General features: G+C 40.4%; 2 protein-coding genes across 2 annotated transcripts; both read right to left on the bottom strand.

Annotated features, from left to right (window-relative positions):
- Positions 1-5,433: 5,433 nt before the first annotated feature.
- On the bottom strand, positions 5,434-5,911 carry NXNL2 (nucleoredoxin like 2). Its single transcript, XM_061356304.1, is given in 2 exon segments — positions 5,434-5,845; positions 5,848-5,911. Coding segments are annotated over 2 exon segments (468 nt in total). The 3' UTR covers positions 5,434-5,441.
- Positions 5,912-16,965: 11,054 nt separating this feature from the next.
- Positions 16,966-75,858, bottom strand: SPIN1 (spindlin 1). Its single transcript, XM_061356319.1, has 6 exons — positions 75,523-75,858; positions 45,312-45,537; positions 30,981-31,029; positions 25,028-25,281; positions 23,834-24,067; positions 16,966-20,207 (listed from the first exon to the last, which is right to left on the bottom strand). The coding sequence occupies exons 2-6, from the start codon at positions 45,361-45,363 to the stop codon at positions 20,008-20,010; spliced, it is 789 nt and encodes a 262-aa protein (XP_061212303.1). The 5' UTR covers positions 45,364-45,537; positions 75,523-75,858; the 3' UTR covers positions 16,966-20,007.
- Between the last annotated feature and the right edge of the window lie 62,368 nt (positions 75,859-138,226).

Here is a 138,226-nt window from a genome sequence, read left to right as displayed (position 1 = left end):
GGAAACAGAAGTGTCAAGTTGCAAAACATTTCCAAGGAAAATATTAACAGCTATGACACTGTCTGTTACAGGACAAAGTAAAGAAGAGGGAAAGGGCAAGACACATGTATGTATTTTTATAGAAAGATGGTAGCCTACATACAAGAAATTTAACTCACTTGGAAGGGTGATGGGTCAGTGCAAATAAACAAATAAAATTCAGAATATAAATAAGCCAGAAAAAACAATGTTGAGACTACAACTTACTCACTAGAACTGACAACAATTTTTTGGCATGAATTTTAAATTCACAATAGAGGTAATGAAAAGACAGTCAATGACTTCTGAGCTCATTAAACACCGCAGTGGGCATCAGATAGAAGTCAGGGTTAGTTTCTGAGAGTGCTGCTCAACAGGAAGAGCATCGAGTGTTTCCAGAAACTCTAGAACCAGTTCACTGCTCCATCTCCACATAAGAAAGAAAAGGAGGCAAAGAATGTGTGAAGTTTCCTGCCATGATTATCAGGACACTGCAAAAATCAAATTTGTTCCAAACACCTGGAAACAGCAAAAGCACTACTCTCACTAACACTAAAATGTCCAGAGAAAGAAGGAAAACATTTTTGACTGATGGTCACAAAGTCAGAAGCAACCCAAGGTGTTTCCCCACCCTTCCAAACAAAGCTAAAAAGTAGAAAAACTATAATCTACCTCCTACCATACCACATTATTCATAGGTGAACCTTGGCACATCTATTCATTGTACTAGATGCTCATATTAGGGTCATGAATGAAACAATATAGATAAAGATTTCATAATGTTAATTTTGGAAGGCAAAAGTTAAAGCAAATATTGTCTAGCGCATCACCCTCACAAGTAATAGCCCACAATTTTAGCTTCAGGAATGCAAGCTATGCTGACAGACATGCCAATATCTAACAGGAAAAGTAAAGAACAGAAAATCTACACCTAAGGTGCAAGTTGTGCAGTCTAAAAGGAATCCCAGAAAAAAAATTCAAAGTTTTGAGGAAGAGGTCATGTGTTCCAGAAGGGGTACAAGAAAACTGTGGTGAACTGCAATGGACCAGCTAAAAGTAACAAGCTCCCCAAAACCAATGTGATCTGTTGTAGGGAAAATTAACTCCCTGCATTGCTTTATACCAAAGTGAGCAGAAATTGAGCACCTTTAGAGGAAACAGAGGATAGAGGCACAACAATTAGTAGTAATGGAATACCCAGTTTCCTAAATATGAAATACATCACACTCAAAACAAAAACTAAACAGTAAATGGAAAGATAGTGCCTGAGTGCTATCACAACAACCAAGAACATCAGCTGTGTGATGTTCAAATGCCAAAGAATTTTGGCTGAGTATAAAAAAAAAAAAAAAAAGACATTTATAGACATTCTCTAGGATTTCCTAGAAAAGCAGAGGCGTTTTAAAAATAGAGAAAATGTCTTGAGTGAAATACTGGCCAGAGAAAGCATTCCTGAAACGTCTTTCCTTCTGTGCTTTTCCTCGAGTAGAAACATCACAGGTGAAGGATGCTGCTCTGCCATTACACTGATTGAGCAGTAATGCAGGAAATATTACAGAAGCGACGGTAATACTGTCTAGCAATAGGTTTGCTTTCTACCTGAACTCAGAAGCAAACAACCAAAAATCTTCCTAGGCCTTTCCAAAGTCTACAAAAACAGGAGAAAAGGAACATTTCAAAATTGGTTCATACGGAAAACACATAAATGACTATGATATCCTGTCATTTATATGACAAACAACATGGGTGGAAGATGCATTTAACTAGTTCAGCAGACAATGAAAGCTTAACACAACTGTAGCAGTCAGAGGTAGGACAGTAGGAAACAGAAGGTAATTTGGTATGAAGACTGGAACCTAACACTTGTCTTTCCTAAGGGAACACTCCAGCACTGCATCTTGTTTACACAGCAGGGCTGAAGGTTGATAATAAAATGTCCTGCAGATTGCTTGAATGGACCTGAAGGTGGCTCAGAACAATTCCACAGACAATGCTTTTTTACCACTGTACAAGTGCTTACCAAAATGACTTTAAAACTGTTAAGATCATACTCTCCTACAGGGATCTCATATGCTGTGACTTACCCGCATAAGGTACATATGTGCAATGAGACTAACTTCCATGACAGTTTATGAAATCACGAACCATAAACAGAAACACCGCACGTCCTACAAAGGGTCCCAATTTTCTTAAGGTAAAATACAGTGATGTAACTAATGACATTCTTAAAAATCAGTTGTCTAGCTATTCCTGGGTAAGTGTAAAGGTACATACGGCATCTTACTCACTTGAAACACCTAAGACCCAAACAGACCAAGCAAGAGGAGGCTATAATAAAAAACAGCTATTGAAGACTTAACAACTAATCTTTGTACCGACACAGGCAATCTCTTAGCCAAATTGTTTGTGATGTCGGACCTTGTCCATGCAGGTTAGAACATGAGAGCTCAACCTTCATGTTCATGTGAAATACTAAAAAGATGAAATTAAAACTGGGACAAATGCAGTTTGCATGGGGCTGTGTTTTAGATCTGTTACTGGAATAGGCAGTGGATCTTAACTGCTCGGATACTTTCTCTCTTCTCCTTCTGCCTTCCTTTTTTAGCCTCCTCTCCCCCTGCCATAAATTTTTCTGGGTGCCAGTCCACCCTCATACCTAAAGCTTCGTAACATAAGATGTATTATTTTCCTTTTTCAGGAATTCTTTGGGATTCTAATTTTCATTAAGGTGTACAAGACATGAACTCGGGTAAATATCAGGCAGCCTGCAAAAGTAGCGTACACTGGGTATCACACAGAGAACAACACCTTTCACAGGAGGGCTCAGTATAAACACAGCAGTGTGTCTTTGTGGTGCATTCTAATTAAAATATCAATTCCCATTTACTAGCATTTATTGATGTAGAATGATGGGAATAACCAGGTTTGAAAAGGCCTTCAAGATCATAAAATCCAACCACCACCCCAGGACTGCCAAATCCACCACTAAACCATGCCACTGAAGGCCTCATCTACATGGGCTCTTTTTGAACGCTTTCAGGCAATTCCACCACTTCCCCCAAGAAGCCTTTTCCAACACTTCACTAACCTTTCAGTGAAGACATTTCTCCTAATACGCAGTCTAAACCTCCCGTGGCACAGCTTGAGGTGGTACAGGTATAATGCAGGCTACTTAAAAAAAACTCTTCTCCAAGAAATTCCATGCTTCCTTTTGTGAAGTGTGTTTTGGATGGCGAATTTTAAATTAACTTCAGTTTACATTGCAGTTATGCCTTCTTTACACAGCCCACAAAAGAGCAATAAATTTGAATTATTTACAAAAGAACCTTAAAAATATTAATATAAAAAATTAATAAAAATGTGAATGCTAACAAATATCATTAATCAAATCATTAATTTATGCTAGCCAGTTTTAAAATTATATTCTACCTTAGAACTTGTATCCAGCCAGAATTCTAGTTTGGTTTAATGAACACATATCCACCTGCTCTACATCTTCAATGATTCACCAGTAACCCTGAAGCCAAACTACAAGTTAATTCAACCTAAATACCTTGAACATCTCCACACAGCCGTTTGTTACATGCAAGAAACAGAACTCCCAAAACATTGCCTTTTCATATACCTCTGCACTTTGTTCTTCAGTAACCCCATTCAAATAACACGATCTTGTAGTTATCTGTGTTAGGACAAACTATGTTTCTCCACAGGATTCTGAAGCCAGTTATGGACTGACACAGAAAAGCCAATTACACTATCCCTGTACCTCCATTCCACATGACTTGGGCAACAGCAGAGTCAGAAATAGACCCCTAATCCCCAGAGACTGAAGCTGTAAGCGCATTCCCATGGTCTATACTGAACAGCTTGCTGGATGTTGTAACTTCAAGTGCTACATTTCTGTCAGGAAATTTGCCTGAATTCTATTAGAATTAGTAGATACCAAATAAAATTACTGCCTGGGGAGTCTTTGGAGAACTGTGGAAAACAGCATTGCTATTTCAATCTAATTTTAAGTCAGTGGAAACTATCATTAAAAAGCATAACATTAATTGCCTGCTGACATCCAGGAATGATCCAAGAAAGGATGAAATAGCTCCTGGCATCAGGCTTGAGGTTGCCAAAGTGCACTGATAAAACAAGATTAGTAAACCTCTTCCAAACAAGTAGCTAGCAGGTTTCACAGCTCTATCCTGGTGGCACACAGGAATGGATCTAGAATTAAATGAACACCGGCATAGAATTCCGTTAGAACAAATCTTGCTGTTAGTTTAACTACCCAGTTTATGTTCAAAGGTCACATCAACCCCTTGACTTTGATGTCACCTGTAACAATGTTTTCCACAATCTACTTGCACATTATTTATGGGGGTGAGGGGTGGAAATCCCTTTACAGTACTTACAGGTACCTTTAGTCCCTAGTTACAGGCACTTCAGTAGCCCCGAACATCTTACCTGTTCCTCCATAATCCCATCTATACTTCTTGATACCAGCTAAATCATGTTTCTGACAGCCACACAAATGAGTCTGCACCCTTCATTTATATCATCAAAACAGCTGATTCTTGATATAATACTTCACCCTGTTACTTTTCAGCATCTCCTTTCCTTTTGCTAGTCTGCTGAACAAGCTGCCTACAGGAATACCCCTTTAGGGACCTATGAGCAAAGAACTTCATCCTAGCTACCACGTGCATCTATTTGCCTCAGCTACACTGCAGCTGTTACGAAGTTTCTTTCATCTAGCTTACCTGTATCTGCCCGAAACTCTCCAGTTTGCTCTGCTCTCCTCTAAGCTGTAAAGCTACAAGTTCTGCTGCTTCTTCACTTACCTTTTCTCCAGAGCATTAAAAAGCTAGGCAACTCAGAACAACCTAAACAGCAATTAACTGCTGTGCTGAAAAACAACCGTTTGCCGTTATTTTTGACTCACTGTTCAGGTCAGCTCAATACGCGGAGTCTTTATTAAACCTTCTTCAAAGCTCTTTTAAATCCTAAATTAGCTACACAAATCTAATTTTCCTTCATGGCGTTCTTTTCAGGTGTAAATAGGCTAAAGCCCCAGTTACTTATCTGAAGCAACTAAGCTGTTAGTTCAGTGTTAGTTTGTGGCACACCTTCGCGGGAGCCCAGGGAAGTCCCCCTAACAGCACCCGCTGCCACAGGGCAGGAGGGAGGCAGGACTGCTCTGACTGGGTGCTGAACAGTGCGCTCCCCCGAAAGGCCGCTGGTGCAGCCTGGGGGCAGGAGCGGATCAGAAGGCAGGCGGAGGTCCCGTGGTGCTTTAGCAACGAGTACTCAGCGGTCACACCTCCCTATCGCTAAAGCACACGCACTCCCGAGGAGGGTGTCCGCAGACGCACACCCCCCGCCCGCAGCACTGCCCCGGACTCTGGCGGGCGGGGGGATGCTGCCGCCGGTACTCACTGTTTGTAGGGGTCGTGGAAGGGCAGGGCCAGCCAGTCCCCGTGCATGGCGTTCATGTACCCCGCCATCTCCTCGGCGCTGTGGTCGGAGGAGATGAAGACGACCTCGAAGGGGGCAGGAGGGCGCTTCCCCTCCAGCAACTCCTTATAGAAGTCGCAGAGGATGGGCGTGAAGTCACGGCACGGCGAGCACCAGCCAGCGGAGAAGTACAAGCCCACGACCTTGTTTTGCAGGGCCTCCTCCGGGTCCACGCTGCGGCCGTTCTTGCTGACCAGGAGCCTCCCGCTGAACACATCCACCATGTTGCCGCCGGCCGGCCACGCGGGACGCAGTGGGGCTACAGGTGGCACCGAGGGCTGCGAGTCCAGGCTACTGTCAGAGAGTCCCTGCGGTGGCACTGCGCACTTGGACCAACCTTCCCGCTGCCGCCGCGAGCACCACACTCAAACCGGTCACCACGGCGCATCCCGAACCGTTCCCCTCGCCGCCACCTTTATAGCGGTCCGCACCGCCCGCGCCCGCCCGCCGCTGACTGACAGCAGCCTTCGCCAATGGCCGCGTCTGGAGGGTGTGGCGGCGCCCCGCCCTGCCGGAGCCGTCGGTGCCCGGTGTGACTGACCACCTGCCGGCGGCGCAGACCCCGCGCCCCGCGGAGCCCGGCGGGCATTCGAGGCCGCGCTGTGGACGGCAGGGGCAGCGCGGGGGGACGATTGCGGCCTCCTGGGGAGCGCTGGCAGCGGGGTCTACAAAAACACAGTGGGGCGTCGGTGGTTGTGACAGAGTGTGTGACAGTGGTGCCGTGCCCCGCGCAGCCTTCGACGAGCCAGGGCACCGTCCCGCCGGGCGGATCGTGTGAGGTGCTGTAGGGTGTGGGATCAGTGTAGGCGCGAAGTTACCCTTGTGGTTATGCGGGTTTCAGCACAGTCACGGGCACACTCCGCCTTTATCACCTGCGGATGCGTTGCAAAACAAGGTGTGATCTAGAGGCGTTCTGGTGATACCGCCGCGTGGGGCTCTGCTTCCAGATCTGGGGCTCCAACACAAGAGGGACGTGGGCATGAGAAAGAGACATACATAGCAGTAGTGAAATGGAAGTAAAAAATGCTTAAACTTGCTAACTCCTATATAATACAACACATGGTTAGGGGCAGTGTAATTCGTGCACCTCTGGTCTCTATAGGCTATGTACAAGTTAAATTAGAAGAATCATAGAATCATAGAACACCAGGTTGGAAGTGACCTCAGGGATCATCTGGTCCCACCTTCCTAGGCAAAGCATGACCTAGACTGTGTCCCAGCACCCTGTGCAGCTGAACCTCACAAGTGCCCCATGCAGGGGAATCCACCCCTTCCCTGGGAATGTCACTCCAGTGGCTGATTGCTCTCTTTGGGAAAAACTTTCCTCTTGTGACCAGTCAGAATCTCCCCAGCAGTAACTTGCATCCATGACCCCTCAGCTTTTCCATGTGACTTCTTGTAAAATGAGAATCTCCATCTCCTTTGTAGCCACCCCTCAAATATTGGAACATGGTGATAAGGTCTTCCCTAAGTCTTCTTTAATGAACATACACTTCACTCTCTCCTTCATGCACCTTTTTTATAGCTGGCACTGTTCTGCCTAGTAAAGGATTTGATCCAGTAAACATAATAAACAGTCTCATAACTAGTGGTACATGCACAATAATGGATTCTTAAGTGAAAAGGTGTGAAACGCAAAGTTTCAATGTCCTTGTAATTCTTAAAGGGTCTACAGGAAATGCATACCTGCATAACACAATTGGCATTGACAAGTCCTGTAGACATCCAGTGGAGTCGTAAGGCAAAAGCTGACTGTATTTACTCAAAGTAAAGTGTTACCTGGGTGAAGGCTTGTTAGAGCTGTGTTCAATTTAATCATTAGCACACCATGTACTAAATTGTGCAGTAATTAAAAAATAGAAATTACAAACCTAATCAAGATAACTGGTTGGGCAAAAGTTTATGGAATACAATCCATGTAGAAGTCAGATTAGAAAATAGAGAATTCCACTGTGTGTGAACACTAGACAGTCAGAAAAATCAGACCAAAAGAGACATCAAGGGATGTAATGCACAGGATAAAGGAAACACACCAGTGGATGAAAGAGTTAAATATGTAGTAAAAATTGATACAACTAGATGAAGTAATTGGGTTTTAATTCGCTTTCACAGTACATATCAATATACTTTATAGGAAAGAGTTATTATAATCTGAGTCGTTGATGAGAAACAGGTAAAATTACTTTCCACAGTGTACAGTGTGAAAAAAAAGTTTGTCTCAACCCAATAAATTAACCAGTGAGCTGTGAAAAGAGCCAGTGCACAAAGAAATACTGAGCAAGCAAAAAAATCAGTTTTACCAAACACAATCTGCCAAGTAAAGTAGTTATTGGATATCCACAGCAATCCTTACAGCTGCCACATTTGGTACTCCCTTTCCTCCATTGGGATCATGAGACCCAAGCACACAGGTCATTACTACATAGTCAGCAGTAATACAAATACTTTGTTAATGTTCCTTCCTCACTGTTCTTGGACCTGCTTCCCTTATGTAACCTCCAAACACAAAATAACATATTCTTGTTTTTTTCCTTTCAAATGGGAAAATTAACCAAACAAGTACTGCATAGGTTCTTTAAATCACAATTTTATTACTGTTATTCAGACTGTTCAGTGCCTAACAATATACTGCAGACACCAAAGGCTAGCTATAAGAGAATCTTGCTTTTCCAGGAGAGGAGAAATTCTGGGATGTAGCTTAGTATTCTTGCCACCATGAGATCCCAGCATCAATTCATGACTGAATAAGAGCTGTGACAGGTATCAATGAACCAAAGTATTTTAGTACAGAAGACACTGTTTAGGTAAGGAATATCGCCTTTATTTAGGCAACAAGATTTTTGCAAACAGCAGGTAATAATTATTATAAGTAATAATTGCTATTTGGCACTTGGAACATACCCCTTGGTCCCAGCTTAATATGCATTCTTGGCATAAATAAACAATAGCACATACAGCAAAGAGGACAGAATGCCATTAGAAATAATTGTAAGTTAGCTGGAATTGAGAGATTGCAAGGAAGATATTTTTCTTTTAATCAAGAGATACTCAAACCTATTAATAGATTCCAAATAAGCAAAAAAACTATTACAAAAAGTGCAACAACTTTTCAAACAATACATTCTTTGCATTCTTCCCTGGATTCAAAATCATAGCAATGCTAAATATTGGGAAAATAGCAAAGGTACACAAATTTCTTCCTGCAGCACAAAAAGCCCAATTCAACCATCCTTTGCCTTTAACTTTATCCTGGTTTGTGTGTATCGAATTGCCAGATAGTCTTAGATAATCTAAATATAGCAGTGCTGTAGCATTTCTGACTTCCAGACAGGTACAAAGGGGAACCAATTCAGCAGCAGCATGGCAACAAGGAGCAACGTTGGTGCCTGCAGCAGTGGAAATGTACTGTAATAAAATTCTACTCAAGTTTGTTTGCTTTGGGACACTCTTTGCTCTTCATTCTTTATCATTTTGGCAGTCTGGTGTAATTAAGTAAAGTAAAAAATTTTTATTTTTTTTTTTTTAGTGAGAGCTCTTTACTGGGTGCATCCTTTTCAGGGTCAGAATCATCCAGTAGCAGATCCAGCATTTCTATGCCTTATCAGCAGTAGAAGGCTGCATGAGACTTCCTGTAGAATAGGAATTCTTAGTCCTTAGTTCTCTACAGTCACCAGTCACTATCTAATCCTGTTTGTTCCCAGAGCTTTTAGTGGGTGAAGGAGTCCTGATTGTCACAAGGATTCTGTTAAAAAGAAGGATTCCAGAATTTTGGTGGTAGTTTCAGTTGCTTTAAATAATTTTTATGGGCACACATGAAAGTAGGTGGCCTCTGCTATATAAACAATGCTTTTCTCGCAAAACTCGAATGAGAGGCTTCAGTTGTGGAGAAGACAGCCTGCACATACTCCTGCCACTCTTGTTAGCAGCCCCTGTTCCTGTTAGATTGACTTGTAATTATTTAATTAATCCAAGGATTGCAGGTGATCATTTGCCATATATCAGTTCTGGTGATTTGAAACAGTTATATTTTAAAGAAGTGTTATATTCTTCTTATTTCTAGAAAGAGAGATGACAGTACCAAAAAGCTTGTCATGTATAATGGCATCATTTCAGCATAATAACATTTTTTCCAGCTTCACCTTTAAAAAAGATGCTTGAGATGACCTGGTGTTTTATTAGATTATTATGTTTGATAGAGACTCATAATGTGTAATGCCAGTACAGACAGAGCATGCTTTGAGTACTCAGACTTGGTTTGTACTGCCCTCATTCCAGTTTCCCACTGAATACACGTCTTCATCAGCTAACAGAAGAACAAGTCCTGGGGAAAAAAAAAAAGAAAGCCAAGCCGACATGAGTGTTAGAGGGCTGGGAGCTAGAATACTTTCCTGCAAATAAGCAAGCTGCCAGCACAGCTGTTGGAGCTGTTGGTAGGAGCTCCTATAGGAGTTTTGGCAAAGCAGATTGACCCTGATGCAGTAATTTGTCTCAGGGGCATGCACATAGAGTCCAGGAGGGGTTTTGTGTCTAACATGCTCATTTTAATGAGAAATCTCTATTTTGTTTTGTTTTTTTTTTTTTTTTTTTTTTTTTTTTTTGCTGTTTGCATAAAGAGAACGTTATTCTAAGGCTGGGATTTGCTGTAATTTATATTGTACGAGTTTTATCTTACCACCTTCCCTTTGCACAGACATACCCAGAATAGATAACACTCCTAGCCTTTAGTCCCACACTGTCTTGTTCTAAAACCATTAGAAACAGAGAAATAACTAAGAGCTAAGACAGTTAAAACATGATGTGGTTTTTGCATTAAGAAAGAAACATCACTAGAAAACTGGCATAAGGTGGAAGCTCCACTACAGAAAGAAAAAGCCTTGGAAAAGAAGAACTCATCCTTCAGCTGAACATTCATTAAGAAAATAGAGACTATATTTTAGAGCTCTGAAATGACGCTTAACTTGGGAGAATTAAATATGTCAAATATTCAGGTGTCTCCTGATAGTCTCTCTGACGCATTAGCTTTGATTTTCATATAATCACATCATTTTCAATTACATACCAAATTACCCTAGCTTGGGGGTGGTGGATGGGGACAGGAATTGTAAACAAGGTTGTTGAGTACAATAAATCCTTATGCTATTGTAGTGAGTTAATCTTGCCTGGCTGCCACAGGGGTCACCCAGCTGTTTGTCATTCTTCCTCCTCCTCAACGGACCAGGGAAAGAAAGCATGATGAAAATCTTCATCAGCTGAGATAAAAGACAGGGAGAATGCTCATCAATTACCATCATAAGCAAGACAGACTTGACCCGGGGACATTAAATTAATGCCAATTTAAAATAAGAGCAAGATGGTAACAAAGACAAAGCCAAAAATATCTTCCTCCTGCCTTCTTCCCAGGCTCAGCTTTACTCCTGAACCTTTTACATCCACCCCTCTCCAAGCAGTGCAAGCAGGGGGGTTTGGGGTGTGTGTGTTATGGCCAGATCAGACACTCCATCCCTACTACTCATTCCTCCTCATTCTTCTCCCCAGCTCCAGCAAGGGGGCTCTCCCACAGGAGGCAGTTCTCACAAACTGATTCAGTATGAATCCTTTCCATGGGCTGCAGTCCTTCAAGAACAGAATGCTCCAGTGCAGGTTCCCCATGGGCTGCAGTTCTTACCATGAACCTGCTCCAGCACGGACTCTCTGTGACCTGCAGTTCCCTTCAGGGCATGTCCACCTGGCTGCAGCACTGGGTCCTCCATGGCTGCAGATGGAATCTGCTCCACGGTGGATGTCCATGGGCTGCAGGGCCACAGCCTGCCTCACCATGATCTGCACCACAGGCACCTCCTCTCCTCCTTCTTCACTGACTCTGGCATTTTGCAGAGCTGTTTCTCTCATATTCTTACTCCTTTCTCACAGCTTTTTGCAGCATTTTGTACCCTTTCTCTAATACGCTTTCCCTGAGTCACCACCAGCTTGGCTGGTGGGCTCAGCTGTGTCCTGAGGTGGGTCTCTGGGGCTGGTTGTCCCCAACAGAGGGGCAGCTGCTGGCCTTTTCTCCCTACAGTCTCCCTGCTGCCAACACCTTGACATGTATACCCAATACAGCTATATTATGTTCTTGGATCCCAAGAATAACTTCATCCAAAAATTTGCTCTATGGCTGAAACAATTCAGAGAAATAATTATTTGAACTCAATCATCTTTATTTTCTTCACAAGCAAGAAATTAGAAGGCTGTTTACTCTAATAACTGGCTGCTCCAGAGACCGTACTGGGCCTAAGCCACAGGAACACATCACTGCAAATGGGACACAGTGAAGAGGCAGAATGTCAGGCCTGGGGTGCAAGGACCTTGAAGCTCTACTTTGCAGGTTATTTGCTGCTAGAAGGGCAGATACGTTTCCTGCATAGATAGGGAGTTAAGTTTTAAAGAAGCCTCAAAACATAAGTCTTCACCGTTGACAGTGAAACCACATCGCATTCTGCATCCCCAGTTGGCTGTGGCACAAATCCTTCCTGTGAGATGGACTTGGGCCTTGAAAGCAAGTAACAGATTGAGACAGGACAGATTGAGACAGGACTCCCCTGCACCACAGCATCAAGGCAGAGCCTTTGTTACGTGTTATCAACCACCTTGCAAAGAGGGCACTATGGCATGGGACAGGGCCAACCTTAATTTAGCCCAGTGATTAAAGGATTATTGCTTCAGAACTAAGTATTTATATATCTGTAGCTATGATAGAGAGCCTTGTAAAAAGTGGGTTTGGTTGCTGCTCTGCCTTGATGGTGCCTGCTCTCTTACTGCCATCCCAAAAAGCAGTCCAGGTGACTGGACAATTGTCAGTCCATTGGCCAGGTGACTTCTTCACTCCATGGCACCATTTTCTCTGGTAGTTATTCTGCACCTTTACACTGCCAGGATCAATGATTTATCCCAGTAAGAAAAACAAACGCAACACAAACCAAACAAAATTGCGTTAGTTATTTCTAAGATCCTTGCCAGCAATATGATCAGACAGTTTATAGAAAAACAGGTTATCTACAGGATTCAAATTTCGTCTCTAGCAGCACAGTATGTACTTTGTTTTTATTGACTCACAGTGGACAAAGTCATCAGCATTGCTCATCTTTTCAATCTAGAACATATATTGAATGTAAAAAACAGGTTTTATTCCACAGAGGCGCATCTCAGCACAAAACATGTAGTAAAAATGGTTTTCAGGGATATGAACATGGGTATCACAGATCTTCTGCAGTGACATTTTTATCATTCTTCAAGCATTTCCTTCCTTCTACCCATGGCAGCATTCTATAAAAATCTCAAGCAATTCAAATCTCTGTTTCTACACTTTCAGATTATCTGTAGGAATATGATTGGTTAGTAATAATTAGTAGTAATTTAGGTAGTTAGAATATTGTAATCTGCAAGCGTTGTTTGTTGAATGAAAAATTCAGAATTTAGAGTACACATGATGTTGATTTGGGCCATTTGCCTGCATAACTTATGTCTTATATGTGAGAAATTCTGTCTATTAAACTAATTCTGCGGAAAACAAAATGCTATGAATCTTCCACATACACTGCTAGCCTTGTAATACCAAGTTAAAATCAGGGTAATGATGTTCGGATTCACAGCATTAGAAAGAATTGTCCATCCTAGGCAAGAATTAGTCATTTCCTTTTGTCCTCTGTAAAAACATTTTATTTTTATGAGCATCTTCTTGGTCAGTCTTACTTCCATTCATTTGAAATGAACTCATGTTCTCAGCTCACGATCAGTATATGCTGGGTCCATTTTTTTCCCTGCCATCACAAGTTCTGAATCAGAGTAGTTAGCTTTTCTGCCTTGCTTTTTAAGGAAATGGCACCATAATTCCACTGTTTCATTTTGTTCTTCCCATCTGCCAGGTTCCGAGTAGAAAACACACTGAGCCACACTTATAATAGCAGAGAGTTTTGTGTCAGGCAGAATGAGTTTCCTTTTAAGGCAGAAGACTGTGAATGGGTGAACAAAGGCAGACATTAACAAGGATTCCCAGCAAGACACCTTCCCTAATGAAATGTGTGGTGATGTAACAGAAAGGTACTTCTAAAACTTGCTCTTGCTATCCTTTCTATATTTTTGAACATAATCTTTGAATCATTACAGGTTTCTTCTCCAGTGCTTCTGCTGTTAGCATTGATTTGTTTTGTTCTAACAGCTTAAAAGGTTACTTTGGTTTTTGATTCATTAAATTCATGAGAGTTTAAGTTAGAGAACTGCTTCTGAAAGTTAAAATAGGTAGGAGTTACTCTTCAGTGTTGTAAAATCAAATTAATTCGAACTTTTATGGAAAGCATGACCAGTATTCCCATTGCATGACTCCAACTGTAAAAGTCTTTGTGAAGGTAATTTAAGAAGTCATTACACAGTCCAGTTCAAAGGTGAGTATATACCATGTGTAGCTAGTTAGTGTAATGGGACTAAAAATCATCATCCCAAAACCCAGTTGAGTGAAATGGGTAAAGCTCTTTTCCTTTTCATACCTAGTGCTGCCTTATTACTGAGCAAACTTCCATACAAATGTAATAGTCTCCTCTCCCAAAATAGTGGCCGTTTACATGACAATAATTAACATGAATATGCATTTAAAGCTGTCGATTACTCAGTCAGGTCTGGGTGGAACATTATTAAGAAGTAACCAAAGAAGTTTGCTGAAATCAAAGTAAATGTGCAGATGTCCACGTTCATTACCAACATCAGCTTCTAACAGATGAGTCTATAGTGCAGACCTGAGGAACAACGTGGCACCAAAACACACCCAAATGTTCAAAAAGGACTTGTAGAAGTCAGATTCCACTGAATACAAATAAACTTAAGGATTAATTGCATGGGCCTGGGTAGAAACAGTGCCAAAGCATACAGGTTTTTTAACCATTAGGCTGGAAAGCCATTTACACTGTGTACAAGTGAAGTTATGCAAATCGTAACTGATTTCAGAAAAAGTGTGCAGAAATACGAAATCAACATCTAAGTAGAACAGGGAAGATTTAAGTTGACACCAGCTTCCTTACACTGCTGAGAACCCACTGGTATGTCATGCATATGCAGTTCTGCACTCTGACTTTGGAGGAAGTATCAGGGAATTCATAGGCAGTGATTAAACTGGGAAGTGCAGAGCCTGAAAATGTTTAAGTAGCCTGACAGCTTTCCCAGGCTGCCTATCCTGAAATGAATTAAAATGGTAAGGTATTGATTCTGGCAGAGAGTGATGTAACACGCCAGGACAGGGAACTTACCAAAACAGAAAATATACACACTGAAAAAACTGCTTCTAAGTGTGTGAAAAAAAGTGAATATATGTTATTAGCCAGTGCTTGAGGATGAATGAACACACCTCTCCTTTTAGACTTTAATGAGCTTAAATTGCAGCAGCCCAGCCTTCTCCAAAATACCCTTACTAAAGCTTATCCTTTCAAAAATGTAATGGCAATCCACTGAAGTCTTCAGTGCCTCAACTCTTACAGCATGACTAGTTTAGAAAATACTGGTTTCAAAATAAGTAACTCACTGAGCAGCAAGAAGCTGTTTTTCTGAAGGTATAAAGTGCTCATGCACAACGAGGAGCCTGACACATATGGAAACAGAATACAGTAGTATTAAGGCTGTAGCTTCAGGCAGATTCCACCCTCCTAAATCTGTGGGATGTTACTGCCTTCAAAGCATTGACATTGGAAGTGCTTGCAAAGGAGCTTGTAAGTAACCAGCTTTCAGGGGCAGTTTCATTACTGCAGTAACAGAGAAGTTTTTTGTTTTCATAAAGCTCCTTCCTATATGACGACGATGCTACAAGACAGGCTGGCTCATCAGCTGCAATAAAGAACAGGTTCAGGAATTAAGTAATAAAAAATTAGTGTTGTCTATTTTTAACTATAATTTAATGTAGCCAGCTCACACAGAACATGTGCTTTTTGGATGTGGTACTTTTGCTAAAGCAAAGCCTCAAGACTCTCCCTAATTGGCAGATGGACACAACATAAACCTTCACTGGGACCGACCTCTCAGGCAACAGAATGCAATAAATAGGACACTGATCTAAGGGAACTGAAGAAGAGGCTTGGGTATTCATCCCAACTGTAAGCTGGCATGCCCAAAGATCTTCAGTATCTTCAGCACTTGGCATCAAGCTTGATGACAAAAAATGTATTCTGGGGTATCCATGTAGCACTTTCCTCTTTATTATCAGAAACGAGGTAGGAATAAATAAAACCTGTTCAATACTGAAATCTGCCTTAACAACATAAAAATATTAATTCTAATACATTAATTATAACAACTTGTATGACTTTAAAAAATCTGCATCTGTTATTGCCTCTGTTCATCACCTCTAATTGAGATCAACCGTGCTTTTTTATAATTTATTAAAAGTGTGCTTAATTTTGAATTTTATTAATTCAAAGCAGTCAAATGAATCACAAACACTGTCAAACGCTTCTGCTGTTTCCAACTGCTGAAATACTTTTTTATCATATGGAAACAGACTCCTTCACAGACTTGCATAATCCCCTGGAGGGGAGTGTTTCTGTGTTTGGTAAAATACAGTTTAAGCAGTGTTTCACCTCTGCCAAGTTCCATCTTATCAGCATTTATACTTACTTGGAAGAAAAGAAAAAAAAAAAATATTTGACTTTGCAAGCAAACTTGCTTTATAGGCCAAGTATTATACCAGCATACAGGGCTCAGAGTTAAAATAATAAATCCTGTTTAATTAGAAAACTGAAGAAACTGCTTCTTCACAACTGGAAATCACATCACTACGTTTTGCTCATGAGAACAAAGCTTACAGTCGTAAGTTGCACATAAAGGGTTTATTTTAAATGTTTTAAGGATAGAGTTACATCATAATTATAAAAATTACTTACAGAATTAAGTAACAGATTTAAAGTGTTTATACTTCTAAATGCAGAGAACAGGGAACTGTCTACATTGTTCAAAATAAAATAAAAATAATGAAACCAAGCTCTAAAGATGAAGTCATTACCTAATTTAAAAATGTGAACACGAAGACCTTTGAACTATACACATACCAAGAACCATCCAAATTGCACTAATGATGTAAAATACAAAAAGCACAGCATTTTCAAGGAACCAGAAACTGTTTTTACCACAATTATTTTCCCCTGAAGCAACTTAAGTCAATTCTACCTGAAGATAAAGCCTCCATTTTAAAATAATTTCCTTAAAGGAGGCTTCTAGCTATTAAAAAAAAAGAAAAAGAAAAAAAAAAAAAAACCAAAAAGTACCCCCCAAAACCAATCAAAGAAACAAAAGAAAACAAAAAACCCAACCCAAAACCCCAACAAAAAAACCAACCAACAAACAAAAAACAACCCAAAAAAGTTTTTCACCATAGTCTACTCCAACATTGTTTAGGGTTTGGCACTCAAAAGAAAGAAGAAAAATGTAGTGTTTTGTTAATCAACTGCAATTTTATTTTTTCTGTAACAGAATACTTGGTCCCTTCAAATGCTGTATGACACATACAACTGGAAAATTACCTTCTGTTGGCACTATGCTCGTCTCACCGGTGCATTTAATCCTACTAACAACCATTAAAACAGCACAATAAGCAAATTCACAAAAAACTGAACACAAAATAAAAACAGAACAAAACAAAAACCTAAACATTTTAACATGCAACTTTAGTTTGTTACATTGAATGTTCTAACCCTCTAAGCATGCAAAAAAGGATGGTCTGCATTTATTTTTTTTTTTCCCTTTTAAGAAGTTTTACATGGCAGCCTGACGTCACACACACGCACACACACAATATACAACAATACTACAGCAGGTAAATGTGAAAGGCGGATAACTTTTATACAAAGATCCATGGCTTGTGCCATCACAAGCCCTATGTGGTTTTGGAAAGTAATGTTGAACCCCTATAACAAGGAACCAACATTTAGTTACCAGGGTAACGCAAGCACTGCATGCAGATCTGAAACATGAGCCTAAAAACAAAGCCCAAAGCAGATGGGCAGGGAGTGGAATTAGTCTCAAGCCTCAAAAAAGGTGGTCTAAGCTATTAAAAAAAAATAAAAAAAAAAAAAAAAAAGAGGCAAAATAAAAGATGAAAAGAAATACCCACTGAACAGACAATGGGGACATCCAAAAACAACCATTAAATTTACAGTTTATAGATTATACTCTAATAGGCAGAATACATGGTGTATCCACGAGGCTTGCAGAAAACCCACAAATGCAAGCCTAATGCTAAAAATGTTCCAGTAGACCTAAATCTCAGATATTTCAAACCAAATCTTGTATTCCTCAGATGCCCAAAGTTCAGTGTACTAGGTTATTCATGTATCTTGTGTATGATCAATACACTCACTCATTCTTGTGCCACAGATACCAACTTGGGCTCATGGAGCCAGGCTCAGCTTTGAGATTTACATGCAGGACTCTTAAGAGTCAATAGAAAACACATAACAGATCTGCAGGATGAAAACATTGTGTTGCAAATCTGCTCACTTTGTTCAAAACACAAGGAACATTTACGACTGGGGTACCTAGTGCTTAAGGACTGTGTTGAGAAGCTATTCACTGAAAGACAACAGCCTGCCTTTGGTTGCCCATGATGAAATACTGGACATACGCAATATAATAGCAATGGACAAAGAATTAAGGTATCATATTTATATGGAGAGTATTTATTACCATTCAACAGCATAATGAGGCACAAGCCTTAAGGCTAAAATATGAAATCAGGCAAAACAGCTGACAAAGGGGCTTAAACCACTGAGTCTTCAATATCAAGAATACCCATAACAGAGGTCACTCAGACCTCTAATCTCTGATTAACAGCATCTCTCCTGCATCCTTCCACTAATGGCATATGGTTAGATTATCAGAGTATTTGTTCCTTCCATCAAGTGTTGACTGTCTTCACATACTGTATTTCTGTGAAGCAGTTGGCTGAAACTTGCAGAGCTCTGCCTTAATGTACCATGACAATTCTGTTGCTGTGCCAATCCTTGTTGCAATTCTCATGCTTTTAAAGACTGCCATACTTAAAAATCTTGACTGGAAAACATTTACAACTAACTTGCAAGATCAAAACTATGACAGGATTTTGCTGTTGTGGGCTGCTATTTACATCCACCATCTAATGCAGATGACTGAACCACTGAGACTGCCTACAGCTTCCATCAGATAGTACACCACTGGCATACAGAACTCTTGTGTTCATAGAATGAAATTTATGTTAACAGCATACCTCAAAGCAAGTACAATGTATACCACAAAAGGCAACAGGTTTAAGCTGTAGATTTGTCCAGACACTCCTTATGTGGAAAAGCCAGAAAGAGAATTAATTGGGAAGATGCCTTCCTGAACCAAAATGGTTAAGAACAAACCAAAGAAATGCAACAGACTGAGCAGAAGGCAACAACTGCTTCTCCTTCTCTACAGTAAGTCTTGAATGTGAAAGGACACCCCCTCCCCACTCCGCTGGCATGAGACTGTATTTATTTATTTAACTACTATTAGGCTTCTAAGTCCACACATAAACATTCAGGTTGCTAGGTTTTGATATTAAATGAGAGACTACCGATTGCCAATGTGTAGTCTAAAGTCTTCTGAAGTAGCATATATACTGTTAAAAGTTGTGGCACCAAGCACTTGGGTTTTGCTAAGAAGTGTGTATAACAAAGAAAGAAAGAAGTACAACATTTAGGATTGAAGGCAGCCTTGTGGCATGTATTTTACTGGTTCCTACAACTTCTCAATATGGGCCATTAACCTGCATTTTCTAATTAACTGGTTATACAGATTAAATGCATTTTTATAGTTTAAAGCCTTTTCACTGAAAGGTGCATTAAGTCAAACATTTGATATCCTACTGCCCTGTGACTAGTAAAAATGTACAAGTATTACTATGTATTGCAAGTTCTTAAAAAGCTAAATTTGAAATGAAGTGTAGAAACACGGCAGACTGATGTTACTTGGGTTAGGCACTCCTCAATGCTGAACAAACAGTTGAAACCTTTCAGAAAAGTCACCTCTGTCCCAACCCTGAAAACAAGGACTGCTAGTAGTCAAAAAATTAAATTTAATGTTACAAAAGAAGGCATATCAAAATATCAAACTACACCTGCATGTGGCAGTTGAACAAGTGAGTGCAAGGTTGAAGAAAAAGTTAAATCTATGAAAAAATTTAGATTAATGGTTACAATACTAGATCAACTTTACACAGCTTGAATTTGCAGCTGTTCTTTGCTTTTAATTCCCTCCTGCCCAAATATATCAACTTCCTTCAGGAAAAGGAGCTCTCTTACACAAAATGTCACGTTTGTTTATATTATTCAGAACAAAACAGTTTTGCTGGCAGAGATTGTGGGTTCGCAGGGACATTTAAGCTTTCATTAAACTGGAAAGCAGTCAAGTCTTTGTGTCTACAAATTTTACATTTAACAGTTCCACAAATTTGGCAAAAGTTCACGATGATGTCTAGGATGTCTTCACCAAATCGTAGACATAAATATGGAAATCATCATCAAACTTGATGAAATAGACAGATGGTTTGGCTTCAACTTGATGAATGACCATGCCAGTCCTTTTTGAGCCATCTTCTTTGGCATATTCCACTTGTTTGCCTACCAGGCTGTCCACAACTTCACCTGGTTCCCGTTCTGCAGGAGGTGAATCATCTGTAACACAAAAACAGTGTACTTTGGTAGACATTAATGGAATTTTTCAATATGGAAAACTACTGCAGAGTCTCCTTTAAAACTCACATGGAAGTTTAAGGAACCTCTTGTGTTCTACTTTGTACCCACTGCCCCTTGTCCTATCATTGTTTGCCACTGACAAGAGCCTGGCTCCATCCTCGTGACACTCCCCCTTTATATATTTATATACACTAATAAGGTCACCCCTCAATCTTCTCTTCTCCAAACTGTAGAGACCCAGCTCCCTCAGTCTTTCCTCATAAGGGAGATGCTCCACTCCCTTAATCATCTTAGTTGCCCTGCGCTGGACTCTCTCCAGCAGGTCCCTGTCCTTCTTGAACTGAGGGGCCCAGAACTGGACACAATATTCCAGATGAGGTCTCACCAGGGCAGAGTAGAGGGGAAGGAGGACCTCTCTCGACCTACTAACCACCCCCTTCTAATACACCCCAGGATGCCATTGGCCTTCTTGGCCACAAGGGCACAGTGTTGGCTCATGGTCATCCTGTCGTCCACTAGGACCCCCAGGTCCCTCTCCCCTACACTGCTCTCTAACAGGTCGTTCCCCAACCTATACTGGAACCTGGGGTTGTTCCTGCCCAGATGCAGGACTCTACACTTTCCCTTGTTATATTTCATCAAGTTATTCCCTGCCCAACTCTCCAGCCTGTCCAGGTCTCGCTGGATGGCAGCACAGCCTTCTGGCGTGTCGGCCACTCCTCCCAGCTTAGTGTCATCAGCAAACTTGCTGATAGTACACTCAATTCCCTCATCTAAATCATTGATGAATATATTAAATAATACTGGTCCCAGTACTGACCCTTGAGGCACTCCACTAGATACAGGCCTCCAACTAGACTCCGCCCCATAGACTACAACTCTCTGGCTTCTCTCCCTTGAGCCAGTTCACAGTCCACCTCACTACCCAATCATCCAGACCACAATTCCTCAATTTAGCTGCAAGGATGCTGTGGGAGACTGTGTCAAACGCTTTGCTGAAGTCAAGGTAGACCACATCCACCGCTCTGCCATCATCCATCCACCGTGTTATTTCCTCATAAAAGGCTACGAGATTGGTCAAGCATGATTTCCCCTTGGTGAAGCCATGTTGACTGTCCCTCATAACCCTCTTATCCTTGATATGCCTTAAGATGGCACCAAGGATTAGGTGTTCCATCACTTTCCCAGGAATGGAGGTGAGGCTGACTGGTCTCTTCCACACATGCATTTCTTCAGTGTTTCAATGCATGCACACCACTGCAACAAAAACATCTCTTCTAAAATGCAAGTGTAAACTCCTCATGAAAAGGGACTTTGGACTCCATAGTGGAATAATGCTGTTGACGAAGTCTAACCATGTTAATTTCTTGTCTAGCAAAACTTACCCAGAATATCCTTGTATTTTAGATGATGCCTATGCCGGATCTGGGTACAAAATGCATGATTTGTATCATGCTCATTACCAAGGGGTTGGTTACAACCCGATCACAAACCAAATGTGACAGTAGGTGAAAACACAGTACTGGAGAACTGGAAGCCAACCACAGCGTATTTTCTCAGTTTGTCTTCTTTTTGACCAGTTTAGATAAACTTGTGTTTTGTACCCCAGTAAGGAAATTTCTTAGTAAAGTTCACACCTGATGTAGCTTTTTATTATGGAAATCTTAAGCTTTTAATTTAATGTTTTTGTTCCAAGGTCACATTAAGTACCCCGTACAGAGTTTACCCATTTTCTTTTCTGCTCTGAGAGCTGTGGAAGAACTCGCAAATAAAAAAGCCGAAAACATGGAATTAACAGACTAGCTTACACTTAAGATTCTTCCACAAACTTGAGAAGTTCTTCTTTCAATTTTTGTTTCAGTTCCTCTGTAAATGCACTAGCACATGTAGGTAGCATCTTCTTAATACCAGTTTTATGTGAAGAGTCTCCTTGGCAAAGATGCAAGTTGAACTCTTACATTTGCATTTAGAAGGAATTACAAAGTGTTGACACAGTTTTAGTATCATGAAGAAAAGTTTTAAAGAAATTACCCAAATTTTGGTCTCCTCCCATATGCAAAACCTGTATATGAAAAGAAAGCACTTCCTAGAAACGTAAGTTATAACTACTGTGGCAAGTTCCACCAAATTTATAGGTGTACTTCCCAGGTAGTCTAAAACCTGCTTTGAAAAATACCACTGTTAACACTCAGTCATTGACTTCAGGACACAACTAAAAAGATCTGGAAAGCATTCAGATTCAGTGAAGGTGGCAAATACTTGAAGAGTGTTTCACAAACAGGTAAGCAGTAAATAGTCTGGTGGTGAGCATGAATGAAAAAGTGCACTAAAACCAATTAGATCTTAAATGGGAGGAAAGCATATAAGCTCTTTCCCTATCCCTACCCCCAAAGTGCAAGAAAACGAAGCAGACTTAAAATACACTCCAAGTCCTTTTTAACAGTTTAGATAAAGAACAAGTTAACTGAGGGTTCAAATCTGAAAGAGCTTGCTTCATTCAGGAGAGGAAGGTCACTTTTCCATTAACATTTGTGGATCACTCCTTACAAGCAGCAAATATGTTTTTTCTCCCCCACTCTTAACAGCTGATAAGGGAGGTGGTGGGGGAAAAATATCTAAACACTGATGATTAACTACAGACATGCAAGTAAGTGCCACTTGTTTAGCCAGCAGACTGTTATCAGTGCCAGACCTGAAGGACAAGAGTCTCAAACTCCACAAATTAGCTGTAATCAGTACTTCTGTAAAGCACTATGTAGCCAACCACTACAGTTACCTAATTATTAATTTTCTTTAAAGCCCAGATTTTCCCTTTCACAGAGTCTGTTTTAGGTAAACGGGAGAAATAAAAAAGTATCGTTTTACAAGCATTTTTTCTTCTTCCCCACTCTCCCCCAGCCCCCCTCTTTGCACTGGCTTTTTGAATCTCTTGAACAATATTGATTCTGTGAAAATTCTTCTAAATTAATCAGAAAAGTCCCAATGACTTTCATTTCAAGAAGGGAGGAAAAAAATATCCCTCAATCTGCTGAAATATTCTTCTTGCTAGTGTGTTGAAATATGTGAGAGAAAATTAATTTTTTATAAGATTAGTACTTCTTTCCCTCAAGAAACTACTCAGAAGTTTTCCACACTGAAGACACCTAGCCCAACAAAATAAATCTATTAGCTGGTCCCAAATATTACTCCCAGAAGAACTGCTTCAGAAACACAAGTGCCATCTTGATGAGCTGTGGTACTTCTGCAAGAAAACAACAGCAGAAAACTTCCGGTTTCTCAGTTTCATTATAAAATATAAGTAGAAAGTCTTCCACAGTAGTACGTAGATATTTTAGCCAGAATTAGGAATAACTATGGAAAATGCTTTTCCTTGCATACGTCACTGCTGATAAAAGTAAAATTTCAGCAGTTAACACAGATGTTCTTTGTTGTGCCATAATTTTTGTTAGCTGTTATCCTTAGGAAAAAAAAAAGAATAGAAAAGGCAATGACCAGAGTAACAAACAAGATCTTTTTCAGTTCTCCTGTCCATAAATAAAATACAGCCAAAGATTAACATAAAAAGCTACCACTTTCTAGAAGAAAACGGTAACTGGCTTACTTACTTGAATCGGGCATAATGCGAAGGTCACCTTCTTTATAATCATCTAAGAGTTGGTACATGTACAAGACGGGATCTTTCTCATAGGTAATATAAAACCACGTGTTCATAATAGGAGCTCGAGCCAAAACCATCCCCCTCCATTCATCTTTTGAGCCATCCTCTGTCTCAAACATATGTTCCACAGCTTTACCAATCATTGTGTCTGCCAGGTGGGCATCACTAATTCGAGATGAAGCTGAAATGACAGCATTTCGTAACTTTATTCGAATGCACAGATATATGTATGTCTTTGTGAAAAATAACCTTTACCCTGACTTATAAGCAGCTTCTGATTGGAAGTTAAGTCAATTTGTATACAAAACAAATACTGTCCATTTCAGAGAGTTTACTATTGAAGAGCTGCAGAAGTTCAAAATCTTATTACAATAACAATACACCATTGTACTCCCTATGGTTAAACAATCAAGGATAAATGGAAGGTAAAGGGAGATCAACCGAGGCCACAGCAGAGCAGGCTCTTTGTATTTTAACTAGACACTGGATGGGGAGAGGCAGGCAGGGGAGAAGAGGAAGACAGGCCAATCACAAAAGAATTCTATGAAGTTATTAATGAAACTTTGGGGTTTGGTTCTCTCTAATGCCACTCTAGAGACTGCTACCAATTGTTTTGCAGTCAGAAGCAGCACCGGCTTATTTTACGAATTAGTAATTCCTTGCGTAAATAAACACCGAACTTTGATGATTTTGAGGATCAAAAAGCCTTGATACTAATCAAGTTTTTTCACTCAGAAGATTACCTTCTAACCCCCCCCCCCCCCCATTATTAAAAGTACTTAGGGGAACTACATGAGGAAATGTGACATTAGTACTGTCAGACAGAACAGAAAACACCAACCATTTAATTCTAACAGAAATATCAATGTTAATCTAAAAAAACCTACAGAATGTACTGCCTATTACTTTAAGGCTGAAGACAACAATGCACTCATTGGTATCATCAAATCTTTGTGGAATCAAGAAAATTTAAACAGAGCATTTAGATTACCTGCCATGAGACATCAATGAAATTAACTAGTAACATTAAAGTGGTCAGATGTTATCTTGAGGGAAGTCTGGGATGATTAGTAGAGAATATTTAACAGTAGATGTCAGGTTATATGTATGTGAATTTAGGAGAAAAACCCAGAACACTTACCAACTCTGTCTGGAAGAACTTCAAGTGCTGAAACTCTTTCATCTTTGTGCAGTTCTAGTCCATACACACAGTCAAATCCGTCATACTTTATAAGATAGAGAGAGGGATTTACAGGAACTTGATCAAGAACTGTGCCCTTCCATTGTGTTACAGGTCCACTACCTTCTTTCCATCCATGCTGTATTCTGCAGCCTACAATATTTCTTCGTGGCTGAGAAATAGGTTTGCTTGGTCCCACATTGTTTCTATGCTTTCTGTACACAGATACAAACATAATATTAAACAAGCACATACATGTATTCAAAATTCTACTCCAGACAATAGCTGTATGCTTGAGATGGCAATATATTTTACAGTTATGTGCACCTTATTCAAATTTGGGTATAATGCATATTATACTATACTGGAAGAAAAGAAAAACACACTGAAAAGTAGTGAAACGATGTTTATGTGTGTGGCAAAGTTAGTTTACTAAGTTATTTCTAAAACTAGTTTGCTTAAGCAAAAAAACCAAACAAACAACTATTTTAGCCGTTGCTACACTGAACATCAAAAGTCAAACTCACCTGATCAGGTCTCAAGGCACAAGTTACCTGGCAATATTACAACTTTACTACCTGGCTGCTCCCTGTAGAAGAATAAAACACAACTCCTGTCCCAGGATGAGGAAATCAGTGGAAACATTACCAGTGGCAGACTAAAATTCTTCCAGGGTGTTTGTTTTCCCTACCTGTGTTTTCACCTGAAGGCAATTTAGCTTCCTTCTCTGTTTACAGATATTTTTGACTCATGAGTATTTTTAAAGATACATGCTAGCAACACTTCTCTCGCATTCCTTCTTAGTATAGCCAAATGGTATGTAATGGTAACAGCAAAAAATGGATACTCCTTAATGTGGAAAGTAGACCTTATAGCAGCCTTCCAGTAGCTAAAGGGGGCCTACAAGGATGCTGGAGAGGGACTCTTCATCAGGGACTGTAGTGGAAGGACAAGGGGCAATGGGTTTAAATTTAAATGGGAGGATTTAGGCTGAATATAAGGAAGAAATTCTTTACTGTGAGGGTGGTGACGCACTGGAACAGGTTGCGCAAAAAAGGGGCAAATGCTCCATCCCTGGAAGTGTTCACATCCAGGCTGGACAGGGCCTTGGGTGACATGGTTTAGTGTGAGGTGTCCCTGCCCGTGGCAGGTGGGTTGGAACTAGATGTTAAGGTGCTTTCCAACTCTAACCATTCTATGACTCTGTGAGTCTGTAACAGATCAAATATACTTTTTTAGCCTTCCACCATTTTCATGGAAGCCGTATGGAGATTCCCTCTGGTAAGTAACAGTTGTTCTGATCAATAGTCATGTAAGCTGGTAATGGTCATTTGACAGTTGCAAATAATTGTAAGTTCTGCTCTACTCAGTTATTAAAAACAAAAACTGACAATTCTGAATACAGATTAAATAAACTAAGAAATATTATGATAGACTATTGGTGATAAATATTTTATATATTTTAGCATGTTACAATACACATATTGATTCCTAAAAAACTTATTGAGAGGTTTGCTGGATAAAATTTCTCATGAATGTCAACTAGTTGTAAAGAAATTTTTGGTTTACTGCTTGTAATACACTTTATTTAAATGGCAATAAAATGTGCACAGTGGTAGCATGCTTAAAAGCAACATCTAACAGAGACTATCAGCTGCAGAGAATAATACTCTTCGTTAGTCTACAGACAGTGACCAATGCTCTCAGAGAAGCCCCTATATGATCCAAAAAAGACAAGTAACAATCACACCAGTGAAACCCTGGAAGGAGTTTTTGCAGAATAATGCACTCACTCCATGACATTGTAATGCTTAATGGACATGGGAATGCTTCATGCTGAAATCATAACCATTAAAAAACAAGGCATAAGATTCCTTCAGCACCTTTTCCCACCACCAGACTTTCACTCACCATGAAAATACTAGCAAAGGGGTTTATCAAATTTAACTTTTGTTATCATTTGAGCTTTTTAGCAAGATCAAACTGCAGGTTTTGTATTCTTAATTTTGACAGCACAGATTTTTCTAGAACACCAACCTGTTCCAGCTAAGAGACACTGTTTAGAATGGATTTTCAAATCCTACTTCTTGCTTAAGCACACACATATATATATATATGTGCGGTTTTTGGTGGTGGGTTTTTTTTTATTAACTGGAATAGTGCAAGTAATAGTTTACTATTACAAAATGAGATCAGAGATCTGGTCTGTGGCACAATAAAAAATATCTTGTTTTGTATGCAGCTTATTTATTCTAATGAATCATAATTCCATTCTAAAGCAGAACAAAATCAACAGATGACGCTTTATCAATTTTAAGCAGTTCATCTATGCTGCTAATCATCACTGTCAAAAAGGTAAAAATAACACTATTGATGTTCAACCTCACGGTCAATTCTACTCTCTGTCTAATCCACTTTAATGTTTAAATTGGAACAATAAAGCAAAAAGCTTCACACTCATTCAAAATATATGATGGAAAAAAGATTACATAACTCAGTTCAAACTGAGTTCACTACCTTTAAAATGCCTCAGAGAGCAAAAAACATTATAAATTTAATTCCAAGTCAAGTACCCTTCACGTGTACTTGTAGTTCAGATTTTTGTTTGGGGACACTGAATAGCCATTCACTCTCATTTGCACTGGTTCATAGCGCAAGAAATGACATTTTCAAACTAGTAATTTACCAAGGAAAATCAACTTCTTGCATCTGAACATGCAGTAAAAAAGCAAAAACAGGTTTATAACTATCAATAAATAATACCTTTGGATATATTTCCCTGTAAGACATCCAAGTAACCAACTCAAACCACTCCTCAACAGTGCATTATTTCTGTGATACACCAAATAATACAAATGTACACAATCTTCTATGACGCTACATCCAGAAGGCTCAACATATTTTTCTTTTTCATTACAATTTTTTCATTGCAATTATCAAGATTTGCTCTTGAAGATGGGTAACAATTTTCCTGGACACATAAAACGTGGAGCCAGGAAAACAAGAAAATACCAAGTACTGGAAACAGCTGTTGACATATCAGACACATCTTCACTATAAACAGCCCTTCAGTTCTCAAAAGTTTCAGATCCTCTTCTTTACCATGAAGAGCAATAAGCTGATAAGTAAAACCTAGCTGACATGAGAAAGTTTCATTATCAGGACTAGACAGTTTAGAAGCTTTTTAAGGACAGTGCAGGTGGAAGGAATTCTTCCTGGATTTTGAAGTTGTGTTTATATAGCTCTCACATAGGTTTTTATTTGGCAGTTGCTACCAGGGAAACCAATGCAGTGCAGAACTGCACAGGACTGGTAGCAGAAAAATCAACCATTACTTCAGGGTTGTACTTAAACAACAAACCAGAATTTATAAAAAGCAGAATAACAATTCCCAATAGCCTCTGAAATCAACTATTTTATCCATGTAGGTTTGGTTGCCATGGTTTATTTTTCTGTTGTTCTGGGGGGTTTTTGTTTGTTTGGTTGGTTTCGTCTCTTAAATATCTTATCGTCTCATCTCAGAAAGCCACCACACGGTAGTACTAAATAAAAAGCCAGAAGGGTGAACAAAAACCATACACAACTGATGTGCTAAAAAGACAACTGTGAAAAAAGGAAAGGAAAACTATGAAGCAGTAGAAATGCAGAACAGCAGCAACAGTCAGTACAATTTCAGGCCTTTTGTGGTACTAAGCAGAAAAGTTAGGATCCGAAACTTTTGACAATTGTGATCTTACTACAGACTATCACTAATAGCAGAATGTTGATGACAAAATTGTTATTAACTACTTTTCACAATATTCTGACTGTAAGGCACATTAGTTGAGGCAAAAGTTTTAAAGTACTTCTAGTACTCTCTCAAAAGCCATCATTCAGTTGTGAATTTCATCTTCAGATGCTTCAGGAATCAAGACTAAAAGTTAGCTTGATCAGAATTCTGAAATAGCTAAGTTCACTTGTAGCTAAATAGCAGGTATAACCTGCACCTTCAAGTCACTGAATTGCCAACTACAAGAAACAGCCTGTGAAGAAAGGACTGTTTTATATTTATGCCATTTCTTGCACTCAGTTCTTATGCACCAAGGGTGGAAGAATGGTATCTGGGAGACTACTGACTGAGTGATGTCAGTAAGGTCAGCTTCATATTGACAGAGATTACCACTGCCCACTGACAAAGCACTTGGAAGAACTGCCCTAGAACCATGGGAACTGCTCCCGTAAGGTTCGTTAACTACCATTTGTAGAGAATAGTGCAGAAGACTCATCCACGCTGCTCATTCTACCACATGCTCAATTACTGAGTCATGCCCTGTTCTATCCTCTCGGCTTTTGGCTCCTTCCTCTGCCACAAACCTTCTAAAGCTAGTTTGAAGTCTGCTCGACGGTCTTTGAGCAACACTAGACTTGTTTCTCTTTTTCTTTAAATGTGTAGTAACTAACTAACTAAATTGGTGACAAAGTATGCATTACTAACTCATGGTCTATCGTAATGGCTCATAGTAGTATTAGCGTACATTATTACATGGTCACTCATAGCCTACTTATTTATAATAGATATGAAAAATTCTCCACTACTATGCCTCATTCTCAGAAGAAATTGGGACAGCACACAAGAAGTCATCTTGATCTGGTACAAAAAACCCTTAATAAATAATTAACAATCAAACCACACTAAATTAACATAAAACTAAGCTGGGCCCTCAAGTTAAATGCCTCAAAATCTTGCCACTTAGGATCAAAACTTCTTACACCGCATAAAAACCCTGCATGCTAACAAATTTACAGCCTATTTAGGTAGTCAAATAAGTGTATATTAACACAACAGTAAAGACAAATCTAGCCACCCTCAAGTACAAAAGGCAACCCACCTCTGATAGTCTTCCCATCATACACTCCTTTCTCTGAGCGGTTGAAAGAGAACAAGAGAAATTAAGTTTTAACCAACTCTAACTGCCCCTACACAAATAAATGTTTCTCTTTGCCCTCTATGAAGATAGACAAGAATGGATAATGATGAGCTGGTGGAAGGAATTAAGAGTAGTTTTACATCAGGTGTTGTCTGTGGGAAACAGTTAACACTGTTAGCAGTGATTAACTATCTTAATTGTGGAAAACACACCTGCCAAACAAAGGTTTTGATTGATGCACCACTGTAAGTCTTTACACTTAGAATACAGATAGTAACATTTTAGTAAATTTCACACTTACCCAGCTTAGATTTCTCCCACCAGAGATGTAGCCAGATATAACACCTCGCTGTTTGACACTAATAACAATTATGCCCAGAACATCACCTCTATTTTCACACAGCTACTCACCCGTGTTCAGCTGCTACTATTTAAGAATGTTGTAAAGGGAAAAAAACATTACATGAATGCGTGGGACAAGCAGGTATCCTTCAACGCGAATTAGCAGCCTCCTTAGAGAAGTATTTCAATATATTCTTTATTTAAAAAAAGTGAAAATTCTTCTTAAAAACTACACTTGCACTGAACACAAGATTAGGCATTTTTAATATTACTTCCAGACTGGGTTATTGCCAAGCACGCTTTGCAGTTTTATTGGGCGGGTGACAATACATGAACTCTGTGCCAGAGAACAGAGATCCTACAGTATGGGAAGTTAATTTCTGGCTTGGAACTCCTTTTCTCTGAATTTCAGAAAGAATTACAAAATTGTATTCAAGGACAATGTCACATGAACAGTCAGAACAATGTTTAGAACTCTTATTTGTAAGGGCATTCTTTCCTATCACCCTCCTGAAAGAACTGAAAGTCTGACTCAACACACAGATATAGACTATTATTCCACATGATTTTCAAGAACAAAGTCAGTGGAACAATACAGATATATTTCTAGAACAGCATTTCCAGTTACTGAGAGGTATACTTTAGTATAAATATTAACAACTTACTTGTGGGAAGTTCTTTTCTTCATCATGCTGGCAGACACTCCTGTATGACCTACAATATAAATGATGTTGAAATTATTGAAAAATAAAGTGTGCCCACAAAGCCAAAAATAGCCATCTTACACTAGTCTTCCTTTTGAATGTCAAAATGCAAAGAATCCAAACACTTTGTATTACGACTGATCAAATAACTGCTACAATAGAAGAAGGCTCTGCAGAGACAGACACAGGCTACATGCTCATAAAACAGGTTCCCCAACCCCTCCCTTCTTCCCAGTCTTCACTGCCCATTCCTCTACTTCCTTGTCACCAGTAGCACAAGGGGATGGGAATGGGGGCTGTGGTCCATCCATCTCAAGCTGTCTCTAATGCTCCTTCCTCTTCAGGGGAGGACTCCTCACACTCTTCCCCTGCTACACAGTGGGATCCCTCACATGGGAGGCAGTCTTCCATGAACTTCGCCAGCATGGGTCCTTCCCATGGGCTACAGCTCTTCACAACCTGCTCCAGTGTGGGTCCCTTCCATGGGGTGCATCCTTCATGAACAGACTGCTCCAGCATGGGTCTCTTCCATGGGTGCATCCTTCAGGTACAGACTGCTCTGGCATGGGTCTCTTTCAGAAAGAGTGCAGTCCTTCAGGAACAGACTGCTCCAGCATGGGTCCCTTCCATGGGGTGCATCCTTCAGGAATGGACTGCTCCCATGTGGGTCCCTTCCATGGGGTGCATCCTTCAGGTGCAGACTGCTCCAGTGTGGATTTCCTATGGGGTCAGGAGTCCTGCAGCAAACCTGCTCCACTGTGGGCTCCTCTCTCCATGGGGCCACACCTCTTGCCAGGAGCCTGTTCCAGGGCAGGCTTCCCATGGGGTCACAACATCCTTCAGGCATCCCCCTGCTGCAGCATGGGGGGGCTGCAGGTGGAACCTGCTCCACCATGGACCTCCAGGGGCTGCAGGGGCACAGCCTGCCTCACCATGGTCTGCACCACAGGCTGCAGGGGCATCTCTGCTCTGGTGCCTGGAGCACCTCCTCCCCTCCTGACCTTGGTGTCTGCAGGGATGCTTCTCTCATAGTCTCAATTCTTTTCTTCTGGCTACTGTTTGCCAGCAGGATTTTCCTCTTCTTAATGTTATCCCAGAGATGCTACCACTGTCAATGATGGGCTCAGCCTTGGTCAGCAGTGGGTCTGTCTTGCATCCAGCTGACATTGGCTCTGTCAGACAATGGGGAACCTTCTAGCAGCTTCTCACAGAGACCACGTCTGTAGCCACCCCCCAACAGCTTTCCATGCAAACCCAATACAGAAACTCAGGGATGAACATAAAGAGTGACAAATCACAATTATTAAAAAGAAAGCTGCACACATCAGTGGTCTTGTTCTAGGGAAATGCTGTAATCACTGAGATGATCCAACAGCTACAACAGTTAAATGAATCAATAGGCTATGTAACGTTTCAACTGGCTCAGTAACTTTTCATCCTTGAGTTAATAAAAAAGGCACAAATATATGTCAGACCAGCACTGGGGAAGTATATACAAATCTCACCCTAACAGAGCACATGAAAAAGGAATACGAGCCACCCTGAGAAGAACAACAGGCTTGAGCTAGCTTCAACCTATGTACTTTTCACAATGAAGAGCAACCAGCCATTGGAATAATGTCCCCAGGGAAGTGGTGGATTCCTCAGCACTGGACACTTCTAAGATCCAGCTGGACAGGGCACTAGGACATCTTGTCTAGCCTGTTTTTGCTAAGAAAGGCTAGACAAGATGATCCTTGAGGTCCCTTCCAACCTGGAAATCTATTGATTCTGACTCCCTTCTAGAGACTGGGGACATCCAGTGCTGTGATGGTGAGCATTTTGTAGAGACTAGTAAGCAGAACCACATTTGTATTCAGCTGCAGTGATGTAATACAGCTAGTATATTCTGCTAAGTATTGTTGATTTTATGATTGTAACATTCTGCTTAGCACAAAGCTAAGTATTAAAACATTAAACCCTCCTCATGTGCAACACAAAAGAAAACCTGGTCAGGAAACAGTGGACTCTTGGAACTAATAGGTTTAATGGCCATGACAGCCTGTGCTTCTTGGGGACTGGCTAGGCACTGGCTGTTGGTGACCAATTGTTTTCATTTGCAGCACTTGGGTTTCCTGGGTTTGATTTCCTCTAACTTCTTCTCTTTTCCTTATAATGTTAAAGTTATAATAATAGCATATTTTTAATTATTAATTTTTTATCTCACAAGGTTTTTTTTCCTCCTTTTATTCTTCCAGTTCTCTCCCCATCTCACCTAGCGATGCGAACAAATGGCTATGTGGTGACTAGTTGACAGATGGAATCACGATGATTATTCCTAAAATCCAGGAAAATAATGTAACTTTAAAGTGGCTGCTCCCATTATTAAAAAAAGAAAGAAAAATCAAGCAAACACCAGCTGCACTGTGAGACTTTTTGTCTTAGTTAACTGATCTCCAATTTTCAGCTAAACCAGGACAGGCACCCCTAGAATTTTTACAGGGAAAAGGAGCAAATTGGGCTACTCTCAGTACAGCAGAGGCTCAAGGCTTAATATTAAGGACTGGGGATCCTCCTAAAATACCTGCCAGTCACTGGGGAAGGACAGGGGGCAGGTAAAGGAGACAGCGGTGGGAGAACACTTCAGAGCTGCAAATCACTATGCTGAAATCTGCCATCTCAGACATGCTGGACAGATCCAAGGCTGATGTCAGGACAGCCAGCAACCAAACCTCCTGAGCATGACAGTGCAGGGAAGACTGGTCAGACACGGATCAACCATGTGGGCTTTTACAGGGTTCAGTACAAAAGGCAGTGAATTAGATCACACCACCAAGAGGCCACTATGATTGTCACTGTCATAGTACAATTTCTGTATTATGACTACGCTGTGATTTCAGTATTATTGCTCCAAATCCCATGTAATGTCAAATGTCTTCAATTGACATCAAAACATCGACCCCTCCTTGCCTGCAGTATCTAAAAGAGCCTGGTCAGATTGCTGGACTGACAAATGTCTAACTAATGTCTCGTGCATGTACAAACGTGGCCAGAATTTCAACTACGGATGCTTAAATTAACATTTACAGAGAAATATTTGAGGTTTTCCATAGGTCTAAGCAAACCAATTCTTTTAATGTTAACACTATATGCATGTTCCAAGCATAGTTTTGGAATGTATCTGCTGAAAACTTTCATGGGAGTCATAATGTCACACAAGAGTTGAACACTAAAAGTATCACCAACCTTCAAAAGTCTTCATAAATATTTTAATCTTCACATTTTTATCTGAGAAATTCAAGATGACATGCACAAAGTGACAGAAATGGTAGAATTAGCATAATATTACACCTTATGCTTAAAACAGTCAAGCTCATACCAAATCCTTAAGAACCTGCATTTCCAGCTGTAATGACACCTGAAACACTTGGGTTTCAAAAATTAACCCTTACAAGCCAATTACTACAGTAAATATCCTCTTCAAAATTTTTGGCTCTTATAAGACCAGCTGTTGAACTGCATGCTTTTAAGAACTATTAGCTGGAAATTAAAAAAAAAAAAACCTGAAAAGCTTGATTAGAAACCTAAAGACTTTGTGACTTGACGATAACCACTAAACAAGCTTTCTGATCATGTTGTCAGTTACTGTCTGTATATTTTATTAATACATGTTTTATGACAAATACGGTGGTGTTATTAAAAACATCTATCAGAAAAGATCTGTTCTTACAAAGTGGAGGAACTGCATCATCAAACACTGTATTTTACATTACTGCCTGTTGAAAGACAGATTTTGGCTAAATTGGCTCAAATACCTAAACCCACAGATAAAACCACCCATATTCTGTAAATGGTCCATTACAATAATTGGTTACTGTACTCCTCTCAAGGTTTCTCAACCCATGCATAAGAACAGAGGTCCAAAGCATTAGTCTTCCAAAGCGTCAAGCAGGAATGCTAGAGGTACACAGAAGGCTACAGAAGCTGCAATAAACACAAAGGAGAAGATATGCAGACGACTGGGAATGGTTGTCTGTCCAGTTCACTAGCTTCTCACCTTGAGAAGCTCATACTTTTGACAGGATTCAACTGCTTCATTTATGTAGTGAAGTATAAACCAAAACCAGCTATGACAAATAAGCACTCTTCCCCTTCTGTGTCAGTCAATACCTTAAGACAGGTCCCAATAACAGAATCACAGAATCATCAAATTGTCAGGGTTGGAAGGGACCTTAAAGATCATCTAGTTTCAACCCCATTGCCATGGGCAGGGACACTTCTCACCAGACCAAGTTGCTCAAAGCCCTGTCCAACGTGGCCTTGAACACTTCCAGGGATGGGGCAACCTGTGCCAGTGTCTCATCATGATCATAGTAAAAAGGCTTCTTCCTAATGTCTAATCTGAATATCCCCTCTTTCAGTTTAAAATCATTCTCTCCTGTCCTGTCACTACATGCCCTTGTAAAAAGTCCCTCTCAACATTTCTTACAGGCCCCCTTTAGGTACTGGAAGGCTGCTATAAGCTCTCCCTGGAGAATTCTGTTTTCCAGGACGAACAACCACAGCTCTCTCAGCCTGTCTTCACAGAAGAGGTGCTCCAGCTCCTCACTAAAGGAGATCCACATGCCTGTTGTGTTGGGAGTCCCAGAGCTGAACACAGTACTTCACATGAGGTCTCATCAGAGTGGAGCAGAGGGGGAGAATCACCTTCCTCAACCTGCTAGTCAGGCTTCCTTTTGAAAGGACATGGCTGGCTTTCTGGGCTGCAATCACACACTGCCAGCTCATGCTGAGCTTCTTATTAACCAACACCCTTAAGACCCTCTCTGCAGGGCTGCTCTGAATCCAGTCTCTGCCCAGCCTGGGACTGCCCTGACTTGGCTGCAGGAATTTGCACTTGGCATTGTTAAATTTCATGAGGTTGTCACTGGCCACCTCTCAAGCCTGTCAAGGTGCCTCTGGGTGGCATCCCTTCCCTCCAGTGTGCTAACCACATCCCACAACTTGGAGTCACTGGCAGACTTGCTGAGGGTGCTTTTAATCCCACTGTCCACATTGCCAACAAAAATATTCATAGAATCATAGAATAGTTTGGGCTGGAAGGGACCTTCAAAGGTCATCTAGTCCAACCCCCCTGCAATGAGCAGGGACATCTTGAACTAGATCAAGCTGAACAGCACCGGTCCCAATACCAGTCCCTGAGGAGCACCACTTGTCATGGGCTTCCACTCGGAAACTGAGCCATTGACCACAACTCTCTGAGTGTGGCCATATATAAAAGTTATGGCATTTGGATGTTTAATACAAATAAAACAGGCTTTCAAGAAGGTACAATAGCAAATATTTGAAGATCATAGGACAAACTCACTAACACCTACATGCCTACTTGCCAGAATTCATCTCAGTATTTTGCACTAGTTGAATTCAGTAATGTTTCAAGTTGATGCAACCTCTTTTTAAAGGCAGCTCAGGTTACTCTATTGAATTGTGTAGCACTCCACTTGGCTAGGCAGCTGAAAAAACTGCAGCAAGAGTTCACTGAATCAAGATTTTCCCCCCCCTCCAGCACCTCTAAATAGGGGGATAAAACAGCAGAGAATCCTTACATTTTACATACTTTAGTAACAAGATCAAAATCATAATTATCTAATAAATCTACCTGCCTGATTCTTTCTTGGTCCAAGAGAATTTCTTTAACAATAGTTTTTCCACTGCAACTGGAAAGCTGCAAGAAACCTTAGGGCCAAAGATCAGTAATATCCACAGTTTGCAATTATACCTAACATTTGGGGTGGAGAACAGGAAGATGGTGCAGTCAACAGTGCGACTTTATCATTTATCACTTGTGATAGCATTTTCCTTACTGCTAACAAGATATAGACAAATAGTACACCCGTAATACTTGCAACCTTCTATGAGGATTCTGAAATCAAGACAAAGAAGGCAGCTTAAGCAGTTCACACACATTAACACTAGGACAGCTTGATTTAACAGCTGCACCGTTAAACGCATATATGCGCACACCCCCTGACCACATCCCCAAATTTCACTGCCTGATCAACTTTCAGTCACTGTAAAACAAGGATAATGTCCACAGGAAATAACAATAACAAGAGGACTGTTCTGAACTGCTTTTTCTCTCATTATCAAAATAATCTAGAAGTAATGCCTTAAAGTACCTGCTGTAACAATTACAGATATTATTTATAACCCAAAGATGATGCAGATTTTATACCTTAGGAAACTGGTTCCACACTTGAAGACTATATACTACATAATGCTGTAACCCTCAAAACTGCATCAGTAAGACGTATACACTTCCGCCTAACAGCAGCATGTGAAAGACCATTTCCCTAATAAAAGCTTACACTGAAGTCCACAGATGGCACAAAGATAGTATGTTCAAAGAAACACAGTAGAAAAAATACAAAAAGTATGCTGAACAGCCCCTGTCACATAGAGGAGAAGCTGTGGTACCTTTATAACTACCATCTTCCTTGCAAATTATCATCTGACCCTTGCCAAGATAAAACATATTTCAAGCAGCTAATACAACATACTCTTTGAATGGCTGCAAAAACTATCCTTTTGAAGTGGAAAATCCCATTATAAACAACTCACAATAAAAGTATTTCGAAATGCTGTTCAATTTTTCTTTTCCCTACAGGAATAAGTAGTGAAATGTACATATAAAAATACTGCTGACGTGTGAGGATATCTTAAGTTCTGTATTATTTTGCTTTCTGCACAATTAAAGGAAGTAGTAAAGCTACCACAAAACAAATCAGACTTACCTTTATATGGCAAGAACCCAGCTCTGCAGAAGACTCTTCTTTCACAATTTAGAATTGTCAAGAGATTGCAGAGTCTCTTTATACTTATTTGTAAATGTATGACATTTTAATGAGTGATGCCAATGATGTCTTACAGCTATGTTTTAATGATTTAAAATATTCTTTGTGATAATTTAAGTTAACTTTTAACATACACATATACGGCTGATGTCCGCCTTCACCTAACAACTGCGGAACACAACAAAGCAGTAACTGTCTTATATAAATCCTCCTGAAACCTCCATTACTAACTTAACAGCTTGGGACAAAAGCCTAATTAGCATCAGCCGTTCTGCATCCTATGTCCAGTTCAAAGCATAATGGCATTTAAAAAATCCCAAACATTTCAAAGGTAGCAGTATCTTCATGTAAATCTGTCAGGAGAAAAAACAACTGCATACAAAGTGTTTTGGGGTCAAGCAGTTTGGTCACAAGTGGCAATGTGACTTCAAAGATATCAACACTAATTGGAGAACAATAAAGACAAGTTATTACATTCTTAATATAGCATGAATGTCACTGATTGAATGGGTCTAAATCCACAATCTTTACTTCCTTTTAACTAGGGAAATACAAGTTTTAACTAGACACTCCATTCCATAATTTAGGAAACACTCAAAATACTCTGCAAATAAGCTGCCCTGAATTTTAAAATAGAAAAAATTAACACTGAACAAAAAAACAAAGTAAATGGATTAGTTTTAGTCATCTTTGTAATAACCAGTGAAGACTGAAACTTTGATGACTCTGAAGAAGGAGAAAATATTTATGTTTCAGTCAGTCATGTAAGAGCACAGAAACACGTATTTTGTAATAGAAAGGGAACACAAAACTCCAACTCCCAACAGAAAGTGAACACAACACACTCCAATAGAAAGTGAACACAACTCCAAGAACAACAGAATTCAGGATTTAACTGCCACGTGGTCGGTGTGTTTTTTGAGGCTCTATTTATTTTGCTCATAACAGATCCTCGGAATTCAACAGTAAAACCAGAAACTATGTTTCTGAATACTACTACTTCACTCTAGACAAAGAAAAGGGATAAGACAAGACACACTAAAACATTCTTCCATAAGGCTGACTCCAAGGGAAGTATGTATGTCTCTTCAGCTGCACGGTATAAGCAGAGAGAATAGGGAGAAGGACAAGAGAAAGCTACTGGCAATGTTTTTACGCTGTCTGATGTTGTCACATCAGACAGCACCATTCAATTCATGAACACTGGGCAGGCTTTTCGAAACACAGCACCATTAGCTTACCTCTCTGAATATCCCATGTTTACAATAAGCAGTGAAAGATGGATATTTTGAAGTTATATTTCAGAATCTTCTCTGGGAACAGCAACAATACCACATGAATTACTCTGTATCTGGACACTATTTCAGAATTACTTTCAGGGACAAAACTCTTTGGCGTGCTTCTACTCAGCTAGTATTGCCCAACCTGAACTTGAAAGAGTTCAGGGAAAGACAAGAGTTCTTTTAATTAAAGTACAGAGATAAAATTAATTCTGACTCTCCCAAAAAAAATTTCACTGCAATCCTAACCAAGTCACTTTTAGGGAGTGGGATCTCTTTTCTTAGTTCACAAAGAGAATACTGCAACAATTTTAAATGGGAAACAAATGCAAAAGCTTGTAAATACACAGCATTAAACAGGCAATCACTAGACTAAAGGCCAAATGAAAGTGTAAGTATAAGGGTAATTGCAACTCATTTTACAACCAACTGTACTACAGTGTTAAAAAAAAAGAGAAAAAATTAAAAACCCCTCCAAACAAACAAAACTCCAACCAAAAATCCCAAACTGTATTTCCTGATACTGGAGACAGCTGTCCACTATAATTAGTCTCTCTAATGAGAGACAGGCACACTGCCATGCACAGGAGCATCTGGCTGATGCTGCTGTCTCTACAACAAGAAATTAAAGTCAGCTGTAGAAAAATTTGATAATGCATTATTTTTTTTTAATTTTTTAAAAATTTCTGAAAAATTATGATTCTCCTGGAAAGCATCCTAAGGCACATAAAAAATGACAAGGTGGTTAGTGACAGACAGCGTGGCTTCAGTAAAGGGGAAATCCTGCCTGACCAATGTGGTGGCCTTCTATGATGGGGCTGCAGAACTGATGGACAGGGGCAGAAGAGTTGACGTCCTCTACCTGGACTTGTGCAAAGCGTTTGACACTGTCCCAGACTACATCCTAGTCTCTAAATTGGAGAGACATCAATTTGATTGATGGACCACTCCGTGGATAAAGAGCTGGCTGGATGGCCACATGTGAAGAGTTGTGGTCAATGGCTAAATGTCCAGTTGGAGACCAGCAACGAGTGGTGTCACTCAGGGACTGGTGTTGGGACTGATCCTGTTCAACATCTTTGTTGGTGACATGGACAATAGGATTGAGTGTGCCCTCAGCAAGTTTGCCGATGACACCAAGCTGTGTGGTTCGGTTGATACGCTGGAGGGGAGGAATGCCATCCAGAGGGACCTTGACACGCTTGAGGTGGGCTGATGCCAACCTCATGAAGTTTAACCATGCCAAGTGCAAGGTCCTACACCTGGGTCGGAGCAATCCCAGGCACAGCTGCAGGTTGGGCAGAGATTCAGAGCAGCCCTGCAGAGAAGGACTTGGGGGTTGTTGGCTGATGAAAAACTGAACATGAGGCAGCTTCAGTGTGCGCTTGCAGCCCAGAAAGCCAACCGTATCCTGGGCTGCATCAAAAGGAGTGTGACCAGCAGGTCAAAGGAGGTGATCCTGCCCCTCTACTCTGCTCTCGTGAGACCTCACTTGGAGTATTGTGTACAGTTCTGGTGTCCTCAACATAAAAAGGACATGGAACTTTTGGAACAAGTCCAGAGGAGGGCCACGAGAATGATCAGGGGACTGGAGCACCTCCCATATGAAGATAGGCTGAGAAAGTTGGGGCTGTTCAGCCTGGAGAAGAGAAGGCTGCATGGAGACCTCATAGCAGCCTTCCAGTATCTGAAGGGGGCCTACAAGGATGCTGGGGAGGGACTCTTCATTAGGGACTGTAGTGACAGGACAAGGGGAAATGGATTCAAACTTAAACAAAGGAAGTTCAGGTTAGATATAAGGAAGAATTTCTTTACTGTTAGTGTGGTGAGGCACTGAAATGGGTTGCCTGAGGAAGTTGTGAATGCTCCATACCTGGCAGTGTTCAAACAGGCTGGATGGAATCTTGGGTGACATGGTTTAGTGTGAGGTGCTCCTGCCCATGGCACAGGGGTTGGAACTAGATGATCTTAAGGTCCTTTCCAACCATAACTATTCTATGATTTTGCCCCATCTGTGACACAACCACTAGTTTATCATTACCTCAAGTTTTTTTGTAGCCTGTACAAGGTATACCATATATATGTGTGTATATACACGCAGTCTGTACATACATATACGCACAGTCTGCTAGAATCCCACAATGTTTTTATATGATTTAACAGATCAAATACATAGTTCATAAGGTATTTCCATCTTTCACCATATCTTTTAATCAGAAGGAAGATGAATAATAGGAAGACTATACTAATGCTGTATTATCTACAACCAGATGATTGCAATTTTATAGGAAAGACTTTAAAGAACTTATTTTACATTTTAAGTATCTAGCTGTTCTGAAACACTATTTGTTCAATGCAGTTTCTTGGAAGTGGCGAACATCTTTAAAATGTCAAAATATAATAATGCTGTAAAGCACAGCAAATACTGCTTAAAAGTTGTCAGTACCCGAGACTTTTGTAGTGTCCTAGCAAATCACAGATACTCATGAGATCTTCAAGATATCCTTACAAGAACACCTTATCCAGTCCTGCTCCTGGGGAAAGGGACTTCACTGCACCAGGTTGCCCGAAGTCCCATTCAACCTGACCTTGAACACCTACAACGATGTGATATCTACAACTTCTCCGCACAACCTATTCCAGCATCTTACTTTCACTGCATCTTTACCTGTACCTTCCAGCATCTTTACCCTCACTGTAAAAGATTTTTTCCTCATAGTCAATCTAAATCTACTGTCTTTCTGTTTAAAATCATAATGACCTGTAATATCACTACAGGACCTGGCTTTCTCCATCAAATGGACTCCTTATGATATATGTATCAGACTTTATATATATAGGTCTCCCTGAAGCCTTCTTTTTTCCAGGCTGAACAACCCCAGCTCTCTCAGCCTGTGCTCATAGGAGAGGTGCTACAGCATTCAGAGCACCTTTTTGGCCTCCTCTGGACTCAAGCAGGTCCACTTTCCCCTTTTGCTGGGGGCCCCAGAGCTCAATGGAGTACTGCAGGTGGGTCTCACCAGAGCAGAGGGAATCACCTCCTTCAACCTGCTGGTCACACTTCTTTTGATGCAGCCCAGTGTAAGTTTGGCTTTCAGGGCTGTGAGAGCACACTGCCGGCTTCAGTCCAGTTTTTCATCCATCAGCACCCTCAAGTTCTTCTCTGCAGAACTACTGTCAATCCATTTATGTCCCCCATCTGTACTGATATTGGGATTGCCCCAGTATCAATACAGATACTGCCCACGTAAGGGTCTTGCAGTTGGTCTTGCTGAACTTCGATGTTTGCACTGGCAGATGTCTCAAGCCTGTCAAGATTCCTGTGGATGGCACCCCTTCCCTCCAGTGTGCTGACTGCACCACACATGTTGGTGTCATCAGCAAATTTGCTGAGGGTGCACTTAATCCCACTATTTCATTCATGAAGATACTAAATAGTACTGGTCCCAGTCCTGACCATTTAGGGACATCACTCATTACTGGTTTCCAGCTGGATATCGAGCTGTTTACTATAACTCTTTAGATGCAGTCATCCAGAACAGGGAGAGTTGCCACCTAAACCATTCTGTCCCTTCACCTGGTTGCAGCTTTCTCTCCTAGAGACACTTTTTAAAAAATAAGAAAGATCAAACAACCACTCACTACGACCTTAATTTATGTCTCACTGCAAGACCTCTTTTACAGCCACCAAAATAATCATTTTATAAACTCTGATGAACTCAATTACTACATTTGCTGTTCTTTTCAAAGGAAGAATTTGACTGCCATTAGTGAAAGTACCACTGTGATAAACATTCTGTCCTGCTTGCTCAGTAGCTGCCTTTAAAGGTCCAATGCCCAACCTTAACTACAGAATGGGCTATAGTCTCCTAATGATGCTGCTGCCTGCTGCATTCCTTCCTAATGTGCATCCATCATAAAGAAATAAACAGTAAATAATTCCATATCTGCCCCAATTTTTTTACCGTCCTCAAAAGTAGTAAAAAGTGTCTAGCCTTGGCTCACCAACTACGATCAGGAGGAGCAGCAGCAATAACAGCAGGGCAGTGAGTAGTTGCCTAGGCCACAACTATGCCAGGGGTTGAGGGATGCCAAATGTGTATGATTTATGGGTTGTGTTTAAATAACGGTGATACTATATTAACCAAATAAATAAAGACTTCTCAGTTAAGATTAAAGAACTTTACAAAGAAAAACATAAATTGTAACTTATCTAGGGATACTACCCCCCTCCCGCAAAAAAGCATCTAAGGAAATCTGTGTATCAATTTTAATGACAATTTGGCATGGCACCAGTTACAGCAAAAAATATCATGAAGAAATAATAGAAAATGCAACTAAAAAAAATATTATATGCTTATTTGGAAAGAACAAATAGAAAGTGCAATTTTCTTCAAGACATTTAAATGAAGTTTCCTAGTCTAGGTTTTTTGGGTTTTGGATTGTTTGTTTGGGTTTAAGAAAAAAAAAATAATCTAACCACACAGTTACCCTTTATCTAAGTTTCATGTTATGACACTTCAAATCTGTGCTGTAGTTTTGTTGTTCATCGCATGTCACACAGATGTTATTAAAATTATCCTAACAGTTACCTTAAAAACCTAGTGTCTACATTTTTTGAACTTTCGCACAATGCCCAGTTAATGCTCAGCAGTCAACAAGCCCAAGCCCAAGCCTGCTCTCCTTGATTTTCTCTTACAAATACAATTCTACTCCCACACGTATTCTGCTAGTGTCAAGAGGAAGGATGACGCATCAGTTGACAGTGAAAGCTCACTGAACCAAACGATTTAGACTTTGTACTGGTTCTTTCCATTGGAGCTCTTACTAAAAATATTTGCCAAAGTTGCCTTTGAAATCAGTAAATGTTTCAAATGAGCAGCAAATTAAACATTAATGTAAGCTAATCACAGGTAAACAGTTTTGAAAGTTTCCAGAGGGTTTCAGAAAAAAATCCATAATCAGTTGCTTCAGTTGTCAATGAATTGGAGGAGTATTTGAAAGCACTAGAGTGGACTATTGCTTGTGTATTTTAAAAGTTAACTAAGCTCTCCCATTTATACATGACATTTGCTTCGTTTCTTGAAATAGTTCGAAAGTACCAATTCACAACGGTTAGTGATAGCAAATATGCTCCATCATGTGTCTACAAGTCTTTAGCCTCACAGGTCACTGACTTTTGCTGAAGCAGAAAATAGGAAGGACACTTCCCCCTCACAGAAGTAATTTTAGAGCAGAAAAAATTTACTAAATATACAAAATGATTTACATTACCCAAGTTCAATAAAAATGAAATAATTAAACAGATGATTGAACAGCTCCCATCAGCCTTTTCATTCTCAGACTGCTGGTCTGTAGAATTCTTACCTTGCAAATGCTAACTTCTACTCCCTGACACACTGAGGCAGAATGCACAGCCAAAGCAGAGTCTTACCTTAATTTGTACAGAACCAAGCATCAACCTACAGAACAATTCTTCACTGGTCGCTTGATGCTTTTTTGCCTCAGTGCTGATAATCCTCACGACAGAGCATACAAGACCAACTGAGATTCATCAGCCCTTCAAGCTGCTGAACTCTGAATAAGCCTACCTAGTCATAAGAGGATGAACACTGACACATATTTTACATTTGTCTGAATAAAAAATTGCTTTCAAATACCCTGACTAACCTATTTCAGTTTAGAGAGCACACACAGCAGCAATCCTATCTGCATTTTTGTGGTGTTTTCAAGAGATTCTCTTTTACAATTATTAGCTGATCAGCTTCTATAAAACCATTAAGTTTTACCTAACTTGTAAATATACGATGAATAAATTTGTATTTATGTTCCAGCTCTTCTCTGATGAACAAGGGAAATTCTCCCCTTGATATGCCAACGTAATCCTACAACACTGATGTTTTCACTTTTTAGAACTTTATGTAACTTACAAGTCTAATACAACTTCAATATTCTATATTAAACACTTTGTACTTTTGCACTGCTGAATTAAATTTACGTGTATCCTTTTAATTCAACCAGTTTCTATAACAAAAGTAAATGTTCTTCTAAGACAGGAAGGGTAACACCTTATAAAACTTTACACATATTTAAAAAAAAAATCAAAAAAAAAATCTATAAAGTAAGAACACTTTTTTACCCTCTAAAACCAAACAAAACCACCCAGAATAATACCTCACCTGCATCAGCTCTGGACCGCTGACCTGGTGATTTTCCAAATGGGGTCTTCATTCATCTGTGTTTAAGTGAGCAGCAAAGCTGCTGGACTAGGGTGAAAATCCAGTTCTTCCCAACTCCCAGCGTATCTTCTTACTCTTGGAAGAAGACAGCTACTTATTAATCCACCATTCAATCATGAATTCGTCCTTCCTCAAATGCAGAAGATGTATTTTCAGTTACAGCACTCTGGAAAAAAAAAAAAACAAACCAAAACCCAGATAAAGCATAAGTAATTTGATTTGAGACTTTAAGATAAAAAAATATTTTATTTAATTCTTAATGCTTGTTTTCATACTTAAAACCAAGTTCCCTCATACTCCACAAATCTGAGAACATTCATCAAACAGAGCAAATACAGTCAAGAATACAGCAAAACAAATACTAGGGGTGGTACTTTTCCTTCATACTCATAAGGGAAGGTCTATAACACAAAGTCAACCACTTACAGAAAGGAAAGCCTCCTTGAAGACCACAGAGCTAAATGCAGGGAAGAATGGCTACTAGCTTAGAAGAAACTGTACCAACTTCATCTTAGATAAAATACAAATCAAAGCCTTTCATTTATCTGGAATGAAACACTCTCACACCCACTAGCAGAATAGCTTTGCTTCATAGAAGTTAAAAAAAAAAAAAAAAAGTCTGTTGAAAATATTCAACACAAAAGGTAACAAAACCACCAATTACATTTCAGTTCTGGAACCTGCTGCCCATTTTCATACAGGGCTTAAAACCTGAGGAATGCCTCTAACTAGTGACCCAGCTGGGTGACACAGAAGTGTACCTTATGCTTCTGCCTTACTGCATAAGGGAAGACACAGTACATGCCTCGAGGTAGGGTGAAACTGTTCTGCAGAAAAATGCATTTACATCTCACATTTGTCAATTCCCTCATGAATCACACACATTAACTTCCAGGAGTGTCAGAGCAGTACAGAGGAATTGCTAGGAAATGACAGGAATATCCTAGGAAAAAATAGCAATAAGGAAACAAACTTTTAGCAATTTGCAGTTTTTAGGAAGATTGCTACTATGTCTGGAAGGCCTAGCAGACATTCACAGTCAGGAATTTGTTACAATTTGTGAAATTAAAGTTAAAAATTAGTTTACAGGAAATTACTAGTTTTTCCATGTCATCTCTTCCAGAAATCTACGAATGTATATATAACAATGCTAAATGACACCAGGACAACAACAGTCAACTCTTAAAAAGCACTTGAAGATGTAATAGGAAGCAATTAGCTTGCTAACTACTTTACCAGAACAAAACATGAAGACAGTTTTTTCTACTAAACTAAACAATATTTTAGCATGGATAGAATACATTCATACAGAAAAGAAACTGAGTTCAGAGCACTGCTGTGATTATACTACCATATCAAGTCTCACAGGCACTGCAGAAGTGTACAGGAGAGATCCCATTTTTTCCACCAAGGGGGTTATTAGTTAAGAATCAACTGTAACGTAGTATTATACTATTTTACTTTAAAGACCCGTAAGCAAAACAAAAAGAGGGCACAAAACAAACAACAAAAACGTAAAACAAAAAAACCCACACCCCCCAAACCATAAACCAAAAACCCTCCATAAAACCACAAACTACGAAAAGCCCTCGAAGTTAGAAACTAGCATGCCCTTTAGCAGTACACCACTGACCTGTTATTCAAGAAGCTGAAAAGACTTTGTAACATCTGAATTTGTTATAGTATTCCCACCCCAATTTGCAATTCATGGAAAAAACATGAAGTACTATGTAGTTGCACTGATTGTTAAGCGGGTATGTTTATAAAGATTACCAGTTAACTCTTATTTAATGGTGTGTCCCTAATCATTACTATACTACAAATATGAAGTCATACCTCTAAAAAGGGAAACTAAATCCTAATCCTTTTGAAGTCATAATTCATTTGCTAGCACTTAATGAAGTGTTTCACTGTGCTCTCGGGACCGAAGAACACAAGGCTAATGAAGTAAAAATCTGATTCAGCAGTTCAAACTGGTTTTCTAGAAACTAAGCCAGTAACAGTTATTAGCTCAAAACCTCACTGAAGATTTTCACTGAAAGCAAATGAAACTTGAGTTTTCCTAAACCTACTATTTTCAATTGAATTTACATTTCAGTTGCTCACTGACAGTTCTGAAGATATTAGTAAGAAGGGATAAAACCTATTTTGTGAAAATAAACTTACTTTGAGAACATCTTGATTTTTAAAGCACGATGACTTTTTCACATGATGAAAAATAAATAAAATCCTATAAAACTTTGGATTCTTAAACATGATGAATGAGAAACACCATGTTTAATGCCAGCATGCAAACACAGTAAGCCTTTAACATGGAAAAATTATCAAGAAATAAAAAAAAACAACAACAAACCTCACAGAATGCAAAACCTTTCATTACAAAATGTTATCACAAGTCTTGAAGAATGTCATTTTCCACATCAAAGCAGAAAACACAACACACTTCTGACATACTCAGTAGCAATAAACTATACCTGTTACAGAAGAACAGAAACTCCTTGTCTGGATGTACAGAAGATGCCTTATGAAACAACAAATTCTTAGGGTAATTATGCCAAAAGCAGCATACACAACAAAAACCACCCAAGAAGCTTTTCTGAATCCAAAGCAACAGATCCAAAACATGTTATAGTAGTCTTTACAGGCTGCCAGTAACTTTCAGAAGAGAAGAGCCACAGCCTACCAGTTAGTCATGGATTTCCCCAACACCTGACAGCACAGGTTACCAGCAGTGCAGCTGCAGTCACTTACAGACAGGCATTCTTTTGACTTGTCATCCGCTGCAACTACTCACCAGTCCAGGTGTTCTGCTTGTTAGTTTTTCTAAGGCTCCCTAGACCACAGCACATTAAAAAAAAAAAAAGAAAAAGTGGAAATTATATGACTATTACTGAGTGTTCTAATTATTGTGGAGTGTTTCACAGAAGGTTAAGAGACTAAAAATGCAAACCCTATAAACTGTCAATCGTACCAGTTTTAATAAGAATGGTATAATCATACTATCAAAGTAGGGAGAAAGACATCATTAAGACAGAAAAAAAAAACAAACCAAAGCTGTGTGATAAAACTGGTTTTGCAGTATAAAGGCAAAAGGAGGAAAAACCAGCATGCACAGTGACACAGCGTTCACTGTGAACCAGCTTAGCTGCCTCCATATACATAAAAACATAAAAATATTTTAATAAGTGCTTTTAACTCCATTGAAAGTAAGCATCGTCACCTAAAATAATTCTCTAGCTTAACCTTCAGTTAACATTGACGCTTGCTCTTACACCAAACTACATGCATTTCACTGCAACAACACAGCACAATGCTGTTTACTGCATTCTAGTGAAAACTTCATGACCCTACTTTCCATGGAAGACGTATGTTAGTAGCACAACTAGCATCACGGTATCATAGCTGGGCTAATTAATACTAATAGTACCAAGCCCCAAAAGTGAAGTGCTTTACTTCTAAATAACATACCTACATTTTACCATCGTGAACACAGAAGGAAATACTATCAGAACATTTGCTGAGGCACTGCTTTTAGGGTAAACGCTGGGAACCAGGAAGAGCAGTAACGTACTGCTTGTACCTCTTAGATACAGAGATGCAAATTCAGGTTGCACAACCCGATATGCTAACTACAGGCCAGTACATCTCAGGAGCATATTCCTACTTCCAGAGCTGCCAGTGACCAGGCCTGCTGGCACCACCTGGCAGGTTACAACATTTTCACTTTGGTATGTAAAATACTTTTCTTGCATGCATCTCCCCTGATGAAACTTTGCACTGGCAGTTAGTGGAGGGCAAGCACATCACAACAATGTGCTATGGAAGAAGTCATTCTGAAATGGAATACAACAAAGAAATCTCTTCCACTGATAAGTACCACTTCATTTCCATAACTTCACCCACAACTGCTAGCATGGATGTCAGCCGAAGCAGAACAGTGGTTTCAGCACTAACAAGTCGAGATGAAGCACGGATGTTTTTTAGACTTCCTAACTCTTACCGTATGAACAGAAAGGATCATGCTGTGTAAGTCTTCTGCAACTCCTCATGAGAGAAAAATCTTAAAGTATCTCCTAAATAACAAAGGAGAATAAAAACATATGCCCAGTTTTAGTTTTTGTTACTTCCCTCCCCCCACCTCAATACAACCCCAGATGCTTTCCTATGGTTTAAGAATTCGGCCAAATGCCAAATTTGTTTTTAAGTATTCTACAGGCTCAATCAGCATTTTGGTCACTAAGAACTCGGGATTTTGTGTGGGTAACAGCACCTGATGTCTGAGAAGAAAGACTGCTGTATGTAAAATCTGACCATACGGGATTTATAGCTGACAACCACAAAGAGCAATAACTTCAAATACGGATTTATGACCTGAAAGACCCCAAACAAGTATTACCGTCCCTCCCCTATGATACTCTGAAGTTTCTTCTCTACCCACAGATGCGTTAACTTGTCTACAGTTATACAGAAACAAGGGGCACTGGCATGCACACACAAAACCATGTGAATTTGGGTGGATAGGGCTCTGAGCAACCTGATATAGTGAAAGATGTCCCTGCCCATAGTGGGTGGGGAGGCTGGACTAGATGATCTTTGAAGATTCCTTCCTACACAAACCACACTCTGAGTCTATGAAAGATACAAAAATATAAATAAAATTTTAAGCTACTTTCACACTACAATGTATAGTGACGTAACAGCAGATTATTCAGCAGAAGACTGAAAGAATCTGAAATTTGTGCAATCTCTTGTTAACAGGGTGTCTATTCAAATGGCTTTTGTTGAGAATGGGACTACAAATACTGTAGTTTCTGCCAAGGAGGAAGCAACATATGGGTACACTCAAATTCTACAGATAAGACTATGATACTTCATGAAGACTCTGGAATTTAATATAGATGTTTTTGACCTTTCAGCAAACTCCTGTATTTTAAGTGTTTTAATAATATGGAATAAATGAGACAGAACACTGCAGTTTCTATTTATAATTCATTAAAATCTTTTAGCATTAAAAAAAACAGACATACTCTTTACCATAATAACAGTGATTTGCTGGTAAGTTCTGAAGACAAGAACTTGACATTACAGCATTAAACCAGGTAAGTTGACATAACATAGGAATCCTATGAAACCTGAGAACACCAGAGCAGAACATCTATCAACAGTAATATATTGAGGAATTATCCCAGTGGTTCAGACATAGGTAGCTTTACAAAATATTTCTTCTGAAAGAGTAGTTTCCTGTCTTAGGCAACTGTTTGAACAAGTTTTGTCTAAAACACCTTTCAGCAAATGTCCCTACCGTAGCTCTACTTCAGTGAGAAGCAGTATTTCAGGTGAAATGTGCATTATATTTTATTGCTTTTTTAAATTAACTTCATTAAGTTGAAGCATTAGTGTAGTTTTACAAGAACACACACAACTGTTAATGCTCAGAAACTGCATTCAAAATTCTTACACACAAATAAAAGGAAAGAACAGTAAGAAAAATCCTGAAAGTATACTTTCCAATGCTTCCTATCCATGTGTCATGGTTTAACCCTAGCCAGCAACTTGGGGTTTTACTTCTGAATTAGCAAAATTTAGCTGTTACGAAGACAAAAGTGTAGCTTGCTCCTTACTACTGCTGTATTTTCCTCCTGACATACAACATTAAAACAGCCTGTCTCACTTAATCCAATTTAGCTTTCGAAAAAACTTATTTCTGCAACAGATGTAATTCGAAATAAACTTTTGACAGTGTATAATTCAGCCATTCTGTAAAGGCAACAGTAAGAACTTCATTAGAATGGTACTATAAAATAGTATTTTTAAACAAACTTGCTTATCTTTCTTAATTTCAGGGACTTAATGACCACTCTTCCAAGCATCAGAGTATTATCTTGCAAACCTAATTCTCAGAACTCCTACACTACAGTTCTAAATTATAATAAAAGCACAAGTAAAGAAAGCAGAAGACCACAGGATTCTCAGCCCCTACGCACCTACCTCTGTATTTAAAAAGAACAAAACAAAGAAAAACCCAAACAAAAACCCAACCAAAACCTTATAGGCTAAATGCTAAAATATGTTTTTCCTCCGAAAGCCTGTTTACGAGTTTTTGCCTTGTCTGCATTATCCTTACATAGTTACTGTGGGAGATGTAAGGTTCAGAAATTGTGTTCTCATCTGCATTAGAGCAATAGCCTGGAACACATACACAGACACAAGTATGATCTTTCACTTTCTATGGAAAAAACACCAAACAGAAAAGCAAAACCCAGGGTAATGACATTTGACACTACCATCCTGAACAACTGCTCTAAATTACAGGAAGAACACACTACATCCCATTCAGACATATTCTGCTGGCATCTGCTCCTTGAAAAGCCCTGGATTATTGGAAGAAAGATCTATTTCAGGAAATTAATTCTAAGCACCCTACAATGAAGGGTAGGGTATTTGTCTTAAACATTCATGAAGTATGCTTTGCATTCTTAAATACAATCCAAAGGTGAAAAACAATCGTTAGCAGTGAGATTTCCTGAGTATTTTCCAGCTTAAGACAACAGTTGATGAATCTGACTAAAGATACATCAACTAATTGATTGTTAAAGTTTATTAAGCACTAAAGGAGGAAAAATCTCTCCAGACAGTAGGAACTACTTTTTTTGGAAGTTTATGTATCTAGAATGAAACACCTACTTTTTAGAAACACACCACCATAGCACTTTTTGTTTAAAACCTACTGCAATTGAGGTATATTTTTTTTTCAGACTGCTGAACTACAAATTACAGTGATGTCATCTCTGTAATTCGACTGACAGACATCCATCATCTAACTATATTCATATTTTAAGCTAGCCCTCAGCATATAGTACAAACTCCATATACAAAATGAATATGGGATTATGGCCTCGAAAAGTGAGTCTTCACAAGTGGCATACCATAGTATACTTCCAAGGGCTTCGCCATGAAATTCACTGCATTTACACATACCAAAGCATTTTACTCAGTGGGCCACAAATGGAAATGGAGAACAAACAATAAACTGTTCTAGATAAACTACCAGAGATGACTCAACTAGCAGCCATTATAATGCCTGACACAGCCTAACAGCTATCTGACAAATAGGTATCTGAGCATCTGAACAGTGAAAGAAGAGATGTATCTCAACTACATTTTTAATTTACCTTTTTTCCAATAGATTAAAGCTATTACAGATAGCTAGTAGTAACTTTTGACCACAACAGCAATCAAAAATTAGGTGCCTATTCTATAGTGCAGCCTGTATGCCCTTTATATTATTTTCTCCCTCCTTCTCTCCCAGTTCCTTCCCACTTATCTTCATATCGTTATCTGTTTGCACAATATCATTGTTTTCATCTGCCATTGGGATACCCCTTAAGAGAAAAAACCTGGCTTTCTCCCTTTACAGAACCTTTTATATAGATGATAGAGAACTGGTATTTGGCTTCAGGGTTACAAAGTCCTAGGCTGTGCAAGTCTAGTTTTTCTTTTTACTCTCCAGCGGGCATGAAAAAAAGCCTTTAAAAACAAGTTGTCCAAAGATTCTTAGCAAACATAAGCACAAGCTGAAGCCTCGTCCATCAGAGACCTGAAGTATCTTCTACAGTTTCCTGAATATAAAAGTTAGGAATCTCGACAATATATGTCCAATTCTCCAATATATGTCCAAGTAGTTCAAGAAATCACTGTGAGAGAAAGTTTAAAGTGAAGTTATGATAGTGAAACCCTACGCTAGAAGTCTACCCTACTCCAGAAGTCTACAAAGCTGTGAGATCAATGCATAGTCTTCCCATAACAAGATTTATTTTCTAGCATGAAATAAGATCACAGTATAAGAATAAAGAATTAAGGGTAACATTGATCATAAGTGCCTTAATTGTTAACAAGTGAGCCACATCTATTTTCTTGTCAACTTCAGAAAGTCAGAGGACTACTTCAAGAGAGCATCATAATTTCTTAATGTCTAGTCGAGTGCTACACAGAATTAGCAGTTACCCTACTCATCCAGCAGTTATGAAACTGAAATGGTTATCTCTGCCACTTCATATAGAAAGTTCTGTGAATGGTCTCAGAGGTTTCACATTATGTCTCAGTGTCATCAAGACTTCATGCAGCAGCAAAATGTAACTGCCAACTAATTAAGAGTGACAATTTTTTGGCACCAATATTAAGTTTTATAACTAAACTTAAATCACTTGGGTTTTATCAGAATCACTTGATACATTCAAAATTTCCTAAATATATGCCTTCAGATTCTTTTAACAAAGTAAGAACTGTTAAGTGAAAGAGAAAGTGGGAACAAGAGCCCCCAGGAAATAAGTTTTTGATCAAGCAAATAAGCTAGAGAAGCTTGCTTCGCAACATATTAAAAACTGTAAGGTTTCTCTTGATCTTATTGCAGCAAATTCTGTGCTATTAAGAACACTGTAAACAGAGCCCACGATCAAATTACAGAACTGCAGTGTGAACTGTTAGAGCCCAAGCTGCTGAAACTCCAAGATAACAATGTAACTGATGCTTAATTTTATATTTCCTATTTCAGAGCAATAAAAAAAAAGTACTCAAAAGATATGCAAACTAAACACAACATAAAGAGCAGCATGCAATATGGCACATCCTGAAAATAATCTGAAGTATTCAAACCCTATCTAAAAATTAAGGCATGATTCAGAAATCAAACCCTGGAAATACCAAATTTAAATTAAACTTTGGTGGGTTTTGTTTTTTTTTTTTTTTTCACAAATACACTGGTTGGTAAGCTAAAAAATGGCTTCCAAATTATTTTTATTTTTTTAAAAGACTTATTATAAAGAACTCTTCAAAAATTTTCTGTTACTCTAATGCATGTAAATCACCAAGAACTTTCTCCCATGGTAGGATCCTTGGAACTTGCAAAACTACACAGCTATTTAGTAAGACTCAACCAAATATTAAAGGCAAAGTCTTGTGCCTGTGTCGTGGTTTAACCCCAGATAAGACAGATTGTCCACTCACTCCCCCCCCCTTCTTGCCCTCCCCCTACTCTTGGAGGGACGGAGAGGAGAATCAAAAAGAATGCAACTCCCACGGGTTCAGAAAAGAAGATTTTAGTAACTAAGGTATAACACAAATCACTACTGATACCACCAATAATAGTAATGATAAATGAAATAACAAGGGAAGAGAAGACAACACCTCATCACCAGCTGACCGATAACTTGCCCCCCCCAGCCCGACCCAGCACCGACTGATACCTCCTCCAACCCTGCAGTCCACCCAGCCCTTCCGGCTAACTCCCAGTTACATCCTGGGCATGACGTGCTGTGGTATGGAATACCTCTTTGGTCAGTTTGGGTCAGGTGTCCTGTCTCTGCTTCCTCCCAGCTTCCCTCCTCCCTGGCAGAGCATGAGGCCCACAAAGTCCTTGGCCAAACCAAAACATCATTTTTATCAGCTCTGTTCCCAGCTGAAAGTCAAAACACAGCACTGCACCAGCTACCAAGAAAGAGAAAAATGACTGCCACTGCTAAACCCAGGACATTATCCACCCCTTATTCCATACCATTCACGTCATGCTCAGATCCCACATTTTCAATATACCATCACTCTTATCTAAGTGCACTCTCATCAGTGCATGGGCCAGTCCCTATAAAGCTGCTGAGTCCATCTGGTCCATGATGCCAGGCTCCATCTCTTGTAACAGTCTTCCAGAGCAGGAGAGGCTGTGTGCAGTGTTCACACACATGAATAACCTGGGCAGTAGTGTCCATTGTTAGGTCCACCCCTCGATCATGAGTCCATCTCTATGTTGCATCTCTGCTCTGTTGGCCTTAAGGGTCATGGGCCCACCAGGCTCAAAATAATTCACTGTCCTTCCATCTCCAATGCTTCCAAAGCACTGGAGGGGCCCAGTGGACTAGATACTTGCCCATACTGTCCCACATGCCCTGCCACTCATGACTCTCCAGCCTTGGAGAAAACCTCTTGGTCCTCCCATATTGTTGTCTAACCCCAGACAAGACCCAAACCTGACTCTGCTTAACTTTTGAGATCAGACAAAATGGCGGTGGGTAAAACACACTCTGTGTGTGTGCCAACATGCTGATCCCCATCACAATCAGCAGGCAGGTCCCAAGGGTACCCAAAGGCCATCCAAAACCTTCAGAACTCTCAAACGATGCTGCTGTACTTGTCACTGGGGCTGGTGTAGCTGCTGTGCTTGCCGGCTCTCCCACCACCAGCTTCTCTTTTTCTGAGTCCAGATCTTCCTCCTCTGCCTTGCTGGGAAATGCTGCGGGGTCTCCTGCGTCCTCCTGGGGCTCGGCGGGCGGCTTCCGGGGAATGCTCTCGGCCGTCGCGGGGCTGGGCTCGGCCGCGGGGCTCGGCTCCTCTGCGGCAGCCGCCTCCTCCCGCTCCTCGGCCTCCCCGACCTCCTCCACCGGCAGCCAGTCCCTGCCGGACTCCGGCCCGCTCCCGCCGCCATTTGGTGCCCGGGGCCGCTCTCCCGGGGCCGCTCCCCCTCGGCTTCCCAGAGCCTCACGCAGACAGAGGCAAGGGCGAGGGCCAGGACGGTGAGGAGCAGCCGGATGGCCAGGGGCCAGTCCACGGCCATGTCCGTCCTGCCCTGCTGCTGGAGCCCGCCCGTATTACAAGCCATTGACATAAAGTACAGTGAGACAAGAACCTTAGCCCAAGCCCCACACTTGATAAACACTAACACAGCAAATACCGGCTCTAAGTAAGTTACGACATTCTGAAGCTGTGAGATCAAGAGGAACAACTCTGAGAGCCAATAAATCAGCATTGTGACGAGTGCCTATTAATCCGGTCAGATCTGTCGTTATCTCAACCCCTTCGTGCCCCACGCTGGGCGCCAAAAAGAACTGTTGTGGTTTAACCCCAGATAAGACAGCTTGTCCACTCACTCCCCCCCCCCCTTCTTGCCCTCCCCCTACTCTTGGAGGGACAGAGAGGAGAATCAAAAAGAATGCAACTCCCACGGGTTCAGATAAGAAGAGTTTAGTAACTAAGGTATAACACAAATCACTACTGATACCACCAATAATAATAATGATAAACGAAATAACAAGGGAAGAGAATACACCACCTCATCACCAGCTGACCGATAACTTGCCCCGCCAGCCTGACCCAGCACTGACCAATACCTCCTCCAACCCTGCAGTTCACTCCAGCCCTTCTGGGTAACTCCCAGTTACCTCCTGGGCATGACGTGCTGTGGTATGGAATACCTCCTTGGTCTGTTTGGGTCAGGTGTCCTGTCTCTGCTTCCTCCCAGCTTCCCTCCTCCCTGACAGAGCATGAGGCCCACAGAGTCCTTGGCCAAACCAAAACATCATTTTTATCAGCTCTGTTCCCAGCTGAAAGTCAAAACACAGCCCTGCACCAGCTACCAAGAAAGAGAAAAATGACTGCTACTGCTAAACCCAGGACAACCTGTTACATCAGCTTCAGTCTTTGTCACATACATCCATCTTTATAAAAACACAATTCTTCTCATGTTCTTTAGAGTTCTGTTTTTCGTGCATTTCACAACATTTTAAGTACATGGATAATAACTGTTCTAGAGTTGAGATAAGCCTTAATGTGTGCACAACAGAAGTGACTTAATACTGCATGTATAAATTCAAGCACTTTGATTGAGGGTATCATTTAAGAAGTCTGTGCTGCTGTTGACACCTAGCTTGCATGGCTCTGCCCACATTTATTACATATCAGTGACACTTTCAGTTTGGCTAGATCTCTTTACCTGTCAATACCACGTGCCACTTTACCATCGTTTCGGAAGATATATGCCATTCCACAATACTGAACTAAAGCAAACCAAGAAGTCTTTAACTTCTTTCTAAACTTTGTACTTACACTCTTTCTGCAGTATCTTTCTCCTCAACTTGAGCCTCCAGTATTCCTTGCACTTATGTAACTCATTTTACCATTGCTTTATAGAAAAATTCCTCCAGTCATTTGACAATGACCACTTCAATCTGCTGCTCAACTTTTTACATAGTTCCTCATACCAATACCCTCTTGGGATCACTGCAGCATTTTTTCTGTCCTAGCCTGTTTGCAGACTAGCTGCAGTTCATCCTTCTCTCTGGTTTCTCATTTCTCACTGAGGGCTACTTGTTACAAAAAAACCTTTTAGCCATCACCTATGCAAAACTGGATTACAGCAAATTTTTCAAAAAGAACAAAGCAGAACACAGAATACAAACAGAAGTCTCACTGGTTGTCTTCAGCAGCACAAATGACACATTACCAAGTTACAGCTGCAATGCTATCCAGCCCACACAATGCTGGATAGAAAGAAAACATATGCGGGGACTTGAGGAGCTCTGCTGCCAAACCCCAGTGGGTCTTTGCTAAATATGCATTAACAAGAATTGCTCAGTGCTTATTTGTTCAGAGTTCAGGTTCTTATTAGCAGTTCACTAGGGATTTTTTGTTTGTAAAAAACACACTATGTCCTTATCAAAGATATATATACTCTCTGTACTCTTCAGTTTACCTCTCTGATCTAAAGGTTAAACTACTGGCTCAAGAAGGTCACAGTTTCTTTCTGCAGGGGAAAACCCAACCCTATTTTTCATAATTATATCATGATGAAGACAATTAAGCAATTTTGACTGAAGTTTTATTAGAAGTTGATTCCAAAGAGCTTAAAGCATACATCCAGAATAAGAGACATGAGTCCTAATGGCTCATCTCAGGCAGCCAACAGCAATTGAGCACAAGCCCTCCTGAATTTGAAGGTGAGCAGCCTCCAGCATAAACAGAATCATGGGCAGACTCACAGCACGACAGACCCCAATACCAGAGAATTCTTAGATGGCTTCTTTAGAAGCATTTCCCATCTACACAACCATGCCACTAGTCCAAAATGCAATAAAAGGAAAACATTTTTAATACCTAATCTTACACCAACATATTCTGACCAGCTCCTACACACTTCTATTAGAGGACAGATGTTTCTTCACAAAGTTTTAGAACCAGTGGTCCCTTTGCACCTTCCACCTAATGATCTCTCATTTACAATTATATTCATTAGGCCATTCAAATTAGTAAAAAGCCCATAGCAGAAATTCAGTTGATCAGCTATCTCAATGAAAATCTAAAGGTATTTCATGTATTGGGAGCTCCTAGTTCACACACTCATTGCAGTGAAGTACTGAATCTTCATTGATGTATCACATTTATCAGAAAACTAACTGGTATTTGACGAGTCAAATAATCTGAAATATTCAAGTTTTAGCCAGCCAACAGCAAAATACAGGGCACATATCAGCAAGCAGAGTGCAATTTCTTCTTTTTTTTGAGAATTTTTTTTTTAATATTATTTGAGCTACCCGAACTATTGCCTTTGTACTTTAAATGAGAACAGTATTTTTTCATTATAATACATAAAACTCAACACTTCATGCCCTGACTTCACTAGCCTTTCTACCTTGATGGGTCAATATGCAACTGAAAACAGATGATTTGACTCACCATTCAGCAACAAACTTTTAGGAAGACAGATAATGAAAGCTAGCACTGGTCAGAACGCATTTCAGGCATGTGCATCCATGCATACATAACTTTGTACAGCAAGAGAGAACTATACTGATTAACTGCAGTGACCTCTTCACCTCTCTGTGTTTAGAACAGCTCTAAACACAGAAAGAACTTTACTACTATAGCTGAACACAAAACACAATTATCACATTTAACACATAAGCACTTTGCATACATAAGTAAAGGACAGTCTTGAGAATGAGCAACATAACTAACATTTCTAGAGACAGAACAAAGTTTTCAGGGGGATTGGACTAGATGATCTTTTGAGGTCCTTTCCAATCTCTAACATACTGTGATACTGTGATACATAATTGTTATTAAAATCAGTAAACTAATTAAGGCTATCAGCTGTAGATCTACAGGAAATCCATGTCTGTTCCATCTACACAAGGAGAAGATTCCCTTTTACAGGAGGCAGTCACATAACATTGTTATTTCCAACCTGCTTACTATTCATCACTTTGCTCAAACAGCATAAGTATGTAACTATATGATTATTAACCACATAACAGTTTCTTCCCTGTTTTCTGCAGCTAAAGAAGTTTACAGAGAAGGTATGATTCTCATTTACAGTTTTATTACTTCCAACAGTATCTTTTATCACAATTAAGAGATGACTTCCTACTCTACATGGTGTGCAACCTGTGGCAACAAAACTGCTGGTATTAAAAATGATTAAAACATTGTCAATTTTTTTTTAGGGGCCAAATACTTCAGCTGTGAACAATGCATTGAACATTTTGCCCAATTTTTCAGCAACTCAGCATCTCTCCCTTGTGCTGTTTTTAACAGCATCTAAGTATTGCAAAATACATTTCAAGCTTCTCTACAAATACAGCTGTATCTAGAAAGCCTCCAGAAGCACAAGTGTTCCTCATGGTAACTAGTTCCACCAGCAATGACTGGAATCACTGATTTAAAAAAAAAAAAAAAATTGTAATTCAGCCTTAGACATGTGAGTTGTACCTCCCTACAATAGTCACACATAAGGCTGAGCTTTCCTAGTCCTTTAAAACAAAAGCTAAATTTTCTAGGTTTTGATGTCAATGCTTCAAGGTTCTCCAAATCACCCATTACAACTCCCAACTTAGGCAATCATATACTTTTAAACTCTTCATTTACATTACATTTAAAATCTTTCCACCTGTAAAGTTGGCTGGAATCAAGCTCCACTCCTGAGGTCCTCTACTAACCCAGTGTAACACTTGAGTAGGAAAAAAAACAAGAGTGTGATTTAATGTGATCTTGATTCTGTTAAAAATATTATAAAGGGATGCTTTTCCGTATTAAGAGTTGGTGACTGAGCTTATGTCTCTGCTACAAGAGTAAAACTTGCTTGAGAAGAAACCTTTCTGCCTTCTCTTCCCTTAATTCCCCAGAGCACAGGCAATAAAATTACAACTTCACTAACAAGTTGGTGAATTTTATTTCTTCAGCTACAAACATTAACACTACTAATACACAGGCAGTGCAGTGACCTACTAGGATGATAATCCTAGCCCTCAAAGCAGGATCAGTTTATCACACCATACAACTCTCTTCGTGTGGCTTATGAAAAACTTTTTTCTAGCTTTTTTTTTTTTTTGAGAAAGGGGAAGAACAGCTTTTCCAGTGCTTTCTGAATTATTCTGTCTGCTGAAGGTTTCAAAGACACATAATAAATGCTTTCCCCTCTCCTTGCAACACGTATAGTAAACCAGCACCTTAGAGAAGCAGGTCTTAAATAAAAGGTTCTCAAAATGATCACCTATTTTAACCTGGTTCCTTGATGGTATGTTAAACTGATTATAGCTAACGCGTATTATTTACCAAGTCTTGTGTTTACTACTCCTCTTTACTTTCCATTATTGTGTTAAAAGTGTGTGGCTTAAAAATTCTTATATCAGATTTCGTAAGCATGCTTCCATTTTCACTAATGGAATCTGAATGAAAATTAATCCAATGACATGCTAAGAATGGTTTATCAGAACTTTCCAGACCATGTAACCCATTATGCCTTCAAGAATCTTCTACAGCTGAAGAAACTAACCTTCCTAACAAAAATTACCTCTCAGTGTGCAATACAATTTATTTCTTATACTTACAGGTCCTGTATTAGTGTTTGTTGGGTTTTGTTTTTTTTATCTGAAGGCCAGCTGATTGACAAAAAAGAAAAAAAAAAAAAAGATCCTCAATCTCTGTTCTTGATATAATTTCCTCACAATACTTGACTGTATTTCAAAAAACAATTCTAAGATACTACATACTTCCCTCTCTCAAAACTCACAAAAGCTCTTGTAACCAATTACAGATCCTTATGGGGCAAAAATAGTGCAATTTTTTTTTTTTAAACCGTAAGTAAATAATGATGAGATAATGACAAGTTTCCACACAAGCAATCTGGTATACGCAAACACATGAAAACATCGCAAGTGTCTGTAAGTGTAACTCAATACCTGCATTGTGTACACAGACAAAAAAGATTAAGCCGATGAACTTAAACAGCAAGAACTCTGCCATATTGTACTCACGAGCTTTTAATGGCAGTCATTGACTGGACACCTCTCAACCCTTAGGTCACAATGCAATGTGGCTTATTAGTTCTAATGCGCAAAACAATCACAGATGTGGGACAATTCACTATAGGTTTTTCAAAATCTGTTTCCTAAACAGTGGTAAAAGTCTGGCAGTTACTTGAAGCTAATGTAAGCTCAACAGAAAGTAAGGGATCCCTATATATAACTGCAGACAAATTTGCTTCATTCCAAATCATTAAGCGACTCATGCTGTTTAAACTGCTCAGAGAAGAACTCCAAACAAACTGGAGAAAGACTCACCCTTTGGCACAACAGAAAGGAAAAAAAAAAAGCAAAACAAAACCAAAAAGTAATTAGAAATATTATCCTTCAGCAAGATCTGTGAATATTTAATTGTCAAAAAAACATTCCAGCACAGCTCCACAACAATCCTTCAACTTGCAACCTTATTTATGTATCAGGGATAGGAGTCACTGAAGTGAAAGCAACACAAAAAACACCCTTATATTTAGTTTTATGTTGGGTATAACCAGCAAATTAATACAGTTCCCTGAACTTTAGGAACTTGCATAGCATGTAGCCTCTGCCACACCTGCATGTACATGATAAACTGACTGATTTTTGCAATAGCTATGGAAGTGCAGATATGTAACACTGACTCCTCCTCCTTCCCTGATGCTACCAAATAACCTAGTCAGAGGCTAGCTATTTTTTTCATTTGTGGAATTAAAAAACCCCAGAAACTGACAGAGAAAAACAAAGATGATGACTAACTTTGCTTTTATAAGCAGAAAGGTGTACTTTTACTACATTTTCCATCTTTCACTTTTCATATAAAAAGCAGCAAGAAGTTTCATTAGTGCAGACCAATACTGTTTAATTAGCCCACCTCTGTCCAGAAGCTTTTAAAATTCTCCACCTTCCCTTGATGAATGGACAGGTGTGCCTGCAATAGATGATCATCTCAGCTGGTCCAGCTCAACAGATCAAGGATTCTCCCATTGCTTGGGTCTTTGAATCAACTGGAAACAGTTTGGGAAACTGATCAAAGCCTTCTTCACTACATTTAGTAATCTGCATCTATATATGCTCCTGGAGTTCTTCAGAGAAAGAAAAAAGGCCAGAAAACGCCTATAACCCACAACTAAAGGAACTGTACGTTAGTGGTTATGGAATTTGCCTCCAAAGAGCACTGATCTTTAAATACCAAACCTCAAGTCATATGGGCTGATTAGAAGTGATAGCACTACACGTTCACTAAACTAGACATGCTATGAATACATCCGCTGATGGTTAAAATTAACAATAGGCATAAGATTTTGCCTGAAAGGGAAGACAAGATAGTCATCAACACGCACAGGCAAAAAAATCCAACTACTGATAGAATGAAGTGACAAAATAACGAATAACAAAATTTCTGAGGTAAAAGTGGTTGGGAATGAGAATGATAAACACATGCCATATCCAGGATGCATAATAAAAAAAAAAAATGTCATTTTCAATTACAGGTTTGAAGCTTCATTTCGCATTAAACAAATTTAGCTTTCTGAATTTCCCTCCACGTTTCGAGGGGAAAAGACAACATAAGAATACACAAAAATCACAGAAAACGTTAGAAAGTTAAGTTCCGCAAAATTTATTCCAGAAAGCCTGGCAGGTTTACTCTGTCTTTTAGGGTTTATAAACAGTAACGTTAGCATTTGTCTAAAATTAAACTGATTTAAGTCTAATAGACTCTTATTTGATCTGCCTCCCACCTTCACAATGTCACAACCACATTCAATAATAGCTGAGTGAAGGACTCGTTGACTTTTTGCAATTACGCTTGCCCTCTGAATAACTCCTTTCCCATGCTAGTCCAAAAAATACATACAGTCCTGGTTTAAGGCCAGCTGGTAACTTAGAACCACTCAGCCACTCACTCACTCTCCACCTTCTCCCCCCCCCCTCCAGCTCCCAGAGGGATGGGGAGGAGAATCAAGATAATGGAAACCCCATGGGTTGAGATAAAAATAGTCCAGTAAATAAGGTATCACGCAAGACTACTGCTACTGCCACTAAAAACAATGAGGGAAATAACAAGGGCATAGAATACTAAACTAAAAGGGGAAAAGGAAAAGAAAACAGCAAAACACAAGTGATGCACAATGCAATTGCTCACCACCTGCCGATCAATACAGAGCGCAAACCAAGCAGGGATCTGGGCCTTCCGGATAGCTCCCCCCAGTTTATATACTTTGCATGATGTGCTGTTGTATGGAATACCCCTTTGGCTAGTTTGGGTCAGGTGTCCTGTCTCTCCTTCCTCCCGGCTTTGTACACCCCTCCTCACCAGCAGAGCATGAAACTGAAGTCCTTGATCAGGGTAAGCATTATTTAGCAACAACTAAAAACATTGGTGTTTTATCAGCGTTGTTCTCAGGCTAAAGTCACAAGCACAGCACTGTGCCAGTTACTAAGAAGGAGAAAAAAAAAACAACACAAGAAGGTTACAGCTGAACCCAGGACACATACCTAAAATTGAACACAATAATAAAAAAAAAAAAGGGTCTAAAATTTCATATTAAAAACATACACAGTGGCTGTTCTACTGAATAGGAATCAATCTAAAGGAGGACAAAGAGAAATTATTAATGCCAAATGAGCTTGAAGCATCTTCATTAAAAAAACCCAATGTGCTTATCAATATAAAAGTCCAAGTTCAACATTAATTCATGTACAGGTTTTTAAATACAAACCAGTTTATAGTCTTACTGCCTTTCCAACAGCTGAGAAGCACAAGTGACATATTTATCTATACACAAGCCTTTCAGTTATTCTTTGTCACAGAAGACCTGATTTCGGGGGGAAAAAAAAAAATCCCGTTACTGCCATATTATGCACACCTTTAGTACCAGAACTATAGAGACATATGCATAGAGCATTTTTAAAGAGTTGTTTTAGAGCTATAATCTACTTCTTTCCTCAAGCAACTGTTCTGCTACAGAACTGAAATAAACAGCTGGGAGTTTAGCCAAGCAGCTTTAAAAAAAGTGGTAAGGTTTGTATCACTTACTTACGAAAATAAGACCCAAATAATGTATTATAATTGTAAGCAAGTTTTCTCAGTTTGGTTTGGTAACAAAGACAGCTCTCTAGAAACTAAAGGGCAATGTCCACTTGAAGTAAGACATTTCTGTTCCCTGCTTGTCTCCTCATAGGGAACACTTAGGTCACCAGGCTTCGTTCGAAGACTAGGCTTATTTTTGTGTTGCTCTGAAAAGCAGTGTTCCAAAGTCAAAAGAATCACCCAAGTATTCTGGAAGAACAACCCCAGGACAAACATATTCAACCTTGCTGTTAGAAGGCAATGGAGTGGTTAAGTTAGTTAACCTAATAGACTTGGCTAAGTGCACTAACTGTGGCAAATCAGTCTACTGAGTTCGCATCCCAGGCTGGCTGGTCTTTCTAAGGGGCATTTGAAGTGTATGTAAGCCAGTTGTCAACAATCCAGGCTTGTAACTCTGCTACACAGATATTGTACACAAATGCTGCTATACAGGCACTGCTTCCCGCATTAAGCGAACGTAAGTTTTCTACCCTACTTTTAAAGATAAAAAGAGCTATCATCTGACAGACCACTTTCAGGCTTATTATCTCACTAGCAGCCTCTGGAGCATAAGGAACTCATTATTCTTGGACATGTGTTCCAAGACCTTACAGCCTAGTACACTGAGAAGATGCCACAGCAACAATAAATTCAAATAGGCAGAATTAAAATATTTTCCTAAGTCAAGCTTAAGCATGTGACATCAGTTAGTTCTGCAAGACCAAATATTTTGCTGACATAATTGAAACACTTCTTTCCCTCACTAATGCAGCAGGTTTCCATGACTTCATTAATGATGAAGGCCCACTGTCGTGGTTTAAACCCACCCAGACAGCTTGTTACCTACTCCCCCCCCTTTCTTGCCCTCCCCCTACTCTCGGAGGGATGGAGAGGAGAATCAGAAAGAATGCAACTCCCACGGGTTGAGATAAGAGTCCAGTAACTAAGGTATAACACAGATCACTACTGCTACCACCAATAATAGTAATGATAAAGGAAATAACAAGGGAAGAGAATACAACACCCCATCACCAGGTGACTGATATCTTGCCCCCCCCAGCCCGATCAAGCACTGACCCATACGCCTCCAACCCTGCAGTCCACCCAGCCCTTCCGGCTAACTCCCAGTTATATCCTGGGCATGACGTGCTGTGGTATGGAATACCTCCTTGGTCTGTTTGGGTCAGGTGTCCTGTCTCTGCTTTCTCCCAGCTCCCCTCCTCCCTGGCAGAGCATGAGGCCCACAAAGTCCTTGGCCAAACCAAAACATCATTGTTTTTCAGCTCTGTTCCCAGCTGAAAGTCAAAACACAGCACTGCACCAGCTACCAAGAAGGAGAAAAAATGACTGCTGCTGCTAAACCCAGGACACCCACAGTGAGGAATGTATTTTGTCTCCGGCATTCAGAAGCGAGAGTTCATGCTTTAACAATCACTGACTCTTAAGGTTTGCATCCAGTTTCTGCAGCTGTTTTATAATTTACTCATAACATAACCATTATGTGTCTTCAAGATGAGCAGCGTCAGGCCACCAACTTGGTGGAGAAGGCCAGAACACCAAAAACATTGTGAAGGGAAAGTCAGCCAAGTAATCATATATCAACACTTCAGACTTGTGCTACAGCAAAACCAGTTCTGAAGGCAGACAAAAATGTATGAGGTTTACAAATTCTTATTAGGACAATCTGTAACAGCAAAAAAAGTAAAAAATTGTTATGAGTCTCAATTTAAGTAGCCAATATGGATACTGACAAATAAGTAGCAATTCAGCACTTAAAAAAGCTGGGCCAAAACCAATTTGAGGAACCAGGTTAGAAATAGCTATTTACGCTAGCTCTGCATGCAACTAAAAATATAAGCTATACTATGAACCCATTTACTCACAGTTTTCTGATATGTATGTCTAAAACTTCCCCCACAATCAACACCACAGTAACTGCAATTAACTTGAGTCTCTGCTGGACACAGATACTACTGCCTCTGATAAAAAATGTAGGTTTCTAATCAAGTGACAGTAGGGAAGGAACTACAGTGAAGTTATTGGTTAAACTAAGGTCTCTTCTAGCTAAAAAATGGACGTTTGCTAGGAATTACTATAGTGACAGAGTAAACAGTAACATTTTTCAAACTAAAGCATGATCACACAGAGACCCTAAACTCATACTCAAAGTGTAAGAATTTTTCTCCCTATGCATCTGATTGTAAGAAAAGCTTAAATTAGATAATCTGAATCAGTAATAATTTTCATCCTATCTTTGCAATGATCAGAACAAAAATATGTGGAAAAAGGATTCTGGAAAAATTATCTCTTGCCTTTAATCTGCATCTTGAAAAAGCTGAGCAACCAGTCATGAAAAAAATTACTTATTTTCTTCACCTTCGGCCATTTTAACTTAGATTAAAGCAGTTCTCATACAAATGCATTTAAGTAACTGTTCACACTGGAAATGTAAATTACTTAAGTGAAAGCATTTGCTGTTAAGAATTGTAAGTCTCTTGTCATGGCTACTAACCCATAATGTGATCTTCATTTTTCCGGAACTGCAGTATACTCACTTACTGTCGACAATGTTAATGGTGAATAGCTCAACAGATGTCAAAGCTGTAATATGCAGTAATAGCAAAGCACTGAAAACAAAATTCAGCATTGTATTATAAGCTCTAGCTACAGCTAACTGCAGTTTTTATAAATTTGCATGGTCAGTGAAATAACAGTACCTTAAAACAAAAATTGTTACTTATAAAAGAGCAATACAGTGGTATAGAAAAGATATCAGAGATTTGTAATACCAGTAATTTAGTACTGTAGTCAATACTGGATTCACCAACAAGGACAACGACAATTTATTAAACCGGTAATCATACTTCTTTCTGCATGAGAACCATCAGCACTGTGCTATTACATGGTATCTTCTTTGCTTACATGCAAGCCTTTCAGACTTCTGATTGAAAACACAACACATCCTGCATTAAGGGGGGAAAGAGGGGTGTAGGACAACAGGGAGAGAAAAATCAAGCGGTGAAACCAGTGACTATCCCTAAAAGCAGTAGAGAGCTTGGAATGGAACAGACCAACACTGATACTGCTGGTGCTTTTTAAACATACTCATGAAATTAATCCAAAGATCTTGAAGTACTTAAGATGAGGAACTATTTCAAGTTATTTCAAAAGTTATGTATGGGACTGTGGAAAAAAAGTAAGAGAACACCTGCATTAATGTGAGCGTATGACAATTTCTACTCAGAAACAGCTGCCTTAAGACTGAATTACTCTTGTTCTGCAGTAGCAGAATGGTGACAAAATGATGGCAAGAAAGGAGTCAAGACTGAGGCCCACCTTGGAATCTCATTTCCTACCGAAACAGCAAACATGTTTTCCTTTCTTAGACTTTGATAATAAGCTCTCATCAAAATCCCTGCTTTGAAATCACTGTAGATGCAGCACGAATGGGAATGAAGTGAGAAAATAAATTAATCCAGATAGGATTTCAGTGAGAACAGCAACAAAGGTAAAAGTAAACTTCTCCCTTTTTAGCTTCTAAATGTAATTTGCTCTTTAGAAAGCTTTACATCTGACTTCAACTAGATGTCCTAACAAATATTCAATAGTATTTCCTGAGATTTTGTATTAATCTAGGTAATGGCAATATGAAAAACAACACCCCCCTCAAAAAAAAACTAATCAAAACCTTACATCCCTTATACATTACTTGCTGAGGGGGCTAAACAAGGTTGAGTCTGCTCAGCTGAGAAACAGAGAAGGGGAGAAACAAGAATTCAAGAAGTGAAAAAATGAGGCATCTTCCAATGAAAACAGGATCTCACAAGGCAAGATATACTTACCTATAAAGGCAGGAGAGGCTTTCTAGAAGTCTGTCCTACAGAAAAGCAGAGCACACAGAAGGACAACCACACCTCTGCCTTTTAAACTGACCCCTGCGACATATTCAACCTTGTACCACACACACCCAAACATGAAAGCTCCCAGAAATGTGCTTAGAGACCTTATTAGACTGAAAACTAGGAAGGTTATTCACAGCAAAGTCTTACATCCTCCCAACTTTTTCAAATAATTTCATACATACGTGGAGAACAATAATCCCACCTCAAATGAATCCTTATAAATTCCATTCTTCAAGCATCTAGCCTAAACTTAGCTGTAATACAATACTTCCTTCATCCCTAGATCCTAAGGTCACAACAAGAAATTACCATTCAAAAATGTACTTTTCATACATTATTAATACAGTCACATGTTCCTAGTGATAGGAAATTACATAAATTTATCTCATCTCTCCATACGCACTACAGGTGTAACTTGAAACTGATGTGGCCTATTGTGTACAGGGGGGTTGTACATGGGGGTTAGACAAAATGTACAGGAGGTTGTACAAGGGGATACTGCTTAAGTTATAGCTTGTTTGACAAGCTCAGCAGATGCCTTATCAGGCAGTACCAAGATAGAACCTCCTAATGAAGAGAATAGTTCATTAAACCAGTTGGACGTAGACCAGACCCATCCAGCTTCTAAAGAGCATGCGTGAGGACCAGAGGTAAAAAGTTCAAGCCTGAGGAAAGCTCGTTTACTTCATCTTGAAGACCCCTACCTACAAGAGGAAGACTACTTACTTCATCTGAAGACACCTGCCCAAGAACACCAGGAGGCACTGCGCATGCGTGGAGAGCCTTTTAACTCATTATAATAAGAAGCGCGGGATAGAATATTAATATGTATAGGCGTATTGTGCAACCTAATACATATCTATGACTTTACAGGATAAATGTAAAAGGAAAACGGCACTGAGGTATGCATGCCTTTTGGAGGACCAATCGTCTTCAGCTGAATAAAGCATACCTACTTTACAACTTTAACGAAGTTGTGGAGTCTATTCCGCTATCATAACTGAGGGTAGGAGTGGATCTCTCCCTCAAACAGTTAGAAAAGCTTATGAACCGGAAGACAGCCCTTTCTGTTTTATGGCTGGCACCCAACAAAAAAGTGTGCTTTTTTTGACACAATGGAGGTACAGAAGATGGAAAGATGTAATTCACCCTAAATGTACTCCTGCAGTCCAGGGACTAAAAGAGGTTTCTCTCGTTATTCACTCCTAGAAAATCCTCTTCCTCCTCCCTACTGCAGCAGAGAGAGATTGAGGACAGGCACTGTGAAGGCTCCTTAGCCCTACCAACAAGATGTTAACCATAAGTATCCAGCAATCTGTGTTTCCATGTATATAAAACACCTACATGTTCCTTAACCCTAAAAACACTTAACAGATTTCTGTGAAGTCCTATGAAAGGCAGAATTTACTGTTAGGCTATTTTTTTAATATACTTTTGTCAAAGCATGGATTTAGGCCTATCAGAGCTCACAAAACTGCATTTCCAGTGATGAGAAAACAACCATTAACAATCTTGTGTGTCATCTTTCACCATTAAGACAAAAAAACTTCTTGAAGGGGATTAATGAACAAAGAAGGAGTTATACCTATTTAATAAAGCTCTCTTCAACTGAAGGTTTTGAGAAGGAAGTAGTAAATCAATTTCTAACATATTTTCTCCAATTCTGCTTTCACTTTGATGTTCAAATCACTGCCTAAGACACACATGGTTACGAAACAGGACAGGCAAGCGATTATCCAGAATCACACAGACATAGCCAACTGTATTCAAAATATAACTGTGTAAGTTACACAATCTACATCCCCCAAGTATTTTTTCCTTAGTTTTTTCATTCCTATGAAATTTAATGACGCCTAATCTGCAGATGCTTTTACAGTCCAGGCTGAAAAACAAAGATAAATTAGATGTGCAGACAGACACAATACTTGTCAGTATATGATAGGTACTTAACCTTTGTATGCTTAAAGCATAAGCACTGCACTGAATTTTAGCAGACATTATATTTGTCAAGGCATTTGGAAAAGGTTATCAAGAAGATTCTAAACAAACATCACCAGAGAAGTATTCTAGGACCTGCCTTCTTCTAGGCTACTCAGCTCACAGCACTTACATTAAATCCAGAAATCTGAAGTGTTCCCTATTTAAAAATCTCAATAGCAAACAAGATTATACAATGGACTCAAACTACCTTTGTTATGTGTACTAGAGAAGCATGCTCCCTTCTGTGCAGGGAACAAAGAATTGGGACAATGTGTTTTGCAAAAGAGTAATTATTTGATTTTAATAAATACCAGGCCAGAAGTCTGACATTTAATAAATCTTTTAGTTCTTACTCATTTAAGGTAAGAGATTACGCTCTATCAAAGTTCATTCTTACATTTAAATTGAATTAATAAAAGTTGTCAAAAAATATTCCTGTAAGGGGCTGAAATTTAAGTTTAGATAGCTGAAATTCTGCAGGCCTTGGCATGATGGCACAGACCAGGTAGAACAACTTCCTAAGCTTTAGAACAAGTCAAAAACATCACTGGAAAAAAAGTCAATCCTAGTGCTTTTTCTTTTTTTTGGGGGGGGAGGGGGCTGGCTACATCTGGCTAATGCAGCATCAGTGGTACATTAAAGGTAGTGTCACATCTCACAACCAAGTAAGTCTAGTAATCTTAAAACAGGTTGAACGCACAAACACTCCTGGTATTCATTAATTGTTCTGGTCTAACATGAACCTAGGAGAAGAACGAAAGCAACATAATGGGGAGGAGGGGGGGGGGAAGCCTCTGAGGTATATATCCAGAAGGAACTGTCACCTTAACAGGCTACTCCCAAAGTTACAGTTATTTTACCAAGCTCGAGATCTCAGGATTCAAGCTGAGCACTATTAGAAGAGGACTACCAGCTACAAGAAGTCAGAGAATAGGACCTGTGTCTGGCTGGGCCAGAAGCGGTGAAGTGGAAGTGATCAGTTCAAAGACAGCAAGTAGACTGAAGAGTTAGTCACCATGATAAAAATGTTCTCCCTATGCAAAGCCACTGTAAAACTGCAACATGGTAACTGGAAAACTGAGGGAAAATACAATAAAGGAGTAACCAAAATTATACAATTCTATTTTGTTCAAACTACCATATGGAAACGAAACCGAAGTTCAGCAGTCGTTCTGTGTAAGTTAAGTACTTACAAACCAGAAACCCCCAGAACTGCTCTTGAAAACAAGAACCAACTCTCCCCAGTACTTGTAGGTCCAGGCACTGAATACCATATTGGAACACTCAACAGTAACATTAAAAATAAACAAATAAAATAAACAAAGATAATCCACCCCAAAACAAAGCAACAAACAAACCAAGCAAGCAAACAACAAAAAGCCAAGCAAATGGCTAATCAGCTCTACAGGGTTTATAACCTTCACAGTCTTACCAAAAAGACTGTAAAAATCTACTTGTAAGTGCTTACGGTTAACTGCTGTTACCTCTGATTCTGCAAGCACCTAAAAAAAACCAAAACACAAAAGAAAACCCCACACCACCAAAAAAAATCCCCAGAGAATATTTCAGCATCTCAACCACCTTGGAATAACTACAAAGGCTAGCAGGCAGCACAAGTAATGACAACGATTTCTATATAGTTCGGCATTTTGTGGAACCATTTCAATACAGTTTCCATGTAAGCAAGACAAACAAGACCTCATACGGCATAGATTTATGGTGGTTTCACAACATATACTACAGGAAACAAACATACAGAGATATCCTGGATTTACAAAACTATTCTCAACAACCTGATCGCCAAATCAATTCAACTCCTGAATTCTGTATGACATCAGCAAATTCACTTTTTACGCTACAGTGGAAAGTTAACTGCAACCACCACATGGCAAAAGCAGCAAGTTTTAATTAAATTATTTCACCACTGTTTGGATGAGGTTGAACAAGTTGCCTTTATAATCAACTGTTCATAGATAAATACAAATCAGTTAACCACACTGTTGCAAAGAACTCACTTATCTATGTCAGAGATACGGATGGATGCAGTCTGCCCATTTACAATAGGAAGGTCACATTCTTCTGGATAGAAAGTAGACACATCTTGAAAGTACTCATTAAGAAAACCAGTGTCAAAGAAGAAAGATAAGCGTTTGTCTTTCAGTCATAAAACCACTGAACTCTGAAAAGTACTAAGAGAAGGAAGAAGAGAAAAACAACAAACTAAGAAATCTCTCACACCTGGTATGAGAAACATGCTATTTAACCATACAACAGGAAATTTCTTTCTATAATAGTGATTCTCTCTCAGTTCAACTTCAGTGAACTGATTTTGAAAGATGGTTTTTAAACCACTTTGTTTCACCTTTAGTCACCTACAAAAACGTATTCTCATGTCTTACCATCAAGAAGTCAAGATTGATCTTTCTAATACATAAGGAAAGAAAGGAAAGCAGGAAAGGAAAACCAAAATGAAAACACAAAAGGTTTATAGCAGCAGAATTCATTAAGAAAAAAAGAAAAAAGGCAGTTTGTTCTCATCAGAAAACAGGATTCTTACTGAAAATCTTTCAGTAAGCAAAGTATACATTACATTAAAAAATAATACTTTAAAACAGCTATTGCATCAGCTAGATGTCTACAGGTCTAAAAATGTCAAAGAGTGCAGCTTGGCAACAGATAGCAAGTAAAGATATAGGGTAAGAAGTCAATGGAAGAATACTACCCAAACTGAGAATATATGTATACCGAAGAATAGGATCAACTAACAGTGTTTATTATCTTTAGTACTTTATATTCCACTAATTTCATAAATACTTAGAACTACACTGGGTCATAATTTACTTGATCAAAGATTCTCTGAAAAGTATTTCTTCCTTAATCAATTTTTAACATCTTCCAGCAAGCTGACTGCTTAAGACTGCGTTTCTTGCAGCCATCTTCTTCCTCAGCTTTGCTGTCCAATATGGAAACGTAAACTGTTTTGGAAAACAAGATTTTACTAGTACTACCTTTTTTATTTGGGTTGAACACAATCAAGCATTGCAAATGGCAAAAACACTAGAGTTTTTTCACTTAGTGGTACCAAAGACACAAAGATGTGGCAAGTTCTTCAACTAGATCAGCTTCTCATGGCATATGAAGACACACGATATTGATTTTTGACCAAATTAACACAACAAAGACAAAAAGAAGTATCTTCTAGTTTCATAGAAAAGAACAAAACTGCAAGCAATAGCACAGATACTACAGAGAAGAAACCGCATGAAGGTAGTGAGGCAGACCTGAATTTTATAAAGTAAAATTCTAGTTCTAGCAACAAAACTGCAAAGTACCAGAGCTAAACATGCCTGGTTTTAAGCAATCCACTATTTAAATGGATGCCTTGAGGATGGCATATTTTTATTTTGCTCTTCAGATGAAGGGTCAACTTAAGTATCCAAAGGCCTACTCTGAAGGAGGAGCTACGTACCTCAGTGCAACTCACAGAATAAGAGAGCAGTAATTTCAAAAGTTGGAGGCTATCCCAATGAATGCCTGACTCATGGTATTCGTGGCTTCACCAATACTGTCTTCAGGTTAATGTAAAAAAACAAACAAAAAAAACCCCAAAACCCCAAATACAACAAAAACCACCAACACAACAAACAAAAAAACCCTACCAAACCTGCAATAAAAAATAACTGCTGCAGGGATCTATTGATGTAACCACTTACTGACTTTTGCTCAGACTTTTCCATCTAGAAGCAGTACAGTTGGCTCAGCAGCCATGACGTAGATACACATTCCAAAATGATCTTGTAACTTGGATGACTCCTCAAGTTTTACGCTGTTGTAAACTCATTATGACAAGTTATTTTCTCCTTACCTATAGTTAATCAATTCTTGCTAATGGGTACAGAAAAAGCAGCAGAAGTAGTACTTAATTCTAGCATTGAAGTGCAGCATTTATTTCTATTTCAGTAAAATCTTATTATGCCATGCCAGTTCTTCTCCACTAGAAGCTTCCAAAGCAAAGTAGCCAAAGATGAGAGACAGGAAGTTCATCACTTTAGGGTAGTGTTCAGATATTAACAGAAACTATGTCTATCCATGTGTTTATGACGGAATAAAGGAGGTGTCTTTAAACACGATCTTGAAAAATGAAACATTAACTATGAATTAATCCGTCTAGAAGCCATATAAACCATGTCTTTGCACCTTCAGCATTCACTCTGAAGTTACAACCTAGATATAAACCTGTTCCACGTCAGATCACCTGTAATATGTTCAACAAATTACCTTCAAACGTTATTTTGGTTTTGCGTCATAAGCAAGAAAATATGTAATACTCATCAAAGCCAGAAGAGAGTGCTGTGAATAACTGAGGCTGGGGGTATTGAACTGAGCATTTGCTTTGCGCTAGTAGAGGTCAGAGCATGCTGTCTTGTTTTAGTTTGGCAGCTCGCTTAAGTTCACAACGCCATGCCTTTTTTTTTTTTTTTCTTTTTTTTTTTTTTTGTTTAATAAAAAAGGAGTACGAAAAGCAGGCGCGCTCCTTTTAGCAAAAAGGATATGCTTTGGATTGTGCTGCTGTCATTACAAGGGCAAATCAATCTGTGACAGAAAACTAGCAACACAAAGACCTGGCAAGAGTTAATTCCAGTTTTATATCCCCATGATTTGTGAGCTGTTTAAGATACTGGCAAGGAAATACAGGGAATGCAAAGAAATCCAAAAAGATATGCCACGCTTTTTACCTACACAATGCCTGTTCTGACATAACTAGTTCAGGTCTTTTTGATGTGCCTGTGCTGAGTTGATACCTTACACCTAACTACGAAATAAAAGAAATGGCCCTACATCATTCTCTGCAAGTGCAACACAGTATTTCATCTCTGCCAGCACTTTGCTGCATTAGCCTCCCCCCACCCAAAAAAAGGAAAAGATACGCACATTCCAACCAAGCCTCTCTCATCGGGGCTCACCCACCTCCCCCCTCCTGCCCTCCCTTCCTCCCTCGCCCCAGGCCTTGCCAGATTCCCAAATCCCTTTCGATTTTTAGGTTTCATTTTGTTGTAAACAGCAAAACGAAAGGAGAAAGCTTCCAAAGCAAGGATCCTTACCCTTGAAATCCCGCCATGCGCGCAATAAGGAGGGTGAATTGTTTTTCCTCCTTTTTTTGGATGGGAGATGAAGGGGGAGGGGAAGAAACAAAAGCCTAAACGGAGGAGAGGCTAAGCAGCGGAGACAGAGAGAGAAGGCGGAGACCCTGGTGGCGGAGCAGGGCGAGCGTCAGCCATGTTGTGTGTGTGTGTTGGTCCAGTATTTACAAACCTGCAGCTGCAGCAGCGGTTGGAGTCTGGGAGAGAGGGGAACGCAGGGCGGGAGAGAGAACAGCGAGCAGGGAGGAGAGGCAGGCACAGAGAGAGAGGGGGAAGGAAGGGAGGGAGGGCGGAGGGAGGAGGGGAAGCGGCAGCACTAGCAGACAAAGGATCCCCGCGCAGCCCCAGCGCAGCGCGCACACACTCGCGCACACTCACGCGCGCTCCCGGGCGCCTCATACCGCGGCAGCGCTGCCCGCAGCCTGCCGCTGAGAGCCGCTAGTGGCGGCTCCCCCCCGCGCCCACCACCCGGCCCGGCCACGCCGACACCGTGTTCACGCCCCCTTCGACCAGCTTTCCGCGGCGGGGGCGCCGGACTGGAGCATGCTTCACCCCGCCTCCACCTCCTCCTGCGTGCGCTACTAGGGGGAGGCTGATCCGAAGGCAGCCCCTTGCGGGCCCCAGTCCATACAATGGCTCCACAGAAGTTATTGATAGGGGGATGGGGGGAGAGTAGCGGCCCAAAACTCTTCCCTCCGGTACGGGATGGAGAAGTGGCTGCTGAGAGAGGCCCGTGCCAGGGGAAAGCGGCAGCCCCCCGGGGAGCCCGGAAAGGTGGGGGTTCCCAGGCAGCCGTAGCGCCGCGGAGGACGCGAGGGCTGAGATGGGCTGAGGCGACAACACGAGCCCGAGATCCCCGCACCTTCCGGGTGGGCTTCCGAGCCGGGCGGCGGAGGACGGGGGGGGGGGGGGCGGGGGCGGGGCCGCCGCGGGTGGGTAGCGAATGTCAACCCCGGGGGAGGGGAGGGGAGGCGAGGCTGGGCTGGGCTGGGAGCTCCGGCTCTACTCCCCCTACAGCGACTCCCTCCGGCTCTGCCCGGTACTGGGCCGGGCCAGGCCAAGGGCGGCGCGACGGGCTGCGCTCTCCCTTTCCCCCCCTCCCCCACCTTCGCCGCTCGCTCACCTGCCTGCGGGACTGGGGCCCGGGCGTGGGAGACGGGCGTCCCGGGGGGTGCCAGCGCAACCGCAGCCCCCCTCCTTGCCAGGCCGCTCAGCTGCTCCGCGGCGGCAGCGGGGACTGCCGCTCCCCTTGTCTCGCTTGCCCCCCTCCGCCGCCGCTGCCTCCAGCTCGCCTCTGCCACATTTGGATCCCCTCTCCCTATGCCAGCTCAGCCGCCAGCATAGAGGCCTCCTCACCTTCCTGCCAAATAGTGAGCCACCCGCATCGAGCCGTTCAAAACACAGGGCCCGGCCCCGCCCTCCTCCTCCCCCTCCTCCCCCCCCGCCCTGCCCTCGCACCCACCTCCCCTGCCCCCCCCAGCGCCTGCACGCAGGCGCACTGAGGTACCCAAACTGCGACAGGAGTAAGCGATCCCCACCCGCTCGCCGCCGCTCCCAGCGCGCTTGCGTCGATCACCGCTGCCGCTATCTCCTGCGCGGCTCTCACCGGCACGGAGGTGTTGTGGGACGCTCCCGGAGCCCTTGGGCGGGCGGCCGGCCGATTGCCCGGACGCCTCGAAACACGGCCTACAAGGCCCTGGGGCGGTGGGCGGCTGTTGCTCCGCCCGCACGCTCTCCCTGCGGAGAACGCCCAGCACCGCCTCACGGGCGGGCCTCAGCGGCCCATGGAGGCCCGTGGAGGCCCCTGGAGGCCCGTGGAGGCCCCTGGAGGCCCCTGGAGGCCCCTGGAGGCCCGTGGAGGCCCCTGGAGGCCAGTGAAGGCCGTTCGCTCAGCAGCAGTGTTACAAATAGTGGCTCAAGTAAATTGACTAGAGCCAGGCCAATGAATCAAATCGGTTTATTGAGCAAGCGACAGCAAGCAAAACAGCGCTGGGCGGCTTGGGAGTCTCTGGTCTGTCAACAGCACACACCCCATTTCCCCAAAGTCACTGGTTTTATACTCTTCTTCATCCAGTGTATGTGCTACTCTTGGTGTATTCTGTGTCTGTGTGGCCCATTGATACGGGGTCTCATTCGGCCTCCCTGTTGGTGTGGGGACAAAGCTCCTTACCTCCTTCGGAGTCTCATTTGGCCTCCCAGTGGGTGTGGGGAGGAAGGCTCTTATTTTCTGTACACGGTTTAACAGATGCTCGCAGTCTATAAGCCAAATTTCAACGTGTTGAAATTTTCCAGTAACCTTTAAGCAAGTCAAGTAACTCTTAAACAATTAACTTTTAAGCAAACAAGATTTGATTAACAAACAGGAATTCACTCATCACAATTCCCCCTTTTTCTGTTCACCATTTTGTTCATCAAATCTTTGGAGTTCTGTGCGTCTTAAAATTAAAGCGTCTTCTACTGCAGATTCCTGATTTAGTGACTCATATTTGGCCCTCATGAGCATCAGGTGGGCGGCCTCTAGTCTACCTTTCACAATTGCAATCACTTTGTTAAACACACAGGGGCCAAAAGTTAGTCCCAGAATTAACAATATTAAGGGCCTTGCAATGGTAGATAGTAATGTAGTCAACCATGGAGAGTAATTAAACCATGACTCATACCAACTTTGTTGGGCTTCTCGCTCATTTTTTCTCTTTTTTAGTCCTCCTCGTAACTTGGTCATGGTATCCCTTACAATTCCCGTGTGGTCAGGATACACGCAACATTCTTCCTTAAGTGCGGCGCAAAGCCCTCCTTGTAGGCGTATTAGGTCTAATCCTCTTCGATTCTGTAACACTACTTCATATAATGACTGCACAGATTTCTCTAGGGCACTTATGGATTGTTTGATTCTGACTAAATCCTCATCTACAGCCATTCTCAAGGTGTGAAATTCTTTACTTTGTTTTATTAATGAGGCTACTTCTGTACCTACTCCTGTACCTCCCAAGATCATCAAAGTGGCTATCGTTAATGCAGTGAAAGGTTCTCGTTTAATCAGGTGATGGTCCTGGGCAGTATGGTGGTCATACATATAATTTTCAGGATAGTAAAGAATTCTTGGTATTACCATTACCGGGATACAAAAATCTGAGGAATCATTAAACAATTCTAGTGACAGGCAAGGTGTTGCACCCATGTTTGAGCAAACCCACTTGGCGGTTTTGGCTGGTAGTAACCACTTAGCCGTTTTTTTCTGTTTAGTGGTAATTGTATGAACTTCACATAGATGTTCTTGATGTTTTGGAACTTTTCCTATACATCTGCCCTTTCCAGTGATTTGAGTCAATGTTATTCCTTGATTTTCCTTTCCCCATGTACATTCTGCTGGGTTAGAACCTTTTACATGCCTAACCTTCGTAGTAACTCCCACTGCTTCATAAAAAGGAGGCTTTACCCCATAACACAGCCAACAATGTTTGGTTAGGCTGGGATTGGTGGCATTTAACAACTGGTAACTAGCTTCCATTAATTTCCAAAGAAAGTTCTCTTCATTATTGTCCTTAGGATTTTCAGTGGCATTCAGTACAAGAGTCATCGAGTTGCTGGAAATTATTGTGTCATTTTTAACCTCCACTTCATCTATTTTAGGAATTTTCTTTGATGGTTTTTTTGCTAATACATTGTTAGTTTCTATGGGTTCAGGATCTTGTGGGATTGGTTCCTTCTTTATTAAAATGAGGCCCCCTGTATTGTCTCCTGGTTCCTTGTATTGTACCCCCCAAGTTTTCCCTGTTATCCACCCTTGGTCATAAGGGTCCTTTATATTAATTATAAGATGCCAACAATTTCCCAGTTCGACTCTCCCATAGGGAGTAAATGCTAATCCGCTATTCCAATTCTTTTCAGGAGGGGTACATCCATGTGGCCCCCATTGTACTTTTAAAAACTTGTTTGGCTGTCTAGGTGTCCAGTCTGAGGCTATTGTTTCACATCCCCAGTAGGTACAATAATATTGCCCGGGGTGATTGCAATATCCTTTTCCTGGATTCGAACTTGGGCAGAAGTAAAATCCCACACGATCTAAACACGGGTCTCTAGGCACTAGTTGGCAGAGGCTAGCAGTAAAAGTGGGCTTCCCTGATGTGATTACACTTTGGACTGCTTGTTAATCTTCCCATCTGTATAAGGTCCACTTAAAAGGTTGATGGATATATCCTTCTGCCGGGATTAACATCCCTCCCCATATCCAATAGATGATCCAGAAAATTGGTGGGTTACCTCCTCTCATTAATCCGAATTTCCAATTCTTCCCTTGAAATTTCATAAGGGTTTCACTACCCACCTGGCCCGTCCACTTAATTCGCGCCTCTCTTCTTCCTAACTTTTTGGTGGCTATGGTTCCTTTATATCCCCACCTTAGTATGCCTCTGCCTCCATCGCCTACACCGTTGCCTGGAGCAGCGAGGTTATTTTTCTTCTTGGCAGCAGTCACAGTCTTCAGGGGTTCAGCCATAGTTGAATCTTAATTTTTTTTTTTTATTATTTTTTTTTTAGGGTAGAGTTTAGGGCTCTCGCGTATAGATTCCCCTTGTTCCAATTGTCCCCCTTTTAAATATAGGTAGCCGCCCTTAAAGTCACTTATGAGCCCACCAATTTTCTGATTCTCAACAGTTAATTTCTATTCCTGGTTTTCCTTTGTTTCCACCCGAATCAAATTTTGCAAATTTCAATTATCTGATTCCAATAACTTTTGGTTATAGTTTTCACATTTAATTAGGACCCAAGCGGTATTACTATCCTTCCTGTAGAGGTTTTATATATTCCTTCTAACAGGACTCGTTTGTCAAATCTAAGTATCTAACATTTTATAGAGTTCCTCACAACGTTTCTGAACCTTCCTGCAGCCACATTCTTTTATATTTTATGTCACTTTCTTTAAGGCAATCTTAAGGTTCCCAGGTTAGCTGGTCACTCTCCATTGTGTATCTTGTATCGGTCCTTTGACGCGTGTCGCATGAGTCCATCCACATTGGGCCGTACGAATCGCTGCTTCTGTGGTGAGTAAAACAAGAAATGGTCCCTCCCATCGAGGAGTTAGAGATACCTCTTTCCATGTTTTAATTAATACTTTATCTCCTGGTTTAATGGAGTGTATGGATATATTTGACTGTGAGAATGGAGACCTTGGGCCCACTGTAGGAGAGGAATTGGTTCGAGACCATCTTAAAAATCTGAACATGCACAAGTCCATGGGTCCTGATGAAATCCATCCACGGTCCTGAGGAGCTGGCGAATGAAGTTCCTAAGCCGCTGGCCATCGTATTTGAAAAATCATGGCAGTCAGGTGAAGTTCCCGATGACTTGAAAAAGGGAAATATAACCCCCATTTTCAAGAAGAAGAAAATGGATGACCCAGGCAATTACAGACCAGTCGGTCTCACCTCTGTGCCTGGCAAAATCTTGGAGCAGATTCTCCTGGAAGGCATGCTAAGGCAGATGAAAAACAACAAGGTGCTTGGTGACAGCCAGCATGGCTTCACTAAGGGGGAATCCTGCCTGACCAATTTGGTGGCCTTCTACGATGGGGCTACAGAACTGATGGACAGCGGTAAAGCAGTTGATGTCATCTACCTGGACTTGTGTAAAGCGTTCGATACTGTCCCACACGACATTCTTGTCTCTAAATTGGAGAGACATCAATTTGATGAATGGACCACTCGGTGGATAAAGAACTGGCTGGATGGCCGCACACAAAGAGTTGTGGTCAATGGCTCAATGTCCAGCTGGAGACCAGTTACGAGTGGTGTCCCTCAGGGATCGGTGTTGGGACCGGTCTTGTTCAACATCTTCGTCGCTGACATGGACAGTGGGATTGAGTGCGCCCTCAGCAAGTTTGCTGATGACACCAAGCTGTGTGGTTCGGTTGATATGCTGGAAGGAAGGAATGCCATCCAGAGGGACTTTGACACGCTTGTGAGGTGGGCTGATGCCAACCTCATGAAGTATAACCATTCCAAGTGCAAGGTCCTACACCTGGGTCGGAGCAATCCCAGGCACAGCTACAGGCTGGGCAGAGAAGAGATTCAGAGCAGCCCTGTGGAGAAGGACTTGGGGGTGCTGGTCAATGAGAAAATGAACATGAGCCAGCTTCAGTGTGCGCTTGCAGCCCAGAAAGCCAACCGTATCCTGGGCTGCATCAAAAGGAGCGTGACCAGCAGGTCGAAGGAGGTGATCCTGCCCCTTTATTCTGCTCTCGTGAGACCTCACTTGAAGTACTGTGTGCAGTTTTGGTGTCCTCAACATAAAAAGGACGTCGATCTGTTGGAACAAGTCCAGAGGAGGGCCACGAGAATGATCAGGGGACTGGAGCACCTCCCATGTGAAGATCGGCTGAGAAAATTGGGGCTATTCAGCCTGGAGAAGAGAAGGCTGCATGGAGACCTCATAGCAGCCTTCCAGTATCTGAAGGGGGCATATAGGGATGCTGGGGGTGGACTCTTCATTAGGGACTGTAGTGATAGGACAAGGGGTAATGGGTTAAAACTTAAACAGGGGAAGTTTAGATTGGATATAAGGAGGAAATTCTTTCCTGTTAGGGTAGTGAGGCACTGGAATAGGTTGTCCAGGGAGGTTGTGAATGCTTCATCCCTGGCAATGTTCAAGGCTAGGTTGGACAAGGCCTTGGGTAATATGGTTTAGGGCGAGGTGACCCTGCCCATGGCAGGGGGGTTGGAACTTGATGATCTTAAGGTCCTTTCCAACCCTAACTATTCTATGATTCTATGATTTAGAGGTGGTCTTTGGGCTGTCATATCCCGTTTATGCAATTCCTCCCTTCTCTGCATTAAATGTACAATGTAAGGTTTAAGTTGTCTGTTTTCTACCTTCGGGTGTTCGACTGGGAATTCCATATCATATGGCATTCCATGTAACATTTCAAAGGGTGATATCCCTACATCGGTTCTTGGCTGAGTTCTTACATTCAATAATGCTAGAGGTAAGCTCTTTATCCAGGAAGTTTTAGTTTCTAACATAATTTTTGTTAATTGTTTTTTAATTTCCCCTTTCATTCTTTCCACTCGTCCAGGGCTTTGTGGATGCCACGTGGTATGATATTCCCACTTTGTTCCCATAGGAGCTAACGCTTCCCTAATTGTTTTGGAAATGAAATGAGGACCCCTATCGGAGTCAGTGGTTTCTATAGTCCCATACCTTGGGATTATATTTTCCAGTAATATTTTCACTACACTTTTGGCTGTGCCTCTAGCAGTAGGGAATGTTTCTACATAGTGTGTCAAATGGTCTACTATTACTAATAAATATCTGTATCTCCCTACCTGAGGCAGTTCATTAAAATCTACCTGTATTCTAGCGAAAGGTTGTGTCGCCAATTCCCGCCCTCCAGGTATTTGCCTCCGGAGGTTTTGTTTATTCACACTTTGGCAAGTCAAGCAACCTTCTATCACCTGTTCCGCAACGTTATGAACTCCAATACACATATATTTTAGGGCAAACTGATCTATTAAGGCTTGAGTTCCCCAGTGTGTGGCCCTATGAAATTCTTTAATAATTTTCCAAGCCAAAGTTTTCGGTAGTACTATTCTACCATCCGGTAATTTTCACTCTCCTTGATTTTCTTTTACTCCCATCTGTTTGAGTGTTGAACACTACTGTTTGAGGTTCTCTATTCTTGGGCTGCTGATCTTGTAGATCTTTTCTTGGATGGATTATAGATACTGTTAAGAGCGCTGCCCGTTTTGCTTCTGTGTCTGCTAAATTGTTTCCTCTTATTATGGGAGATAATCCCTTTTGATGTCCTTTTACATGTACTACAGCTATTTTTATTGGTTTCCTTAAAGCCTGGAGGGTTTGAGTAATGAGTGCTTCATGTATAAGCCCTTTTCCTTGTGAATTTATTAATCCTCTCTCCTTCCATATTTTTCCAAAAGTATGTACTACTCTAAAAGCATATTTTGAATCCATATATACGGTTCCAACTTTACCTCTTAATAATTGTAAAGTCTTTAATACTGCATATAATTCACATGCCTGAGCAGACCAACTGGGGCTTAGGGGTCCCGACTCTATTACCTTGAATTCCTTCCCATTAACTATTGCAGATCCTGATTTTCATTTCCCTTCAACTATTCGGTAAGATCCATCTGCAAACAGCTTCTCTCCCTCCCCTAGCTCCTCTTCTTGTAAGTCTGGTCTAATTTTTGTCTGTTCCTCAATGTTACGCAGGCAATCATGAGTTAAATTTTCACTTGGCTCCCCATAGAAGAATTGTGCTGGATTTTGTAAGTTTGTTACTTCCAAGTTCTGATTTAGGAGAGGAGATTAAAATGCCTTCATACTTCATAAGTTGGGCATCTGTTACCCATTTATCGGCTTTTTGCTGTAATATAGCCCTGATATTATGTGGCGACAGTACTTTTAGTTCCCCTCCAAAGGTGACTTTATGTGCTTCTTCTACTAGGAGGGCTGCAGCCACTATTGCCTGTAGACAGGTAGGCCATCCTCTGCTTACAGGGTCTAAAAGTTTAGAGAGGTATCCCACCGGCTTCTTCCTTCCTGCCCATTCCTGAGCCAATACCCGGAATGCAGTTCCTTCGTCAATATTGAGGAATAAATACATTGGTCTTTTTACATCCAGTAGGCTTAGAACTGGGGCATTAAATAAGTCCACCTTTAATGCTTCTAATTGCCCCTCATCCTCTGCTGTCCATTTTAATAATCCGTCCTTAGTTAACTTAGTATAGAGGAATTTTACTTTTTTTGCTGTAGTGTTCAATCCACTGCCTACAATACCCAAAGAGCCCTAACAGCTGTCTAACTTGCCTCTTAGTTTTAGGGGCTGATAGTGGTAATATGCCGTTTACTCTCTCGGGGTCCAACTTCTTTGTTCCTTTGTTTAGTCTATGTCCCAGCTATTTTACTTCTTCCTCAACAAATTGCACTTTTGACTTTGATACCTTCAACCCATGGAGGCTCAAGAAATTTAATAATTTAATGTTCTCCTGTCAGACTTTTTCCTCACTTTTTCCAGCTAAAAGTAAATAATCTACACATTGAACCAGTGTGACACCCTCACTTAACTCATATCCTTTCAGACTTTGTTCCAAGGCTTGTCGGAATAGGTTCAGAGATTCTGTGAACCCCTGAGGCAGCACTGTCCACCATAATTGTTGCTTTCTAGGGGTATCCGGGTCTTCCCATTCAAAGGCAAAGTAGTCTCTGCAATCTTCCCTTAGAGGACATGTCCAAAAGGCATCCTTAAGGTCTATTACACTGTACCACTGATCATCAGGACTTAATTGACTTAAAAGAGTGTGAGAATTTGCCACCACAGGGAATCTAGCTACTGTTCTCTTACTGATTTCTCATAGATCATGCACTAATCTATATTTTCCGCTTTCTTTACGGGCAGGATGGGAGTGTTAAAGGGAGACATATAAAATTCCAGTAATCCTTGTTCAAGTAGCTTCTGGATTTGGGTTTTAAACCCTGTCTCCCTTCTCTGGACAAAGGGTATTGTTTTATCCTTACTGGTATTTCTGGGTTCCTTATCGTGACTGAAAATGGTTCAATATTCAATTTGCCTACCGTTTCTGGGGTATACCATACTTCAGGGTTTATCTTTTCTTCATCTATTTTTCATAGTAGGCACAATTTAATTTTCAATGCTTCATCCTTTACCTCTAAACTAATCCCCAGTTCAATCATTAGGTCTCTGCCCAGTAAATTATAGTCTGCTTCAGGCACTAGCAGCAGGGACCCCGTCCCCATTTTAGAATGTATTTTAAAAAGTATGTCCTTTATTACATGTACTCCAAAAGGTTCTCCTTTTGCTCCAATAACCTGTATTGTCTCCGAGGATATCTTACATACTCGGGGTAATTCTTGAACAGTTGATCTTTCTGCTCCTGAGTCCACTAGGAACTCAATCTCTTGTTGCCAGGGACCCACTTTTAATTTTATCAAGGGCTCTGTCCCCAGCAGATAGAGCCCCTGACACCCCTGTTCTTCTTTGAACATCTTCTCATCCATCATCCTCTTCCTACAGTCTTTCTTAACATGTCCTTTTCCTCCATAATAGAAACAAACCACTGCTCCTTATTCTTTTTTCCTTGGTGGCCTCCAGGGTCCCGATCCCAACTGTCGGGATTCAGGCCCCTTCTTAGGAGTGGGTACCCTTTCCCTTCTCTGACCGCCGCTACCAGCATTCTAACCTGTTTCTTGTGTGTCTCCTCTTCCGTACAAACATATACCTTCTGAGCTTCTCTCAGTAGTTCATCTAAACCGCGGTCCTACCAATCTCCTATTTTTTCCAGCTTTTTCCTAATATCCATCCATGATTTAGCCACAAACTGTTTTTTTTAGTAAGGCTTGCCCCACTGGAGTGCTAGGGTCTAGCCCTGAATAAAGTTGGAGATTTTTTCTAAGTCTCTCCAACCATTCTGTGGGGGTTTTGTCCTTCTTCTGGTGCTCACTGAAGGCTTTATTAATATTTTGTCCCCTAGGGACCGATTCCCTTATTCCCTTATTCCCTTAAGTCCTGCATATGGCCTCTATCCATTTCACTTTGATTATTCCAATTAGGTCTCTGGAGAGGCCACTTAACATCAGCCGTGGGACCTTGCTAATGCTGCTGGTCCCAAATCCTTATTCCGGCCCTCCGGATCACATGCCTTTCTCCTGATATGAACAAAATACCCAATATGGCCTGCAGTTCATCCCAGGTGTAAACATTGGGTCCTAAAAACTGATCTACTTGTTCTGCAACTCCCAGGGGATCCTCTAATAAGTCACCCATTTCCTTTTTGAAGTCTCTAACGTCCCCTGAGCTTTAAAGGGATAGAGACATATCCCATACCAGCTTGCGCTCCTCCCATTGCAGCCTCTCGGAGGGGATATAGATTATCCCTGCTTTCTCTTGCCCTACTTTGGCTCCGGGTCACCCACCTGTTCTCCTCAGTGGAACTAGGGATAGAATCTGAATCACTGGAGTAATTTGGAGCTGTTGGTGCTGTTGGAGGAGGAGAGGGCTGCAGTGGTGGCAGTGGTGGTATATAAGGGGGAGGCGAAATGGGGACTTCATCCTCATTATGCGTCTTCTTCTTTGCCCCCTCTTTTCTTTCTTTTAACGGGTATAAATTTGTCCTAGTCTCGGACCCCTATGCATAAACGTGCATACTCGCTCTCTTCCACACTAAATGGTTTGTTTGAATTAACATAAATATCCAAAGCCTGGTAGGTCCAGTCCTCAAAGGACCCAAATACGGGCCAATATAAATGATCACCTCTAATTTGCTTACCTCCCCAGACTTCCATACAATAATGTACCATTTTTACTTTGTCCTTACCCCACCTAGAAGGGTAGTCATCCCAATATTTAATCATCAATCCCAACAGACTATCCGATGGTATCTGGGGTAGCTTAGCCTAAAGCTCCGACCCCCCCCATGGAATCAGAAGGCTTGCTTTTCTTCTGTCCCATCTTCCGGAGTGCCTTCTTACACACACACAGTCTTTTTGCCCCTGTTCGTGGCCCAGTCCCTCGCGGGAGATGGGAACCGCACTACTGAGGGGTCCACATTCACTTTGTCCTTAATTGGACATCTCACACAGGCATACTCCGGGATACCCAACACCAACCAAACAGATAGCCGGCCTATACTCACGCACTCCTGCGTCTTCGTCTGGGCTTCGTGCACAAAGATCACAGGGTTGCTGGCTTTCTTTTGCTTGCTGCTGAATTTAGGATTCATCGGTAAAGGGTATAGTGGGATGCACCCAAGCAAGTGCCACTATACAGTGGGGTGCCTCCCCTGTGTGGGGCTTCACACCAGATTTCCTCTATCCGAGTCATGGCACCAAAATTGTTATAAATAGTGGCTCAAATAAATTGACTAGAGCCAGGCCAATGAATCAAATCGGTTTGTTGAGCAAGCGACAGCAAGCAAAACAGCCCTGGGCGGCCGGGGAGTCTCTGCTCCGCCAACAGCACGCACCCCATTTCCCCAAAGTCACTGGTTTTATACCCTTCTTCATCCAGTGTATGTGCTACTATTGGTGTATTTTGTGTCTGTGTGGCCTGTTGATAAGGGGTCTCATTCGGCCTCCCTGTGGGTGTGGGGAGAAAGCTCCTTATCTCCTTCAGAGTCTCATTCGGCCTCCTGGTGAGTGTGGGGAGGAAGGCTCTTTATCTTCTTTTCCATACATAGTTTACTTTAACAGATGCTCGCAGTCTATAAGCCAAATTTCAACGTGTTGAAATTTTCCAGTAACCTTTAAGCAAGTCGAGTAACTCTTGAACAAACAATTTTTAAGCAAACAAGATTTGATTAACAAACAGGAATTCACTCATCACAGCAGTGGCTACTGCCCTACTGCTACAGGCTTGGAGCCCCGGCCTGCCTGGGGCGTGGGGCTATGGGTGGCAGCTTCACTGGTTTCCGTGGTGTGCAGTGTTTGCTGCGGTGTCCCGGGTCGGCTTACAACCCTCAGGCAATGTCCAGGTGATGTGGGGAAGTGTTAGTGATCCTGCCTCCAGAGAAAAGCCCAAGAGTGCAGGAACCCAAAGGCTGACTAGCACTTCACCTGAGTAGGCAAAATGTAAGCAATAAAGCCTCTCAGGTGTGCTGAGTATTGTGTGATCTCTGGGAAAAAAGAAAAAAAAAAAAAAAATCAAAGGACTGCATTTTGCACTAAAATGTCTTTAAAAATCTGGTGTCATCATCTGTGGCACAAGGAAACAATAAAGAGAGTGGGGAACACTTCAAAAATCCCTGCTGAACAAAAGCACTGGTCGAAAGTTCTTTATGCAGCTTTGGTGGATTGTCCTGAGTGCTGCCAGCAGGCTAAGGACAGTTCCTCTGGGGGTGGTTGATGGAAACCCTGTAAGTACTCATGGCTATAGATAAATATAATCTGAGCCATTACTGTTAAATGCTGGGACATCTACAAGAGAAGCAGCAAGCTTCTTAACTGTCATGGAGAGCATTTTCTTAGTCAGGAAATATGCATAGTCTATGTGGAGTTGAACAGTAGGAGGAAATTGAGTAAATCATACCAGAAATTTTCTGATTAATCTGTTTGTAAGCCTTTAATCATAATAAAGGAAAAAGCTAAGTCATCTGTAGATGATCCGCTGAAAATCTGATATGATTTCATCAAATCCTAGCCCATCAGTGGTGGTACCATATTCAAGAGCCATTCATAGCTTCAGGCTGACAAAAAAAGATCAGTAACTAAGATTATGTTATCAGGCAAATTAAGTAATTTGTTGGACAGTAAAAACCTGTCAACACCTGAGGCCTGATCTGCTTTAATGGATGAGTACCTTTTCGGAAACAGAGCTTGGCAAGTGTATCGTCACATGATACAGTTTCTTCTGTTGCAACACATGACAAACTTCAGTTCATTGCGGGAAACACAAAGTACTCTTATGTGTAGGGCTTTTGCATGTGGCTAAGAGCTCCATGTACGCTCAGAATCTGAAATGTGTTTGGGGAGAGGATGATTTAGTTCAGAGGATGGATACACATTTGGAATTTCTTAGTTCAACAGTAGCAAACACAGGGTAAGATCCAAATTCTCAATTCACACTCATGGAATCATGTTATTAATTAATTCATAGTCCTTGACAGAAAATAAAGTAACATGAAAGTACAGGCATACATATTTTGCTTAAAATTGTTACTGGCAAAACAGGAGAGCAAAGAATTTTACCTTCAGTCAGCCCTTTGTTAATTTGACAGCTCTCAGTTTCATCAAAGAGGGGCTGTATCCCAAATAATTTCCTCTTCTGTTTACAATTTAAAGAAACTTAAATATGGCTAACTAAAATGAGATGTTTCCAAGAACATTACTAGAAGAGAGGAAAAGAGAGTAAGAAAACATGAAACAGGATAAATATTGGTAAAGATGAGGATACAGCTTCTTAATGCTGTGCTGTCCAAGCAGGATTATAAAATCCATAGCCACATGTGTATATCGGTAACATATTACAAGACAGCTGTTGAGATAAGCAACCACTAGTTGAATTTTCCTGAAATTAACCATAAAATTATAGAATGGTTTGGGTTGGAAGGGACCTTTAAAGGTCATCGAGCCCAACCTCTCTGCAATGAGCAGGGACATCTTCAACTAGGTCAGGTTGCTCAGAACCCCATCCAGCATGACTTTGAATGGTTCCAGGGATGTGGTGTTTACTCTTTGAGAAACCTGTTCCAGTGCCTCACCACCCTCATTGTTTTGTGGGAAAATGAGGCACTTCGTACATAAGAGTAGCATTTTTTTTCTCCAAGTTCCTAATGACATTTGACTGAGGGTTGTCTTAAGAGAATCCACTGGTAGAGGTGCCAGAATCTGTGGTGTCAGCCCACAGGAACCTGGGCCTCCCTAGCAGAACTTACAGAGCTTGTCTAGGACTCACTGTAGAGTTGCCCAGACTCACTTTACAAACTTTGATACTGATTCAATTCAGGGTGCACAGTTGTTATAATCCCTGCTCCTATCTTTTGAAGAATGGGGTTGATTGAAGAATAGGGTTGATTGAAGAATGGGGTTGTAAAAAAGTAACTTCAAGGACCTTAAGCTTTGTTAACAACTATAGAGATATGTAAACTAAGATAAGCCTGGTGGTTATTGACAACGATCCCAAAATTAAGTGATGAAGAGGAAGATGATGAAGAAATAACCACCAGGGGTCTCAAAGCCCACTACCACATTTTAGTGCGCATGAGGGAGGAATTCTCTAGAAGTATGATGTAATGTATAAGTAACTCAATTAATATATATGTAATCTAATGAATATGTGTGTTTAAGGACAATATAAATACAGCCTGGTTGATGCTCGAACGAGGCATGCTAGGAGGAGCTATCCTCTGTGTCTCCCAGTGCCACAATGAAGAATTCTCAACTTAAACTTTGTTGGTGAATTCCTGCAGATTTCTCTGAGCTCTGTCTATGGAGCTTCCATAAAAATATCAGTAGATTTCATTCTGGTAGATTGACGTATCTTCTCCAAGATTGTTTAGATCCCTCCAGAGTTCATTTCTGAATGGGTTTTGTGTGAATTCAGGAGATTTTGGGCAGGGATTATGAGTAGTCAGTGAGTTGAATTGCACCTCTGGATGGCCGTGAATTTCTTTATCGCAAGTAGCTTTGATTAAAAGGTGGTCACCTCCCGCTAAAGGTCATATTACTCTGTGAGAAAGGGAGGCGCAAAATGAAATACAAACCTTTGTAAATAAGTCAAAACAGTTCTAAGTAGTTAAGTTTGATGGCTTTGTAACAGTAGCAATGGAAAATAACTGAGGTACATGTTTCACAGGAGAAAAAAAAATATAGTCAGAGTGCAGCTAGACAGCATAATGAGAATCTGTGTATCTGATTGTAGTTGGTGTAGTTTTAGGTCTTTATGACCTTAATACAAAAATAAGTGTAAGAAAAAAAAGGATAGAAAACAGGATGTGTACATAAAGAGTATCTGAAACTAGCAAATGTCCAGGATGGGCTTCAGCTAAACTAACTGACAAGTAGAGGGACAGGATGATTATATCTGCAGTCTTACTGAACCAATTAAGCTGGTGTAAGCATTGTCTACCCTGTATGCTTCAAGGGCTGCCAGAAGTGATGAAGATTGTTGGAAGAAGTAAAAGACCCCCAAAGACCACCACCACCTTTATGTACACATGCGGGGAAACTTTCTAGAAGAATGATGTAAGGCATAAGTAGCCTCATGAATATGCATGTATGAACATAATGAATATATATGCGTAGTGACTATAAAAGGATGGCTTATTTAGCAATTAGGAGAGACACACTAGAGGAGCTATCCTCTGTGTCTCCTAGTGCCGCAGTAAAGAATACCTGCTTGTCAACTTAAATTTTGTCGGTGAGTTCCTGAAGATGTCTCTGAATCAAAAGAAACACGGAAATCTGGAGTTTGTGAGGTTTTCTGCCTTCTGCCTGGAACAGAGTGAGGGCCATGATTAGTATAAATCACAGTTTGAATGATGGAATCATAGAATAGTCAGGGCTGGAAAGGACCTAGTTCCAACCCCCATGCCATGATCGGGGACACCTCACACTAAAGCATGTCACACAAGGCTCTCTCCAACCTGGCCTTGAACACCGCCAGGGATGGAGCATTGACAACTTCCTTGGAGAACCCATTCCAGTGCCTCACCAACCTCACAGTAAAGAACATCTTCCTTATATCCAACCTAAACTTCCCCTGTTTAAGTTTCAACCCATTACCCATCATCCTAATTACACAGTCCCTAATGAAGAGTCCCTCCCCAGCATCTTTATAGTCCCCCCTTCAGATACTGGAAGGCTGCTATGAGGTCTCCATGCAGCCTTCTCTTCTCCAGGCTGAACAGCCCCAACTTTCTCAGCCTGTCTTCATATGGGAGGTGCTCCAGATCCCTGATCATGCTCATGGCACTCCTCTAGACTTGTTCCAACAGTTCTATGTCCTTTTTGTGTTGAGGACACCAGAACTGTACACAAATATTTCAAGGGAGGTCTCACAAGAGCAGAGTAGAGGGGCAGGATCACCTCCTTCGACCTGCTGGTCACACTCCTTTTGATGCAGCACAGGATATGGTTGGCTTTTTGGGCTGCAAGCACACACTGAAGCTGGCTCATGTTCATTTTCTCATCACCCCCAAGTTCTTCTCCGCAGGGCTGCTCTGAATCTCTTCTCTGCCCAGCCTGTAGCTGTGCCTGGGATTGCTCTGACCTAGGTGTAGGACCTTGCACTTGGCATGGTTAAACTTCATGAGGTTGGCATCAGCCCACCTCACAAGCGTGTCAAAGTCCCTCTGGATGGCATTCCTTCCCTCTAGCATATCAACCAAACCACACAGATTGGTGTCATCAGCAAAGTGGGTTTACAGGAGTCCTTCCCTTGTAATTGGCTGGGCCTCCTGCATGGTCCCAGCATTCCACTACAGTGCAGTCACTCTCAAATGAATAGTAACACTCTTCCCTGGGGAAAAATGGGATTAAAACCTCTTATTCATCTGTTAAAATTTGTCTGGCTTAACTAGCATGCACTGATGCATTCATTGAATGACTTCACGTTGCTCTGCTAGAAAGTGAGCTGCTGTTAGAGCTTTTTCTAGCTCATTTCCCAAACCATCCTGTTTCTGATCTTGCAGTTTTCCAACATCTAACTCTAGGTGTTTAATTTGTAAACAATGTCTAAAATAATTTCTTCTGGTTAAGTTACTGTTTGATACTGTTAATTTTGAAATTTCAATTCTTCTATTTCTGTATTTTTTTTCCCAAGATCTTTTTCTCCTCAGATCTTTCTCTTGGGAAATCCGATGCATGATGTAAGGCATACATCAGGGTCCAAATGACACAAGCTTTGTTTTTACAGCCTTTCAATTTTGCTGATATGCAATGTAATGCATGTTTAACAGGCAATAAAGATGGTATCTGCTGTTTTAAAGTGGCCAGTGCTCCAAGGATATTTCCTTTGTTTAGTCACACACTTGAAGAACATCTTTTTTCTTCTTCAATATATTTTTACACTTCTCTGTGTCTAGCTAAACAAAGTGCCATTTGTCAAGACTTTTCATCAGTGGTGCTAGTTCACATAGCTGCTGGCCACAAAACTTCTCCAGCATGTATGCATGTATGCTACTCTCATGAAGCAGTCCTGAAGTTATTCACAAATTGCTGTGCAAGTAGTTTGTATGAGGTGGCAAGAAGGTGAGAACAGCCAGTTAAGAAGGCAGCAAAAGCTTAAGCTCCACTACTAGTCAACATGCAGCTACAACCTATATATGCATTGGAATTCCCTCCTCCCACTCGGGGTGCATGCTGATATTGTTAGTTGACCAGTCTGTTGTCTCCTCTAGTTCACTAGTTGTCCACACAAGCAAGAGAGATTCATTTTCTGCCTACCTGATGAGAAACGCACCTTTGGATTCTCTAGAACCCCAGATAGAAAACTTCAAGGATCACCTTTTTACCTCCTGCTACAGTATACAACAACCATGCCTTAAAAAGTAAGGTATTCAAATACTATCCTGTTGCAAAGACTGATGATTTCTGCAAGCAACTGACTTAATTGCATGGTAAGTTTTTGTGCCAGTTAGTTCTAAATATCTCCTAGCATCAGGAACTTATAATTTATGCTTTCCAACATGCATGGTCTGTTTCATCTTGTGTACTTCCCATACTGCCTTTACACAAACACTAAAACCAAATTACAAGCCCATTACAATTGCATTCTTTTATGTAAAAACAAATTCCAGATACACTTCTTCAGAGTTCAGTTGCTTCTGAGCATCCAGAGTGCCAGAACAGAATGTGCACTGCTAGTAACTGCACTTAGCACCCTCACTCACTAGCTGTCAAATTTTACTGCAGCGCTTGTCTTCCCAGTTTATGTGCCACAAAACAAAAATGGGATGTGTCTGCTTCTTGAAAGAAATACTGTGAGTCCTATCAGGTGTTGTCTTCTTGTTCCTGAAGTAATCGGGACAAATGAGAAGTTAACAAAGTGATTTCTGGAGGGATATCTGCACCCAAGTGCAAAGACTGCATTCACTCCTACACATTCTACTTACAACGTAGTTCCCTTTATGCTGTTAGAAGAAGGGCAAGTTAAAAAGGGAATTTAAAATACTGTTAATACGGGGCTGCATCAGGATAGTTGTAGATGTCTTCTCCTGGGAACACAGGGAGGTTGTTGAGAGCCCAAGAGTCGTTTCCTTGCTAACCTCTCTTAGTCCTCTGTGGGTACTGGGAATTGTCCACAGAAGAGGCTGCATTTTCATGCCTGGAAGGAGAAATGCATAATAATGCATTTCAATGCCCTGCCCATCACAGGTGTGGTGATCCCTGAGCTGGCATGGGAGACTGTTTCCTTGATTGTGAAGCATTTGAGATTGACTGCCCATCAAGGCCATTTGTTCTTTCTTATGAATTACTAATAGCTCTTCCTTGATTCCATTGAGTAGGCACTGCAGGGCAAACCTAACTGTTTAAGGCTTTGGGTCTCACTTCCTGCTTCAGCATGGATCTCTCTGAATCAGTGGATTGCCTGAGCACAAGCTGGAAGCTCTGCATTACAGTACTCCCAAATGATGTTCATTCAGGTTATCCGAGGAAGTGCAGGTGGTTGTGTTTGTACAGAAGCTCAAGAGTGTGCAGGTACCTGACAGCTAAGTAGCATCTCACATGACAAGGCAACCAGTATTTAAGTAGTATGGTCCCTCAAATGTTGACAAGAGCAAAACCAAAGACTGCATTTTGTGTTCAGTTGTCTTCTTTATGGAAGCGAGCCAGCTTTATTTCTTGGGATGGAGAAGGAGTAGTTTCTTCAAAATGATTCCTTTAAAATCATGGTCTTCTTGTCATCTGTAGAAAAGAGAAACAGATGGTGAGGGAACACTTCAAAAATCTCTGTTTAACATAAGTACTGGCTACAAGTTCTTTACATGGTCTTGGTGGACTGTTGTCAGTGATCCTATCTTTTAGCTTCCATTTGGTTGGCAAGCCTTCCATTAGAGCTTTGCATGTGTAGCGTGACATGACTTTTTCTGTTACAACGTTGTGGGACAAAGATACACAGAGTGATTCATAGAACTCACTAAGAACTCACCAACAAAGTTGACAAGCAGGTAGTCTTTATTGCAGCGCTGGGAGACATGGGGGATAGCTCCTCTCTGCCGAACCTCAAACAGACTGTGGTTATATTGTTGCTTAACATACGTATTCATTATATATCATACATATCTATTAACCATCCGAGAACCACTTTACGTGATTCTATGCACATTTCTGCATGCACACAACAACGTGATAGTGGTCTTTGGGGGTCATTTAATTCTTCCAACAATCTTCATCACTTAGCCGCTCCTTGAACTCGTTCTGGCAATCTTTGAAGCATTCACAGTAGATAAATGCTTACACCAGCTTAATTGGTTCAGTAAGACTGCAGACATAAGTGAATGATTTCATCCCATCCTTCTACTTACCAGTTAGCTTAGGTACAGTACATCCTGGACATCTGCTAGTTTCAGATACTCTTTATCTACACGTCCTGTTTTTCTTACAATTATTTTGTACTAAGTTCATAAGGACCTAAAACTACACCAAGTATGATTTATTTTATACAAGGATTCTCATTATGTTCTTTGGCTGCATTCTTAATAATTTTTGTGAAATGTTTACCTCAGTAACTTTCCATTGCTATTGTTACAAAGCCATCAACCTTAACATTATTTAGAACTAAATTTACTCATTTGCAGAAGATAATATTTCATTTTGTACTTCCTTGTCTCAGAAGACAGTCATGAAACACTCTGAAATTGGCTTCTTGTAAGAGTCAAGAAGAGTTTGATGGGAGGCCATCATATTCTGACATAAACCTAATTAACAAAATCCTATAAACTGTCTTATAAATTACCACTGTTTTGTTTTTTAAAGTGCTGTACATAAACTTCCTCTTTCACGGACACCCCCTTGTCGTGGGGAAAGGGCTTGCGTGCCCTTGTGAGGTTGAGAGCTACAATGGTGGTGGCACATGCCTCCGCTAGGTTCTCCCATGCCAGACAGGTCTCAACTGAAGGGTCAGACAAAGTGTGTCCATGGGCAGGATGGATGGGCTCACTAGCCTTTGGGCAACCATCCTAGGAGAAGGACAACTCTAACTTCAAACCCGTGCAGATGGAGCTTGTATAGCCCTGTAAGGCCATCCATCTAAGAGAAGGAGACTTTAACCAAACCTATGACCTGAGGACTTTGCTGTCACCATCCAAGCTCGCTAGGCCCTGACAGATAAACCTCAGGTGTAAAGGGTGGAGCCAGTTGCAAGCACACTGTGCCTCACCTGAAAAATCCACTGCACAGGCCTGAAGGGTTTACTCACACTTGCAAAAGCGTGGGTAAAGCCCGTCCCAAATCTTCATTCACAAAGTCAAGCCATCACATCAGATCGTCACATACAATTCCTAGAATTTTGGAATGCTTTAATTGCTACCTGTTTTTTTTTCTGGGAACTGAATGGCTCAACTCTTCCAGACGCTTTGAAGGCCATTGAGGTGCTTTGGGTGGGAACCAAGCTCTCTCCAGATACAAAAAGCTTTTCTTTTCCAACATCCTCCCAGTGTAAGAACAGTCAGCCTTAGCTAGTGAAGAATCAGAGCCCTCCTGATGTAATGGTCGAATCAAAAAGCCTCAGAATCCTAGTAGGAAGATCTTTGCTTGATCTGAATTTGAAGGATGAATATCATCTTGCCTTTGAGCCTGGTTTTGAACCAACATCTTTAAATGTTGGGATCAATCAACCAGTTCTTCTTTAACTTTGCTTTAAGGGGATAATTAAGGAGACTTTATTACTTTATTAAAGAGTAACTCTAATTGAGTACCTGACCAATTTGTATTTTCCAAGCAAGTTGCTATAAAACTGATTAACAAATTATCTAAAATTAAGAGAAACAGAGGCCTTCTTTCAGTGGGTTTGCTGAATGACATGGTTGCAACACCTACAAAATGTTATGCCCACAGGAACCAAACATCTGTCATTAAACAATTTTAGTGAAAGAGCTATAAGCTTCAAATGTAGGTGATCTGTATTAAAATTTGCTTTTTTTTCTAAAGTGAATCTTTACATATGTCAGGATGTGGTAAATAAAGCTCAGCTTTTAAGAGAAATGCTCCAAACCCCAAGATCTATCAGATGGTTCTACCTTCTCACAGAGCAACTTCTGATCAATGCATTTAACTTATAGGAGCAGGCTTACAATGAATCTGCTTAGAATTGAAACATATGTAAAAAAGAAAATAAATAAACCCTCAAACCAGTCCTGTTTAAATCAGTACTTCAGTCTGAGCAATAAAAAACAAAAACCAAGGGTTTAGAGGTTTGATGGGGGAGATTTTGTGGCAAAATTATTTTGTTCATAGCTCAGTCTCAATTCATTATTAGATTTTGTTCTTTCTATCAACAGTCTTCATTTTTACTAGTGTAGTTATACCCTTTTGGTGAATAAATGATCTACTGCTACATGTTAAAGAGTGGTAACCTAATGAAGGGGGAAAAGAGCCTAATAAATATTCTTTGAGAGAAGACTCACAGATTCTTCCCTTCCTGACATTCCTTTAAAACAGGTAGGACTTTCTCTCATGAAAATGAGACACTTCTTCACAGACTTGCTTTGGTCACAGCAAGGGAGAATCCCAAATGAATTATACTACTATTGCAGTAATTTAAACCCTTCTCCTCCCACTTTTGTATCTTCCCTCCTCCCTTTCGCACGCATACGTACACAAAGGCAGTAGTCCTCAGACTTTTGATAGACAAAGTATAGCAGTCTTTCCCCTTGATAATTTCCATGTAGGTAGGAGAAGTCTTTATGACAGACAAGGAAGGTATGTACTCTAAAATACACCTTTTCTTCATCATTTCATTTATACGGACTTTGAAACATAAGCAGCTCGATGAGCAGCTTAATATACAAATACATGACACCTATTTCCACTCTGAGAGTTTTTGCTTTAAAGGAGGTATAGAAGCATTTGAGACATGTGCTGTCTATGTAATGTGCTCTAAAGCTTTCCAGGGAAACCAAAGAATAATATAAAGAAATGCACCACAGGAAAAACAGACAAACCAAGCAACCCAGAAAACAATATTGCAAGAAATCTTGCCAAAAAAAAAAAAAAAAAGCATGACATCCCAAATTATTAATAGCTTTTAAAGAAGGTAGGAAAACTGTTTTCAAAGATTTAGTACTGAGAGGAAAGAAAATATTCCTTTTTAAGGAAGCCAAGTTTATTTCCATGCCAGATCAAAAATAGGATGTAGATAATTTTGTGTGATCTTGCTTCCAGTAATACTGGGTTAATTAGGAAACATTGCAGGCTATTTTGAAGTTACATATTGAGCATAATGCTTCAATCTATTTCAATTTTCTATAGTATGTACTGAACTTTTACTTTGTATTTTTAATTTTCATTAGTTGTTTATTCAGTTTATGGATAATATCTTCATTACTTTTTCTTGTTATAATTACAATCATGTCCCTTCCAGTTTAGATACATTGTTAATTCTTATGCGTGGGTTGTATAAAAAGAAAATTAAGTTTTAATATATTCTGTATTGATGCTGAAGGTGGAGTATGTACGTAACTTGATAGAATGATTTACTGTGTTATGATGGTCTCAGCTGTGATGATCTAAGGTTACAAATTAGACTGCTTTATAGTGATATTTGCCTAGTAAGCTTCTAGTGGGATGAAGAAGATAAAAAGAAATAGCAACCTCTAGAATACTTGGTGCACTTAAACTCACACATTAGCACATCCACCGTCATAAAACCAGAAACCATCTAAAACATATGCTTTCATAAAAGCCTCAACTACTTTACACGCAGCTATAGTTGCATCACAACTTTAAAAGAAATTCATGAAATTAGGGCAACTCAAGGGAAATATATTTTGAGAGGCTCAGAACTGCAAGAAAAAGGAAAAGAACCCCTATACTGAATCAATACAATATGAAGTGATAACTCATACAGTTATTTTATATCATTCTGTTTTGAAAATTCTATGAGAATTTGTTAAACATATTTAAAGAAGGTCTGGATGTTGCATAAACCCTATTTCCCTACAGGCCAATGAGGCTCATCAGGGCCAGGCATTTGGGAGACTATATAGCAAATGGAACCAGATTGCACCAGAACAATGGATAAAAGACTTACCTGCTGATTTTCACAACTGTTTCAGTAGGTGCCTTCCACAGCTGAACAGTCAAAATACAGTAATTCTGCAAATGCACTTAGCAGAATGTGATATACTCTATTTCATTCATCGTATATCCTAGTAGAGACAGTGTGGGTTAAACTAAACAAACACTGCTCATTAGCATTGAACCAGTCAGTAAAGGATGGAGATACCTATTTAATGGAAGTGTATTTTCCACAAAATAACTATCCTTTGTCCCATATTCTAGAGATTTAAAAAAAAACAACCCCAAAAAACCTTCAAAAACAAACTTGGGAGCAAACATTCACAGAAGGGAACTAAAAATCCCTAACTAAATCAAATAATGGATTTTGTCATGTTTCTGTTTATTCACATGATCTAAAATTTCACTGCACATACTACGAGCACTCACTTTTACTCTGTCCCTTGTTAATATTTTATACCCTTCGTGCAGAGCATTATTTTTCTCCAGTGTTTTATGTTGATTAGTACAATTCAGTTAAATTTAGAGTGGATGTTCTTAGCTTGATGTGTGCTAATTCTGTTTGATTTCTCAAAAGAACTTAAAGTTCATCTGGTTTGGTTTCTCCTCCAACTCCATGTTCTGTTGGTAGGTGCAATAACACAAATTATTTCATATATAAATACCTGTTAGGATTATTGTGACTGAACATTCATGTGAGCTTAAGTGCCTAGATGAGGACCATTAAGGCTTTCCCATGCTTTTTGTGCCAAACTAGACTACCACACATATTTTGACTACTCAGGTAATGAAATTATGTAATCTACAGTCTAAAAATAAGTCTTTCCAGTCTATGTTTAATAACACTACTGAAGTAGTCGGTCTGAGCACTCTTTCATAGTCTGGAGCCAACACATAGCAGCCAGACAGCATGGATTTCTAATGTACAGTTAAAACGTAGTATAAAGATCACATTGTAAATCTTCATATGAATTAATAGAGCTCATTAGTTTACAGATTCTCAGCACCTGTATATTAAATCTTTTCCTTCTTTCTTAACTCAAAGGAGAAACATATCTAGCATTAGGTTTCAATTCAAGAAAACAGATTGTTAATGTTCACCCCAACCTCCAACTGATAGTTTTTAGTGGTCACTATAACTTCAGATAAGGAGTTTCTTCCATTCCTTTCTGTAGGTTACAATCATGCCTTTTAAGCATCTTGATTGTTTCCATCTACTGTGTATTTCTTTAATAAAAATCCATGTGAACATATCACAGGTAAGTAGATGGCTCTAGAATGTGTTTTCTCACAGTCTTCCATGAACATGTATTTTTTACCTGTACTGAGCAATGATCAACAAGACTTCAGTGTGCTGTTTCAGATCAGACATACAAATCTGTAGTCTGGGCACACATTCATGACAGAGTTGATTAGTTTCCTCTCTTATACTATTTTCTACACCCCATAGATCCTATAATAAAAATGACTGCAAAACAATTTATGCTTTTAAACAAACCCTAAGGATTTTCATTCAGGTGTTTTACTGAAGAAATCATATACCTGTCTAAGCAGAACTATAATTTCACTTTTAATTTTTTTTTAAAGTTTTACTTTAACTCTTCTCTACAGTGATAAAAAAAAAATATAATCTGAAATCCTGAAATCAGGTGATGATTGGGAAGAATAAATAATATCCCATGGAAATTAAATCAATATTGAAAAATATAGGAAAGTTGCCTGAAAGAGTTCTGGCTTGACTTTTTAATGGATCAGATTAATCTCAAATAAGCTAATCGGCCTCCCTGCTGTAAAGGTACTGCAAAAAGAAAGTTGTTTGAAAAATACTGAGGCAAATTGTTTCTATAAATTTTTGATCCATGATGGAAAGCAAAATAAATTATAAGTTCCTGCTGCTAGGAGATATTTAGAATTAACTGGCACAAAAACTTACCATGCAATTAAGTCAGTTGCTTGCAGAAATCATCAGTCTTTGCAACAGGATAGTATTTGAATACCTTACTTTTTAAGGCATGGTTGTTGTATACTGTAGCAGGAGGAAGAAAGGTGATCCTTGAAGTTTTCTGTCTGGGGTTCTAGAGAATCCAAAGGTACGTTTCTCATCAGGTAGGCAGAAAATGAATCTCTCTTGCTTGTGTGGACAACTAGTGAACTAGAGGAGACAACAGACTGGTCAACTAACAATATCAGCATGCACCCCGAGTGGGAGGAGGGAATTCCAATGCATATATAGGTTGTAGCTGCATGTTGACTAGTAGTGGAGCTTAAGCTTTTGCTGCCTTCTTAACTGGCTGTTCTCACCTTCTTGCCACCTCATACAAACAACTTGCACAGCAGTTTGTGAATAACTTCAGGACTGCTTCAAGTTACATACAGATGAGCATACATGCATACATGCTGGAGAAGTTTTGTGGCCAGCAGCTATGTGAACTAGCACCACTGATGAAGAGTCTTGACAAGTGACACTTTGTTTAGCTAGACACGGAGAAATGTAATAGAAAGGTTTAGGTTGGTATTAGTGGGAGTGTCTGGGTGTGGAAAGCACCAGGGCAACAAAGAGCAGCAGAGGAGATGCAGGCATGGACTGCTTTTTCCGAGCTCAAGATCGGAGCATCCCGACACGTAGGAAGTCGAGGAAGAGGGTCAGGAGACCTGCGTGGTTAAATAGGGAATTGCTCGGTATGCTCAAGTGGAAGAGGAGAGTTTACAGGTCATGGAAGGAAGGGCTGGCCACTTGGGAAGAATATAAGGCTGCTGCTAGAGGATGTAGGAAAGCTGCTAGGATGGCTAAGGCCTCCTTGGAATTAAAGCTGGCGAGAGGGGTCAAGGACAGCAGAAAGAGCTTTTTCAAATACATGGCAGGTAAAACTAACACCAGAGGCAATGTAGGCCCGCTGATGAACGGGACGGGTGCCCTGGTGACAGAAGATACAGAGATGGCAGAGTTACTGAATGACTTCTTTGTCTCTGTCTACTCTGCCGGAGGCAGTCCTGAAGAGCCCTGTACCGCTGAGACCCCGGATGAAGATAGGTCAACGGAGCGGTCTGCCTTAGTTGATGAGGAATGGGTTAAAGACCAGTTGAGCAATCTGGATATCCATAAATCCATGGGTCCAGATGGGATGCACCCGCGGGTGCTGAGGGAACTGGCTGAGGTCATTGCTAGACCGCTCTCCATCATCTTTACCAAGTCTTGGGAAACGGGAGAGGTGCCTGAGGACTGGAGGAAAGCAAATGTCACTCCTGTCTTCAAAAAGGGCAAGAAGGAGGACCCGGGTAACTATAGACCGGTTAGCCTCACCTCCGTTCCTGGGAAAGTGATGGAACACCTTATCCTTGGTGCCATCTTAAGGCATATCAAGGATAAGAGGGTTATGAGGGGCAGTCAACATGGCTTCACCAAGGGGAAGTCGTGCTTGACCAATCTTGTAGCCTTTTATGAGGAAATAACACGGTGGATGGATGATGGTAGAGCGGTGGATGTGGTCTACCTCGACTTCAGCAAAGCGTTTGACACGGTCTCCCACAGCATCCTTGCGGCTAAATTGAGGAAGTGTGGTCTGGATGATGGGGTAGTGAGGTGGACTGTGAACTGGCTGAAGGAGAGAAGCTAGAGAGTTGTAGTCTATGGGGCGGAGTCTAGTTGGAGGCCTGTATCTAGTGGAGTGCCTCAAGGGTCGGTACTGGGACCAGTATTATTTAACATATTCATCAACGATTTAGATGAGGGAATTGAGTGTACTATCAGCAAGTTTGCTGATGACACTAAGCTGGGAGGGGTGGCCGACACGCCAGAAGGCTGTGCTGCCATCCAGCGAGACCTGGACAGGCTGGAGAGCTGGGCGGGGAATAACTTGATGAAATATAACAAGGGAAAGTGTAGAGTCCTGCATCTGGGCAGGAACAACCCCAGGTTCCAGTATAGGCTGGGGAACGACCTGTTAGAGAGCAGTGTAGGGGAGAGGGACCTGGGGGTCCTGGTGGACGACAGGGTGACCATGAGCCGACACTGTGCCCTTGTGGCCAAGAAGGCCAATGGCATCCTGGGTTGTATTAGAAGGGGGGTGGTTAGTAGGTCGAGAGAGGTCCTCCTTCCCCTCTACTCTGCCCTGGTGAGACCTCATCTGGAATATTGTGTCCAGTTCTGGGCCCCTCAGTTTAAAAAGGACAGGGACCTGCTGGAGAGAGTCCAGCGCAGGGCAACTAAGATGATTAAGGGAGTGGAGCATCTCCCTTATGAGGAAAGACTGAGGGAGCTGGGTCTCTATAGTTTGGAGAAGAGGAGATTGAGGGGTGACCTTATTAGTGTATATAAATATGTAAAGGGGGAGTGTCACGAGGATGGAGCCAGGCTCTTCTCAGTGGCAAACAATGAAAGGACAAGGGGTAATGGGTACAAATTGGAGCACAAGAGGTTCCACTTAAACCTGAGAAGAAACTTCTTCTCAGTGAGGGTGACGGAACACTGGAACAGGCTGCCCAGGGAGGTTGTGGAATCTCCTTCTTTGGAGACATTCAAAACCCGCCTGGACACGTTCCTGTGTAACCTTATCTAGGTGTTCCTGCTCCGGCAGGGGGATTGGACTAGATGATCTTTTGAGGTCCCTTCCAATCTCTAACCTACTGTGATACTGTGATACTGTGATACTGTGATGTTATGACACCTAGGTTAACAGATCAAGATCCCATGAAATGTATGTGCATCTTCACAGGTGTCCTGGGTTCAGCAGTAGCAGTCATTTTTCTCCTTCTTAGTAGCTGGTGCAGTGCTGTGGTTTTGACTTTCAGCCTGAGAACTGATGTTTTTAGTTGCTGCTCAGTAACGTTTACTCTGACCAAGGACTTTATGAGTCTCATGCTCTGCCAGGGAAGAGGGGAAGCCGGGAGGAAGCAGAGACAGGACACCTGACCCAAACTAGCCAAAGAAGTATTCCATACCACAGCACGTCATGCCCATTATATAAACTGGGGACAGTTACTCAGAAGTGTTAGATCACTGCTTGGTCTGGCTGGGTATCGGTCGGCTGATGGTGAACGGTTGTATTCTGTTCCCTTGTTATTTCCCTTATCATTATTATTATTGGTGGTAGCAGTAGTGATTTGTGTTATACCTTAGTTACTGGACTGTTCTTATCTCAACCCATGGGAGTTACATTCTTTTGATTCTCCTCCCCATCCCTCTGGAAGTAGGGGGGGAGAAAGGGGGGGGGGGAGGGGAAGGAGTGAGAGAGCACCTTCGTGGGTCTCGGTTATGGCTGGGCTTAAACCATGACAATAGGGCACCCAGACTGTGAGTCTCAGGAGAATCAATAAATCCCAGTGATTCAAAGAGGTGGGACAGGATGAAGGGACTAATCATTATCATCTCCTGAGAAGGAAAAACACATACATCCAAAATCAGTGTTTTATCAATAACCTAAAAAAGGACCTAGGAGAAGTGTTGAGAGGATTGGTAGTCTACCTACCTTGTCCTTTGAATTTCTGAGGAAGTCTGAATGAGGAAATACACCTGACTGCCCACTTACTGACTTTTGATGCTTGACAGACCTCTTGGACACACTCTTACTGGTGCTGTATGTGGATATGACAGTATGGCTGAAATAAATTTTATTGTAAGATAAAAACACCTTTCCTTAGTGTAAGGTCTCATTTTGAGCTTTGCTGCCCATGTTGCAATATTATTTTGTATATAGAACTCTATATAGCAAAAGAAATGTTGAAAACTGAAAGAATGTGAGAGGAAATGAGGCTATAAGTAAATAAATTGGGGCTGCTTTTATGAGGATGTCTGTTGCTTCACTTGACTGGAACACAGCTCTTTTAAAAGGCTCCTCCGTTAAGGCTGAATTGCTGTGAAAGGGCTGTTGAAACACAAATGCATGTTCTAGTACGATAGTTAATGTTGTCTAACCAACAACAGTTTTAAAAAGGGGGTGCTGACTGAGCATAAAAGAAATGTTGTGGTTAAAGCCTCTCATTTCACCAGAGACCGATGCAGATCACATATCTAGCCACAAGATATCTATGTACCTTAGACAAGGCCTGTGATGAGTTATCAGATTCCTTATACCAGTGTATGCCTATACAGTGTAATCAGCTTCCTGAAAAGTTTCTTTAGGAGATCATAATGGAAATATAAAATATGTTGGAACAATTGTATTATGAAGAGTCACTTTTGACAGGTGGCTTACAGGGCATCTATTCTTTTCCTTCACGAGTGTGGTCTTTTTTGTCATCTGTATATGCACTGTCTTAATTATATTATAAGCTTGTGCTTTACACTCCAGTAAGCAGTTTTCTTCAAGGTGGATGGGCATTCTATAGTTTTAACCAGCCAAACATTTCTCGGAGATGTACAGCAAAAGGACAGCAGGCAGCAATCAAAAAATTGCCAGTGAAAATTCTGGCTGGATATAAAATAAAACTTGCTCCTGTTAGAGTGGATCAGGTCCTGGAGTAAGCTTTTGAGAAGCACTGTGGGATTTCTTTCAAAAATTTGTAAAATTCGGCTGGACAAGTCCCTAGGCAACCTCATCTGACCCTGAAGTTAGTTCTGCTTTGAGCAGGTAGTTGGTCTACATGGCTTTCAAAGGCGCCTTTGAAACTAATGTTTTCTAGAATCTTGTTAAGAATATGCTGGTTCTTCCATGTCTTCATCTTGCTTCAGGGCTGAGCATTGCTCTCTGAAGAGGCAATTCTGAGCTTTCCTAAAACAACTTTTGAAAACTGCTGATACAAACGTATGAGACGGAAGCACCATTTGCCTTTAAATAAATAAATATCAGGGAAATGTCTCCCTACAATTTTCTAGAAACAATGATAATTAAAAAAAAAAAGAAGTAAGAAATGAAAGCTGATATCACACTGTAAATAGCTAATTTGTATCAAATCTCTTGTACAGAAACATTTCACAGGATTAAACTGGTCTCCCATGAGTACAATCAAGATATAACGTGTTTGTTTCTGTGAACAGTTGTTCCTTCCTTCTTCATCTTTCCAGGAAGGTGTTCACACTAGCAGCCTCTAAGAGCAAGCAGAAGTAAGCATCCCACTATAGACAACCACATTAGTTGATGAGAAAAGATAATTTTTCTCTTATGTACCACCTCTTTTCAACATAAGCATGGGGACCAGTTTCATTCTTCTACTCTGAGATACATACAACTAAGTGTTTGGGTTCACCTCAACTGGTAATATAGCATGAGATACAGAGGAAAATAAGAACCAATGTAATTATTTATACAAGCATTTTTAAAGATAGAGTGCTAAAGCAGTTAATCTGCATATGTTAAAGCAACTGTAATTATTTTGTTACTGGTAGCTTATAATTTCAAAGTCACAGCACCAGCTTACTAAAAGCATAATTAATAAGAGTTTGTAGTTATTTATAAATGTCATCCAGAACCTGTTATTAACACTTGAATATAAGGAATTACATTCTCCCTAAGTCCTTGACTTCAAAATCATCATAACCCTGTGATAAATGGGGTTTAGTAATATAGGTCAAGTCAGAAAGGTCTCAGGCAGGCCTGAATAATTTCAGATTTTCCTTACATAAATTTTCCAAGCAGTTCAGGAAAGTTTACAGTTTTATGGTACTACTGTGTTGCTTAAGACTTAGTGAAAGGAATCTGAATTGGACACACATCTCAAAGGGAGCAGAAAACAGCTGGTTAATTGACACTTAGTTCTGTATTTGTATAATTTTTAATTGTTCGATTAATGTGGCTCAGTAGTTAGCATGCAATGGAAGAAAGGGAAGAAACATTATTCAAAGGACAGAATGGAGACCACATGTCTGATTGAAAAGCTTCGTTATGCTCGTATAACATGATATTACCTTACAGAAAAGAAGGACATGTGGTGGCAGTGAAATTGGTTTGTAATGTCTGTTGAGTATCAACCTGAAAACAAATTATTTTGACATACAGACACACAGGGCCAATGGATAAACTGTCAGGCATCAAATAAGCAGGTGTGGCTGATGCTGGAGAAGGCTATCACTTAAGTGACTTGAGTGAATAGATTTGAGCAGCACCGAGTACATACAGATGGGGAAACCTTAAAGGCATTTCACTGTATTCAGAATACATCCCAACTGAATGAGACCTGACGGAATCCTTCTGTGTACCCTGGATTCTATCACACTGCAAAATCTGTGTAGTCAGGCAGGAGAAAGCCAGCTACATTTTTTATCTCCTGTGGTCTATTGGACTAGTGAACTGGAACTGTAAAATGGCCCACAAAGTACATCTGCTGTTTGTTTAAACACTAGCAACAGATTCATGGTGGCTGTACACAATGCCTTTCCAGTCTTTTCAAGTGGCTTGCCCAGGAACTACTACTTTTCCAGATCTGGGGGTGGATAGAGTTTATGCTCCAGGAATCTTTAGTGAAAAAATAACCTCTTTGGAGATGTGGTTATCACCATATTCTTCCATACTTTGACATTCAGAATTAGTGATTTTGTCTGTGAAATGCCTGTAAGCCTGAAGGCAGGGCCAAAAGAGCCTGTAGCTGCCTCTTGTGTGCCTTCTTGTGTTCCACATACAGAGAACTAATTTCATGAATTTGTATCATTTATTAAGAGTGGTAACTTACTGTGTCCTTAATTGTTCTTAGGAGAGTTGTGGGTCTCCCTCTTTTTCTTATCAAAAGCAAAACCAACAAAGGACATAACCTTTACAATTGGGTATTATTGGACATTTAAAAGTTTGATTTTCAAATTACCAAATTGGTAGTTTAAATATAGTACAGTTTAGAGGTTTTTCCTATAAAGCTACCCAGATAAACCTTTTTTTCTTTTTAAAGTCTTTCCTAACTTAAGTTTGTGTCTTCATTACTTTGATTTTGATATTTGCAGTATAAGACATGCCCTTGTTTTACACTTTGTTGTGACTTTTTTAGAACTTTTTTTCAACAATATTTAAAAGGATTGAATCTAATTATTAAAAAAAAAAAGGGATGAGTGAAAATAAAAGGGGGCAAGGAAATCATGCACCAGTGACCTCTATGCTTGAGCAAAATGTTGATAAATACAAAATAATGGTTCTACTGTTTTATTCTCCACCCCCCATTTGCTGTTTCTTATAATTTGGGTAGTATTGGGAGGAAACGAGGCCAGGTGGTAATAAACAAAAAAAATGTATTTATGTCTACCTTGAAAAATCATACAGTTTTCTGTATAAAAAAAGTGAGTTGAAAAACACAGTCAAAGAAACACCTTTGAAAGCATTTAGTAATTAGCAGATCCATTTCCATAAATAAATGGGTATTCACATGGATTTGCTATCTTGATAACCAGGATTACTACAAAGTGATTCAGAACCTGTAGTAAAATAAGAGCTATTCTGCATGCAGTATTGTTACAACAAGAAGATTAACATAAACCCAAGAATCACCCGATGTAAAGTGTATTCAGAGGTGCATGACAAGTTTAAATAGGGAATTTACTGATTAGGAGCAAAAAGTGGGTGCCACAGACTTTCAGTGTACCTGCTACCAAATTAGAAAACTTACATAAAAGTAAGGAGCCTGGAAGTTTGCACCCTTCAGCTTTTCACTTATACAACCAGAATATGCAGGAATTAAAATACAAAATTAACATTGCTAAACTTAAGATCACACTATTACAAATAGTTATGTGTTGCAGAAAGCAAGTTTAGGATCATAGAATAGAATCATAGAATAGTTAGGGTTGGAAAGGACCTTAAGATCATCAAGTTCCAACCCCCCTGCCATGGGCAGGGACGCCTCGCCCTAAACCATATTACCCAAGGCCTCGTCCAACCTGGCCTTGAACACTGCCAGGGATGGAGCATTCGCAACTTCCCTGGACAACCTATTCCAGTGCCTCACTACCCTAACAGGAAAGAATTTCCTCCTTATATCCAATCTAAACTTCCCCTGTTTAAGTTTTAACCCATTACCCCTTGTCCTACCACTACAGTCCCTAATGAAGAGTCCACCCCCAGCATCCCTATAGGCCCCCTTCAGATACTGGAAGGCTGCTATGAGGTCTCCACGCAGCCTTCTCTTCTCCAGGCTGAACAGCCCCAACTTTCTCAGCCAATCTTCATATGGGAGGTACTCCAGTCCCCTTGTCATACTTGTGGTCCTCCTCTGGACTTGTTCCAACAGATCCGTGTCCTTTTTATGTTGAGGACAACAGAACTGTACACAATACTCCAAGTGAGGTCTCACGAGAGCAGAATAAATGGGCAGGATCACCTCCTTCGACCTGCTGGTCACGCTCCTTTTGATGCAGCCCAGGATACGGTTGGCTTTCTGGGCTGCAAGCAAACACTGATGGCTCATGTTCATTTTCTCATTGACCATCACCCCCAAGTCCTTCTCTGCAGGGCTGCTCTGAATCTCTTCTCTGCCCAGCCTGTAGCTGTGCCTGGGATTGCTCCGACCCAGGTGTAGGACCTTGCACTTGGCATGGTTAAACTTCATGAGGTTGGCATCAGCCCCCCTCACAAGCATGTCAAGGTCCCTCTGGATGGCATTCGGTCCCTCTGGATGGCATTCCTTCCCTCCAGAATATCAACCGAACCACACAGCTTGGCCTCATCAGCAAACTTGCTGAGGGCGCACTCAATCCCACTGTCCATGTCAGCGACGAAGATGTTAAACAAGACCAGTCCCAACACCGATCCCTGAGGGACACCACTCATTACTGGTCTCCAGCTGGACATTGAGCCACTGACCACAACTCTTTGTGTGTGGCCATCCAGCCAGTTCTTTATCCATGGAGTGGTCCACCTATCAAATTGATGTCTGTCCAATTTAGAGACAAGGATGTCATGTGGGACAGTGTCGAACGCTTTACACAAGTCCAGGTAGATGACATCAACTGCTCTACCCCTGTTGATCAGTTCTGTAGCCCCATCATAGAAGGCCACCAAATTGGTCAGGCAGGATTTCCCTTTGGTGAAGCCATGCTGGCTGTCACCAAGCACCTTGTTGTTTTTCATCTGCCTTAGCATGCCTTCCAGGAGAATCTGCTCCAAGATTTTGCCAGGCACAGATGTGAGACTGACTGGTCTGCAATTCCCTGGGTCATCCATTTTCCCCTTCTTGAAAATGGGGGTTATATTTCCCTTTTTCCAGTCACTGGGAACTTCACCTGACTGCCATGATTTTTCAAATATGATCGCCAGCAGCTTAGCAACTTCATTTGCCAGCTCCTTCAGGACCCGTGGATGGATTTCATCAGGACCCATGGACTTGTGCATGTTCAGATTTTTAAGATGGTCTCGAACCAATTCCTCTCCTACAGTGGGCCCAAGGTCCTCATTTTCACAGTCCCTGTGTCTGCCTTCCAAGACTTGGGTGGTGCGGTCAGAGCCTTTGCTAGAGAAGACCGAGGCAAAGAAGTCATTCAGAACCTCAGCCTTCTCCAAATCCTGTGTAGCTAGTTCACCCAAGAGCTTCCTGAGGGGGCCTACGTTCTCCCTAATCTGTTTTTTATTTGCTATGTACATGTAGAATCCCTTCTTGTTATCCTTAATATCCCTAGCCAAGTTTAATTCTAACTGGGCCTTAGCTTTCCTAACCTGGTCTCTAGCTTCGTGGACAATAACTTTGTACTCTTCCCAGGCCACCTGTCCTTGCTTCCACTTTCTATAAAACTCTTTTTTCGTTTGAATTTTCCTCAGCAGCTCCTTATCCATCCAAGGAGGTCTCCTGGCACTCCTGCTGCACTTCCTTCTAGTTGGGATGCAACACTCCTGAGCTTGTAGCAGGTGATCCTTGAAGACCAACCAAGAGTCTTGAGCCCCCCTGCCCTCTAGGGCTATATCCCATGGAACCTTACTAAGCAGGTTCCTGAAGAGGCCAAAGTCTGCTTTTTTGAAGTCTAGGGCAGTGAGCTTGCTGCACGCTCTTCTCACTGTCCTGAGGATCTCAAATTCAACCATCTCATGATCGCTGCATCCAAGGCTGCCCTGCAGTGCTACATTTCCAATGAGCCCTTCCCTGTTGGTGAGCACAAGTTCAAGCATGGCACCTCCCCTTGTCGGTTCCTCTATTACTTGCAGAAGGAAGTTGTCTTCCACACAATCGAGGAACCTCCTGGATTGCTTGTGCTGGGCCGTACCGTCATTCCAACAGATGTCAGGGTGGTTGAAGTCACCCATGAGAACGAGGGCCTGTGAGCGTGAGGCTTTTCCTCTCTGCCTGTGGAGTGCTTCATCCGCAGATTCCTCTTGATCAGGCGGTCTGTAACAGATCCCCACAGTAATGTTTCCCATCGCTGTTTTCCCTTTAATCCTGACCCACAAGCTCTCTGTTAACTGCTCACCTGTCCCCAGACAGAGTTTCATACGCTCCAGCCTATCCCTAGCATAAAGGGCAACTCCCCCTCCGCGCCTGCCAGGCCTGTCTTTTCTAAAGAGTCTGTAACCTTCCATTCCAGCACTCCAGTCATAGGAAGCATCCCACCATGTTTCTGTGATGCCTATAATGTCATACCCCTGTAGACGAGCACACATCTCTAATTCCTCTTGTTTGTTCCCCATGCTACGGGCATTTGTATAGAGGCATCTGAGCCGAGCTCCAAATGAAACCGGCTCATTGGCTGGAGCAGCTGGAATATCTCTGCATTCTTCCGAGCATTCATTATAGGTGCTGGCAACTGACTGGGTGTGTTGGGATGGAATGATGCCCCCCTCCCCCAACACAGTTTGTGATACTGCAAGAAAAATAGTTTGGATTCACTTAATATTACAAAACAGACATGATACTGTTAGAAGGAGGGAAGGGGGAAACTGATGGGATGAACAGTAAAGAAACAATAAAGGTCTGTGCACTTTATTTCAAGAGTACCTACAGAAATCTTCAATCTTCCTTTGAGTCACAAATGAATTGACACGTGATAAATATATTTAAGTGATACCACAGTTGAAAGTGACACTAAGAATATAAACTACTACCTATTTCAAAAGAAGATACGTGTTAATAGGTATCACACATGGCTATTAAAATAGTGCTTAGAAATGTCAAAGGTAAGAGAGAGCCACAAGAAAATAAGAACTGTCTAGCATGGCAGGAGCACCTAGGATGATTTTCCTCATTTGGCAGGTAGCTAATATTTCACCAGAGATATTCTTTACTTCAACTAATCTCATGAGCTGAGTATTTGCATTTCTTCAGACAGTATGGCTTGTACAGCATTCTTCCTGAATAACGGTGGAGAAATGTGTTCCTGCCTTGCTAACGTGTTGTCTGAGAAATGGAGAACTTGCTTCAGTATGATATGTATAAGTTGTGAAACAAAAGATACATCTTTCTGTTCTGCTTCCACTCTGCCATCCATTTCAACCCGCCAAAGTACCTCAATTCTGAAAACACAGTTTTGAGTCACTTTACATGTATATTCTGGTACCAACAGAACTATTCATGGTGTAGCATTTGCAGGACTGGGGGCTGTAATTTTAGGTGAACCAATACTATATGCTTGCTCAAAAAAACTCTTGTTGACTTTGGATGCTTCTCCTGAAAGCAAGATCACGCACTGATTCCCTCTGCCCACATTAACTAATGCCTTTTTTGTTTTTCTGTAATATTAGGTAAGAGTTAAATCCTGTCTTCAGTGAAAAGGTATTTTTCGTATTTGCCATGAGAGATGTTCTTCCATGACTCATGATACAAGCATTTTTTTTTGGTGTTTGAAATAAATGCTTCAAATGTTAATTTGCAACAACAGAGGAAAATAGTAGTTTTGTGGGTCTGGGAAATTTGGATCAAGAATGAAGGAAGTTCTGTCTGATTAGGAACAGCTGAAATTTTACTGCCATTTCACATAGACTTTTGTTACAAAGAAAACCTGAGAGAATCATATTCCCTGGGTATGAAACCAATATTGTCCTAAGTTGTCACAGCTGTAACTTTGAAAACTACAGTGTTTTTTTGTTCACCTCACACAGCTGTAACAGTATGGAAATCACCAATCTCACTGCTATACTTGGGTGATTTCCAAGAAATTGCAGAACACCAAATATCCCTGATACTATTTCCTGAAGCAGATTCTGTGGATAAAAATCTACCCCCAGCAGAGAGCATGCAAAGGATCTCCACTGCCTTAAGGAGCCCAAGGAATGCACAGACAGGAGAAGAAAACAACAAAAAGAAGCAATGGATTTCTCAAAACTTTATCTACTACAAAGACTTTATGACAAAAGCAATTTCATACAAGAAAGTCTTTTTTTATTTCCCTTTGCTTTTACATGCCTTTTATGGTGCTGGTTTACAGTGGTGAGGTGTAACTAGAACCTGAGGAAGCAAAGCAGGCAAGTTGGATTGCAGTTTTGTGAGATGCATGAAGCAGCATATATTAATAAAACCACCACCACCAAAAGACCTGAATTTCTTAAGGAGCTACTTTAATTGCCTCTTAGGAAGGCAACATTTAAATGGAGTTAAGTATGAGTACAAAAGCAAATTGCTTTTATAGTGACTGCAGGTTTTTAATGTAGTTAGCAGTCATGTTCTCCTTCAGGCTGTGGCAAAGGAGTATGAAAATGCCCTTGTGCTTAGTCTGTATCTTGCCAGTCCCTTGCATGAACTCTCTTGGTGTACAGATGAGAGCAACCAAAAGCTTTTCAGTTTGCATCTATTTCTACTTGTAATCCAGATTATAAAACTCCAAACTGTGGAGAAAGTTGTCAGGTTATGAGATCCACAAACAAAAAACCTCTATAAGAATTCACTTTTACTGTACATGTAGCCTTTTATTCTTACGCCTGAACCCTAAACTTGGTGAGCGGCAAATGGATTGTTCCACATGGAATTTTTTGAACAAGTTTGAGGGTCTCATCTGATGCCATCCTTCAGGATTCACAGGAAATACCTGAATGGACTCAGTGTGGTTCTTCTCTGTATTTCAGTTAAGGAGATTCTGCTGAAGCATGTGTCAATCTAATTCACATATGTAGCAAATAAACTGCAAGAATGAGTCACCCAATTAATATCATATGTTGCCATTTACACCAGTCCATCTTGAAAATCTGAGGCAAAAATTATTTTCCTTTGAATCTTATGCAACTAAGTGTGCCAGGTGATTTGTGAATGGATTGCATTCTGTGGAGGTTATTATTTTTGCTCTTTCGATATCTGAGGTATACAGCACAGTATCTCATTCCTGAAGTAAGTTTTTACATCAGTAGCAATTAATTCTGACTAACAATAAACTATGCTGCTGGTAGTGAGATAAATGTAAGGCAGGTCTCACTTTTTTGCTGTCTTTACAATGAAAACAAAAGGAGGATTTGCCATAAATGCTTGTTTCTGATTTATTCTTTGATGAATTAATTAAATCTAGAAATGAAATACTCACTGATAAATGATGTAATGAGCAATTTGTTAACGGTTGGTTGAAAGGGTGTTTTCATTAATGAAAATAATATCAGATTTTGTCCGCACTGTTATGGCAATCTGGCTTATGAGTGAAAATACTTAAGATAATTTTTAGGAGTCCCTAAGAATTACTTGATGGAAGAAGAAAAACAGATGTCCTAAGATCAGAGACTAGTAAACTAGACTCCGGCAGAATGAATTGCTGCTAAATAAGCTCTTGTACAGTTTACAGATGGTTCTAATTGCTTTGAAAACTTAGTCCAAAATATTTGTGATGAAGTTTCAGATAGAATTCAGCCTCAGCTACAGTGTCCTAGACTTCTGCCAGTAATTCTTCGAACTGTCAAAACCAGTGTGACCACTAAGGTCACCTAGACCTTACGCAATGTAACTTTGTTGGAACTATGAAAATAACCTGTGGCTGGTCTTGCTTTAAAATCTACAAAATTAGGAATTGTGGTGAATGGTATGAGTATGCATATGTATACCAGATATAACCTCGACTAAGAAGGTATTTTCTGTGGACATACATCTTCCTGCTTTAAAAATAGTTGACTAGATTGCTTCCTTAGATGTGAAGAGTCCATATTCTGCAGGAGGAATCCTGTACTCATAAAAACTGATTTGGTGTATCCTCCAGAGGCTGTCTAGAAATTTCCAGTATGAATTATGAGCAAAGGTTGTCAATCATTGGAACTGGCTATCAAGGGAATGGGTTGAGTCTCCATCCCTAGAGGTATTTAAAAGATGTATGTCCTATGTACATATGGCACGCAGGGAGACAGTTTAGTAGTGAACTTGACAGTGATAGGTTTGTGGTTGGAATCTTAAGGGTCTTTTCCAACCTAAATGATTTTATGATTCTAAATTATAGATGAGATCATATCTTTGGAGATAGCTTTAAAACCAAAATCCTCAAAGATACTTCCATCTCCTACACTTACCTTCATTGAAATGAAATTTGTAATCTATACTGTGTAGTTGGTAGGATACTTTATGAGTTAACGCAGTATCCAATCTCTTCCCAGCAGCAGCAGGTCAAAGCTTCATCTTACAAGTATTTCCTAAAAAGTTGGCACAAGACAGCATCATAGAATCACAGAATAGTTAGGGTTGGAAAGGACCTTAAGATCATCAAGTTCCAACTGCCCTGCCTTGGGCAGGGACACCTCACACTAAACCATGTCACCCAAGGCTCTCTCCAGCCTGGTCTTGAGCACTGCCAGGGATGGAGCATTCACAGCTTTGTTGGGCGACCCATTCCAGTGCCTCACCACTCTAACAGTAAAGAATTTCTTCCTTATATCTAACCTGAACTTCCCTTTGTTTAACTTTTAACTTGTTACCCCTTGTCCTATCACTACAGTCCCTACTGAAGAGCCCCTCCCCAGCATCCTTATAGGCCCTCTTCAGAGGTCTCCATGAGGTTTCCACGCAGCCTTCTCTTCTCCAGGCTGAAAAGCCAAATCTTTAACTGTGTCATAAGAGCACTCACTACAAAAACATCCTCATCACCTTATTCTTGCACACGTCAAACTGACGCATGAATGTCTGGCATGGTATAGTGCCTTTTCACCCCAGTAGCATAAAGATATGCTATTACTATGACTGGCATCTTGTTCCTCTACCACCTGTTCAAACCAATGCAACTTTTATATCAACATGTCTTTTAGGAATCTAAAAACTTCAAATCTGCAAACCCAAAATCAATGTAGTCAACAAGTTTGTATGTTGCAGAAAAATAACCTTCACCACCCTCAAATACAGAACTACTCTCATAAATGGATAAGTAAGAAATAAATGGATAAGTAAGAAATAATTGGGTCAATTCATAGGAGTTTTTTGTGCCTAATTTAAAAGTAAAATAATTGTAGAGTCTTGCACAGCTATTGAATCTTAAAGAGTTCATTTTGTGGATCAACCACCAAAATGGGAGTAATTCTGAGGAACAATCTGTCAATAATATGGCCAGGTCTGACAAACTGGGTTTATGTGGAAAAGCAAAGTGTCAGTACTGCTACTCAAATTTCACTTTTGGATCCATTTTGGGTACGTATGTCTAATGGTAATATGATAAAGAAACCTATAAAGAAAACAAGTACTTTCAATAACTGTAAAAATGCAATGAAAAGGATTCAAGATTAGATTCAGCCCATACTTCGTTTTCTCAGGAAGAGTCCAAAGGCCTGGAAAGTGCTTGCACAACAGCCAGAGGTCATTATTAGTGAAATCACAGGAACTCTAACATTCAGGATATCCAGGCACTATCTGTAAGCTCAATAGACATAACAAGTCTACAGGATACCACTTGGGTAGGCAGTCAGAAATTAATCTTATCACCTTCCACACAACCGCCAAGGAGGACAGGACACTGCAGTCACTTGGCTTGTTCAGCAGTGAGAAGGCTGAGAGGTGACCTCATTGCAGACTACAGCTTCCTCAAGGGGGGCTGCAGAGGAGAGGTGCTAATCTTCTCTCTAATGAACAGAGATAGGACACAAGGAAATGGAATGAAGCTGCATCAGGGGAATTTTAGATTGGACCTTAGGAAAAGCTTTTTCATTGAGACACTAGAATAGGCTCTTCAGGGAAGCAGTCACGTCACCAACCCCATCAGAGCACTTTTCAAGGAGCATCTGAATGTTGCTGTTCATCATATGCTTTAGTTTTAGGTAGTTCTGTGAGGATCATGGAGTTGGACTTGATGATCCTTATGGGTCCCTTGAAACTCAAGATTCTATGATTCCACGATTCTGTGATCTCACAGCTGTCAGATTGAGATCCAGGTCTGTAGATTTTGTGTCACTTTTATATTTGTCTACAAAATCCTCTGAACACATGGGAGGTTGAAGAGAAAACCTAAGACAAAAACCAAAACACTTCAAGTCTCTCTCTTAAAAAAAGAAATCCTAGTAAAAAGGGAAAGTGTTTATGTAGCACTGACTTTAGATTTGATTGTTCAAATCTCATCCTCCTTCAGAGGAGGAATTGTTACAATCAGAAATCATTATTGGTAGAGGCTATATGATAATGCTATCCCCTTTTCCCACCTCATTTTCTGATCATGGGGCCTATTATAGTGGTTCTCAGCATACTTGCATCATGAATAAGCCTTAGCAGGTTGAAGGCTACTACATTGTGCTGATTCTTGGTAACTAAGCACCTTTTATAAAAGTTAGGATGACTGAAGATCAGAGGTTTCCATTTAAGGTTCCTCCTTTGAAAGGAGGAAAAGGTTAGACAGGACATCTCCCTCTGTAGCTAGCTGAGACATAACAAAAGGTTTGCTGTACTTTGACACTTAGAAGCTTCCCCAAATTGCAAGAAATCTGTGTGAGAAAGGGAAAATAATAATAACAGTAATAATGATAGCAATAATAATCATCATCATGCAACCCCAAAACATAAATAACCATTATAAATCATAATAGCCTATTATCAGTGATTTCAATGGGCAGCTAAATGCTACTTAAAGATCTACCTAAAATGAAATGTATATATAGTGAACACTTCTAAATATTAATGTGCTATAGACTATTGAAAAAGTAGTGAAGACAACAAAGTACTAAATTAACAAACTTCTTACTGGTTACCTCATCTCCAAATATTAATCTTTCAGATTTATGGATTGTAGCATCAATTTCCTAAATTCTGTATCCCCCCCCCCCCCACTACCCTTTTTTTAATCAATTAACAAAAAAAAGTATCCTGTTCTAATAACATGATCTTTCGTTGTTGTTGTCTATGACATCCTTCAAGTACCATAAATCAGGGGAACTGAACAACTGGGAGAAAATTCATGGAAATTAAGGGACTTAAGGTCCAGGAAACAGGATATTTAGAGAGCTGGGTTTATTTAGTTTAAAGGTGTGAAGACTTAAAGGGAGATTTAAATATACAATATACAGAATGCTGCTGCTGTGAGGAGTAGAACAATGTAATCTATATGACCACTGTGGAAAAACTGAGATGTAATTAATTTAGATTGCAGCAAATGAGGTGTCATTTGGGAACTAGCAAAAACTTAAATGTAGGTAAACATAGGAATAAATGGATTAAAAAGAACATAGGATCACACAAACATTGAAGAAGTTTATAAAAGAAAAACGTGTCTGCCTAGAACAAGTTAGGTATAGCATCAAGGTCCTCCCAGCCAAATTTTCTCCAGTTCAATGAGAAGTGTTTGGAAAAATAGGGAAAAACTTTACTGCTGTAACACTGAAGAAAAGTGACGCAAATAATTTAAACTATTTTACTGCAGAGCATTTTAGACCATTCTGGAATTGCATGAGGAAGTGGTAAAAGGAAGCATGAGAGAGATCAGACTGGTTTCCACTCTAGGCAGTTGTCAAGAAGATTTCCACTGTCAGGCTTCTCAGTTAAGAGAACTTTGGTCAGCCTCCCCTAACTTATTCCTTATAATTTTCAAAAGGGAATTTGGTTGTCTATTTGACAGCCTTCACCATGATTCACTCCTGAATATCAACATGTGTAGTGTCTTGAAAACAAAAGGTATTCGTCAAGTTGCAAGTTTTATTTGATACACTTGAAATAATTCGCATCTTGGAACAATTGTTCAAAGCAGACACTAAAATTTAACCAAAAAGTTACCTTGTTTCACTGTGCTACCATTGACTTAATCAGGAATGGATACAGTGCAGACCCCAAAAGTCAGAAAAATAAATTTTATTCTTGTCCGTTGTAAGTCTTCTAGATGGTAGTTCAATCAACATGGAGGAAAGACAGACAGCTGTTTTTAAAAAAGGAAAGGCTATTATAAAAATGAAAATCCTTATAAATTTTTTGTACAAACATTATTTTGGATGGGAAAGGAACAGAAGAAAAGAATGTGAACTTGTTAATTCCCCTCTGAACCTCAGTGGACAGGGAAGTTTCAAGACAATACCATCACAAATTGGAAGAGAAGCAACATTTACCACCTGCAAAAACATTCAGCATAAAGACAAAATTATCAATCCTCCATTCAGATGTTATTCTAGTCTTAATATGCACTCAGTAAAGCTGGTAATTCATCGGACGAACAAGGAAATGCACATAAATACGTGCATATATATATATATATATATACACACATACATATACCCTTAAAAACAACAAATGGGTTTTAAATAGAATGAATTTATAACAAATAGCAAAGTTTAGCAGACAGTTAAATATCTTTTTCTCTAAAGTTATTAATTAAAAAAAAATCAGTCCCCTTATGAATGAAATCACATCATTTTATGTGAAGACATGCCACAGAACAGCTACAGGAGCACACCGAATGAGGTAGGATGAAAAAATCCTGTATCAAATACCTCATGGAATTTCTTTTTCCTGCCTAAGTACAGAGAAAGGAAAATGAAATTCAGATAGTCAGGGATGGCAAAGTTTTGTTCATATGTTAAATAGTGCCTGGCAGCATGGGAATAATCAGATTCTTCCACTGAACTTCAGTGTCAGGTGTTATGGTTGGTTGTCACTATAAGACTTTTCCTTAAAAGAACATTTTAAAGTTGGATGTTGTACTGATAATTTTTTTGTAGAATATATCCATAGGAGATAGATTTCACAACATGAAGTTCTTCCAGTTCTTCACTTTCTTAGAAACCTATAGAATAAAATACATGACTATTGGGAAGGAAAGTTTGAGTTCATTAAAGCAATAAGTCAAGGAGTGTGTTGTTCTAGTGAAGGTGGGTCTCAAATGTGACATTCAAGAGAACTAAACCACAGAAGTCTGTAGCTTTATGTAGATGGCAGGTTCCAGTGCAATTTACTAAAATAGCTCAAGCCCTTCCTGGAGGAAAGTTCCCATTGAGTAAGGATGGGAAACTCTATCTCTTACTCTCCATCCGCTTCTATTAATGGGTTAGTTGGGCAATTCTACTTAGTAAATGATGGCACAGTGTCATTATACTGAAAACCTCACTTTCAACTGAACCACAGCATGTTAGTGTATTTAGGTATGATTAGTGCTTAGAACTTCAGCTAGTAGAAAGCATCATGCAATGTTTCCTCAACAACAGCATACAAGGAATGATTGTTTAATGTCTGCACTGTTTTCCTGTAGGATTGATTCCCAACCCAGTTCAAAGACCCAGTCTTTTTCTTCTAGTTGCCTCCATTGCCTGACTACAGGACACTCAAAAGACTACATGGAAATTATGGTGAAAATCATGGCTAAGAGCTAATACTTCAGGCTTCAGAGAAGCATGGCATGAAAGAAAGATGAAGCTCATCTAAACCTACTTGCAGCTGGCTTATCACTGTGAAATGAATGTGCAAGGGATCTAGGGATCATGAAAATCTTGTCACTTTCCAGGCCATGTTTCAAAATAAGTTGGTTTGTTTGGGTTATTTGTAACTATAATTTTCAAATACATATGTGTGCATATACAGATATCTGTTTGTGTGTGGAGTCCTTGAACAAATTGATGAAGTGTAAACCTCTTACCCTTTTCTTATCTCTCAAATACAAATTAAAAGCTGAACTAAAAGCTGTGAACTGACTCTTGTCTCTCTCCCTGGGAGGATGGGGATGATTGGTCACACAGCTCTGAGTTCTCAGTTCGGTATAAAACACATGTCAAAATTAACTAGTTCTGAGAATCCATTTGTAGATGGACTAAAACTTGTTTACTTCTCCATCTTTAATTTAAAAAAAAGGGAAAAATTAGGCTAGAAGAAGGCTAATCTCTTTGATTAAAAGGCAGGCTAATCTGAATTACCTGTTCTTTGATCCGATGACATCTTTCTCCTTTAAAATGTGGTTAGAATTTTAAATTCTGCCTATTTGTTTCACTGATCCTGCTGCTCTGCCTTTTATGTGGTGTATACATGCTCTTGAACGGAACAGCACTACCAGTGCTTTTGTGCTGACTTTTCTTCAGCTTTAGTTACTGCCATGCCTGTTCTACATGAGTAGAGTTTGAGTACCCTGTCACTAACTCCAAAGTGATCAAAGCATATTTTGAGATTGTGAAGGAATTGAAAAGACCTAACAAAAGAACCATCCTCATAAATGAAAGTAAGGCACAGAATTTAGCTGGAAAATGCTGAAGACATTTTGTATGAAATATGCTGAAAGTAATAGACATTTCAAATTACTGTGAAATATCAAAAGAGGTTTCAAATGCTTTTGAATATCCATCAGAAGAGCACAAAGGACTGCAGCTTGTATTTTATCTTAAGCTTGGAAAAATAATATTCATTTTCTTTCTATAAACATGTACTCACAGTTGCATGCTAACTAATTAAAATATAAGACTTTTTAGAGGTATATAGCATGAAAACAAAACAGAAAAAAAGATATGATACAATGCTATTAAAATGCAGACAGTAGTCAGCCAGATTTACTGAGTAAAATCATGGCTCTGTTTCAGACTTGGGAGTTTTGCCAAAATTTTTAATAGGGCCAGGATTTCACTATTTGCAATCTATGATAGAAGAAAAAGGGAAAGAATACGAAATGTAAACAAAGAAGAAAAAGAAAATTTATATTCATATTCAGCATACATGTAAATTCACATAGCTACGCATTTAATGCAAAATGACAGCTAGCAATGTTTGTTAACATTATTTGATGTTTTTAATGAAGTTTTATATTTATACCTATTTTAGAGGTGAAATAATCAAGATACACTGAGATTGTTGACTTTCTATGGCAGCAGTTTGTTTCAGGTGTGCTGTGAGAGTCTGGAGATAGAAGAAGGAGTAATACTGAAAGGAAATGCAGCAGAAATTCTGATAACTATTCTTTCTGTTCAAGAATATCATTGCTAAGGAATGCCTGACCATCCCTCAATAGAAGTATCCTACTCAGTATTTTTTGTCTTCTTTGATATTTGTGCTTGAGAATAGTGCTAATAAACCCTGGAAAATTACTTGTTTAGGTAATCTGCCCATTATAAGATTGTTCTTTTCAATGTGAGTAAATTGCCTGTGTCCCCCTGTGTGACTCAGGATAGCTACTAGCTACAACATGAGCAGAACACACAGATTTTCTTCCTCCATACACTGTTCCATCAGATTCCTGTTTCTACAAGAGTTTATTTTTTTAAATCTGCTTTTTTTTTTGGCAGCATGACATTATCCTTCGACATAAGACTTCAGAGAAAGATTATTTGTATTTATGACATCTCAGTGATTCTTAAAAACAGTTGCTTAGTCCTTGGCAAAGAAGAGAATTTTATTTGCTGGGACAATTAGTTTCCTTCAGTCCCTAGAGTTCTAATGATCTGGGAAGTATTATGAAGAAAAGGAGACCACATCCACTGTTTTGTCAAGACAGGAGACTAAGAGATGGAAGCCCCAGTAAATGTGTATGAGGCCCGTAAAAGAGAAAAAACAAAATGCCAGTTCTAGCTTGGCCAACTCCCTCAGCAATACAATGGGAATACAGGCCTCCAAGTAGAAATACTGGAATCGGACTATGTTGGTGTTAAGTGACCCGTTTGATTTTTCCTTGTAAGAAACTTGAGTCAAATACAGCATGCTTCTACCTTGTTAGAGCTAGAGAGCATTCTCATATCATATCTTGTCTTGTTCAGACCTTTTAGCAAGCATTTCAAGTGCAGGTACAGGACAACCCTAGGTCCTTTTGTTTGGCAGTAGCGCTATCTCACATAGCATTTTTCTCCCATCTTTTCATTCCACTATCAATATAAGTCTCATTATTTCCACTTGTCTTTCCGAAGGCATGCCACAGGAGTAGATCTCATCACTAAAATATGCTTTACAGAGCTTTACAAAGCTTTACAAAGACAATTCCCTTTTACTTACAAGATTGGGAACAGTTAAATATAGATTACTTGTAAATCAGCCAGTAAGCTTTCAGCAGACTTCCCTGTTCTGACTCATGTTCCTTCTCAAATGTGTTGTGGAGAGACACCTGAGATGTGCAGGCTGCCCTGATTTTACCTCGTGTCTATAGTGTGCACCTCAGTGTGCTGGGGTGACTCAATCCACATCCCTGGTTGCTGGGTGACTTGGTTGCTGGGTGTGGGGATGAGGCCTTAGCTGTAGCAGTTTCTGAAACCACAGCTGTGGGAATGAGGTCTGAGGCCTTGAGAGATGTGGTGAAGGGAGTAATGAGCTGCAAGACCCTGATAAGGGTGTTGAGGTCAGACAGCCTGAGTCAGCAGGGTGGAAGAGAGAATGATGTTAACTGCTAATGTGTCAAGGTTTTGTTCTGCCCTTGAGTCCCAAGGATGAAGTGCCTGGTCAGCGCCTAGTCAAGACTCTCCTTCTCTCTCATTTATGCATTAAAATACACCACATTGATAAAGTGGGTCTCCCTACACTGCCTGTGATGGCAGTCAGTAATTTGACTACAGTTTCGTATTTAAACATTCTCTAAATATATAAATGGGGCATTCTAACTCCTCCACAAGAAGGAATGAAAATTTGACCCCATGTTGCAGACAAGTCAATGGGCTTGATCCTCTCTCCTTCCCAAAGTAGGGGTGCCTTTTTGGTAAGATTTGTGCCTCTGACTATGTCTGATGATACCCAGGTGAAACTGATTTTAAGGAATTATCATATGGTTTATTTGGTTTTCCTATATGAGTTCAATTAATTGTTAGTTACCTTTTGCATTTTAGTTCTAATGCAGTAAGTGAATTATTAGCAGCAAGTCTCAAACTATTTCTGTTGCTTCAATGAACTGTACTATTTGTGCATCCATAATCATGATCAGATTTACAGTGTTGAATTGGTTACAGTCAGAAACTAAGCCTGACTGCCACCAGCTGCTCTGATCTCTGAGGACTAGCTGGAATGCAAAGGGGCTTATTTTCTGTCAAATTTCTATACTCTTAAAGCAACACTGGGTGATCTTGTGCCTTTAAACCAATACCCCCAGCTGGAGGACAACTTAAGCTTACAACATCCTTTTTGCTGGACAGCATCATGAGACTTAATGATTCTTTACCATTAGACTGGGTCTTTACTGCCTTGAGTAGCAGCACAACCTGGGCGGGATCACCTCTCCTATGAAGACAGGCTGAGAGAGGGTTATTCACCCTGGAGAAGGGAAAGATCAGGAGAGACCTTAGAGCCGCCTTCCAGTATCCAAAGGGGCCCCACATGAAATCTGGTGAGGGACTTCTTATAAGTACATGAAGTGATAGGACAAGAGGGAATGGCTTTAAGCTGAAGGATGGTAGAGTTAGGTTACATATTAGGAAGAAATACTTTACTGTGATGCCGATGAGAGACTGGAACAGATTGCCCAGTGACTGTGCCATCCCTGGCAGTGCTCAAGGCCAGACTGGATAGCGCTTTGAGCAACCTGGTCTAGTGGAAGGTATCTCTGTCCAAGGCAGGGTGTTGGAACTAGATGATCTTAAAGGTCTCTTTAAACCCAAACCATTCTATGATTCTAAGAAAGGAAGACTAGAAGACTGTGTTTCCAAAGTGGAGTGTACAGCAATGAAGATCACAGACACACAGCACATTCATGATCTGATATAAAATTAATAGGCATTCTTTTTTAAAATTAGTATATTCTAGAAATTGTTAAACTAAATTTGGCTAATTAGTCATTAGCATGCAAGGAACTGTCAAAGCTCAGCAGAAGTCTCTTTAAATGTTTATTTTATCTTTTCCTTACGTTTTATGTGAAGGTCTTGTTAGTAGCAGTCTAATCATTTGGTAACTATTTCACATGTTCCATCCTTTAGCTAAATGGAAAACCCTGAAGAGAAGTAAAAATTGACTATGAAATAAGTCTGGTCCTCAACTCTCATATTAGTAGTGTCTTGAATAAATACATAGATTTGTTAATTTTTCACTTCTGTTTATATATTTTTCTCATCTCTTTCATTTATAAAGTGCCTGTGACTTTTAGAATATAAGAAACAGTGGTGCTTGGAAAATAGCCCAGAGACCACTGTGTACCATCATAAAAGTATATGGTTTCTTTTGTAAGGCATGAGATTATGGCACAGATAAAGCTCAAATTCTGGAAGAGAGTGTTGGAAAACTGAAGGAAGAAAAGCTGAAAGGAAATGAGAGCAGCAGACAACGTAATATATTGTTCTGAGTTGCTGGGCATAAAAATGAAGCAGGTTTATGAAAGAAGAGCAGGAGAACGCTGCAAGAAAAAGCAAGCTTGTAGTGTCAGCAATCAACATGCCTCTGTGGAACACCCTCTTTGCACACAACAGCAATAAAGGCTCTGTTTCATTACAGCAGAAGTAGGAAAATCTGCAATCTTAAAAGGTAAAACTACAAATGGATGTAATGGCAACAGGCACCCAACAGACTTGAGGAGCATATCTTGATTGAAAAATTATCTCGTTAGGCAGAGGCAAAGTTACTTCCACACAACAGTTATTTCTCCTCCTCCTACACATCTTCAGTGTGTGAAGTTAATTCTTCAAAATTAGTCATGCAAATATGAGGAAATACAGCGTGGCTTTCGCAGGAGCATGGAGGTAACATCTGTCAACAAATGCGTTCGCAGAAATGCTGCAGTCCTGTGAACAAAGAAACCTCAAAGAGTAGAGAATTAAGGAGATGACACTGACTCCCACAAGTGCAGCTACGCCAGAAGGTTCTTTTATCTTGAAGGTGAGGGTGTAATGAGATCCAATGGCTGTCAGATGATACTGGGAAAGTTCATGGAGGAGCTGTGGTTTTAACAGGACATATAATTAAACATTGGAATAAATACAAGAAATCATACATCACTTGAAGACATGAAAGACATGGCTCATTACAAGATTAGATGCAGGACTCACTAGCTGAAGCCTGTGGCTTCCTTTATTCAGTGAGTCAGTCTAATCGGTGATTAATTAATTCTGATCTTTTAGCGTGAGAGTGCTGTGTTGTTGTTTGTTACACACACACACACAAAAACCAAACAAAAAAAAACAGGAAGGAAAACGCAGGCACAGTGGGGTCTGCATAAAAATATTTCCTAAAAATATGAAATCAAAGAGCTGAGCTCTTTCTTTATGCACTCTGCTCCTCTGGCAGGCACCTGAGAGTCTCAGAAAGAGAAATGTTAAGTGGACACCACAGGGGAACTGAGATTCCAAAAAGAGTACATAATGAGTGCATAACTCCTGTACATCCCAGTGTTTGTTTTCTTCTCTTTTAGGGGGTGGTGGTTGTGGTGGTGTGCTAGGGTTTTGGTTTGTGGGGTTTTTGAGTTTGCTTGGTAGAGTTTGGATGGGTGACAATACTGAGGAACATGATGCCTTGCATCTTGACCACAGTGGGGATGGCTTTCTGTCACTGTGACCCAAGGAAGAGGGTTTTATGGATAAAACACTGTCCATTTCAGTTTAGGAGTGGTTCCGGGACAAATGTATTTAGATTAGAAGCCTGGAAATGTTGGCTTTAAACAGAACATATGAATTAGACAGAGCCTGGAAAACTGAGCTTTAAAAGGAAACAGGACCACAGTGAACTTATTACCATGCACCCATAAATCTCAGTTTGGGCTTTTCAAACTACATAGTTCCAGTTTGTACTAAATTCCTGTCCCAAACTGAACATCTGTTGAAAAAGAGCAATCAAGTAGGAAGATCTGGAACAAGGCCAGGCCAGGTTGGACAGAGCCTTGTGTGACATGGTTTAGTGGGAGGTGTCCCTGCCCATGGCAGGGGGATTCAAACTTTATGATCTTAAGGTCCTTTCCAACCGTAACTATTCTGTGATTCTGTGATTTTTATTTTAAGAAGCGGATGGCTGAGAAGAGGGAGGTGAGAGGCTTTTGGAGAGGATCTTTTGTTCCATGATCATTTCCTGTGGGGGTTGGGGAGAGATGACAGCCCAACATAATCCCACTTAATTACTGAGAATTCTTCCCTGATTAGTCACACTCCCAGCAGGACGGGGTCTGCTGCTTTTCCTGTGAAACAACTGGAGATCATGACTGCTACCTGCAAAGCGATAACATCTGTATTTATGCACATTCATCCTTTCTCTTTATTTTCTAATTCATAAACGAACTGTGACTGTAAGGATCCATGTGAACAGAAGTAAAAAGAGCTACAGCTGACGACTACTGATACATCAGTAATACATCAGGGTTACAGCAGTTTGTCATGCAGTTCAAGGATTAAAGGGAATTTAGAAATTACAGGTGGCAGGTAAAATGTCACACTAAGCTTGCAAATATTAAACCAATCTAACATCTTCCTCTGGTACTGAATCCTACTCCACTGTAGTCAGTGGGGGTTTTATCAGTCCCATCACTGTCAGCAGTCTGGGACTGCAGACCTACAACAAAGACAAGCAAATAGGTAAGTATCCTTATCAGCAGTTACTCAAAATATATTGCAGTACACTAGATGGCAGAATTTGGAAACTGATACACTCCAACATTTTCAAGATGGGTAATATTTGTGTTGAAGTTTTACATAGAATGTGATCCACGTCAAAAGATGTCAGTGTAAATGGAAAAAGGAAAATGGTACTTGCCCAGGAACTGAGAATGTATGGTGATCCACTGTACTATCTATCCCTTTAGACCAAAGTGGCTGGTCACATACTCAAAGTTCTCACAATTTTTGGGGAAAGTGATGTCATAGACTGAAGACATAGTAAAGTATCTTTGATACAACTGTTTACAAATATTGTCTAAAGTCTCTTTCTCTGAATATGAGAGTAATTAAATGCCTGGAGGAGGTTGTTATGTCAAAGCTTATTTCATTTACATGATCTATTTATATGTATATAGGTTTACATGTTTACATGATATGTTTATATCATGTAATATTTCATATTATATGATCTGTTCACTCTAATATTTTTCTCAAGATCCTGCTTCCTCTGGATCTGTGACCGTTGGCCAGTAAAACTCAGTGTCTACATATTTCTATTTCTGAACAGATTTGTTCTGGATTTGAGGGGGCAGGAAACTTACTTTGTCTGAGACCTCCTGTAGTTTCAACTTAAACCATAGCTTTACACAAATGCAAAGATGCAAATGCATACATTATCTGGTATCTTTTTAGTCTGCATAAAATTGTCATTGTACCTACCTTTAATGTTGCAAGTAATCTCAAATTAAATATGGTAAATCAGCTTCCTATCTCCCCAGGAACTCTTCCCCCCATTTATTTTTCTTATTTTTCTCACTTCCCGGCATTCTGCATGAATGGTTTGTAGATCTAAACAGTCAACAAAGAGCAACCAAGGTACAAAAGACAGAGTAAAATAAAGAGAAGCATTTAGCAAAGAACAGTGGTGTAGCAAGGAGCAGTGGCACAGCTTGGAGGATCAATATGAGATCAAAACTGGGCTTTTTTGACTAGACATAGGCAGGATTTCTCTAACAATAAGGAATCTCTTCAAAAGTCACTTCCTAGATTTGTGCTCTGAGAGATTGTCTTTGGAAGCTCATCAAAAGTGTGATTGTTTCAAGCAATATTTGTAGCCAAATGTGTATTTTGGAGGACTCTGTCAACACCAGAACAAAAGTTTGGTGGAGCTATTTGGCTGACCTTACACAGCCGAAGTGGTAAGTACCTTCTAGGGAACAGGCACCTCATCAGAATTTGAGATTTGGTCTCATCTGTAGAAATCTTTGTTCTAGCTCCCTTTCCCTTGATGTATTTTGTCTCTGGCAGGGTTTCTTTTTCTGTGTGTGAGTTTGTTTGTTTGTGTGGTTTTTGTTCCCCTCCTCTCCCGTCTTCTCCATTTGTTGTTTTCTCTTTGTGCTTTTATTTTGACCAAAATGTGTGATCCATATACACAAAATTGGCTAAATCAGTAGGCTGAGCCAAAAGGAATGAAACCTACTGATGTGACATAAGCAAAACTACTGCATCAATTCATGACACAGCACTGGCATTACTTATACTAAATTTGTATGCATTTATAATGCAAACTCTTTACTACTTGACAAAGAGGCTGTAGTTATCTGAACTTCAATTTTTAATCTTTTATATTTTTTTTTACATCTTAAGTAAATAAATTCATTTAAGAGTGAGAAAAATCCTCATTTAAATTATTAGTCTCATTTTAGCAATTTAAGTTAAACAAAACACAATTTTCTGCTGCTTCAACTCAGCTTAATTGGTCCTGTGAGAACTAAATTACTCTTTATGTTGGCTGTATTAAGGCCTCTTGTTAACTGGCAGAAACATAGGCTCATTATATATCTCAGGGCTCATGAGAGACACAGAAATAGGATCTGCAAATACAGTTCTGAAAATAGAAATAAAACCTATTAATCTACTTCATAAAATGAAATTATTTTTTAGTAAAAAACATCAGAAACAAAACACATAATCTTCCTTGCTCCTATCACTCAAATTTTTTTCTCTTTATTGGTTAAGAAAATGTTGGATTTTTTCCTGCCAAAAATAAAAATAAACTTTTAAGTACTTCAAAATAATCCAATTTAAAAAAAAAGTTTATTTTGTTACTAATTTAAAAGTGCCATCTAATGAATCAATGTGGGTCTTTCATTTGCATGTGCAGAGAAGTAAAAGCTCTGACCAAAGTTTCTCTCGTTATTAGGACAGGAGGAAACTTGTGGATTCTTTGCTCTTTGATGTGGTGTAGTCTTCTTATCTGGGCCAAGGAATAGTAATACGTATTTTTATGCTGTTATAACCTGATGTAACCCCACTTAGTAAAACTCTTTCAGCCTCATCCACCAGCTAATTGTTCACCAAATGTATTATGGACTTATCTTGTTATCTCTCAGTTTATGCTATCACATGCCAACCACGAAAGCTTAATGCTTTAGCAGTAGAGGCAGTTGGCCTCTACTCAGTAAAAAAATGCAGCTATTTTGGAAGGCCACATATCATGTGCAATTGATAAAGAGATTTCCAAATAGACGCTTTGTGTACCATGAAATGTAATCACAATTCCAACCCCATGATTAGGCACATTTGGCTACATTCAGTCCTTGTTTCCCTGTTCTTACAGACGTTGTGGCATTAGTGAGCAGTAGTTCAGGCATAAGAGGGATTGACATTACTTACATTCTGGTGAAATAAGATAGCCTTGCAAATATTGGTAATTCAGCATCAGGTCTGCCAACAGCTGCACTGACAACACAAATTCTACGGTTTGAACCATTTCAATTATCAGATTCATCTGATCATCTCATGAGCAGATGAATAACCCAGAAGTTGATGTTTACCTGTATTTTTTAACGTGTGCTCACCAGCGACTGCTATGTTACTTGTTGGGTGACAAGCAGCTGCGGCCTAGAACTGTTTCCCAATGAAATCAGAAACATGGGTACAAGCATCAAATCCCACATTCCAGGTGTTTAACAGAATGACAACACTTGGATTAAATATGGAGAACCAGTCACATGGATCTGACCATTAACATGCCAGTATTTCTTAGTGTACTTTTGCCATGTGCAACATGACTTCAGTGGGGATGGCCTGAAATGGTGTCATGATCCTTATACTCTTGGATCAGGTACTGATATTTGAATACTTTAGAAGTCAGGCCAGTTGTAATGGGGAAACTGAAGATAATCAGTCCTAATAATTGTATGTAAAGAAATCCTTATTATACATTTGCAGTTGAAATAAGAGTATAATTGCATTGGATAACATCATTCTCATCTGAGTGATGGGAAATGGTGATGTCAATGAGGTGTGGCTCTCCTGTACACAGTAATAATGTAAATTAAATAGGAAGGATACATAAAAGTTGAAGGAGTATCATGTTGCTGGTAGGCTGTATAAAACTACTTCCAGCAAAATACTTTGTTTTTTAATGCCTTTAATTATAAAGAGTAGTCAAGGTACTGCTAAAATAAATGTGCCTAGTGGGAACTGCTTGTCTGCTGTGAACACAAGTGAATAAAAGTAATATCTAAAAATAATGGGTATTGAAAAGTGGTTACTGGAAAGAGCAGGCATTAGAAAGAATCACTAAGTTGTATTATACCACTTGGGTTTGTTGTTTATAGTTCTTTACAGTTTATGATAATAACTGCCAATAAATCAAACACTACAGTTTTGGATGGCTTTGGGGCATGAACAAGGGCTTCAACACAGCAAAATTATGCTATTGCAGTTAAAGATCCCCAGTTAACAATTACAGTGCAAGTGCTTGACTGTATTTCTCTGGTAAGCTCTTATGTTCAAGGATTCACTATCTTTGAGAGTTAAATATATGTTGAAATCAGGAAACTGGGATCTTTTGGCTGTGCTGATTTTTAAGTGCAATGAAGCCAAATGTTTAATATGAAATAAATTGTAGCCAAAGCAGAGGACTGTCTCGTCCCCTAAAGAATTACCGCAAAACAGTGTAATTAGTATTTGCATGCCTTGAACCTAGTCATGAACACACCAAAATAGTGCAAATGACAACAATATGTAAGCATTTTGTAACACTCTAGTACTGCTAATGGCATAACTGGTAATAACCTGTAAGCATTTTGTAATGCTGTGTAGCATCAGTACATGAATAATACTAAACTACAAAGTGACAAATGCAGACTTGTGCTACAATTACACAACCAGGGTATAAGAATACACCTGAACGTTGTTTCAGGTAAAAAAACCTGGGAGATGAGTCTTGTGAATGCAGAACAAGCAAGGGAAACAGAAAAATCCTGTGGAATAAGCAGGAAAGCTGCCTGGTGTGATCCAGGCCATGAAATCAGATGAGCAATCCTGTGCGGAGGTGAGACTCCCACCTTTTAATTTTCGCAATGGAGGGACCAAGGAGTGTAAGAGCAGCAAAGGTGTTGAAGTAGGGGTGAAAGTTGTTTCCCCCCTCTGTTTTCAGCTTGATTCCTCTTCTTCTAAGCTGGATCAGCTGGGCCTTAGTGACTACTAGAGTGGTGAACTATTGCCATCAGTGCTATCAGTATAGCATCAGCTTCTCACATGTAGCTAATTTCAGATGAGATTGTTGAGAACTAACTTCAAATATGCAGTGGTAATGATGGAGAACAAATGAAAGCTAGCCATTGACAATGTGTACTATTAGTCAATGTGACTTTAGTATAGTTTTCTTTTGAAGATTAAAACTGGCCATTAACATCCTTCTGGTATTTGGTGTTTCAATGACACACACAATTATAGTAAAAAGAAGCTATCTTGTCAGCTTTACTGTGGCTAATTGTGGTTAAGTTCAGCTCCTGAGAGATACTGCTAATTCAAGGGGTAGTAAGAACAGCTTCAGTTACAAGATTTAAAATCCTAAGATAAACCATTATTATTATTATTATTACTAAATGTAACCCCCCCTCCCCCCCCTACCTTTTCATAGCCATTGACAGATGCTTCAAATCATTCTGTAAGGCTGTCCTGGAATCAGGAAGCTTGTAAAAAGTCTTTCACAGTGAGGAAGGGGGCAGAGCATGGGCATGTGTTTGTTAATTTCTGAATCATTAGGCTGACCAATCCCACAAAACTAGGAAGAGATAATAAATGTGACTGTATGGACCTGAAGCAAGGCTAACCATGGTCACCTGGCCAGATTTAAGTGGAGCTCTTTTAGGGCTGGCTCAGTCCAAAAAGCATCATACTTTTACACCGACAAGGGGCAATATTTTATTCCAAATTCCTGGGTTTTTTTAAAAGCAACCAAACCCTGTAACAAAGCTTGCTGCAATCTTATCTGACCACTTATACTGCTTATACACAAGGATTTAAGAAAGTGAGCAGTTCTTTAAACAGCTGTGTAATTACCAACGTGTTAGGATTATACTTTATTGTTTGATGATCAGCTGTTGACAATAAATCAGAACTTCTTTTACCTTCTTACAGTAAGGTATGTTCCTTTCCCTAGCAGGAACAGAAAAATTTACTTCCTGCAGCAAGATAACATCTACAGTGCTCATCTTAAATTTGTTATTTCTTTGAACCGTAGTACTCTCCTATCTGCTACTTTGTTTTAGCTTTTTTAAACATACAGCACATTCTGTGCTGTATAGATAAGATCTGGATTCCAGCTGTGTCAGTCAGCAGTAAAGGACAAGCTGACTCTTAACGAGTCATCATTCATCTTCCTGCTTTGCCCTGTTCTGTCATTGCCCAGAAAAGCTCCTCAGCATACTGTGCTGTCCATTGCCTGAAAAGTTCAGGAACTTCTGCTGGCAGCCAAAGCAAACTGTGGGTTCTCTCCTGGATTAGAGAAATGTGTCAGTTTAGTTGCAGCCAGTGTCTGCAGAGTGTAAGAACTCTGTAAACATATTCCTTGAAAATGCCCCCTTCTGTTCTGAGAGCTTGTAAGTGCTGTAGCTGTCTTGTCTGAAAGATACTGTTTACCATCTTTGGTCATTATTCCTACTGACTGGATGGTGGTGGTGTCAGAAGCAAGCTTTTAATTCTTAAAGGAGAGCTCTTAGGTTGCAGTTATGCCCTCTACAGAGGAGGGCAAAACCATGAAGTCCCCTGAAGTCCTTGTGATCTCTGGTCTGTGAGGTGTATTTTGAACCTATAATTTCCTCAGCACAGAGCATTTTTGTTGTATTTTCACACATTTACCTTGTCTAGGACTTTTACAAGCATAAAAATACACACATGATACATATGTGTAAATATATACTAGTATGAAGTACACATACTAAAAACTTATAACAACAGCCAAAATTTTTTTATTAATAAACAAGATTTCCCCCTTTACAACAGATAGTAAACATATGATAGGAAACTTTCCCTTTACAAACATTGACAATTGTCTGCTAAAATATATTTTCAATATATAGGGGCACACCGCACACCATTACTTTTCTAGGGCAGATTTAAAACAGTAGGGAGTTGGCTTGACAACTGATGGTTTAAAGAAGCCTACTTTTATCTGAAAGGGAGACATAGCTTAATACAGAGAAATGGGTGACTGAAATGCCTGTTCTCCTCAGTTCGAATGTGAAAAAATAAGAGGCCCTAGAACAGGAGACGATTGCAACATGTTTTTTATCTGAGCCTTTCAATGTGAGGCTAAAATTCTATCCTTAGCCTCTCCAGAATCTCTGCATTGAAGGCAATGGCTCTGCTCTCACAGCTTGTAACTGTGAACAGGGAAACTGTCTGTAAAGACCAGTCATGCTTTGGCTTGGCTTCTTTTCTTTTTTCCTTCTTTTCTTCTTCTCCTGCCCCCAGCTTCCCTTCCAGTATTGCAAGATATTTAATATAATGATTCTGATTTTTTTTTTTTTTTTGTTTACGATGGTCCAGCACAGGTACCCATCTGTTTTGTTTTATATGGGACCCATTCTTATCCTAAACCTACAATACAGAAGTAAAATCCAAAAGTCAGAAATTTCATAAGACAGACAGGGCTCTCTTTTCCTATGCTTTTTAAAGCTTACAGAGGGCAAAAAGATGAATTTTCAAAGATCCAATGAAGAACATTGAATCATAATGGAAAATACGCTTAATATGGTGAGGTGAGAATTTAATTAAAATGTTGTCTCACAGCTGAAAAGGAGCCATCTGAGCAACCTGCTGAGATTAAATTTGTATTCACCATATCTGCAGCCAGACTTCCACCATCCTCTTCTAGCCAGGTCTTTGTACTAGCGCATAAGAGCTCAGTTGTTCGTTTGGTGCCTGGTTGTTTCTGTGATCTTGGTCACATGAGGAAGCTTTTAGCAGACTGTTCACATTCCTTTAAACTCTTGCATAATAGAAAGCAGTTGCTGAGCATGCTGCTGAGCACTTTGCTGTTCTTCTTTTAGCCTTCCCTTGTCATGGAGAATTGCCTCCTGCAGGGAAACTAGAGATGGAGTTTTAGATGAAATATCCAGATACAGGAATTAGCATGGCGGATGAGTTATGCTGTAACTCGATACCCAGCCATCCTCCATCCAAGCTTCACAACTGCTGGAGAGCTACTGCTCTAATAAACGGATTATTTATTTTTTTTTTTCTTTTAGCTAGCTTCAAAATTTTAGCTTCAAAAACTGAAAGAAACCCACCAAACCTCAGAATACCCAGAAACAGAAGTACAAGCAATTTTGGGCATGCCTTCTGCAAAGAAACACAAGAAAATGGATAATTCAATTCTGGATTTGCAGGGAACAGTCTCTTCTTATGTGGTGCTGCTTCAAGAAGGAAAACTTTTACCTCAGGCTGATTACTAAGACCCACAGGAACTGAGAAAATTGCAGTCTTTTTCTTTCCCTATTAGCGCTGGCCAGTGTTGCATGTCACATGCTATAAAAGGTTAGGATATATTACATTACATATATTATATATATATAATTGTATAGCCATCTCCCCTTCCTCTCAGCTTCAACCTCATAGGGACACCCAGCCTTGCCAAGGCAAACCCCTCTAATCCTCAGAAGCAGAAGAGGCAACACCATGAGGAGCTAGCAGCCCTCCTTGGAGCTTGTTATCATAGGGTTGTCAAATTATTAAAAATGAACAGAGAAATGTAGAGTTTGTTCCCATCCTGTAACCCTATGAAACATCTTCAGAAAGCAGAGGCCTAAGTCAAGTTATGCAACCCAAACCTAGCCAGGTTTGCCTCTTCTGCTGTCTCTGAGGGGAAGGACTTGACTTCCCTGGGTTCACAAACTGAAAGAGGGACCTGGAGAAAATTCAGACCAGCAGGCAAGTGCTTACTTGTCCCACATCCTGGTTTTAAAATCCAGTATAGAGCATTTAACCTAAAGAATCTCTTCAGGTGTGCTGAAATATGAATATGTAAATGGTGACTCCCACAGCTATCTGAAGCTTCAGGCTAGTGTATTTTGAACTTGTTTTCTCTCTAGTCACAGATTCAGTAAATCAGGTAGCCCTGAAGAGACTCAGAAGGAGCCTAACTTCTTCATGGATCAGCATGACCTCATAGTGGTGGGAGTAGTAGTGTCTCAGTTCAGGTTCCTGTGTGAAAACCCACAGCCAAGGAGAGGATGCTCCTTCAGAAAGCACTTGACTCCCAGGAAAGCTTTTCTCTATCACCTGATACATCTCAATCTAAAACAAAAAGAATGAAGCAGGGTTTTCAGAAACCTCCAGGGGGGTGGAATTGCATCTGAGCACCATTAAGGAGTGGTAAGTGATTTGGAGAAATCTCCAGGAACTCGCCAACAGAGTTTAAGTTGACAAGCAGGTATTCTTTATTGCGGCACCAGGAGACACGGGGGATAGCTCCTCCTAGTGTGTCTCTCCTAATTGCTAAACAAGCCATCCTTTTATAGTCACTAACCATACATATTCATTACATTCATACATACATATTCATGAGGCTACTTATGCATTACATCATTCTTCTAGAAAGTTTCCCTGCATGTGTACATAAAGGTGGTGGTGGTCTTTGGGGGTCTTTTACTTCTTCCAACAATCTTCATCACTTCTGGCAGTCTTCGAAGCATGCAGTGCAGACAATGCTTACACTAGCTTAATTTGTTCAGTGAGACTTCAGGTATAATCATCCCGTTCTTCTACTTGTTTAGCTGAAGCCCATCCTGGACATCTGCTAGTTTCAGATACTCTTTATGTACACATCCTGTTTTCTATCCTGTTTTTCTTACACTTATTTTTGTACTTAGGTCATAAGGACCTAAAACTACGCCAGCTACAATGGTTTATCAGATACACAGATTCTCATTATGCTCTCTAGCTGCACTCTGACTATATTTTTTTCCTTCTATGACACATGTACCTCAGTTATTTTCCATTGCTACTGTTACAAAGCCATCAAACTTAACTTTACTTAGAACTGATTTATTTACAAAGGTTTGTATTTCATTTTGTCCCTCCTTGTCTCATAAGGATAGCAGATATGATGGAGGTTGGCATCATAGAATCATAGAATAGTTAGGGCTGGAAAGGACCTTAAGATCATCAAGTTCCAACCCCCCTGCCATGGGCAGGGACACCTCGCTCTAAACCATATCACCCAAGGCCTCGTCCAACCTGGCCTTGAACACTGCCAGGGATGGAGCATTCACAATCTCCCTGGGCAACCTATTCCAGTGCCTCACCACCCTAACAGGAAAGAATTTCCTCCTTATATCCAATCTAAACTACCCCTGTTTAAGTTTTAACCCATTACCCCTTGTCCTACCACTACAGTCCCTAATGAAGAGTCCATCTCCCCACCAGCATCCCTATATGCCCCCTTCAGATACTGGAAGGCTGCTATGAGGTCTCCATGCAGCCTTCTCTTCTCCAGGCTGAACAGCCCCAACTTTCTCAGCTGATCTTCATATGGGAGGTGCTCCAGTTCCCTGATTATTCTTGTGGCCCTCCTCTGGACTTGTTCCAACAGTTCCATGTCCTTTTTATGTTGAGGACACCAGAACTGCACACAATACTCCAAGTGAGGTTTCACAAGAGCACAATAAACGGGCAGGATCATCTCCTTCGACCTGCTGGTCACGCTCCTTTTGATGCAGCCCAGGATACAGTTGGCTTTCTGGGCTACGCAAGCGCACACTGCTGTCTCATGTTCATTTTTACATCGACCAACACCCCCAAGTCCTTCTCTGCAGGGCTGCTCTGAATCTCTTCTCTGCCCAGCCTGTAGCTGTGCCTGGGATTGCTCTGACCCAGGTGTAGGACCTTGCACTTGGCATGGTTAAACTTCATGAGGTTGGCATCAGCCCACCTCACAAGCATGTCAAGGTCCCTCTGGATGGCATTCCTTCCCTCCAGCGTATCAACCAAACCACACAGCTTGGTGTCATCGGCAAACT

This window comes from Neopsephotus bourkii, unplaced genomic scaffold (genome assembly GCF_033783945.1).
Source record: "Neopsephotus bourkii isolate Nb327-2 ecotype Australia unplaced genomic scaffold, CSIRO-AGI_Nbou_v1 NB_96, whole genome shotgun sequence".
In the NCBI taxonomy this organism is placed as follows: Eukaryota; Metazoa; Chordata; class Aves; order Psittaciformes; family Psittacidae; genus Neopsephotus; species Neopsephotus bourkii.
The sequence above is the reverse complement of the archived record's forward strand: the minus strand, read 5'-3'. Positions and strand labels throughout refer to the sequence as shown.

Bases quoted from the DNA above. Each gene is read 5' to 3' on its own strand.
- SPIN1 (XM_061356319.1), bottom strand. From the start codon at position 45,363: ATGAAGACCCCATTTGGAAAATCACCAGGTCAGCGGTCCAGAGCTGAT. The intron at 24,068-25,027 runs GTAAGTGTTCTG...CTGTCATTTCAG, and splicing joins AGTTCTTCCAGACAGAGTTG to CTTCATCTCGAATTAGTGAT. The intron at 20,208-23,833 runs GTAAGTAAGCCA...TTTGTGTTACAG, and splicing joins TCGCATTATGCCCGATTCAA to ATGATTCACCTCCTGCAGAA.